Source organism: Pseudorca crassidens, chromosome 4 (genome assembly GCF_039906515.1).
Source record: "Pseudorca crassidens isolate mPseCra1 chromosome 4, mPseCra1.hap1, whole genome shotgun sequence".
Taxonomy (NCBI): Eukaryota; Metazoa; Chordata; class Mammalia; order Artiodactyla; family Delphinidae; genus Pseudorca; species Pseudorca crassidens.
In genome coordinates, this window is record NC_090299.1 from 74,147,379 (window position 1) to 74,269,274 (window position 121,896).

The 121,896-nt window shown below is 41.7% G+C and overlaps 1 protein-coding gene and 2 pseudogenes across 7 annotated transcripts; 1 reads left to right on the forward strand and 2 right to left on the reverse strand.

Moving 5' to 3' along the window:
- Positions 1-22,160: 22,160 nt before the first annotated feature.
- On the reverse strand, positions 22,161-120,874 carry KDR (kinase insert domain receptor). 7 transcript variants are annotated; one of them, XR_010943022.1, is made up of 33 exons: positions 120,524-120,874; positions 116,434-116,527; positions 114,299-114,495; positions 111,250-111,380; positions 110,797-110,965; positions 110,087-110,226; positions 109,301-109,478; positions 107,801-107,915; positions 107,547-107,710; positions 105,495-105,651; positions 104,283-104,406; positions 103,646-103,754; positions 102,483-102,824; positions 100,317-100,463; positions 99,468-99,599; positions 96,826-96,932; positions 96,262-96,397; positions 95,799-95,903; positions 94,341-94,454; positions 93,677-93,765; positions 92,928-93,081; positions 90,899-90,996; positions 88,492-88,614; positions 88,228-88,339; positions 87,513-87,612; positions 87,003-87,108; positions 85,642-85,793; positions 80,500-80,599; positions 79,913-79,998; positions 70,856-70,961; positions 60,261-60,285; positions 50,071-50,175; positions 22,161-24,456 (listed from the first exon to the last, which is right to left on the reverse strand). XR_010943022.1 is itself a non-coding variant. In XM_067736027.1 (30 exons), the coding sequence occupies exons 1-30, from the start codon at positions 120,588-120,590 to the stop codon at positions 77,959-77,961; spliced, it is 4,071 nt and encodes a 1,356-aa protein (XP_067592128.1). In that variant the 5' UTR covers positions 120,591-120,874; the 3' UTR covers positions 76,279-77,958. The 7 variants fall into 7 exon arrangements, 3 of the variants coding, with proteins under 3 accessions (XP_067592128.1, XP_067592129.1, XP_067592130.1); XR_010943024.1 differs by lacking the exon at positions 60,261-60,285; XR_010943023.1 differs by lacking the exon at positions 50,071-50,175.
- On the forward strand, positions 34,830-35,958 carry LOC137223010 (mitochondrial-processing peptidase subunit beta pseudogene; annotated as a pseudogene).
- On the reverse strand, positions 42,776-42,867 carry LOC137224208 (U6 spliceosomal RNA; annotated as a pseudogene).
- Positions 120,875-121,896: the final 1,022 nt, after the last annotated feature.

Genomic DNA, 121,896 nt, shown 5'->3' on the forward strand with positions numbered 1-121,896 from the left:
CCTTGAGGAACGTGCACCCTTTTGGATGAGAAACAGGTGAGTAACCAATCATAGCCCACAGTGACAAGAGCTACAATATGTACACACAGTCTTAAAAAGTAAAAAGATGGGGCAACTGCCCAGCAGAGAATGGGGTTGAGGAAAGATCAGAGAAGGCTTCTTGGAAATGGTGAAATCTGGGTCCTGAAGAATCAACCTTCAGGAGCATTTAATTCATGCTTTAAAGTCAATCCTCCTTAAAACCAAATCATGTGATCATGCAGTCACCTGGACAATAATAACATATGCAACATTGGTAGCCAACAGTCCAGATTATGGGCAAATCCACTTTCAAAGCAAAGATCAAAAGGAACAATCAATACAGCGGAACACACAACAAAATATACTCTGATGTTAGTTGATGAAAGCTTTAAATTAGTGCTCTTCTAGTACAGCAGTAATTTCAAAGTTAGACACTAGGTGGTGTTCTCAGCACAGTTTGCTATCTTTGACATTGCCTGGAAAGAGCCAGCTAGGGAAGGTTCACTCTTTCCAGGAAAAAGAAAACAAAACAAAACTCTGAATACAGCTATCACGAACGTGGTTGTATAGGAAGGAATAATACCTTTCATGGTATCTTTTCCCTACAATGAACAATAAATGTATCTTAGGTTTATAGCAAATGCTTTCTTGTAGACAGTCACATCTACAATAATGTGAACCACTGGAAGAACAGACTCTCCGGACCTTTTCAGACAAGTTGTTTTGTAAAGAAAGCAATGAGTCTGGATAATGGAGCCAGGAGTTCATATTCAAGAGTCCCCAGGCAAACTTGACCTATCACTCAACTTCATAGGCTCCAAGGAGAAGCTTGCAATTTGGGAGAAGTTGTTAGAGAAACGTCAGCACCCAAATCACCAGGTCTGGGCCTTGATACAGAATGCATGCCTCCCCCTCTGTTAATAGAAAAATGCTATCTTAGAGAATTAGAGGTACTATGCAAAGCAGGTTAAGCTTCTTGACTTAAAGGAATTATGAGAATACCAGATGTTAGCAATAAGTCTCAAAGATGACAACGATAAGAGGAAACCTAACCTCTTAAAGCCATCCTCGTAAAATATCAAGAATTTGAGGCTTCCCTAGTGGCGCAGTGGTTGAGAGTCTGCCTGCCAATGCAGGGGACACGGGTTCGTGCCCCGGTCTGGGAGGATCCCACATGCCGCAGAGCGTCTGGGCCCGTGAGCCATGGCCGCTGAGCCTGCGCGTCCGGAGCCTGTGCTCCGCAACGGGAGAGGCCACAACAGTGAGAGGCCCGCGTACCGAAAAAAAAAAAAAAAAATCAAGAATCTGATAACACAAGGGAAAAAAGAAAAATGAAGGAAATAATTACAACTGAAAGTATTTTAGGCAAACAGGTAAATTATAGGAGAGAGGAGTATAGATCTCATTTATTATATGTAAAAGGAATGTTGAAAACAAGAAATCAGCAAGATGCTAGGCTGAGAATGAAAAAGGAGAAAATGACTTATTCTTGATAATATATTACACAAGCAGCTCATTTATACTTGGTTTCCGAACACTTGGCTACGAACCAGTCCTGATCCATGCCAAGGCTTCACTAATCTGTGAGGAAAACAGACAGCTCCGTCCATCTCTGACACCCATGATGCATCTGCGGGAGCGGATGAGGTGCTGAAGCAGCTGGGGGGAGGCGTCACGTTAAGGATGGTGGCGTATTAGTCTTGTAGTTGGCATGGGATAATTTGTAACATATTACAGACAATCGAGCACTCTATTTCTTAAAAGTCAGCTTGGAGTGAGCAGTGTTTCTTTCCTGTAATAGTAGAGTCAGTGAATGCTACTATGGAGTTACTTAGGAAACACTATCCATCCCCACTGTGGTAGTTGCCAGGCTCTCTCCAATTCTGCGCAGATCTGACCCTCGTTCCCTGTGTACAGTGCGCCACGAAAGGAACCCCTCTAAAGACAGAGCCCCAGAGGTTCTCATACTGAATATCCATATCTATGCCGAAAATGTAGACTGGGAAGGTCTAGGCGTGGACAAGATATTTCTCACCACGTCGTGGAAGGAAGAAAAGTCTGTTTAAGGGATCCATGGTTACTCTCCTTTCTGATGTGTGCAGGCATCCCTGAAGGACATTTTGAGACTCTTGGGATCATTGACTTATATTTGGAACTCATGCCAGTTACTATCTGGGTCTCCAATCTTCAACTGTCATATCAGCAGGAGGGTTTTAGACGTAGAAGACTGATAGAGCCTGACAGCACTTGTGCTGGTTTCCATGGTGACATGCTGAGTACTTACTGGTCCTTAAAGACCAACCCCATGAATAATTTAAATTATTTATTAAGGGCTGCCTAGCCTAGAATATGGAGATCTGAGTTAAGAAACAATTTAAAGCCTCTGCTTCTGGAACATAAGTGATAGATAGAGATACCTAAAAGGAGGCTTAAAAGTAATACTTAGGAGTGGTTTTCTTGATAGAAAAATCAAAACATACAGAGATTGGCTCTAAACATTTATATATCAGAGAATTGTTTCAATGCATTACCTGGAGCTCTACTTTACAAGATTTTCAGGCCCTTTAGGGAAGTGTTTCAGTACATGTACAACCTTATTCATTCTTTTACTGCAACTTAATTCCCTTAAATATGCACCTGTGGGCCTTCCTTTACATTTTTAATTCACTTGGAATTATTGTATCTACAGTATACCTTTCAGCCCGAATCTATCTGGCCAGTTTGGGGCCCCTTTGAAACCACGTGGGCTGCCAGCAGCCGTGGATGGTGAAGGGTGAGTGCCCTCACCACTGCATGGCATACGTAAACTTGGTCCAGAGGTGTCTTTCCTGTATCCCTCAACACCCTGGCTGAATCCCATGGATCAACGTTGCGCACATCTCTATTCCCAACTGTGCAGAAGCCACTCTGCTTCCGGCACCTGCCTAGGTAAACAGGATTCCCAAACGGCTCATCTACCTCTGGCCACCCGGTCTCTACCCTCTTCTCCTGTCTGGACTCTTTCATGGATAGATCTGCCCCAAATGCCCTTCTTTCAATTATTTCTTCCATAAGCCACTTCCTCAAGGCCAGCCTTGTATGGTAAGGCCTTGGACCACCCTCTTTGAGGATCACCCTTTAAGACAGCCTCACCAGACACCAACTGACTCAGCAGGAGGGCCTGGATCAGAGTCACCCCCCATTTTCATTCCTTCCTGCCTCCCTCTCTTCCTTCTTTTGTAAATTCCACATTAGATCTCAAATCCAAATCCTCAGCTCATGATGCCTCATCACAATGGATCCACGCAAGGCTTCTTTCCATACCTTTCTGGTATGTACGAAATTATGTACTTCTTGTGAAAAAAAAATATTGATGTCTCTATGCAGGGTATTTTCAATGTACCCAAATCGTATTCACCATATACCTCATTCTGTTTCTCACTTTTTCACTCAGCATTCTGGTTCAAAGGTCTCTCCATGTTGCTAAGCATATATCAAGCCTGGGTAACCACTGTTTCATAATACTCCCTAGAGAATATCCACTACAAATGTTTCTCCATTCTCCCAGTGAGGGACCCCAGATGGCCTCCACCTCCCTGAAAAACAATGAACATCTTCATATATGTCCCCTCGTGGACCTTTGTCAGACTTTCTCTGGCACAGGCACCCAGATATCCAGCCCACAACAAACCTCTGGATTCCTCAGTAGAACGGCTGGGTCACAGGATATAGTTAGTCTTAACTTGACCAAATAGGGCAGATGGCTGTCCAACTTGGCTGTACCAGTCCACACAGCCACCAGCAGGAATTAAGGATCTGGACATCCCCTCCCTCTCCACAACACTCAGCTTGAGCTCTCGCTTTGTAATTTGTGTTAATCTGATGTGAATAAAGTAATAGATTTTTGTTTTAATTTGCATTTATTGCAAAGCTCCGTGAGTCTGAGCATCTCATCACAGACTGGATATCATATCATGTTTTCTCTTATAAATCCAGTGTTTTTTTCCTTTGACTGAATGTCTGTTGGAATTCACAAGCTTACTACCTATTCTCTGCCTGTTACCTTTGTCCATGATTATTTTCATTGAACAGAAAAACTTATTTATGATGTAATCAAATCCATACAATTTAGACTCACGGTTTGTAACTTTGGGGTTTTTGTTGAAGAAGTTTGTTCCCATCTCTGAGTCACAAGGATATTCTCCCTCGTATCTTCTATTAACTTTATGTCTTTGCCCTTTGTATGTTTAGGTCTTAATCTAGCTACAGTCCATCCGTGAACGTGGTGTTAGACAGGAATAGAGTTCTTTCTCTGAGCCCCAATTGTGTTTCATTGGTCTATTTGTTCTTTTATCAGACTTGTACTGTTTTCATTACTATGACTTTGTGGTAAAGCGAACCCCCATTCCCCCATCCTTTGCTCTTCTTTTTCAAAGTTGGCTTGGTTACTCATGGATCCTTAAACTTCCTTATCAAATTTACATAAAATTGTTGGGTTTCTAAAAAGAAAAGCTAGCTGGAAATTCATTGGGATCTCATTGAATTTATGGCCTTCTTTGCTAAGAACTGACATTTTATTATATTAAGTTATCCCATTCAAGAGTACAGAATAACTCTTCATTTACTTATATCGTATTTATGTCTCTTAATAGAGTTTCATATTTTCTCCACTGAGATTCTAAGTATTCGTTTCTTTTTTTTTTTGCGGTACGCGGGCCTCTCACTGTTGTGGCCTCTCCCGTTGCAGAGCACAGGCTCCGGACGCGCAGGCTCAGCGGCCATGGCTCATGGGTCCAGCCGCTCCGCGGCATGTGGGATCTTCCCGGACCGGGGCACGAACCCGCCTCCCCTGCATCAGCAGGCGGACTCTCAACCACGGCGCCACCAGGGAAGCCCTAAGTATTCGTTTCTTAATCAAATTGGTTCAATAACAGTTGCTTAGTAACACTTCTAAATTTCTGGTAAGTCTAGCTCCCCCTTGTCGTCTTATTTCTTTTCTCTTCAGAATATTCCAAGCTAGTCTTTAAAAGAAAAAGCTTCCGTATTTATATCTGACCTCCATACAGAATTTATTTTTACAGCTTGATGAATATTCCATAAGATGAATATTACATACTTGTATACCAGAGAGATCACTAAATGCTCTTTGATAAATTAATCCCTAGGTACTTTATCACTTTTGCTTCTGTTGTGAAGGGTATCCTATTTTTAAAAAATATATTTAGTAAATAGTTGTTACTGGTGTAGAGAAATGCTAGTGATTTTTTAGTTGTATCTGTCAACCTTGCTGAAGTCTTATCTGTTCTAATAGTTGGTTGATTATTCTAATGGTTTTCTATATAGATGATCTTATCCATGGCAAATGACAATTATTTCTTTCCCCTTCAAATCCTTTTGCCTCTTATTCAATTTCTTTCCTTACAGTGCATTTCTCAGGACCCCCAATATTAAGTTAAACAGTATCAGTGATAGTGAGCATCCTGTCTGGTACCCAGTCTCAGAAGGAATTCCTCGAGAATTTCTCTACCAAACATAATGTTTTCTGTGGATACTTAGGATTTGACCTTTATAAAATAAGGGTATTTCCTTCCAGATCTGATTTTCTATGAGTTTTTATTTTTAATCATACATAGTTATTAAATTCTATCAGTGCTTTTTCTGGTTCTATTACAGTAATTGTATAGTTTTTCTCTTTTAGTCTATTGATGTGGTAAGTTATATTGATTGATTTTCTGATGTTGAATCATCTTTGCTTTCCTGGAGGTAAAACTTTCTTAATAGTGTCTTATTTTTGTAATATAGATGATGATGATAATGAATAGTTAGACTGGCCTCACTATATATATATTTTAAATAAATTTATTTATGTATTTTTGGCTGCGTTGGGTCTTCATTGCTGTGCGTGGGCTTTCTCTAGTTGCTACGAGCAGGGGCTGCTCTTTGTTGTGGTACGCAGGCTTCTCATCGCGGTGACTTCTCTTGTTGCGGAGCACAGGCTCTAGGTGCGCGGGCTTCAGTAGTTGTGGCTCGAGGGCTCTAGAGCGCAGGCTCAGTAGTTGTGGTACCCGGGCTTAACTGCTCCACAGCATGTGGGATCTTCCTAGACCATTGGCAGGCAGATTCTTAACCACTGCGCCACCGGGGAAGTCCCTCGCTATATTTTTAAAGACAATTTTTTTTAGAGAAGCTTTGGGTTCACAGCAAAATTGAGCAGAAAGTACAGAGTTTCCACATGCTCTCACCTCCACACATGCATAGCCTCAACCACTATCAACATCCCCCAACGGGGTGGCACACTTGCTACAATTGATGAACATATATTGACATATCTTAATCACCCAAAGTTCATAGTTTACATTCTGGTTCAATCTTGGCATACATTCTATGGGTTTGGACAAGTGTATGACATGTATCCATCATGATAGTATCATACAGAGTATTTTCAGTGTTCTAAAAATCCTCTGTGTTCTGCCTATTTATCTCCCCCCACCCCACTGCAACCTCTGGCAACCACTGATCCTTTTACTGTCTCATAGTTTAGCCTTTTTCAGAATGTCATAGAGTCGGGATCATACAGTATGCAGCCTTTTCAGATTGGCATCTTTTAGTTAGCAATATACATTTAACGTTCCTCCATGTCTTTTCATGGCTTGATAGGTTATTTCTTTTTAGTGCTAAATAATATTCCATTGTCTGCATGTATCAAAATTTATTTATTCATTTACTTTTTGAAGGACGTTTTGGTTGCTTCCAAGTTTTGGCCATTACAAATGAAACAAAATGACAACCTCACACCTAACCCTTTCCCTGATCCCTTAGCTCCCACCACACTGGCCGTGCTGCTCTTTTCAACAGTTTCCACATTAAGACTTTCGCACCAGCAAAAACTCAATAAGGATGTATGAAATGCTTAGTACGTGTCAGGCATTGTATCTGGGGATACAGTGAAAACAACAAAGTTTCTATTTTCATGGAGCTCACATTCTAGAAGATCCTTCCTGCTGTGTAAAAAAATAAATAAAATAAAATTCAAAAAACAACAAAAAAAGATCCTTCCGTGTAGAATGCTCTTCCCCCAGATTCTCACATGGCTCACCCACTCACGTCATTCAGGTATTTGTTCAAATGTCCTTGAAAAGGTCTTCCCTGAACATCCCATCTACAGTAGGCTGCCCCCACCACCCTATCAATCTCTATCCTCTGCCCCTAACGTTATTTCCCATCAGTACCTAAAATTTTATTAGTCACTTGTTTCTTTTTTTTTGTTTTTTTTTTAAAGAAGATGTTGGGGGTAGGAGTTTATTAATTAATTTATTTATTTTTGCTGTGTTGGGTTTTCGTTTCTGTGCGAGGGCTTTCTCTAGTTGTGGCAAAGGGGGGCCATTCTTCATTGCGGTGCGAAGGCCTCTCACTATCGCGGCCTCTTTTGTTGCGAAGCACAGGCTCTAGACGTGCAGGCTCAGTAGTTGTGGCTCACGGGCCTAGTTGCTCCGTGGCATGTGGGATCCTCTCAGACCAGGACTCGAACCCGTGTCCCCTGCATTAACAGGCAGATTCTCAACCACTGCGCCACCAGGGAAACCCTTAGTCACTTGTTTCTTATTTCCCTTAGAATGGAAGCTTCAAGAAGGCCAGGATTTTGGTTGCCTCAGTCACTGCTATATCCCCAGCTCCTGGAGCACTGCCTGAACCATCAATCAATTATTATTTGTTTAATAAATAAATAATGATCAGTTCACTGAGGATATTTAACATAGACAAGCCTTTCCCTTTGGGAACATTTAACTATGTTTTTCAAGTGTATTTAATAACAGTGAATTCCTCAAAGATATCTAAAGAGAGTATCCCTGTCACAATCATGCATCCCCTTAATTTATGGGGATCCTCTCTCTGCAATAAAAATTGGGTTACACGAGGAGACTCCACATATAATTCTGAGCTCTCTTAGCATCACTAAAACCCAGATTGGAAGCACATGCGTGAAAGAGTTAATGAGTCCTTCTCTTTCTGAGATCTTCCACAGCAGATTCATCCACCAGTCTCCCTACTGAAGAGCTGCGCCTTTGAAACTGCAAAGCAAGCACTTGAAAGGGAGCCCTGTCTCTCCTGAATACCCTCAGTGCTGAAGTCTGTGCCGTAAGGGCCCGTCAGGGGTGTTTCCACCTCTGGGCAAAGTTCAGCTGGCTGGAGTTTTTTCAGGTTCTCGCCTATATGCTTCCGAAAGCTCTCTGTAGATAAGCATGTGAGGGAGAATGAGCTATAATTATAAAATAATGAAAACAATTTTCTGTAGAACTTATGGATATTGTTCTCATGAAGACTGTCTGGCCAGTGAAATGTTTTTCCTTCATTCTGCCAACTTTCTCAGAAATTTAATTAAAACTGGCTTTGACGGTGTGTATCCAAGGGAAACCAATTCCTGGTTTTAACTAAGGAAGAAATGAATACTTAGAGCAGGTTGCTATGATGGACCAGGAGAGCACAAGTAGGGTTTTGAACTGGCTTGCATGCCAAATAGAATCGATGGCTTAAAGAATTTGTGGAGAAAGATGTTTCTTTGGAGAAGAGGATATCATGGAAACATTTTATTCAATAGGACTTTTCAAGAGTCACATGTCAAGTGCTCCTTGGAAAGTAATTCCTTGGAAACTTATAGTCATTCTGCTTTAAGCATACAGTTATCTCAATTTCAATTATAATACTGCTCAGAATGAATTTTATATGTTTCAATCCAGTATTACCTGATTCCCTATGCTGTCCTTTGTCTATTGTCCTAGACTACAGTTTTGTTTTGGGAGTAAGAATGCAGCTGGTGTTCAAATTCAACTTGAACAGGTTAAAATTTTCAGTTAGCTGCATGAAGTTTGGCAAGACACTGGATCTTCCAGTGGCTCAGTTTATTTCGCCATAAAATGGAGATAGGAACACCTCCCTGTCGGATTGCTATGAAGAATGAATGTGATCCTATGTGGGAATATTTGCCAACTACAATTTGGTATGAGCCAGGCCAGGACCAAGGTAAGGCCAGTGAGGAGAAAAATTTAGGGGGACTCCCCCAAAAGTCAGCAATCAAAACAAATACTATTTAAATACCATATTTTTTAAAAGTCAAACAATGCAAAAAAAAAACCCCATGATGAACAAACTATCAAAAACACTAACCCTGGGTATGAAAATGTGAGAGTTGTTCATCTGTTTGGTAGAGGCATAAATAAATAACAGTTTATTTGACCAAGAGTCTTTGCCACATCACACATGTTTAAGACTGTCCTTTCTTTTTTTTTTTTTTTTTTTTTAAGACTGTCCTTTCTTTTCAGCAACTGGTTGCAGAGCTGGGCTGCCATCTGCTTTTGCTTCTTCACTGTCTGGTCAACTGGAAGCTATTCTCAACTTGCTGTCTGCTTGAACGCTTGCTTTCTCTTCCTTGCAGGTACATGGTTGCCTGACCATACTTTCATTCTTCAAGTTCCTCTCTTGTCCTGCAAGCGGTGCTCTGGTTCTTTGAAAAAGTCTTCTTTTAGCTCAAGATTTGGTGTTCTTTAACCTTGGTTTCCTGAGTTAGACTCCTGCGTCAAACGCTGGCTTTTTTCCAAGGCTCTCAAGGTGATATAATGATGTCAAAAGAAACACTTCTTTACAGTACACCCTCAGGTGAGTTTTCACATGGACTTGCATTCACTGGTCCAGCCAGGTGCCAAGCCCAGGCATACAACCCTCTTCAGATTTCTTGGAAACACAAGGGCAACCAACATTTAAATATGGATGACATGAAGCAACTTTGGAAGTTAAGCACGTGTCCCTGACAGAACTTTCTCAAATTCTCTCCTGTGCAAGCGGGGAGTATTCATTGATCTATCATTATCATCATCATCATCAGATCCCTATTTCTACCCCAAAACTATTCTTTATTGCTTACTTACTACGTGCTAGCTGCTGTGCATACATTTCTCATCCAATTCTTACAGCATCCTTTTGGGGTAGGAATTATTAGCCAATTCATGGATGAGAAAACACCGTTTTAGGCTATTACAGCTAGCAATAATAGGTTTATTCACTTATTCAACAAATATTTACAAAGTTCTTAACAATGACTGAGGCTCTGTGTTACTATCTTTGGAGGCTAAGAGAGACTGCAGCTGAGTTAAGCAGGAAGGGATTCATAGAAGGACATTGAGTAGCTCACGGAATCCTGGAGAGATCTGGCTATGCCAACAGGGAGAAACCCTAAAGTCATTTCACAGACCCAATCTGGTGAGGAAATTGTTGCCACTGACCCCACCATCATGGGCGCTGGAAGATGCCATCAAACACTGCCACCACTGCTGGGCTGCAGCCTCCACCAGAGAGCAGCTTTGATATCCTTGCTCCTTTGTATCATTAGCTCTCCGTTTGGGGCATCTGTTTGGAAGAACGTAAGTCCCATGTCCAAACCCTGACAACAAAGAAGCCTGGGAACATGAGTGCCTGGGGACTTCTGTAGTAGGATGTGGGTTGGGTCTTTAACAAAGACTCAATTCCCAAAATACGGAAAGGAACTTCAGATTCTGGTACAGCCAAAATTATGGCAAGTGACCACTACATGGAACATGGAGTCCTTGCCCTGCAGGCACTTACAAACTAACAGGAGAGAAGATCCACACAAATGACCACGGTATATAAGATATGCCACTATGGGCATCCCTGGTGGCGCAGTGGTTGAGAGTCCGCCTGCCGATGCAGGGGACGCGGGTTCGTGCCCCAGTCCGGGAAGATCCCACATGCCGCGGAGCGGCTGGGCCCGTGAGCCATGGCTGCTGAGCCTGCGCGTCCGGAGCCCGTGCTCCGCAACGGGAGAAGCCACAGCAGCGAGAGGCCCGCGTACCGCAAAAAAAAAAAAAAAAAAAAGATATGCCACTAAAATGATGTGGACAAGAAGTGCTTCTTGAAGGGAGAGGTAGGAGTTCAATTCTGGCTGGAGATGACAGATTCAAAGACGGGATCACACTTCTGCTGGGTCTTTTTTGTTTGAAATATAGTTGATTTACAATGTTGTGTCAGTTTCAGGTATACAGCAAATATGTGGTAAATTCTGGTCGAGGTGTATGGCCATGCTGAAGGGAAAACAACTCACGAGTTTAATTATGAACGAAGCATCAACTGAGTTTATTTCTCCTTTTAGCACTTGTCCTGGTTATAGTTCCTTATTTGTGTCTATGAAGATTTGAGGAATTAAGTGGGGTCCAGGACATGCTGGCTCAGAAGAAGATGGGAACAATAAGCAAATGCTTCGGGCAGATCCCTAGAGCTCACTGCCTAGATTCACAAAATAAGCAGAGAATATTTTTTCTTTTTTAGATTCTTTTCCATTATAGGTTATTACAAGATATTGAGTATAGTTCCCTGTGTTATACAGTACGTCCTTGTTGGTTATCTACTCCGTGTGTGTGTGTGTGTGTGTGTGTGTGTAGTAGTGTGTTTTTTTAAATCCCAAACTTCTTTTTTTTTTTTTGCGGTACGCGGGCCTCTCACTGTTGTGGCCTCTCCCGTTGCGGAGCACAGGCTCCGGACGCGCAGGCTCAGCAGCCATGGTTCACGGGCCCAGCCTCTCCGCGGCATGTGGGATCTTCCCGGACCGGGGCACGAACCCGTGTTCCCTGCATCTGCAGGCGGACTCTCAACCACTGCGCCACCAGGGAAGCCCCCAAACTTCTAATTTATCCCTCTTCCCCTTTGGTAACCATAAGTTTGCGCTCTTTGTCTGTGAGTCTATTTCTGTTTTGTAAATAAGTTCATTTGTATCTGCTGGGTCTTAAATAGGGGTAGAATTTGGAGAGATAACAATGGTGAGTGGGTAGAATAGGAAGGACCATTCAAAGAATGAGGCACCCAGGTCCAAAAGAGGTCCAAGGTGTGTTGGCAATGAGGAGTCCTCATACTGTGCTGAGTAGGGGAATAGAACAGGAGGTTTATTGCAGAGATCTAGACATGAGGTGATAAATCCTGGTCAAGGTACATGGCCATGGTGGGAAAGAAAAAATAAACTCAGGAGTAATTATGAAAGAAGCATCAACTGAGCTTATTTCTCCTTTTAGCACTTGTCCTGGTTGTAATTTCTTAGTTGTGTCTATGATGATTTGGGGTAACACCTGTCTCTTCTATCAGACGGGAGCCTCCATGAGGCAGGAACCATGTCCTCTCTTCCTCTGCATCATATTCCCAGGGCCTTGCACAGTGCCGGCCACATGAAAGGAGCTCAGGAGATACTTGTTGAGGGGAAGATAGGTTGATACATAATTAGAGAACAGGAAATGGAGATAACAAAGATAATTCTGAGGGTTTGGTCATACGGAAGTCTCACAGACATGTTGAATTCGGGGTTCAGAGGGAACACCTTTTTTTTTTTTTTTTTGCGGTACGCGGGCCCCTCACTGTTGTGGCCTCTCCCGTTGCGGAGCACAGGCTCCGGACGCGCAGGCTCAGGGGCCATGGCTCACGGGCCCAGCCGCTCCGCGGCATGTGGGATCCTCCCGGACCGGGACACGAACCCATGTCCCCTGCATCGGCAGGCGGACTCTCAACCACTGCACCACCAGGGAAGCCCAAGAAGGAACACCTTTGAGGGAGTTTTTCAGCCGGTGTTCGGAGATGAGAGAAAAGTGATTTGTAGCCTAACAGAATTAAGCAGGTAAGCCTGTTCTGCATATATGTGCGATGGTTAACACAACTCAAGCATGCATTGCAATGATGGCTTTCCACATGCAGTGTAGATTGGCTTTGGGGAAAAAAATCATGTTTGAGTACTATTATTTCATACTCTCCGTGCCACCGTTCCTATGTTCCCTGGACTGATAGAGAGAGTCAGCACAGCACTGTGTGGTCTGAGTGGAAAGGCATGTTTCCCCTGACGAGCTCCGTCCAGCTGCCCACCCTCCCACGCTTGGAGTGTGAGACGGAATAAGAGTGGGCATCCGATCCAGGTTGGGAGAAGAAAAAGAATGTATGTCAAAGATGCAGCCCTCAAGCCCCACCAGGATATAGGTGAGAGTGTTCCTCTGTCTTATGCCATAATTCACATCAAGAGCTGATGAATTTTTCACAGTGAGGCTCTAGTGTGTCCGTCTCGTTTTTTCAGCCTTGCTCTTCTGGGGTCAAGGGACCCAAGCAGGGTTTGGTGGCTAACAGGAGTACAGGATTTAAGGAATTACACAAGTGCTGGAGGGTTTCCATCGAGCTCCCTTGGTAACAGCAGCAAAGTGATAGGAAACATTTTATAAATTAAGCTGCTTTAGCCAGAAAAGAGAGCAGAACTGTTGCTTCCTTACAATTAACTGTTTCTCTCCCAATAATAAGAAAAGTGAATGCTGTATATCTGCTCTGTCTTCCCGAGTTCAATTAGAGATGACAACTGAATCTGGGTTGCAGGGAGCCCAGAAAAAAACAAATTATCCAGGGGGGCTTCCCTGGTGGTGCAGTGGTTGAGAGTCCGCCTGCCGATGCAGGGGACGCGGGTTCGTGCCCTGGTCCGGGAAGATCCCACATGCCGCGGAGCGGCTGGGCCCGTGAGCCATGGCCACGGAGCCTGGGCGTCCGGAGCCTGTGCTCTGCAACGGGAGAGGCCACAATGGTGAGAGGCCCGTGTACCGCAAAATAAATAAATAAATAAATAAATAAAGACAGGAGGAATTTTTTAAAAAAAACAAAAAAAAACAAATTATCCAGGTTAGCAAATAGGGGACATGTTTGAAGAAGGGAAAACCAGATAGTGGACCTTTGTGGCTTTGAGCTTCCCAGCAGCTTTGATTTGGGTAACAGAACCCACACCTCCCCTTGGACAGTCACCCCACTCTGGTCCCAGTCTGGGCTACCAGGGTGGGCATGTGGCCTACAGAGAGTACTGTACCCTTGTCTGGAGAGGTCACTTTAGGGATTGACACATTTCTCACCAAGTCAGTCAGAGAAATCCTTGGGTCTATAGCTATTGTCATTCCCAAGCAGTTTCAGATACGTATGCACCCAGCCTCATAACACAATGATATCAAAAGGGTATTGGACATTTCTTTGGAAAATGAATTTACCCAACAGCTCTTTGTTCACACTTTGTAACACTCCTAAACACAAGTATTATGGACTGAATATTTGTGTCCCGCTAATTCATATGTTGAAAACTTAACCCCTGATGGGATGATATTAGGAGTGAGGGCACTTTGGGAAGTGAGTGGGTCATGAGGGTGGAGCTCTTGTGAATGGTATAAGTGCCCTTATAGAAGTGAGAGGAGAGTTTGCTGTCCCTCTGCTCTCTACTGTGTGAGGATACAAGAGGATGGCCATCTGCAGACCAGAAAGAAGGCTCTCACCAGACACTGGTGCCTTGATCTTAACTTCTCAGCCTCCAGAACTGTGAGAAATAAATGTCTGTTGTTTAAGCCACCCAGTCTATGGTATTTTGTTACAGATAAGACAACAAGCTACATTGTATGATAATTATTTGTGTATTTATGTGTCCCCCCCTCACTGGGCTATGGACCCAGAGGACCAAGACCATATCTTTTTAAAAATCTTATATTCCTGGAGCACATAGCACAGTGCTTCACACATGAAATCTTTAGATGCAGTTATTGAAATGAATCAGCTTTACCTCTGCCCAGGCATGGGTGATAGACACCCTAAAATGGATGGACATGATGGAAAACTGCTGTTCAGTGAGATTATGCAATCTACCCAAGATTTCACTTCATGGATATATCTTGAAATAGATAACTTTATGAAAATGTTCCTTCATTTGCTGAAGCCTTCCATGAGACACATCCTTCAGAACTAAAAGCAAAAAGCTTTGTTTCCGGAGGAAAGGGTCATTTTTTTCCCTAGTGGATAATAACATCTGTGTAAATGACCCTATTTCTTTCTTTGCTTTGGCCATCAGGAAGCTATGAGGCAAATTTACTGCTCAATTACTGTAACTTGGTAAGATTTTTTGGATTCCCTCATCTTCACTCTACACTTGTTCTAATTTACATATCTCTGACCCTGTTATTCAGTTTTAAGCCTATATTTTATTATATGTATTTCTTATATTATTTGTTGAACAAATTATGGGGTATTAATAGAGAATTCTGGCTCAAATAATACAATTTTTTTCAAAGCATAGGGATGCCTGAGACAACAGTGGTGAGTGTCTAGAACAAGGGGATAGTTGCTTTACTCTTACAAAGTGGAATGCTTTGTTTTCCTAAAACGTAACTCCGGTTCTGGAGATGGTACTGGTGGTGAGAGTTCCTTGTTGGGCTTCTGCCCTGATCGGCAATGAATTATTTAACCTTGACAGGTTCTCTTTTCTAATACGGGGTTAGCACTGCTCACTGCACAACTCCATTTGGATTCATGGGTTAACGTTTGAAATCACTTTGACTACGAAAAATTCGGTGTTGTTTCTGTCTTAGTTGCAATGTTAATCCTGGTCTCTGTGAAAGATGAGTGCGCTTGACGTCTTTCTGTTCCACGAAAACGTTTCCCTTCAGAGTCTGCCAAAGTCACCAGAAAAATAGGTAGAGCCGGCCAGCAGCAAAAAGGAACCCACGCTGGACTTCTGAATATGACTCAGAGACACCAAACAAGGATCGTAGAAAGGAGCGGGGGAGAGGCAAGAATCTAGGACTTGCGGCACAGGACCATCAAGATTTCCAGGAGAAATTAAGGAAACATCTGCAAGGTCAGAGCAGGAAGTCCAGCGCCGCTTCTCAGAGAGGGAAGTGCCTTCCTTGGGACTGTTTCAGTGGAGCTGAAATGCCACATAACCAGGGCCAGGGAGGCTGGTGGAAGACCGGGGAGTAAACTCCAAGAATGAACAACAGTCCATCAGCTCAAATCCAAGTCTTTCAGCCACACAGAAGGGAGGACCGTCCTGTGGATTTGGGACCCAGGGAACCTTGTTAGCCAGGCCCAGATGTAGCTCAACGTTAACTTCATTACAATAAGGAATCTGTGTTCCGAAAAATCTCCACTGCTTTTGCCTGTGTTCCCGCCCAGGCTTTGCGAGTCATGGCCCTGCAAAGGGCTAATGAAAGGGTAATGCAAACAGGGTTGATTGTGGAGTTATAATCAAACAGTTGGGAAACTTTGCAATTTCGGTGCTTGGAAAATACAAAGTCTATAAAACCTCAGCTAAATAACATATAATTGGCCAGAAAAATACATCCAGGAGGGGCTTAGACTGTTTTGGGTATGAAAGGAATGTTTCCCTCTCGCACCATGGGGGTGTGGTGAGGTAGGACGGGGGTGGGCACTAGACCATTGGGGACTCACTTCAAGTCCTGCCAGTTTGGCAAGAAACCTCCTGCTTCCCTGGGTTGGCTCACCCAGCACACAAGCAGCCTCTCGCTGCCTGCGGCACACCCTTTCACACCATCCCCCAGAAGACAGCTCACTTTCGGCCCGACCCTTTAGCATCGCCAACCTCTGTGACCCTCACACTTTACATCAGTCCAGCATTGTTCAGCCTGACAGATGACCCGGCCTCCTGATTTTCTTTAAATAATAGGAGAACGTTTGCTCTCTGGAAATACCAGGCTGCCTCCAAACTTAAAAAAGAAAAATGGGAGAGGAAAGCGTTCAAACAAAACTCTTGGAATGGGGCTCCTGTGGTAACATACCAAATAAAGGAAAACAGGAAAGCAATTGCAATATTAAAAATAGATGACTTCCTGCATGTAAATTCTTCGCTGACCTTGTTGATTGGAGTGTGGTCAGTGTTTGCTGCCTGCCACCTCCTGACTTCGTGAGTTCGTACCAACAGGCAATTCTCAGGGCTCAGTAATCCCCCGGCCCCATTTTAAAAGCACTTGTTTATACATCTGCCTCTGGGCATCAAACCTTTTCACCTTGATGCTCAGTGCCTACCAGAGACCAATTCCTTATACCTCATTTCATTCCTATGTGTCTAAGGAGAATTGACTGAATGTGGAGGGTACCTCAGAGGACCCTGGAGCGGAGACGTTACCTGTGCATAACACCATGCACCTTGATGATGTCAGCGTCCACTGCCAACGAAGCATGAAAGTAATATGGAGAAAACAATGCATCATCCTGCTGGAAAAGCATTCAGTGAATACCCAGTGAACACTCACCACATGCAAGCACTGCTTTATGTATTTGGGACACTCCCATGCCTTTGGTGAGCTTGTATTCTAGTTGGATAAAAGAGACAATGAACAATGAGTGCAGTACATAAGTAAATTACATAGTGTATTCTAAGACAGATGTATAGAAAAAAGGAAAAGGAAAGTAGGGTGAGGAGGATATGCAGCAGGTGGGTGGTATTAAATAGGATAGAAAGGACCTTAGTAAGAAGGTAATAGATAAGCAAAGACTTGACGACGTGAGGCAGGTATCTCGAGAAAGTGTCCAGGCTGATGTGTAGCCCAAGCAAAGGTCCTGAGGCAGGACCATTATGCCTAGTGAACAATAAGACTCAGCTTCTCTCTTTTCCACTGCCAGGGAGGCCCCAGACAAGACAGTTTCTCTCCGGGGGCTGCAGAGGAAATGGCTTTGAAGCAGCAGGAGCAATGATGAAAATGGTTTCAACAGGTGCAGCTCTGGAATTGGGGTGTACATGTGTGAAAAGGCAAAGCCAAAGGTTATAAAAAGGAGCACGTTCCAAGATTCCACTCCCTGACTGGAGAATCGGGGCTGGAATCTCAAGGACACACCTAAAACAAGTCAGCGGGAGACAAGGCGGGTCACTGTGTTTTGATTCCCCGAACAGTTAGGAGTGTGGCCCGGTGCCTTGTGAGGCACTAGTGGAATTTGGCCTTGGATCACAGAATTTTAGGACTGTCCCTTCCCGGTGTGCGTGTCCCCTTGTCCCCTTCTTTGGATCGCTTTGGTCACTGGGATTCTCAACAGTTTTTCTGTTCAGGGTCATTTTTGAAATTAGATCTTGCCAAGGGATGATCTGTACCTCTCAGGACTCCCTCTCCTCTCTTATTGTAATGGGAGGGCCTGGGGGGATTTCACACCCACAGTTAAAGATGCATGGGAGTGGCCAGGGCCTGGGAACTCAGGTATTTATCAAAACACATTTGATTTTCTCCCATAGCCATTAGAGTTCTAGGATGAGAGAGAGATGGAGCTAGAAGCTTGTGTATTTAAAACTCTTCCAGTTTCCCATGGTTCTTAGAAGAAAGTCAATACCCCTTAACAGCCTTCATGCCTCTATAGTCTATCTTTCCGTCCTCCCCCTGGCTTACCCAACACCTGGGCACTTCTCTGAGGAACCCTGCTTCCTATTGCCTCCAAGTATACCTGCTGTCCTGGGATTCTCTTCCAGCCCCCTCTTCACCTGGCTAAAGCCTACTCATCCTTCAAGTCCCAGCTAATCAGTCCTTTCCACAGGGAAAGATTTCCTAACCCCCTGACTGGGTTGCGCCACTGTCCTTCCAGAACTTAGCATGGCACTGGTCCATAGTAAGTGCTCAATAAATATTTATGCTTCATAAATTTAGTTAATGAATGAATGAGCAAATGAACAGAAAGAGAAGCTAAAATCAATGTGTATTTTTTTAAAACTGAGGACCAGGTGGACAAAAGTCCCTGCAACAAAGGAGGGAGAGGAGAATAAAAGAAAATAAATTCTTTAAGGTCTGAAGTGCTTTTGCTTAAGGCAATTTTCAGGCCAGGTCAACAAGGTCAATTGCCAGAAAAAGCAATGGGGATTCGTTCTAGGACATTCATCTTCTGGCTTAGTGTTGAAAGTAACATTGTTAGCCTCCTTCACTGAAACTGAAAATGAGCTGAATCCCCCCCAGGCAGAGGGGCAGCAGAAGGGCACAAGCAGGAAAGCTAAGCACATCCAGTCTGGAGGGGTAAAGAAACTAAATCACAAGGACATAATTTTAACTTCTTGCTCTGTCTTGATCCAGTGTGGATGACCTTGGGCAAGTCACTTAACTTTTTGAATTACACTCTCATTGTCCAAAAAAACCTCCAAAACACAAAAAACAAAAACAACTTGGGGACATTGGGAGAAAAAAAGGATTTTAGCCAAGTTTATGTATGACCAAAGGTCCCACACAATAGTGGTATTATTAATGATCACTGATGCTATCCCCAGCTGTTCCCCAGTATGATTTTATTAGTCCCACTGCTGTTTCCTGATTCGTTTCCATTCAGGAAGCTTTAAAATAATGGTTAGCAGAGGGGCACATTGCAAAACTAAAAATTCTCCCCCTTTTAACTTTTCCATCCACTTTAATCCCACTGCCCATCCTTCCTCTCTCCCCAGCTTCAGCTGGAGACCTGCCATTCCTGTGATCAATCATGCTCTGGGGAGGATCTTACTTGGGGGGAGGGGAGAGGATGGGGGCAGGGGGGTTCTGGCCCAGTAGGACTATGGATTGTGATGTCCTTTTGTGGTGCCCTCGAAAACAGAAGTGAGGAAACAGGCCGTCATTTATCATGTGGCTTTGTAATAGTTGCTGATAATGCAAAACAGCCAGGCCATTCTCGAGGTCCCTCCAGTGAAGTCCCGAGTCAGCGGTCGGGGAGGCCAAGTCAGAAAGGGAGGTTCCCCGTGTGGCTTGCCCTTCTGCCAGGGATCTCCCTGTAGTCACAACTTCCTGCTCACTGTTTGAGCCTGCCAGTAGACCCCTGGAGGGCACACAGCCTCCCGTCTATGTACACTGCCAGCTTGGGGCCTCTTGGGGAAGCTGAAAATTTCCCCATTCTAGCCACTCACATCTCAGTCCTCCCCAAGCCAGGTACCCTATTGGATGCAGGTGCTATAGAGTGGAGCTTTTGGTGTGATGGTGGCTGCTGGCCCTTGGACCGATCACTGTGGCAGAGGAGAGCCAGCATTCTGGTTGGCTAAGCCTAGGTCACCTGCCCAGTCTTGGTTGGGGGTGAGGCCACCTCAGCTATACCCAGACCACAGTGAAACATGTTTCCAGAGTGAACGAAAGGGAAGTGTGATGGGCACCAGAGCAACCACTGGAATTACACCTCCTATTTCTCGGAATTCCCTCTACCCTGCTAACCCAGCACACCAGCTAGCACCATGCCTTTGCCCAAAGGAGGCTTCCATCAATGTAAGTTTTCTGGAAAAAAAAAAAACTCGAATCCACAAATGAACACAGGAGAAAAGCTGTGCAAAGGCAGAACACCATGGAAGCACTTTTAAAAAGGGAACTTTTCTCCATCAGGTATCCACCTAAGAAGATGCCAAGAGAATGACATTGCTAAAATAAAATAGGGGGTGTCCAGCCTCTCAAACCACTCAGCCGTACTCTCTGCTGTTGACCTTTGCTGCTCTTCTCAATGTCACAAAGGCTGCCTGTTGCTAAGTCAGGGGCTCCTTTCTCCAGCCTCACTTCTCCTTGAAACCCTTTCTTGCCTTGGCTTCTAGGACATCACACCCACTTTGTTTTCCTCACACCTTACCGGCCTTCCTTCTTGGATTCTCTGGCTGGTTCTCCCCACCCTCCCTTTCTGAATGTTCAGTGCCCAGGGATCAGTCCTTGGACCTCTTCTATCTAAGCTGATTATCTAGGTGATCTCAGTCAGTTAACGGCTTTCCCATCCATGTGCTATGATCCAATGTGTATGTGTCTAGCCTAAACCCCTTTCCTGAGCCCCAGATCTTATAACTATCTGGCCAACTGATATTTCTACTTGAATGTTTAATAGAGCTTGCCAACCTATCTCATCTACAACTGAACTCCTGATGGCTCTCCTTCCACTACTACCAAAAAGAAAACCGTTCCTCCCATCATCTAGTCACTCAGGTAAATCCATCGTGCTGTGCCTGGCTCCTCTCTTTCTCTTCCTCCACACTTTGTACATCAGAAAATTCTATACACTCTACCTTAAAATATATTCAAAATTGAATACCCTCTCTCTTGCTGCCACCCTATTCCTAACAGGTTTTCCTGCTTCTGCCTTTGTCTCCTATCTACGCTCATCCTCAGGTCTTATTCTCAACATGCAAGACACACTGATCCTACTAACACATCACTCAGATTGTGTCAGTCCTCTGCTCCAGAACTACAGTGGTCTCAGAGTAAGAGCTAAATCCTTGTTATGACCTATGTGGGCCCACGTGATCTACCTCACACTTACCTCACTCACTTTACCTCCAGTTAATCACGCCACTACTCCCTCCACTTCCTTCCTCATATATTCCAGACATGCTTCCACCTCAGGGCCTTTGCACTTGTTCTTCCCTCTTCCTGGAAAGCTCTTCCTCCAAATATCCACACGGTTCCCTCATCAACTCCTTTGAGTATTTACTTCTTAGACAGGTTTTTCTGTCCAAAATTCAATACCCTCACTGTTCTCGTCCCCCTCCCCTTCTTATTTTTCTCCTTTCATCACTATCTAACAATCATATACATTATATATACATATTATATATATATATTTTTTGTTGTTATTGTTTACTATAGTCAATAGAATGGACTTTCTCTTGAGATCTCCTGAAGGAGGATTCTTACTAAGAATTCTTACTAAGATTCTTATAAGTCTGTTTCATTGTCCAGAAACTTAGTACACAAATGTAAAGATTTATATAATTCATTCTTTTTTAAAAAATTGAGCTATAATTGGCATATAACATTAATTAGTTCCAGGTATACAGCATAATGATTTGATATTTGTATACAGAGCAAAATGCTCAACACTATTATAAGTCTAGTTAACATCCATCATCTTACAGAGTTAAAAAATAATCGTTTTCTTGTGATGAGGACTTTTAAGATCTACTCTCTTAGCAACTTCCAGATATGCAATATATTCAAAATATTCATATATTCTCTTTACTTATTTTATCTTGTGCATTATGTCTTCTCCCTCTAGATTGTTAGCTCCATGAGGACAGGGCTATTTTTGTTTATTTTAATCATTAATATCCTCTTAAAACCTACAATAGTGTTTTTTTAAAATTTTTATTGGACTATAGTCGACTTACAATATTGTGTTAGTTTCTGCTGTACAGCAAAGTGAATCAGTTATACATATACATATATCCACTCTTTTTAGATTCTTTTCCCATATAGGTCATTACTGAGAAGAGTTCCCTGTGCTATACAGTAGGTCCTTATTAGTTATCTATTTTATATATAGTAGTGTGTATACGTCAATCCCAATCTCCCAATTTATCCCCCCCACCCCCACCCACGCCACTTTGCCCCCTGGTAACCGTAAGTTCGTTTTCTACATCTGTGACTCTATTTCTGTTTTGTAAATAAGTTCATTCTACAATAGTGACTTTACGTGAAAAAGGAAAGTAAACAAAGTAGCCTAATTGTACAACTGAGACCTGAGACCCTTGAAACCCATATTCTGTATTTGGGCTTAACTTCTAACTAAATTCAGTCATTGGGCAGGATGGGTTTCCAAGTCTTGAGGTCCAGTTTTGGTCTGGAGGAAGCCAGGAAAATTTTCTACTCATGCTGTTTACGAGCCCAAAAGTTTTCAATAGCTTCCCATTGCCTTCAGGGATCAAGTTCATCCCGCCATCATCTGTACCTTTCCAAGTTATCTCCTGCCAAACTGGTCTACCCACTATTTCCCCAAATTGCCTTGAAGTTATATTCCTTCTCATTCCCTTCTGTCATCTGCAACATCTTTCTTCATCTCCCCTACCCACCTATGCACACCTACCTCATCCTTCATGACCTCTTTCCTTCCCTACCCGCTGAAATCCAGCTTGTCCTTCAACTCACATCATGCCTCCTTTATTTATTTATTTATTTTTTGGCCACACGGCACAGCTGGTGCGATCTCAGTTCCCCGACCAGGAATTGAACCTGGGCCATGGCAGTGAAAGCACCAAATCCTAACCACCAGACCACCAGGGAACTCCCACATCATGCCTCCTTTCGAAGGTCTTCCCTGAATACTACAGGTGGAATGAAATGCTCCCTATCTAGTAAGTTTATAGTATTTTTTTCCAACATTATTTCAGCTCGTTGCACAGTCCCATAGGGGAGTAGTAAAGTGAGGGTCCACAGCACAGAGTTTAGAGCCTAAGTGCATTGATTCAAATCCAGCTTCTGCTGCTCACTTGTTGTATGACCTGGGGCAAGTAATGTAACCTCTCTGTGTCTCAGTTTCTCTCTCTGTAAAATGAAGACCACAGGAGTACCTATCTTATAGAGTTTTATGAGAATTAAGTGCATTAATATGTAAAATACTTGGAACGGTGTCTGCTCTGTGTTTGCTGTTACCGTAGCGGTGGTGGTAGTGGTTCTTAACAATCCATCTTCAGTCCATTTGATGTTGGGGGGTTGAAACATGACAGCTGGATTTCTTTCCAGGTGTTTAAAACACATACCTTAATTTTATTACATAATGAGTGTATCCTTTTTTCTTTCTCAGTTTGAAGGTACAGGTGAGTTAAATCCATTATAGGGAATTCTTGGTACTATAAACAATTTCACTGATTTTTTTTCTGCATACCCAATGTACAACCATAATGCCAGTGTGACACTGAGTTGAATTCAACTCCTATTTATTGAATTAATCCACTATGAGGAACAGAAGGATGAAGACAGAGTCCCTCCCTGGACCACTATCTATAGAACCACTGTCTCTTCGGGAAGATCAATGGATACACAATTAACTTCCCAATAGCTACTCTATGCTCCTTACTACGTGGTGCTTTTATTTCTATCTTAAGATTTCAGCTTTCCTCAGCCGCTCACTCACACTTTTTTAAAAATCATTTTGAATCCAGTATGCATTCGTTCATTTGAACCAGTTTCTTGTTTTAATGTGGGAACACAGAAGTTGTAATCTATTAGTGTCTACTTAATGAAATTGTTTTTGAAACCCTGCCCGTTAACCTTTAACCTGGAGGCCCGTGCATAGTTTCCTTATTCATTAAATGATTAACTCACTGACCAGAGGCATTCATGAGTTCTTGGCTCAGCCTGTACCTTTCTGGCCTAGTCCAGAGACTGGGGAGGTTCCAGAATGATCTCCCCAGCCTTCTCCTGAGACACGTCTCTGGCTGCCCTATTTGTCTTCCCTTTCCTAGCCATCCCCACGTGCTACTCTTCCACTGCGATCCACTCCCTTTTCCAGGAGGCACATCTGCATCTGGTCCTCATTGTGGTGATTATCCGACTTTGCAGTTACTTTTATAGATGTTTAATCAGGTGTGCAGGTGAAAAGATGAAAAGTGAAGGGCAGATGTTTCTAAATATTTCTTCAGAAAACAAATTCAGCAATATTCAATCTAGTCTCTTGTCTTCCCCAGAGACACTGGCATCAACATCTTCTTGTTCAATAGCAGAGCCTGAGACACTGATTCCTTGAAGGTGAAGCCTGGAGCTACAGCTTAACACCCGTGAAATTGTTTTTCATGCCTATTAGTGTCCTCACCCCCCACTCTGGATAAACAGGCTCAGAAGTGGTTTATATGCCAGGTTGTTTTCCTTCTGAAAGATGATCCTTAAAGTAACTTCAGAAAACAGAAGGGCAACTCTAGAGATTAAAAAAAAAAAGGAAGCCATGAGTATGTTTAAAAGCCTAAGATGCTGTTCACAGAAGTTGTAAGTTACTAACTTTAAAGTAATTTAGAACAAGAGGACTTCTAAGAAAAGATGCCTTATGAGGGTAGTATCTTGGGTCATTTTCCTGAAGGTAGTTGAGAGGAAACAAAGTACTCCACAGCCTGACTTGGGCCCTTCAGGTTATAAATCACTGAGCATTTTACTCTTGAAAGGGACAAAGAGTTAGCAAACAATGGTATGGAGGAGAAAGGTTGTGGTAATGGCTCATTTTCCTGAAAAATCAACAAGACTGGCCAAGAGAGAATGGTCCTTCCACATTGCTTTGGAAATCCTCGAATACGGAAGCTTCACCTTGAAGATATCTTTGTAATCCAAGGTCAGGGACTGTGGGCCAGCTTTCCCAAATGTACACAGTGCCCTTGGTCCCAGGCTAACAATGACAAAGGGAAGGAGCTACACAGAGAAGCTGGACGGAAGATTATAAGACATGCTAAAACTCATCTCAGGAAGTTTGGAAGACTACTTTTCCCATTGAGGCCATAACCAAGCTATAATCACAAATATTTTGATGGACAGAGCCCTGCCTTTTATCAGGTACAGATAACCCTGCTTTTCAAGAGTTCACTTTACTCCACCTAGCTCTTAACGAAAGACCCACATTAGTACCTGTTTTATCTAACCAAAAGAAATCCGAAGAGGTTTCGCTATTACAAAACAAGACAAAAAGTGAAAATAGAGTTCAGCGTTGGTTTTGTAGCAGCCGTTATAGAGGCGGGGTGCACCTGAGCAGAGAGAGTGACACCACCCAGCTCCTTCCCCAGGAACTACACTCAGCATCTAAGCATCAAGCCCCCATAGCTTTGAACTGTGTCTGTGAGCATCTGTGCTTCATCTCCATTTATTTTGTGCGTCTGTTAGCACGACATATCCCAAGGTAATTGCTTCTTCACTTTTTGCCATTTCAGCTTAGGAAAGGATTCATAGGAACCTCTGCTTTCAGATAGTAGGGGGAAATTTGAAAATTCCAATAAAATGGCTATACCACTTACAAAGGATTAGAGGAATCCACATGGTTCCCCAGGCCAAGGACTACCGATGGGCTATGAAGTTCAGTCAATGACCACAGTGGGTAAATAAAATAGGAATTTGAGATCACAAACCTCGAGGAGATGAATGAGACAGATGAGGCCTCCATGGGCAGGCAGAGAAGCAGAAGCAGCAGCGGTCCCCATTCATGGGGCTCAGACAAACAAAATTGTGTCAGACAAGATTGAACTACAATGACTGCAGTTTCCAAGGGTCACAGAAAAAGGTGGTACGCGGTACCACCTTTTTGCGGTACGCAGGCCTCTCACTGTTGTGGCCTCTCCCGTTGCGGAGCACAGGCTCCGGACGCGCAGGCTCAGCGGCCATGGCTCACGGGCCCAGCCGCTCCGCGGCATGTGCGATCTTCCTGGACCGGGGCACGAACCCGTGTCCCCTGCATTGGCAGGCGGACTCCCAACCACTGCGCCACCAGGGAAGCCCGGGAGAATGGTTTTTGTTGAAGAATGGCTTTCTGGAACTTCATCATAGTGAAAGAGGACCCTATCTAGTTAGTCAGAGACACACCTTTGCAAGCTTAAAACCAACAGTCAGTAAAATGAGGGTCAGAAATGAGGGTCAGGTTCTTGGACCTCAATGAAAGGTACTGGTACAAAGGTGCTCTTTACTGAAAGAAAAGTCTTTGGCTGAGATGCTGACATTAAAGCATAAAAGTACTACTCAGCAATTAAAAGAAAGATAGGGAAAACTAGCTGTGTCAAATGTCTTTATGTTACCTTATTTAATCTCAACAATATTTGAGGTTATAAGAAAGGAAAGAGAGGCTCAGTGAAGCGAAGCAGTTTTACCAATGTTACCTAGCCAGTAAGTTTCTACCCCAAGTTTAAATCTAGAATTGAAAGTTTTTAGAGTCCCTGCTGTTTCCACAACACGCTGCCTCCATATGAGGCAATGGGCTCTGTGTGGATGAAAGAGGAAAAAGACCAAGATGACGCTTTTAAGAGGAAAGTCCGAGGCCTTTCTGTTACTGAATAATAAAGTAACCCCTGAAGGATGAATGGGTAAACCATTCTGCATGTCAGGGCTAATAACATCATGTTAATATGTCAGCTTTTGTTGGCTCCAAAGTCCCCATCAGCTGAACATTGGGATACTACTTTCTCTCCACTCAAGATTCTCTCCCCTTTAGAATCTCCGGGAATCCCCAGGGTGTCGTGGGCACAGCAGACTAAAGCTATCCTTCAGTAACACTGCTGCCCTTCCTCAGGTCTCTGCTGCCTATTCACAACCCTCAGGACTCTACCTGAGGTACTGACATCTCTCAGCCACCTCCCTAAAGGTGACGGTTACCTGAGCTGCTTCTCTCCTCTCTACTCCAGTTACCTTCTCTGAGTTCTGAGCCTATATATCCAAATGCCTTTCAGACACCTCAGCAGAATGTTCCCAAGATATCCCAAACACAACACATGCAAAAAAGAAATTATCTTCTTCTCCAAAAATCTTCTTTTACTCTTGTGGGCTGAATTTTGATGAATAAATGACACCAGCACTCACAGTGACTCAAGTCAGAAACCTGGCATCACTGCACCTCTGTCTTTTTCAACCAGACACCAAGTCCATCAGTTCTACCTTCCTAACAACAGTCCATATTTCCTCTCTATTCCCTGAAGGGTGAGAGGGTTAACCAAATGCTCTTGGGCTACATCCTCTTTACTTCCTTCCATGTTTTCTACCAGGATCGCCTTTCCTAAATGCAGATTGTATCAAGTTACCACAGTCCCTACGGTACAAAGTCCTAAGTTTGGCACTTAAGTCCCTTCATGATTTGGCCCCTACTCATCCTTCCACCAAAATTGGCTAATACACACGTCCTCAACCTATGACTCCAAAACAGCATGGAAATACAATATATACCAGGGCTCAGGATGTAGACCATGAATAGTCAAGTTCCATTTTCCAAGAATAAGGAAGTTAGATTATGCATACTTGATATGTCAAAGAAGAAACAAAGGATGGCTTGCTATTTGAAATAAGGAACACTGTGGGAGATGGAGACTACTGAACTTCAGCCACTCTCTTAATCATATCTGTTCTGCTGTGTTCCAGCCTCCAACTAATGAGTCATCAAAGAAAACGGCTTTGAAATGAAAATAACTTTATTGAGAATATATAGACGGAATATAGTCTGTGTAAGAAGAATGAATGAATGTAAGAAGCATGACTGGAGGTCAAAAACTGATGGTTTGAGAAAGAACCAATGGAGACTCAGGAAAAGATGAAAATAATTAACACTGAAAGATAAAAACAGCCTACTGCAGAATCTGGGAGAAATTTCTACTAACTGTAAGGCGAATGGAAGTGTACTGAGAAAACAAAATGGTAGTCTGCTTGTGCTTTCCCTCATGAAACAGAGCGGCCCTAGCAACCTGAGAGATGGTAGCAAGATACATAGATTCCCTTCTCTTGCTCAGAGACACAGAGTCTGTCTAAACAGAACTTCATACATGGGTGGCTGTCTTTTGAGATGGAGAGAGAACTCTTTCTTACTTCACTCCACACCCAAGTTTCTAGCCCTACTTGTAGACTATTAACATCCTTAAGACAACATGATGTGTGTGTGTGTGTGTGTGTGTGTGTGTGTGTGTGTGTAGTAAATGCATCCATATGAGGCTGGTTCATCATAAGCAGAGTAATAAATAGAGTGATAAAGATGTAAGTGGAAACTAAAATGGTCCATGCTAAGAATTATGGTTCTTTTAAGAAGAGGACAAAAGGGAAACATTTTTACAGCACTTAATATACTAGGCATTAATCCAAGTGCTTTCTATGTTTTAATCAGTGTTTAGAACAACCCTGTATTAGTCAGCATAGTATAAACTATGCTGTGGTAAAAATGAAATAAATAACTCCAAAATCTTCGTAGTTAGCATAACACAAGTTTATTTCTTACTCCTGCAAAGCTGGATTTGAGTAGGCAGAGACTCTCCTCCACCTGGTAACTCAAGGATTCAGGCTCCCTCTGTCTCGTGATACCACCCAAGGGCACCCTGGTAGAGAGAAAGAGAGAGAGGATGCAAAAGGCAAACCAGCTCCTACCTGCCCCAGCCTGGCAATGACACATGACATTTCTACTTCCAGCCCATTGGCTGGAACTAGTCACATGGCCCCAGTCACAGCAAAGATGCCTGGGAAATGTCAAGGAGCTCATGGATATCTTAGTGAGCACTAACTGTCTCTCTCACAACCCTTGTGAGGAAGGTAATAGCATAATCCCGATGATTTTCACAGACGCTGAGAAACTGGCACAAAGAAAAAATAATTTACCCAAATCCACATTGTTAGTAAGTGACAGACCTGAGATTTTAACCAGACTATCTGATTCCAGAATCTGTGCTTTTAAAAATTATATTATGCAGCTGATCCTTGAACAACATGGGTTTGAACTGCACGGAGCCACTTATATGCAGATTTTTTTCTGTCAATATGCTACAGTACTACACGATCTGTGGTTACAGAGGGCCGACTGTAAAGTTATACGTGGATTTTCAACTGCACGGGGGGGGGGCACCCCAACACCTGCATTGTTCAAGGGGCAACTGTATTGCCTCTCAAAAGTAATAGAAATACCAATGATATTATTAATGATTTGTATCAGAGAAACGAACTGTGGATGGAGATAGAAAATCCTCTCTCGGAACCCCAGAGCCAGGTTACATGAATACCAGCTGGATCCTGAGGATTGGGAATTAAATGTGCAATCACTTTTCTGTAGACCTGAGAAAGACTCCGCCAGAAGGCTAGTGATCAGCAAGGACAATTGCGGGAAATCCCTGCATCCCGCTTAGTGACCAACACCCGGTCTAGATACATCTCTCTGACTGAGGATAAGTAGCATGAAAAAAATCAATTCAAGACATACAGGAAAGCATTGAAAATCTAAGATAAAGGGACTAGGAGATTGACAATACAGGAGTCTCTTCTCTAGAGCAGGGTGGCAAACCTTTTTGTAAAGATCCAGATGGTAAATCTTTTAGGAGTTACAGATTATACTGTTTCTGTCACAATTACCCAACTCTACAGAAGGACACAAAAGCAGCCACAGGCAATACATAAATGAAAGGGTATGGCTGTGTCCTGATAAAATTCTATTTACCAAAACAGACGACGGACCAGATTTGGCCCATGGACTTAGTTTGCCCACCTAAAACTTGCTCTCAAAATAAGGAAATTAACAAATATAAGGGATCATTACACATTTGAAAAATATTCAGTTTAGTAGGAATCCAAAAATTAAAAATCTAAACGGTGATGGATATCATCATACCCAGCATGCATGTTAAGTGAAATAAGTCAGACAGAGGAAGACAGGTATAGCTTGATATCGCTTACACGTGGAATTTAAAAAGTCAAACAGATTAGAATGGAGACTACCAGTGGTGGTGGGGGAAATGGGGACATACTGGTCAAAGGAGACAAACTTCCAGTTACAGGATGAATAAGTTCTGGGGATGTAATCACAGCATGACTACAGTTAACAGCACTATATGGTATACTTGAAAGTGCCTAAGAAAGTAGAGCTTAAATATTTTCACCACGAAAAAGGTCATTATGTGAGATGATAGATGTGTTAACTAATCTTATTGTGGTAATCATTTCAATATATATGTGCATCAAATCATCACATTGTACACCTTAAACTTATACAACGTTATATATCAATTACACCCCAATTAAGCTGGAAAAATATATACATGCATATATATGAGCCAATCTTATAAATATGTATTTAAAACTGCAGAAGATAAAGACAGGGTGCAAACCATAAAATGTTAATAGTGAGTTAAGATGTAAGAATATAGGAGGATGCATCTTTGTTTTTTGTATTATTTGGGTTTTTCTACATAAACATTTCATATTCAGAAAAAAAATTTATAAAATACAAGAGGAAACTCATGGGCTTTTGAGTCAGACCTGCCTTGAATTCTCTGCTACACACTAGCTGGTGATCTTGGACAAATTGCTTTACACCTTTGCCTCCCAATGTTCTCATTTGAAAAAAAAATGGACATCATCATATTTCCTTCACATGATTTCTTCAAGGATTAAATGAGTGTGTGTGTGTGTATGTATACACACACATATAGTATACATATTAAATGAGTGTATATATATATCCCTACCTCTGACCTCCAGGAGAGTTAGCTGTGGTTTCTAGAACCCTACGCTGAAACCTGCATGGCACTCACTGCTCTACAGTGGCATTGTTTGTGTGCCTGTCTGTCTCATCCACTAGACTGTAGTACACAAACTGAGGACAGAGATGGTCATGGTCATGGTTTCCTAGGCTCCCAGCAAAGCATCCGGCACACTGTTGTAGCTGGGCTCTTCTTACAGTCACTTTGGTATGTCTTCTTCACTACCACACCGAACACAGCTCCCCTTGGTGCCATAAGACCCAGTTCTTAGCACACAGGACAAAGGGATCTCATGAATCCTGAGTGAGAAGCAACAAGGAGCTACAGGCAGCACAGACCTGTACGTAATGGGAACGATGGACCGGAGCTGTGGCAACAGAGAGGACCGGGGATGTATAACAATTGCATAATTTCAATCTACCTCACTTTCTGCCTGTCCTCCCCTCTGTTTCACATTTCTTGCAATATTGTAAAATGTTTGCCAAAGACTGGGCAGAGACGAGTGTACAAAATCTGTCTACCAATCTCCAATGTGACTGGTCGTTCTTGCTCTTCATACAATCTTGAATGTAAATCTGTAGCCTCCCTCTTCTTGGCAGTAAGTCGGCAACCCCTTCTTGGTAGAACTGTGAGCACGATGCCCTTATTAGTAAGGAAATCAGAACAGCTACTACGTGCTGAGTGCTTACTCTAAGTCATGTCCTATGCTACATGTCTTACATACATTATTTCTTGTAGTCCTCACACCAAATCTTTGAGATGAACATTATTGTCCCAATTTTGCAGATGAAGAAACTAATGGAGTAACTTGCCCAAGGTCCCCCTTTTAAAAAGTGTTATAGTCAGGATTTGAAACACGTCCTTCTGTCCTGTCCAAACTGTACTGCCAAGAATTATGGATATAGGGGACTCACTATAGATCACTCAACAAAAGCTTAGTTAGGAAAGACCCCAATAACGAATTAAATGTCCAAGTATGATGGTAAGTGACTCATCTAAAAGACCAAGGGTCAGTTTGAACTACTGATAAGTATGCAGCCTTTAAGAGACTTTGGTTATAGGGGTAGCAATCACAGACCTCAAAAGCATGTTGGAAGATGACCCCAATTAACACCACTGTGAATACTCAGTTTAGCTGTAATATCAAGTAACCACTACAACATCCTCAAAGCTCCAGGTTCAGTTTTCCAGAGTCACTGATAACAGTTTTGTTTTCAGAACAAACAGGTAGAGGGGGATAAAGATTCCCAGTGGATAGTTAGTCTCTAGCGGTGTCTATGACCCACATTTTAAGCCCTAGAAATAAACACAGAACACAGAAAGGTCTGTCCATCATGTTGGTTCAGACAAAGGTAAACCCAAGTAGGTGTAACCAACAAAGTGAAGAGAGTTGCTGAGTAGAGGAAAATTCCTCACCATTAAAAAAAGGCAGCAAGACAAATCTACTTTTCTAGGGGGTAATGGGATTAACTCTGACGTCTGTGCTTGGATTCGAATCTTTGGTGGAAGAAAAGCTTCTAGCTTAATTTTGCAAGACCCAGCATGGAACCTTTGTTGGCCAGTAGGGAGATGGGGTCTGAGAAAATTGGATGAGAGCTCCTGATATAACGACCTGTGTAATCAAGAGGAAAGTGCAATTATAAGCAATTGTACCAGACAAGTCTTTCCCCGTGTGATGTTTCAATTTTAGAAAAGACCACAAGATGGATAACTAACCGAGCCATCACTGATCTGTCCCAACCAGCAAGTAAGCTGATCCTGTACTGCAACAGCTTTTGCTCTTGGTAACTGGAGAGAATAAACCCTTCTTCAAGACAATCATTTTGAGTTCTAATGTCCCTCTTTTTAGAAAAAAGAACAGTCAGCTCCTGAAAGAAGAAAGACTGCTCCTTCACTTGTTACTGATGTGCCTACCTCTACTTCACTACTCATTTTAGTCAGCAACCAACTTCCCTTTTTCCACCCCCAAACTATACATGAGCTGGTTTCAGGGGTGATGCCCTTCCCAATGTTCTCATAACTCCTAGCATTTAACTTACTGCACTATAATATAATTGCTTCTGTGTCTTCCCATATGAGAATGTAAGCTCTTTGTCTTATTCATTTTTGTAGGTCAGTGTCTAGCACAGTGTCATACACATGGTAAGTTATCAAGAAAGGTTTCTTGAATGGATTCACAAATGGTTGGATGAGTAAGGAAATGGTTAACCCGGAGGTCCTCTGAAGGCCTGCTTTAGGAGGATGTGCTTGGCTGATCTTTCAGAACATCTTGGCTCCTTCTGTAGCCTTCAGATGAATTACTTAACATCACTGAGGTTCAGTGTTCTTGCTTATAAAATGAAAGCATCGTTACTCGTTTCATTAGGTTGTTGTGAAGCTCAAAGTAAGTACATCATGCTGGGTACCTATGCAGGAACCAGACACTGTCCCTTCTCACTTTATGTTCAGTTTGTCTTCTACTGGAAGAAGTTAACCAGTGTTTCACTGGGGCAGCAGCCATGCTATAATGGGGGTAAAATGATAACTTGGCCCTAATCGCTCAAGTGTTTGAGTCTGAGGGGTTCAGAGGACTTTTATCTGGCGGTGGGTGAGGGGGAGTGATGAGGACTATATCTGTTCCTCAATTCAGCTTATCTTACAATAGAGCTTGTAAATTAGAGTATTTAAGAATAGTGCCCAAACTTCCACTTCTCACAATATTACAGAATAAATACCATGAGGAACTTCCTTGGCTTGCAACACCTAAAAATGTGTAGATAAAAGATGTTAAAATGCTTACCTGAGCTGTCAGGAAAATGATGGAAATCATCAGAGGCTAAAAATACAAGAAAGCACAAATCTTCAGAGGTAACCACCCTGAAGCAATGGGGCCCTGTGGTCATTAACTTATCACTGGTGGCGTAGACTCTTTATTTTAATGGGCCTCAAGCAGGGTTGGGGATACAACGCTTAGGACTTAAACCAGATTAAGACATAAAAAGATCCCTAAATAGTTCAGGACACAAGATCCCTAAATAGTTCAGGACACAGAAGCTGACATTTTTAATGCAAAGGTAAACCAAAAGAGGAAAATCTATCCCGCAAAGGAAAATAGTAAAGAAACTTTCTTATCTCAACATTGACTCTGGGTAGAGACTATCTTGAAAGTTGCTATTTACAAGTGATCCTCATGAGGGTTTAGAGCCAAAATCTGGAATTCACACTACCTAAGTGGTCCCTAAATACTCAACTTTGGAATTTAATTTAAAGTGATTCAAGATTCATAATGACTTCCTGGATAAATATTCCTTAAATCAAGGCTTCAAATAGTTCCCTCAGGTAATTATAAACTCACTGAAATATAAAAATTATAAAACACAAGAGGAAACAAGTCATTTGAGGGAGAATAAGCAGAAATAACAAATAGTAAGATTATAGCCACAAAAATGGATGATATTGGAATTATCAATTAAGAAATATAAAATAGGTAGTTTTGATACTCAATAAAAGAAAGAGATTATTTGAAGTATAACAAGGTACTAGATACTTTGAAATATGGTCAGGTGGATTTAAAAAAAAAAACCAAATAGAACTTCCGGGTGAAAAAAAAAAACCACATAATAAATGAAACTAGAAACTAAGTGTATAGGTACAGCATTAGATACAATGGAAGAGAATATTAATGAACTGGAAGACAAAACTGAAGCATTACTCAATATTCAGCAGAGGGAAAAAGATATTGAAAAAATAAAACAGAAGTTAAAAGACATTGAGAAGAGATGGTAGCAGTGGAGGTCCAAGCCATGCTGTTGCCCATGGTATGGCAGTGGCTCTGGGGTTTCACTGAGAAGCTCTGCGGTTTCACTGAAAGGCTCCTGATCAGAGGGGCCACTGGGTTGTCATTATAATTTGGAGACAACAGATTGAGAAATGCACAAGCCACTATACAAGTTGCTCTGAATGTTCTTGAAACATGAGTAACATGTTTGGAAAATGAACTCAGAGTGGCCTCTGAAAACTCTGGATTGTCAATATGTACAGTGAGTCTCTGGATTGATGTTGGAATTTGACATGAAATTAAGAATAACGGAACGGCTCATTCTCTGGAACATATGAACTTCACCAAAAAGAGATTCAAATTAGATCTGGAACTTGAAAATGAAAACATGGGTGCTCATTTCAACACCTGTACCTCCAGAAAGCAGATCATGTATTATGCCAAAGAATTCTCTAAAGATTTGCCAAGAGCTGTACGCGTTCTTGCTGATATAACACAAAACAGTACATTGGCAGAAGCAGAGACTGAGCACAAGTATAGAATAATCCTTAGAGAGATACACGAAATCAAAGCTAATTTACAAGAAGTTGTCTTTTTATTATCTTAATGTCATAGTTTATCAAATACTGCACTTGGATTGACAATGTGGGGACCAGCTGAAAATATCAAATCTATAAGTCATAAAGACTTAGTGGACTATATAACCACACATTATAAGAGGTCAAGAATAGTCCTTGCTATGGCTGGAGGAATCTCCTATAGTGAACAGCTTAAGTTAACAAAGTTTCCTTTTGATGACTTTTTTTTTTTTCCACACACAAAGGACAAAGAACAACTCTGGCTCCCTGCAAATTCACAGAAAGTGAGATTTGTTTGAGGAATGACAAGATGCCTTTGACACACCTTGCAAGAGCTGTTGCAGCTGTTGGTTGGGAACATCCTGATACAATCTCTCTCATAGTTGCAAACACACTGACTGGCAACTAGGATTGCCATTTCAGAGGAGGAATGAATTTAACTAGTAAGCCAGCCTGTCTCATCTGTTGTGGCAACCTCTGCCATAGCTTCCAGTCTTTCAACACTTGCTACAGAGATACAGGATTGTGGGGACTCTATATGAGTTGTAAACCAGACATTGCTGCAGGCATGCTACATGTTGTTCAAAAAGAATACATGTGACTCTGTATAAGTGTCACTGAAAGTAAAGCAGCACAAAAATTCTTCTAGAAACAAAACATGTTTTTGCAACTCTGAGGTTCAACTCCATGGTGAAGATATTGGTAGGCAAAAGTTATGTTATAATAGAAGAATTCCCATCCCTAACTTGGAAGCAGGAATTGATGCTCTAGATGCTGAGACAGTTCAAAAAGTGTGCGCCAAATATGTTTATGATAAGGGTCTAGCTATCGCTGCTGTTGGTTCCACTGAGCAAGATTTTAACTGGACTTGCAGTAACATATGCTGTTTTTGTGATTAAAATGCTCTTAGTCAAAATATTTAGAAATACTTATTAATAAAACTAATAGTGATCTGCAAGTTTTAAGCTATAAATTCTTTTTAAGAAATGAACAGGGCTTCCCTGGTGGCACAGTGGTTGAGAATCTGCCTGCCAGTGCAGGGGACATGGGTTCGAGCCTTGGTCTGGGAGGATCCCACATGCTGCAGAGCAACTAAGCCCATGCGCCACAACTACTGAGCCTGCGCTCTAGAGCCCACGAGCCACAACTACTGAAGTCCATGTGCCACAACTACTGAAGCCCACACGCCTAGAGTCTGTGCTCCACAACAAGAGGAGCCACCACAATGAGAAGACTGTGCCCGGCAACAAAGAGTAGCCCCTGCTCACTGCAACTAGAGAAAGCCCACGTGCAGCAGTGAAGACCCAATGCAGCCAAAAATTAAATAAATGAATAAATAAATTAATTAAAAAATCTTAACTTTATAAAAAAAAAGAAATGAACAAGTATTTGGAATTAAATATATTTGGAAAAGAAGACATAGGGACTATAGTTAAGATATCTAACATATACCTAATCAGAGTACAAGAAAGAGATAATAGAAAAACTGCAGAATAAGGCAATATTCAAAGAGGTGTTGACTAAGAATTTTCATGAATTTACAGAAACAGAAATCTTCAGATTTAGGAAACCCAGTGAATCCCTAGCAGAATAAATAAAAAGAAATACAAGGCTAGATAGATATATTGCAATGATACAGCAGAATACCAAAAGAAGGAGAGGAAGAAAGAAGGGGGGAGGGAGAGAAGGAAGGAGAAAAGGAAGGAAAGAGAATAAAAGAAAAAGAAAGACAATCTTAAAGACAACCAGAGAAAAACACAGATTACTGACAAAGGAACAAATTAGGTTGACATCTGATTTCCCAGTAGGCACTATGAAAATCAGAATATAATGGATTTTTTTTTTTTTTTACTTTTTAAAAACTTTTAATTTTATATTGGAGTATAGCCAATTAACAATGTTGTGATAGTTTCAGGTGCACAGCAAAGTGACTCAGCCATACATATACATGTATCCATTCTCCGCCAGATTCCCTTCCCATCCAGGCTGCCACATAACATTGAACAGAGTTCCCTGTGCTATTCAGTAGGTCCTCGTTGGTTATCCATTTTAAATATAGCAGTGTGTACATGTTGATCCCATACTCCCTAACTATCTCTTCCCCTCATCCTTCCCCCACCACCCATAAGTTCATTCTCTAAGTCTGTGAGTCTGTTTCTGTTTTGTAAATAAGTTCATTTATATCATTTCTTTTTAGATTCCACATGTAAGGGATATCATGTGATATTTCTCTTTCTCTGTATGACTTACTTCACTCAGTATGACAATCTCTAGGTCCATCCATGTTGCTGCAAATGGCATTATTTCATTCTTTTTAATGGCTGAGTAATATTCCATTGTATATATGTACCACATCTTCCTTATCCATTCCTCTGTCAATGGACATTTAGGTTGCTTCCATGTCTTGGCTGTTGTAAACAGTGCTGCAATGAACATTGGGGTATATGTATCCTTTTGGACCATGTTTTTCTCCAGATATATGCCCAGGAGTGGGATTGCATCATATGGTAGTTCTATTTTTAGTTTTTTAAGGAACCTCCATACTGAAAGATCAGAAAGAGAAATTCAAGAAACAATCCCATTTACCATTACATCAAAAAGAATAAAATACCTAGGAATAAACCTACCTAATGAGACAAAAGACTTGTACTCCGAAAACTATAAGACACTGATGAAAGAAATCAAAGAAGCCGCAAACAGGTGGAAAGATATATCATGTTTGTGGATTGAAAAAATCAGTATTGTCAAAATGACTATACTACACAAGGCAGTCTACAGATTCAATGCAATCCCTATTAAATTACCAACGGCATTTTCACAGAACTGGAACAAAAAATCTTAAAATTTGTATGGAGACACAAAAGACCCCAAATAGCCAAAGCAATCTTGAGAAAGAAAAATGGAGCTGGAGGAATCAGGCTCCCTGACTTCAGACTATAAGACAAAACTATAGTCATCAAAAAAATTATGGTACTGGCACAAAAATAGAAATATAGATCAGTGGAACAGTATAGAAAGCCCAGATATAAACCCATGCACCTATGGTCAATCTATGACAAAGGAGGCAAGACTACACAATGGTGGAAAGACAGTCTCTTCAATAAATGATGTTGGGAAAACTGGCCAGCTACATGTAAAAAAATGTAATGGAATTTTTTTTTAAAGCAGAGAGGAAATAATCACCAACCTAGAGTGATATTATCATATGACACAGCAATTCCACTCCTGGGAATATATCTGAAAAAAACAAAAACAATAATTCAAAAAGATACATGCACCCCAATGTTCATAGCAGCATTATTGACACTTGCCAAGATATGGAAGCAACTTAAGTGTCCATCGACAGATGAATGGATGAAGTTCACACACACATACACACTACAGAATACTACTCAGCTATAAAAAAGAAAAAATTTGCCATTTGCAGCAACATGGAGGGCACACATTGTACCAATAGCAGTTTCCTAGTTTTGACATTGTTCCATAGTTATGTAAGGTATAATCACTGGGGGAAACTGAATGAAGAGTATGTGGCACCTCTCTACTATTTTTGAAACTTCCTGGGACTTTATAATTTTTTCAAACTAAAAAACCTATTAAGCCCTTATTTTGCCAAGTTTTTGGCAGCAAGGATGGACAAAACAGGGCTTTAGAAAATCCTGCCACCTGGATAACTTTATAATCCTTTTGGGAGAATAGGTAAGACTCAAATATATTAAAGGTAGAAATAACAACCAAAAAAAGGGTTGTAGATATATGAGTAGTGTTACGGTTACAAAGTCCTTACAGTGCCAAGACCCGAGTATTGAGTCTTTCAAATAACAATTCAAAATGCCAACTGTTGGAAAAACAGCCTTGGTTCAATGTCAAATTCATGCAGTCAAGGTAGAAAGTAGGGTATCCCCAATATTAGACCAAACGGCCTTGCCCCAGAACAACCCTCAGTTTTCTGCAGGGAAAATCATCTATAATAGATCTTGCCACATACAACATTCATGTGCTAAGTGGCATATCTTTTCCATAGCTGATCACCACTTGCCCACCAGGCCACTTGCCAACCTGAGTAATAGGGTGTAACCCTGGGCACCAGTCCTGGTCACTAGGCCAGCTGCCCACGTTCTGGGAGGACCTCCACAGACACACAAATTATGCAGACCCTCCCCGACAGAGAGCAATCCATCACTTCTTGAGTACCGTTCCCCTCTTATTTTGGTGAGACTGATGTTACCAAGATCTCATGTTTTCCTTGACACTGAGCCATTAGAGATTTCTGTTCTTTGTTCACCCCTTTCTTTTCGTAACAAATTAAAAGAAATTTATTATGAAATATTCTGCGCCTACCATGGAATATGTGTAATATATGTAAAGTCACTGGCCAACAGAAGATTCCCAACATTAAAAATATGATTATAACTGGCTGTGTCTTCCTCCCCTTTTCCCACCCTCCTGCCTTCCCCTCAAACATAACCCCTTTCCTGAATTTTGTGTTATCATCTCTTGCTTTTTAAAAATAGTAGACTACAATGTAGGCATCCCCAAACAATGGTGCTCAGCTGTGTTTGCATTTAGCATATGTGTTTTTGCTCACATGGACTGTGCTTCTTTCTCTTAACAGTCTTATACATGTCTCCTAGAGCACATACGCAAGAGTTTCCACACTTCCACTTGAAGTGGAATTGCTGGGTCACAGAAATGTGATCTTTACTTGTTTTAGATAGTGCCAAGTTGTTTTCCAAAGGAATTGTACTATCTTACAACCCAACAGCAGCATATAAGATTCGGCTTTTCCACATCCTCACCAACACAGTATTATCAGACTTCATTATTTTTTCATCTAGTAGATGTAAAATGATATCTCATTATGATGTGTTTTTTTTTGGTTGTTTTTTGTTTTTTGGTGTACGCAGGCCTCTCACTGTTGTGGCCTCTCCCGTTGCGGAGCATAGGCTCCGGACGCGCAGGCTCAGCGGCCATGGCTCACGGGCCCAGCCGCTCCGCGGCATGTGGGATCTTCCTGGACCGGGGCACGAACCCGTGTCCCCTGCATCAGCAGGCGGACTCTCAACCACTGCGCCACCAGGGAAGCCCCATTATGATGATTTTAATGTGCACTTCCCTGATTGTTAAGAAAGTTAAGAATCTTTTGGGAATTTCCTGGAGGTCCAGTGGTTAGGACTCCATGCTTTCAAAGCTGAGGCTTTAGTCACTGGTCGGGGGAACTAAGATCCCACAAGCCATGCGACACGTCAAAAAAAAAAAAGAATCTTTTAATATCTTGAATAGTCATCTATATTTCTTTTTGTGAATTACCTTATCATGTTTTTTGGATATTTTTTCACTGGGTTGCAGCCATTCTTTGATTATTCTTCATCCTAGTCCTTTGTCAGATGTGGTATCAAGATTTTCTCTGAGTTTGTGGCTTATCTTCATGATATTTTTGGCAAGCAGAAGTTATTAATTTTAATGAAGTGAAATTTATTCATTTTTCCCTTTTCGGTTTGTGCATTTGGTGACTTTCAAGTCCATAGAGAAGGAGGAATTCATTGCGAAAGGGAAAACTTTAAATCTTTTAGAATAAAGTACAGGAGAACATCTTTATGACCTTTGGGTAGAGAAGGATTTCTTAAGACCCCAAAAGTGCTAATCATAAACTATTGCTATGTTAACAAACATTTTTAATGATTGTGAGGATAAGACAGGAGGATAAGCTGAGCTCCAGCCACTGTTGTTTAATTATTTTCCCTGGAGAAAAATACTGCTCTGAGCCGCGCTGAAGGGGTGGTTTCAGAACAATAGGCTGTGGGGACAGCCAGGGCCACTGCCTCTGTCCAAATTCCCATCCTTCTCCCCCACACACTGGCCACCACCTTCCCAGAAGGGAGGCACAGGGACCCACAGCAGTTTCTTCACCTTTAATTCTTCTTTGTTACTAGAGCTGATGGGGGTCTGTTTCCGCTAATCTTAACTGTGGCAAAATGCTCCAGGATGTCTATTCTTCTGGTTACATATGGAATTTCCTGGACTTCAGTTGATTGCTTGGGATGGGGGCTGATTAGATGCAGCTATTTCCAGGCATCCTTGCTTTTTCTTTCCTGAAAAACCATTGTGTTAGCAACATATTTTTAGGTGGGGCTACATTATTCACATACATTTTCTTTTCTTTTTCACCATACAATTTCAAAGCAAGTTTTCTTCCAAAAATAAAAAAAAAGAAGTAGCATCAAGGGCTACTTTCAACAGTCCTTTTCTTTATAATACTATTTGTGTAGTCCTTGTAATCTTGTATTTCTATCATTTTTATCATTTTAAGGCCCATTTTTTTCCCTGTGCAAACTCATGAGGCTTCCCTCCCCTCTCCCCTCCTTTCCCATACATCTATTTATGGATCATTATCCCCTTCTCCATCAACACCTTCTCAGCTTAGCTGAATGCTCCAGGGAGACTTGGCTGGTGTGAGGCTCTCTCATGATGAATGGGTTTCTTTTCACTCTTCCTAATGGGCTGGCTTCCACTAAGGGCAGCTAATTTCTTTGTAGCTACTTGGAATAGGTAGATTAAGTTACCAGTATTGCCGCTTATCTCATTCTGAAATCAACGATCCAGTTCACAGGATCACCACCTACAAATCTGGGGAAACTGTTACACAGAAGCCCTAGTAATTGATTAGTGGGTACTTCCTGAAATGAATCATTTACAAGACAATGCTTTGGTTCCCAGCATATTTGTGAGGCAATTAAGACCTAGTGAGTTGCTTATTTGTTGACTGTTGGATAATGGTCACTTTTTCCTGGTGTAATGTCTGAATCTTACCCCCATTTTCTCAGTATTCTGGCCACCATCTCTTTCTCATTTCTTTGTCCCGTGCTTCTATCTGAAACCATCTCAGGTAGATGCTTGTGAAACAGATGATCTTGAGTTTCCATCTGTCTTGGTTTGGATGGCACTGCCATGTCATGGATGTTTCGATCCCTGAAGCAAATTGTAGCCAGGATCTGCCTTCTGCCTTGCCTTCCCAGGTTCGACCAATCGTGTCAGAGGAAAAGCGAAGGGGATGCATGCGTAGAGGACAGAGCACCCTGCCTCTCCTCTTGAGACCTGGATGGCCATGGGGCATGCCATGCCGACAGAGAATGGCTGCTCTCCAGCCTGAGGGGCTGCTTGGGGCTGGAATCCTTGGTTTTCTATGCATTAGGTATTTATGACTTTGTATATTCCAGGCACAAAATTGCAGACTGTGCCTTAAAATCTGGGTGGACGGAAGTCAGATAATAATTGCTGTTCTGCACCAGGCACTTTCTGTGAACAAGATGATTCATGCTAAGAGTCTGACTTTCAGCATCATATTTAATCTTAGAAATATTGTGTGTCCTAGATGTGATTACCCACATAAGAAACCCAAGGCTAGGAGAGGTTGGGTATATTTTCTAGGTCATTCAACAAATAAGTGAAGAAATTCGATTCAAACATAGATTTATCTAACTCAGTAAGGTGCTTTTAACCACTACACTGTCCTGCCTCCCTCTTAAAAGAAATAAATGATAGGCTAGAATTACACGGTACTAACTAAAAGGAGGTTACAGAAAGGTAGGTTCAGGGTAGGCTGGAGTAGTCAAGGGCTATAAAGCAGAAGGGAGGGGTCCGCAGAGAGCATCTAATCCCATGTTTCTCAAACTCTTTTTTTAAAGTTGTGGTAAAAAAAAAAAATGTAACATCAAAAAATACATGGAATGCTTCATGTGTTTGCACAGGCGCCATGTTAATCTTCTCTGTATCTTTCCAATTTTAGTATATGTACTGCCAGTGAGTACTCTTAAAGTTTTTAACTTACAACCTATAACATGACATTTATTTTACATTATGACGCAGTAAGTGCATGTATTTATAACTGAAACAAAATTGTACTTCACAATACTTGCCCTATTCTATGCAGTGCACTCCACTTTTCTATTATGCTTTACATCATTCTTTAAAGATAATTCTCGTCATGGCCTCTTAAATAGACTTTATGGACTACAAATGCTGATCTAAAAACCTCAACCGATGGGGACGTTGAGGCCCGGAGATGCGTTGAGTACCTAGCGCGATGTCTTGCAAATATTAATCCCAAGTGTCTTTGCTTTATCTCCTTATGTGACCCAGCACACGCATGTAGCACCTCAGTGGCGGAGCTGGGATAGAATCCAGATTTCCTGATTCCCAGTCCAGGCTTTTTCAGTCAAGGAAAGTTTGTCAAAGGGGAGGGACTCTCCCATGGCAGGGTTTCTTCCCAGGCACTGGTAGAAATAGGAGGAAACAGAGCAGCTGTGGGACACGGACACAGCCGCCACAATGGGCCTAGTCGAATGGCACAGGGCGTTAGAACAAGGCCGTCTAATTCCAAAGACCATGCTCCTTCTGTGGTTGTCTCTCTTGTTTGCTCAGTAAAATTACCTGGGAGTAATTATCTTCAATAATACTTACGCCCAGGTGACACTTGGATCCAATAATTAAATCCAATGATTTAGGGATGAGGGTTGCCTAAAAAGCCTCCCCAGGTGATTTTACTAGAGAGATACTGCCTCAATGCAGCATAGAAGGTATCCCTTAAAACCCTTCCGTCTTATCCTTCAGGCCTCAGCCAAACTACCACATGTAAACTAGACAGCTAGTGGGAAGCAGCCGCATAGCACAGGGAGATCAGCTCGGTGCTTTGTGACCACCTAGAGGGGTGGGATAGGGAGGGTGGGAGGGAGACGCAAGAGGAAGGGGATATGGGGATATATGTATATGTATAGCTGATTTACTTTGTGTTACAGCAGAAACTAACACACCATCGTAAAGCAATTATACTCCAATAAAGATGTTAAAAAAAAAAATGACCCCCTCCTAGGCCCATGGAGTCCCGACTCAAAGTCACAATCAAAAAGTAACTGCCTTTTGTACGGATACCAAGGGGGAAAGGGGTGGGTTGGGAGGAACTGGGAGACTGGGATTGACACATATACATTATTGATACTACGTATAAAATAGACAACTGATGGGAACATACTGTAATAGCACAGGGAACTCTACCTAATGCACTGTGGTAACCTAAACGGGAGGGAAGTCCAAAAGGGACGGGATATCTGTATGTGTATGGCTGATTCCTTTTGTTGTGCAGTGGAGGCTAACACAACATTGTAAAGCAACCATATTCCAATAAGAATTTGAAAAAAAAGTAACTGCCTTTCTTTTCTTGTATTCATCTAGCACTCACAGATCCTCTCATCCTGTGTTTGTCTCCCCTGTTACATGATGCTCTGGACTGAATCCAGAGCTTATGCCTTACTTATCTTTGTATCCAAGTGTGTCACAAATATTTACAGAATGCCCTTTGCTCAGATGGCTCTTCTTCCCCAAACCACCCAGACCTCTGAGATCTACTCTGATTCAGCTGTAACTCCTAATGAGGGTGATGAAAATTCTCCCCCCCGGATCAGTCCTACCTAGGACAAAAAGGGCACTCGCTCTAGGAGCTGCAGAATCCTGACTGGTGAAAACAGACGCTAAAGGCAGTGAGACTGCAGCATCCCTTCTCATGTGGCTGGGCTTTCTCTCCCACGCATTCCCCTCCAGCCATCTCCTCCAGATTTTCAGATTTCTGACAAGGCAGTGTGGTCCAGTGTTCAGAACCCTGGACAGGAAGTGGGAAAGACGGACTTCCTGTCCTGGTCATGACCGTCAGTGTGTCCTGCAATAGGCCCTCACTTTTCCGTTTTGTTAGCTGGGAATGACCACGTTCCAAACTCAATTGTCACCCTCTGCTCCCTTTCCCCTTGGGGATTATATAAGAACTCTTATATATGAAAACAAGCTTTGTTCAGGTCCTTGAGCTTTTCTGAGGGCAGCCTTGTATAAATATAAGATACCTTTTGTTATTGTTTGCAGCCCAGGGGATTTGCGGAAAGAAGTTGAGAGCCAGTGATGCTCGTTTTTATAGGCAGAAAATAGCTGCTGGAAAAACAACCTGGTGTGTAGAGCACAATGTTCTTATCGAGCAGACAGAATTATCTTTCCCAGGCCGTCATGAACACAAAACACCTGGTGCACACGTTTCCTGCCCCTTCACATATTTTGAAAGAAAGAGACCTTTACTCTGACCTGTCAAGCAGTGATCTTCATGAACTTCTGTCCACAGACCACGACAGTTATCTTGGCTTGCCGCTGTACAGTTAAATGGTAAACACAGCTGATCGTCACTCATGGGGCATCTTCTCCACATATCACTCAGATCTTATCAGATCCACACATGTGTTTCTTCTTCCTTAAAATACAGCCCCTGGATGGGCTAAGAGTCAGGGCCTTCCTGACACATCCACCCAACACTGAATTGGGTGCTGTTGAGAAGATAGGAAACTTGAAGACTTGATCCTGACCTGGCCATGGATTAAAATCTTTGAAGGGAAAAAAAAAAAAATAAATCCACTAAAAACATTTAGAGAACCATACAAATCTATTCGTAGTAAGACTCACTCCCTACTTTAAAGACTCAGGTGTTTAAAGAAGGTAGAAATCAGTGTGGAAAATCTCCCTGGAAGATGAGGATGCAATATACATGGAAGGTGCTTAATAATGTCAGTTAAGTGAACAAAAGAAACTGGAATTGGGCCTTGAATGACAAAAAGCGTTTGAAATGGTGGACGAAGGGGCAAATAACCATACTGGGAAAGCCAGAGTTTAAGGATTGACTTTGGAGTGAAGCTGATGGACCTGGGTATGCCACTCACAAACTGTGATTCTGAGCATGTCACATAAGCTCTCTAGACTTTACTTTCCTCTTCCATTATAAGTCAGTACTAACAATATCTCTGTCATAGGTTTGGGGAAGAATTAAATGAGATTAATGTAGGCAAAGTTCTTAGCCCAATGCCGGGCATATGGTAACTGTTAAACGTTTATTTATTGTTATTGTTGTTATTAGTACTAGGGAAAATATAAACAAAGACAGGAATTGCTCAGTCTGAAAATCTGAAAATATCTTCCCCTTAATAAAATAATCAGAATACTTGGCATTAAGTGATACTGATGTAAATTTGAGCAGCCAGCGCCTGCCTATTGCAGTGTTGGAAAGAAAATGTATATTTATGGCTCCCTCAAGCTCTGACCTTCTGCCTCTTCCCTTTCTTTCAGCACCCTTCCCCATCCCCACTACCCCCATATCCCCACGGCACCACAGAGAGCCCACAATCCCTCCTCTTTGCCCTCTTCTCCCCGCCAATACCCACCTTCTCTCCTAGCCTGGTGAGAGACTGGTGAGTCATAAGGATGGACATGCAACTGTAGCCTTTCAGGCAATGATGACAGGCTATGGGTTCTGGGGACAGAGATTCCCTTGAATATTTCTTGATGCTATCAAGTCAAATATAGACAGCTAACCACCTCTAACACAAGAAGTGCTCAGCAGGAGAATTTTGAGTTCCTTTACAGATCAAATTTTCAAGAGAGAAAAACTTAGGAATTCTTCATTCTCTTCCTTGAAGAGACATGGATTGGACCACAGCACCATAGCTAAGCCATGATGTCACAGGTCATTAGGGCTGTCCGTAGCTGCACTCAAGAGCCTGATGCAGGCATCTGCTTGTTGAGCTGTGAGCTCCCACTTCTCTCCCTGCCCAGTGTTGACCATCATATTCCTACTGAAATGGTCTTGGCCTCACTCCCAGGTTCATAAGGCTCTCTTGGCTTCAAATTACCTACAGTATAAAAGCCAAACTTCTCATCCTGGCAGATAATCCATCCCCTTCACCTCCATCCACTGTCTTCTTCTCTGTCTTCTCCTCATCTCCTGCCGTGATAAACTTCTCCCAAGTGCGCCCCTCAACACCACACGCTTTCAGGTCATTGTCCTTTGATCCGAACCCTTTCCCTAATCTTCACCTAGTCAACTCCTGCTCATTCTACCAGAACCAACTCCAATATCATTTCCAAAGTCAAAACCATCATCTCTTCACCAGCCTTTGGATTCTATAGTTCTTTGTTCTGGGTTGCTTGGACTCCAAAAGTTTAGCATATAGTAGATGCTTAAGAAATATTTCTTGAAAGAATAAATGAGTTCTGACTTCAATAACAGCGTTTATTATGACGTATGATAATTGCCCTACTTACTTGTTGGTTTACAGGCCGTTTATAGGCCGTGAATTTCTCAAAAGAATAAGGTGAAGGGAAATTGCGTCTTTTATATCTGTATTCTAGGACCCTAGTACAGTGACTCATAAGGTAGGCTTTAAGTCGAAGTGTGACGAATTTAAAAATTTCTAATATATTTTTTGCAAAAATAATTTTTTCTCATTAGGCATTCTTTCTTTTATGATTTGGCTACCCTCCTCTCTTAATGTTGAGTTGAGGAAAGGGATAGGGAGATGTTTCCAGAATATAGCTGAGAATATGAAAAGCAGGAAAGCAGGGGAAGCCTGCCTTAGGTTAGAGTCTCTGGAATCAGAGGCTGAGTCTCATGCAAGTGCTGTCAGGGACATCTTGTAAAAGAGCGAGGGAAGCAAGACAGGGGCATGGGCGAAACAAAGCGAGATGTGGATTCGGCTACAGTCCAGCCTCAGCCCAATCCCGTGGGAAGTTCCGGGACAAGGGACAAGGATGGCCTCAGAGAATTACCCCACCTGGAGGCAAAGAGGTTGGGATTTTATACCCCTGAATTAGTAGTTGGCTGCAACCATGCCAGAGGTAGGGGGATACCTCCCAGGCATTTCTGCATGGAACAGCTCCTGTGGACCGAGAGTGAGTCTTCAGGGAAGGGTCCAGCTGCAAGCATTGGTCATCAACACTCACAGCAGCTGAGTGACAAGAGAACTAGTCTAGGAAAGGGATCTGAGCAGCACAACAAAAGCTCCTACCCTACCCCTAAAAATAAAGATGATAGAAAGTGCTTACTCCTAGGAGGATTATGCAAACCTTTATTTAAAACCTATCTCCTCCTACTTCATCAACAAGTCTATCTGGACCAGTTGCTCACTCCTTAACAGATTAGAAACAGCAAGATAGAAGAGGGTGCAGAGACTGTTAAAGGTAAGTGCAGGGCTTCCCTGGTGGCGCAGTGGTTGAGAGTCTGCCTGCTAATGCAGGGGACACGGGTTCGAGCCCTGGTCTGGGAGGATCCCACATGCCACGGAGCAACTGGGCCCGTGAGCCACGGCTGCTGAGCCTGCGCGTCTGGAGCCGGTGCTCCGCAACGGGAGAGGCTGCGATAGTAAGAGGCCCGCCCGCGCACCGCGACGAGGAGTGGCCCCCACTTGCCACAACTAGAGAAAGCCCTCGCGCAGAAACGAACACCCAACACAGCAAAAATAAATAAATTAATATATAAACTCCTACCCCCAACATCTTCAAACAAAAAAAACACAAAACCACAGCTTTAAAAAAAAAACAAAAAAAGCCCACAGCCTACTTCCAAAGGCACACCCACATTAAAAGAAAAAAAAAAAAAGGTAAGTGCACCAATAGAAGCCAAAAAGAAACAAGAACGCCAAAAAGCACAGCAGTGTGGAACCTTGTAGTGTAGTGCCCTGGAGCGTCGTAAATTAAAGTCTAAAAAAACTGAGATTGACAATGATGCCCTAAGTCAACGATGCCCTAAGTTAACGATGCCTTAAACAAGTTGTGTTTTGCATTCTATGTTTAAAAACACGGGGTGATGTGCCAAGTCATTTTAAAAGATTTCATTCGAAATTTGGAAGCTTAAGGGATGTGAATAATTACACGGACATTTTATTTTTGCAGATTATCTTCTTCCCTGCCAGCCCCTGAATAAGCGAGGTGTTACTGAACTACATCTTGGAAAACATCTGACCTCCAGGAGCCGTTGAAACTCCTTGGATAGTAGCACAACTTCAGACTTGTTTAAACGTTCTGACAGTTCTGATGCCACCTGGCACATGTGATTACATAATCAGAGCTGATAGAAACCTCTGATCACCACATATACACACAGTCTGATTATAGAGCAAGCTCTAGCCGGGCATCAGACACGTGGGGCTCAAGTTCCTCCACTGTCATTAACATCTGTATGACCCTAAACAAGTCATTTGTCTTCTCTGATCTCAGTGTCTTTGCTGTAAAGGAGAAATAATCATAGTTATCATATTACTATTAATATTACATTACACCGATATATGATACGTAGTATGTTATTTTATTATATTAACAATATTATTATGTCTCATCAGCCTGCTATGAGGAGCCAATGAGATAATGTTTGTGAAATTGCTTTGCAAGGGGTGAAAAATAATTAAAATGGAGTATTTGGAAAAGTAAATACTCTTTCATTCCTTTCTTCTTTCTGATGCAATTTTTGACAGTTTTGTAAACCCATAAAACCGGCAGAATACACACGGACACCATCTCCCATCGATTTATTCTGTCCCAGCTCTCCACCACTTGGCCTCCTAGGCCACCCTCCCGGTGGCCAGCCTGTACTCCCATTTCTAGCTCCAGTTTCAGAATGACTGCCTTTGGAGAATGGGGTTTCTCAGGAAGAGTATTGCACAATCAGAAAACGTTGATCTGCCAAGGCTGTAACATTTTTTTCCTGGAGCCTTTTCAGGAATGTGTCACAGGAGGTGGGGGAGATGGGCCATGGAACAGAGAGTACTAGGCACCAGCCACCAGGTAATAAAATGTCCAAGCATTCCTTTTCAAAATCTAATGAAGACATCAATCTTCATTAAGTCAAAAGGTCTGGGGTCCACAGCGGTGAGATTCACTGAGCCGCTTCAAAAAGCAGGAGGAACAATGACCAAAATGCAGGCCATAGAGCAAGAGACAGTGAATTCTAGAACTCGATGATGTCTGTTTTCAACAAGGGTTGAATGTGCCAATAGCTATTATCACTAAACATGAGCCCTGAGCTCAGTGTGATGCCAGAGCCAGCTTGCACCAAATCAAGAGAGCCAGTTCTTCATGGCTCTTCCCAACCCCATGCTCGGAAACCAGCAGGTGCCACCAATAGGGTCCCCCACTCCCCACCCAGAGAGCCAGCTTACCGGCACACCAGTGCTTAAGCTTGTATCCGAATGTCAACAAAACGTCTGGAATCCTGAAATAGCTTTCAGAAGAGCAATGTTGTTCCTGAATTTCCGTGTGAACCGCTGGAGGGAAAAAGTTTGTGTATATAAATATAACAAATCCTTTGCTTTCAGATCCCAAATCACCTTCCTCACATAGCCTCTCTTTTCCTTCAGGCTGAATGTGGAGAGTGGCTACCACTGAACTGAGAAAAACCTGAGTCACCGTTACATCCTTGGCATTGTCCACTTGATTGTTTTTTTCCATGAGTGTTTCCCAGGCCATCGGTACAGAGGACCGATGGGACAGCAATTATTCTGCAGGGAGTACACCCTCAGAGCTTGAGGGATCCTGTAGAAAAGCAGGGGCAAGATGCTGCTCTCTGCTTGGAGGGAGTTTGCAAAACAGATTGGATTCAACTGAAAGAGGCCAACCTTAGGAGGAGAACATCATTTTCTTCTTTCCATACCAAACCATAGGATTAATGAAGAATCAAGGGGAATAAAAATGCAAACATGCACAATATTCACTTCCACAGACTTTTCTTTCACTAATGTCTTTGTGGCTGTAGCTGGTGATTTGCACCACTCCTTCCCATAACTTCCCTAGAGGCTGAAAGGAAAAGGAGTGGGGAAGAAATTAGCATTTACAGAGCACCAACTCGCTATCAGGTCCTAGAGTGTCTTATCTAGTTAACACAGCAACCATGCAAGGAAGGTACTATTACTTCCATTTTTTCAGAGAAGGAAAGGTAAGAATTATCTAAGGTTACCCAGCTAATGGGTTTGGGAGCAGGAATTTAAATACTGGTCTCTGACTTTAGATTTTGAGCTCTTTCCACACTTTCTACTACTGTATTGACCCATGGAAAAACAAAGCCCAACTGTGGAACCAGTTCTGGAGACACAGGTGCAGGCTGAGTCTGGTCCCTTGGGGCTGGCCTTCCACAAGGATACACATTAGATTGTCTAATGAGGGAAAGCTAACAGACATTCAGGTGCAGGACTTGCCATTTCTCAGGGGCAGTTTTGAGACAAACACCAATTCTTTGTTGTCATGCTCATTGAAGATGTAAAATAGGAGAAGAGCATGGGAATCAGAGACAAATGCTGGACAAGGTTTTTAAGAATTTTTTTTTCAAGCTCCTCTGTTCTATAGCCGAAGTAGCCAACTACTCCCAACTTAGCCTCAAATTACCACCTATGTTCTTTAAAGAAAAAAAGAAAAGAATGTCTTTTCCAGTAATTTTACACTGGGAGAAATACATGATGGTCTTACCTATAGACTTGGCATTGGCAATTGTGCATCATTTTGTGTCATATCGCAGGCTAAGGAATGTGACACACTCCCTTTGGTTTCCTGGGATACACCCCAACAAAGGACTTTGTTTTTTCAGGTTTCAGTGATAAATATGTTACTGATACTCATACTTTAAATTCATAGCGTATACCAAGTCACAACTCAGTGAGGTTAACAGACAGTTTTCTTTTTAGATTTTGGATGAAGTGGCAAAGAGATACTCCATTGATTTCTGCACCCTACACCTTTACACACTTGAAAACAATAATTTATGCTTCCTCTAAATCTTCTTTTCGCCTGGGCAATGACCTCATTTAATAGGCTTTTTATATTTTGGATTATGCAAATAATAGATATTCAAAAGTTAAATAATGAAAAAATTCTAATGTAAAATGATATAAAATAGGATGTTATTTTAATTGTTAGTGCACATCTTAACAAGAAATGATACCTTAGGAATTTAATGTTACCCCAATTTTTTAAATATACTAAATTTTATATACAGTTTTGTGTAAAGTATTTAAAATTTTTTATTGTGATAACCTAAAGTCTGGCAAGAGAGAGGGAGAGAGAGAGAGAATTATGTATGTGTTAAGTTATGAATATGCTCAGTTGAAAGTGCCTTTATGACCTCCAGATGGAAAGGTATGCAGTGGATATATGGGTCTGGAACTCAGGAGGAAAGTTTGGACTATAAGTATAGTTTTGGAATTTATCAGTATATAGACGGTAACTGGAGTCGTAAGAATGGATAGGATCATCCAGTAAAAGTATACAGACTGAGAAGAGGATAGGGTCTAGAGCTAAACCCAGAAAATCCCCTACATTTAAAATCCAGGGCTGTTCAGATGCCTAAAACCACCCAAATACTTCCACCACCTCGGGGCCCATTCCAGTGGGATTCTGTCTTCTTCTACCTGCTGGGTAAGTTCTGACCCAGAAAAGAGGCTTCACTGATATTTCAGATCATGTTGGATTCTTTTCTACACCAATGTGAAAGCTGCATCATGGGAGAATTAACATTTAAAAAAAATGGCACGGGAGAACTCACACTTGAAGTTAGAACGTAGGAGCAGTCAAGTGATGCAAATCCAAAGATGACTCAGTTATTAGAATTACGAGACCAGGACTTTAAATCAACTATTGTGATATGTTAAAGAAGTTACTTAAAAATATGGATATAATAGGTAAAAATATGAAGCATTTCAGGAGAACAATTTAAACACTAAAAAATAGAAAATATAAAACTGAAAAATATAATATCTAAGACACTTGGGGCTTATAAGTAGCATTTAGACACTACAGAGGAGAGTGAATGGGGAGATAGAGCAATAGCAGTTGCTCAAATTGAAGGAAAGAAAGAAAAAAGATAGAAAAATAAATAGATTATCCATACCATGAATAATATCAAGTTTCTAATGTACATGAATTTGAGTATGAGGGGGAGAGAGATAAGCAGGCAGAAAAACATACTTAAAGAAATAATAACTGAAACTCTCTAAATTTGATGAAAACACCAACCCATGGATCCAAGATATGCAACAATCCCCATGCAAGATAAATACAAAGAAAACCCCTTCTAAATACATGATGGCCAAATTGGTGAAACATAAAGAGAAAGAGAACATCTTAAAAGCCACCAGAAAATAAGACATACATATAGCAACAATGATATGAATGATAGCTGATTTCTCATCAGAAACTATATAAGACAGAAAACATCACAGAAGACAAGACAGAAAACATCTCAGAAGACAATGCAACACCATCTTTAAAGGAAATAAACTGTCACCATAGAATTTTATATCCAACTAAAAACATTCTTCAAAAACGAAGGTAAAGTAAGGATATTTTCAGATGAAAGAAGGCTGAGAGAATTTGCTGCAAGCAAATTTATACTACAATAAGTACTAAAGAAAAATTTTCAAACTAAAGAGAAATGATACCAGATAGAAACCTGGATATACAGAAAGTAAAAAATAATGAAGAAAATAGGTAATGGGCCCTCAGTTTCCAGTCCAGCATGTAAGGAGCTTTAAGAAGTCACCACTCTGTGCTAAAAACTGTAAAAAGCTGAAGAAACTGGAAAATCAACAATTCTTCTTAGACTTCTCTGTCCGAGAAGTGAGGTCAAAGGTCAAACTGTTGCCCCTCGAATTGGAGAAACAAGTGAATACAGAGAGTCACAACTTATTGGAGCAGAAACTCACAAGTAGTAATTTCTGTGGGAACCACTACCTGGGCAGAAAAACCTGAACTGTAATTGACAAATTGCTGGAGGCTGAGTGTGGACAACTCTGAGAGTTCTCAATGAACAAGTACAATTTGAAACTAAAAACACATTTTCTTGCCTTGTAAAAAGGCATCTATTTGGCTTTTAGTACAAAATAACTCAGAGAAGCAGAGAAAGCCAGTTATTGAAAAAAATTCCCTAACAAATTTTAGTCACAGTCCCTGTCTTTAGCTTGGCTTAGAAAACAGGAAACTACAAACCACCTAATATCTGCCCTTTTGAAGAAATCTTATTTAAAGAAAAAAAAAAAAAAGGGGGAAAATAAAACAGTCCCTGAAATACAGCAGTTGGTTTTTACAGGGCCCTGGAAGCTTGCCTTAATCATTCTAGTGAAATGGAAGACATGTGGTCATTGGAATATGGCCATCTCCTTGTTTTATGCTAGTAATGATTTTCATCTGAAGGGAAGATGATGGTCTGGGCACCATTTGATGCCCCTGATGCAATCTGAGACATCAAGGTCAAGTTGCCCCAAGTCTTCCATTCCATATCTTCACTGAACCTCCCCCATATACAGTCTCTTGTCACTGGATGATGAGTGAATAATGGACTCATCAGGGTAGAAAGACACTTCATTGATGGAGCCAGCATGGCTGGGCAGCTTATACAAAATCCTCGCGCTTCTGATATCCCACATAAACACAAACCTGTTGGCCAAGCCAGCTGCTATCTTGCTTCCATCAGATGATCAAGACCATCTCAGAAGATTCTTTTGAAAGTGGTGCACATTTTTTTTGAAATATCTTATTATTTACATTATCACCCTCCAAAATCAAATACTTTCAGATATAACAAAATATGTACAAGATCTATATGAGGAAAACTACAAAATTCTGATGAACAAAATCAAAGAAGAACTAAATAAATGGAGAGATATTCCATGTTCATGGATAGGAAAACACTATATTGTCAAGATGTCAGTTCTTCTCAGCTTGATCATAGATTCAATGCGATCCCAATCAAAATCCCAGCGAGTTATTTAATAGATATCGACAGACAAACTGATTCTAAAGTTTACATGGAGAGGCAGAAGACCCAGAATAGCCAACACAATATTAAAGGAGAAGAACAAAGTTGGAGGACGGATACTACCCAACTTTAAGACTTACTGTAAAGCAACAGTAATCAAGATAGTGCAGTATTCACAAAAGAATAGAAAATGGATCAATGGAACAGAATTGAGAGCCTAGAAATAGCTTTCCAAAGATATAGTCAACTGTTCTTTGACAAAGGAGAAAAAACAATCCATTGGAGCAAAGACAGTTTCTTTGACAACTGGTGTGGGAACAACGGGATATCCACATGCAAAAAGAAAAGGCTAGACACAGACCTTCACGAAAATTAACCCAAAATGATCACAGACCTAAATGTAAAATGCAAAACTATAAAACTCTTAGATGACAACATAGGAGAAAATCTAGATAACCTTGGGTATGGCAATTACTTTTTACATATAACACCAAAGGCATGATCCATGAAAGAAATTGATAAGCTGGACTTCATTAAAATTATAAACTTCTTCTCTATAAAACACAGTGTCAAAAGCATGAGAAGACAGTCCACAGACTGAGAGAAAATATTTACAAAAGATACATCTGATAAAAGACTGTTATCCAAAATATACAAAGAACTCTTAAAACTCAATGATAAGAAAAAACCCAACATGATTAAAAAATGGGTCAAAGACCTTAACAGATACCTCATTAAAGAAGATATACAAATGGAAAATAAGCATATGAAAAGATTCTCCACATTGTATGTTATCAGGAAGATGCAAATTAAAACATCAGTAAGATGTCTTCACACCTATTAGAATGACCAAAATCTGAAACACTGACAGCACCAAATACTGACAAGGGTGTGGAGTAACTGGAATGCATACATTTCCGGTAGGAATTCAAAAACAGTACAGTCATCTTGGAAGACAGTTTGTCAGTTTCTCACAAAACTAAACATATCCTTACCACACAATCCAGCAATCATACTCCTTGGTATTTCCCCAAAGGACTTGAAAGCTTACGTCCCACAAGAATCGACACACAGATGTTTATAGTAACTTTACTCATCATTGACAAAACTTGGAAGCAACCAAAGCGTCCTTCAGTGGGTGAATGGACAGATAAACTATGGTACATCCAGACAATGGAATATTATTCAGTACTAAAAACAAATGAGCTATCAAACTATGAAAAGACATGGAAGAACCTTAAGTGTATATTACTAAGTGAAAGAAGCCAATCTGAAAAGGCTACATACTGTGTGATTCCAACTATACAACATTCTGGAAACGGCAAAACTGGTGACAGATCAGTGACTGCCAGGGGGAGGGGACACAAGTGATGAACAGGCAAAGCTCACAGGAGTTTTAGAGCAGTTAAAATACTCTCTATGATATTATAATGATGGGTATATGTCATTATACATTTGTTCAAGCCCATAGAATGTACAACACCAAGAATTAACCCTAAGGTAAACTCTAGACTTTGGGTGATTATGATGTGCCAATGTAGATTCATCCTTTGGTAACAGATGTAAAATTTGGTTGAGTGATGTTGGTCATGGGGAGGCTGTGCATGTATGGGGCAGAGGGTATATGGGAAACCTCTGTACCTTCCTCTCAATTGTGATGTGAATCTAAAACTGCTCTAAAAAAATAAAATCTTAAAAGATCTTCAGAGAGACTCAGTCATAGGGGTGGTCCCACACTTCTGTGAGTTTTACTTCCAAGAGTTTTACCAGGCCTTCATAGTAAACAGTGGAGAAACCTCTCCCAGTGCTTCCAGCAGGGAAGTGGAAAAGGAACCATTTTGAAATAGGCTAGAGTATTCTGTTCTTCTTAACAAGGACTGTGCTCAAGAGAAGCTATTTGATCAAAACCCAACTTCCTGGGGTTCTGTCAGAGCCTAACATACACAGGGAAAGGGAAATATCTAACTCTAGCCTCTCCAGCCATACTGTCCTACCTAAGGGATGAGTGGGGAATAAAACTCAGAAGCACTGATGAAATTCACTGTCCAGGGCACAGGCTCACCAAAAGACTGCAACCTAATCACAGGATTGTGGAACACTTTCCCTCCTCCCACACCTTACCACCACATTACTAAAGGCATATTTACTGCAGTTCCTTTACACACTACATCATGCCCACCTTTCAACAAAAAATTATAAGGCATACTAAAGGGCAAAAAACTACAGCTTGAAGAGATGGAACAAGCATCAGATCCACAGTCAGATATGACAGGAATGCTGGAATTATCAGACGAGGAATTTAAAAAACTATGATTGGGCTTCCCTGGTGGCGCAGTGGTTGAAAGTCCACCTGCCAATGCAGGGGACACGGGTTCGTGCCCCGGTCCGGGAAGATCCCACATGCCGCTGAGTGGCTGGGCCCGTGAGCCATGGCCGCTGAGCCTGCGCGTCCGGAGCCTGTGCTCTGCAACGGGAGAGGCCACAGCAGTGAGAGGCCCGTGTACCGCAAAAAATAAATAAATAAATAAATAAAAACTATGATTAATATACTAAGGCTTTAATGGGAAAAGTAGACAACATGCAAGAACAGATGTATGATATAAGCAGAGAGGTAAGAATTCTTAAAACTAATCAAAACAAAATTTTAAAGACAAAAATTTTATAAAAGAAATGAAGAATGCCTTTTGATGGCATTAGTGGACTGAATATAGCTAAGGAAAGAATCTCTGAGTTTGAGGATATGACAATAGAAACTTCCAAAAGTGGAAAGCAAAGAGAAAAAAAAAAAAGACTTAAAAAAACAAAACAGAGTATCCAAGAACAAGCATAACTACAAAAGGTATAACATACATAATGGGAATCATGGAAGGAGAAGAGAGAAAGGAAAAGAAGAAATATTTAAAGCAATAAGGACTCAGAATGTTCCCAAGTTAATGTTAGACATAAAACCATAGATCTAGGAATCTCAGAGAACACCAAGCAGGATAAATTAAAAATAAACACGAAAACAAAAACCACACCTGAGCATATCATATTCAAACTTCATAAACCAAACATAAGCAAAAATTCTTGAAAAAAACATTCATGTATAGAGGAGCAAAGATTAGAATTACATCCAACTTCTCTTCAGAAACCATGTAAGCAAGAAGAAAGTAGAGTGAAATATTTAAAATGTTAATAGAAAAAAAACTACCAACCCAGAATTCTGTACCTTGTGAAATTATCTTTCAAAAGTAAAGGAGAAATAAACACTTTCTCAGAAAAACAAAAATTGAGGGAATTTGTTGCCAGTAGACTCGCCTTGCAAGAAATGTTTAGAACTTCTTTGGAGAGAAGGAAAATGATATTGGTTAGAAACTCAGATTTACAAAAGGAAAGAGCATCAGATAATTAATAAGTGAAAGTAAAATAAAAACATTTATTTTTCTTACTATTAGTTTATCTAACAGAGAGTTTGTTCAAAATAATAATAGCAATAATATGTTCAGTTACGATTGCTTATATACATAAGCATATACACATATATAAGCATACATATATACATATGCTTATATATAAGTGAAATGAATGACACCAATGATATAAAGGACAGGAATATTCTGTTATTATACATACGAAAAAGCCAGAAGAATACTAAATAATCAGGAATTAGGAATATTAGGAATTAGGAATATTCTGTTATTAGGAATAGGGAATATTCTGTTATTATACATACCCAAAAGCCAGAAGAATACTAAAAAGTACCCAATTTATCCAAAAGAAAACATGTAAGCAAGAACAAACAATCAGATGCAACAATTTGAAAATAAACATAAGATGGTAAGCTTAAACCCACTTGCGTTAGCGTTAAAACATGGCTGCAAATTCTTTGACATCCACTCCATTAAAAGTTGGAGTCCATCTCTCCTCCCTTGAATCTGGGTAGGCTTGTGAATGCTTTGACCAATGTGACTTTTGAGTCTAGGTCACAAAAGTTCACACAACTTTGGCCTTGTTCACTGGAACACTCGCTTTTGAAACCCTGAACCAATATGTAAAAATTTCAACTACCTTGAGGCTGACATACTAAACCTGTGGCTTAGTCATAAAATGTAATGCTACTCAGTGACATAAAGGAATGAACCACTAATACACAAAACAATATGATCAAAACTTAAAAATATTATGCTGAGAGGAAAAAGCCTTACAAAAAGAGTATGTGCTATACTACTCCATTTATACAAAATTCTAGAATAGGGAAAACTAATCTATGGTAGAAAAAATCGAACTGTGGTTGACTTTAGTGGGGGTGGGAGTTGGCAGAGATTGATCGGGAAAGGCATGAAACAACTTCCTGAGCCTGATGGTACTGTCCTATATCCTGAAAGAGGTTTGGGTTATACAACTTTATGAATTGTCAAAATCAGTGTATATCCTTAAGATAAATTAAGATTTATTTTGTTTGTATGTTATATATCAAAGAAAAAACTGCAAACAAATACTGAACACTACTTAATGTTATGCAAATCGAAATGTTTATAGGGAAGCATACTGATGTCTGCAATTTACTTTGCAATGCAATAAAGAAAAGATGCATTAATGGATTGGTAGAGGGATGCATAGGTGAATAGATACACAATAAAGCAAATATAGTTAAACGTTAGTGGTAGACTCTAGGTGGAGGGTGTACAGGTGTTCACTAAAAATTCTCTCAACTATGCTGTAGCTTGACATTTTTCATATTAAAATGCTGGACATGTTTCCAAAAAAAGGGGAGAAACAACTTTTTTAGAAAAGGGGAAGGGGGACAGGAGGGCAGGGAATGAGTAGTTAGGGAGTTGCTCCTTCTTCTTTGCTGTGATTCTTGCTTTATAGATAGAAGAAATTGCTTCTATAAAAACTGATTAAACCAAGATCCCAGTAGAATGTAATTTTACAGGATATCTATATTAAGTGGTTTTCAAATCCTTCCAGAATCGGTCGGAAACGCCCAGGTTCCTGAAGTTGTAGGAGAGTTCCTTGCCTGAATTTGCCATGGCCTGTTCATGGTTGGTGGCCTGTTTGGGACTGAGCTGGGGAACCCCAAATGCAGCAAGCATTGCTTCCAAAGATACTCAGACTGAGAGATCTGTTGAGAGGATAAGGTCTCCAAATGGACATCTCAAAGGATCTCATTATTCTAAAACAGCTCAAAGAATGTTTCCTACATGGTGCTAAAAGGGATATAAGGGGGAAAAAAATCCCTTGTACTATCAACTCCAGGAAGGCAGAGATCTATGTATCTTGCTCACCATTTTTTCTCCAGCATTTTAGTACAATGTATAGCACAAAGTAAAGCCCGGTTAAATATTTGTTGAACAAATTAATGAATTGAACGTTGTTCCCTCCTACTGGAAATCTTGGAGTAAATTTCAAAATTCATGATCCACACATTTCAACTGTCCTCTCTACTCAGCATCAGTGGAAACAACTTCCAGCAAAGTCTTGCTAAAGAACAGAATTTTATATCTTTGCCAAAACGGTTAATAGGTTTTTCCAGTAAGAGGACAACCAAGATGAAAATTACTACTGCTACTATTATTTATTAAGCAAGTGCTATAAAGCTAGGGGCTATGTTAAGCACCTTACCTTGTTGCCAATCCCTGCAATAAGCCTGAAAGGTAAAAATGGGATGAGAAAAACAGTGCTTAGCTAAGATAAATAATTTACCAAACGATATGCTGCCTGACTCCAAAGCTTACTTACAACACTTATCACAGTATAAGGTGCACGTGCTCTGTGCAGAATAACACATAAATAAATGTAGAAGACCATTATCTAGTTAGGTTGCTTTTCCCCATGTGCATATATGAAGAATCTACTCTTAGCAAACGCCCACTGCACACCATGGTGTGTGTGTGTGTGTGTGTGTGCGCGCGCGCGTGTGTGTGTGTGTGTGTAGTAACTGCCTAAACAATTAAAAGAAGGAAGGAAGCACATCCTCCCTGGCCTTTGGCCTCTCCCTTCCTCACCCTCTAGTAAATACAAGTCTGTCCAAATCAGAAAGCTCTTCCTACCTCTAGTAGAAATAGTTACCCCAGCATTATTATTCTCTACCCAACAGTTTTTAAAAAAATATCTGTTCTCATGAAAGGATGCTCCTGGGGGTTTGTTGTTTCTCCATGCCCTCAGTGGACACTCCAGAGCCCTGTTCCTCTCTCCAGTGAAGGTCCATTTGAACCCTGGACATGTACAAACGATCCTGCTTTGATCACAACCATTCCTAAATAATAGCACAAGAATAGCACCCATACAGGGACATAGAAACCATAGATCTGGGGAAGAAGCACATCCGGCAGAGAATCAGGAAGTACCAAAGATTTGTCTTCAGTGCAATCCACCATTCCCTGCCAGGGTCCCTCTACTCCATGTTGAAAACTTTCCTACCCAGCTGGAACCTTGTCTAGAAATGAATATCTACTAATAACATGGGACTGAGTTAGGACATGGGATTTCTAGGCCACAGTCACAATGTCACAACTAGACTCATGTTACACAGGTTCAGTATTAGAAGTCAGAGTTCTATTCCTGAAAACACATCATATCATTAGATATGAAAATTGATCAAAAATAAAAATTAAATTAAATTCCTCTTATATTTTCTTTTTAATATGAGGTATATCATAATTCAGAATACTGCATAAGATTTATATCTACAGTTAAAATAATAATTATGTCAATATCCATCTTGATACCCAAATCCCAAAACAGATCCACTTCTGAAAACAATGACCTAATTCAAGAAATTGAATATAGCCAGTATTCCAGGGGCCCCCTCAGGACACTCCCGAATCACATTCTTTATGAAAAATCTTTTTTCACATATTGGAATAGATGGACTGCAGACCTCATCTTCTTTCTGGATAAATCTCCAAATATAAAGCTTGGGTATTCTTCATTGCTGCATGCTGTCTGGAACATTTTCGTTGCACTTACAGAAGTGTGACTTACAGAAATGTCTTTAAAAAGAAAATGCTGGGTATGCTAACTTCATTCTCTTTTCTCTTTTTTCCTTTTTTTTTTCCTCCTTCATCTCCTTCTTCTTTCCTCCTTAAAGATCACTGGAGACCATCTTTGAGGCTGCCTACCACAACTCATTTGACCCTTCCATGATTTGTGAGAACTATTTAGACCACAAGTCACAGATAAGGAAATGAAAGCACAGAAATGTTAATTACCTTAATGCAATACAGAGAGCTAAGAGATGAGAGATGTGAAAGAAAAATCAAGGAAATCTGGAAGATAGGACAAAAATCTCCAATCTCCAATCCATCTAATAAAAATTCTGGAGAGAATAGAGAGTAGAAGAGAGGCAATATTCAGAGAGATTATAGATGAGAATTTTCTGGAGATAGAGAAATAAATGAGACTTCAGGTTGAAGGAGCACACAGGGTCCTGAGCAATATAAATAAACATAAATCTACACCTAGGCTCGTTGTAGTAAAACTACAAACATTAAATTCAAAAAGAAAAATCTTAAAGCTGCAAAGGAGAAAAACCAATTATATCCAAAGACATGGCAATTAGACAGACAGCAAACGTCTCATCAGCAAAAATAAGTACCAGAAGATAATGAAATAATACATTCACAGTTATGAAAAAACTGTGAAGAAAGAATTGTATAACTGGCTAACTGATCATTGAAGATGGAAGGTGAGATAAAGCCATCTTTAGACTAACAAAGGTCAAGGACGTTTTTAATGCATCAATCCTCATAGAAAAGGATGTACACAAGAAGAAATTGAAAACAGAAGAAGTGAATGCATAAAGTAATGGTGAACACAATGTTGGTAATATGTTATTAAATCTAAATAAGGATAAAAAATTTTTAAAACGAAAACTAATTTTAGGGAATTTAAATTCCAGTTAACATGAAGGTGAAGACTGGGACAGTTTAAAATTAATGCATTCTAAATTCCCATATTATTTGAGAAGAAACTAGAAATAGTGATTAATGTTTTGCTTTGTTCAGAACAGGTGGATTTTCTTATAGAGCATTGGTTTTTTTTTGTTTTGTTTTGTTTTGTTTTTGTGGTACGCGGGCCTACTCACTGTTGTGGCCTCTCCAGTTGTGGAGCACAGGCTCCGGACGCGCAGGCTCAGCAGCCATGGCTCACGGGCCCAGCCGCTACGCGGCATGTGGGATCTTCCCAGACCGGGGCACGAACCCGCGTCCCCTGCATCGGCAGGCGGACTCTCAACCACTGCGCCACCAGGGAAGCCCTAGAGCATTGTTTCTAAGTATACCTTTTACATAAAACAACTTTCATGTCTTCTAATTTAAAAAATAATACTATCATGTAGGCATTACACGATGAAGCTCAGGCAGGATATATAGCTTTTCAATGCTTCAAAATCTGATGAGATTTTACATTTGTAAAATCAATATACTTTGAATATTTCATACTTGTGCGAAAAGATTTAACTTATATTTTGAAAACTCTATTTCCCCAAAAAAGAAATTAAATGATTATGGGTTGAGAGTTCATTATGAAAAAAGTTTAACATTTTGAAAGGCATAAGTGAAACTTTTACAAGCTATAATCTGGAATGGGAGTCTGAACACCTCAGCTTTCTGTGTGATCCTAGGGAAACCACTTTAACTCTCCGGACACTAGTTTCCACATTGAAAAGTAAGAATTAGATGATCTCCAAGAACCCTTCCAGTAATGTGTTTCTAAAGCATTTACTCTTATAAGTTTACTGTTATCAAGGCTGCTGCCAGTAACATTTTTGTGCAGATAGCCTTCTCTTACTTTTGTTTAGTTCAGATTAATTCCTCAGTATAAATTTCCCAGGAACAGGATTAGTAGATATAAATATTTTTAAGGCTTTTGATACAATGGACCAGATACATTCTCAAAATTGCTTTCCTAAGGCATTGTACCACTCATATCAGTTGATAAACTGGCAGTAGTTATTAAAGGCTTTAAAAATGATCTTAATCTTAAGTCTGCCACTCCACCTCTAGAAATAGATCTCTAAAAGAAAGAGAAAAGTGACACAATTATGTTTATCAAATTAATATTTTTACATTTATAAATATTACATATAATATTTTTACATTTATAATGTAAAAAACATGAGAAAAACAATAATCAAACAACAGGGGACTGGTTATTACACATTTAATAATGGAATACTACGTGACCATCAAAAATCAAGATTTAGAAGAGTATTTACTACCATGGGGAAATGTTCACAGTATATTTTCAGTGAAAAAGCAGACTTACAAAATACCATGCATATTATTATCCCATTATATCCTTACATATCTATCTATGTATATATATGTAAAATATACACACATATATACATAAAATATGTATGTTTTGTATTATTAATATTTGGTTTCTAATCATATATATTCTAAATATACACATATATTCTAAATATATATAACATATATATTTAAAATACGTATGTTAAAACCAAGTAATAATAATGTTATTAGGTAGAAAGTAATGTGACTTTAATTTCCTGAATTTTAAAAATGTTGTACAAAGAACATATATTAGTTTTGTGACTTGAAAAAAAAAGCAGTAAAAAGAAAAATAAAACCAAACAAGTCACTCCAGTTCACCTCATCACTCACAGTGAATGGCTCCCTCATCCAGACTTCATTTTCCTTCATAACAAACCCAGTTTATTCAGGCACAAGGTCCTGTGCTTCATGGCAAAGCCATGGGCTTCGGCCATCCCACCCTTGGTTCCAAGGGCTTCCTGATTGATCTAAGGATAATCCCATCCTCCTTGCCAGTGACTGATTCAGAAATGGCCCGCTCTGACCAATGAGCCATCAGGTGAAGTCCAGGGTATGAGTGGGGATCATTTGCTTGTCTCTGAGAGACAGCCCCACGATGACATGGTTTCTCCTTTTCTTTCTCACACTGTCACGTCTGGACCAACCACAACCATCTTGCTTTCTGTGTGACATTGAAACTGCCACTGAAGATCAAATACCAGAGAGATGGAAATAACCTGGGTCTCTGGTGGCATCGCAGAGCTGCTAAAGCCAGCTCCACCTCCAGACTTGTTGTTATGTGAGGTAATACATTTTCTTATTGTTTAAAACAGTTTTTCTTGACTTTCACTGTATATCAGAATCTCTAGGGAGTTTAGAAACTACTGATCCCCAGGTTATTCCAAGGTCAAGTCAAGGTCTTCAGGGGCAAACCCATCTGAGTCAGGGTTTTCTGTTCGTTACACCTGAAAGCACTTTGACAGATAAAGACACCTTTGCAGACATCTCCATTGTTGTTTCTCTTAAACTTTCAAGGCAGGGATTTGCTCTGGGGTTTTCTCACATTGATTCCTCCTGGGCTGAGGTCTTTGCCTCTAAAGTGCACCATTACTGACGTCTGTTTCTTGGGGACCTAACAAAACCCATCCAAAGCCTGTTCCATGTGATTTTGCGTATTTGTAACACGTTAACGATCAAGGATGTGGACGAACCTACTCAGTCATTCCGAAAAGTGTTTATGTTTTCATTAACTATTTTGTGACAAGTTACCTTTAACAAAAGTTACACTATATTTTAGTAAATGTTGAGTTTAACTATCAAGTGAATACAATATTTGAATATCTTATGTTTTTGGTTGGCACACTGTGGAAGGTATAGGGTGCTAGAAGCTTCATACATTCCATTCTTATAAATTGCCAATAAGCTTCAAAAATATTTTTCATGCAAGTACATTTATAAAATCACTCTTAGCAAGGAAGCTGTTATAAATAGTACCTGCTTAAAAGAGTTCAACAAGCTCTTGGAAATGAAATCTTCCAGAGCATCAATTTTCAACACAGACCATCAAAAGCACCATATTGGAACAGTTGGTGGGTACAGTAGAGGGGGAAGAGAGAGGGGAACACAGGTATCTCGTGAGATACATAGTGAAAAAAAAAAGTCACAGCCACAAACAAGAATGACAACTTTCAAACTGACCCACCACTCTACCTAACCAGGCCCTAGGAAAGCAAACTGGTGTGAGGAGGGACAAGCTTACACCTTTCAGGGACTAACACTTCCTAGGGATGGCTGTACAATTAACATGAGCTGCGGGCTGTCAATAAAACGTAATAAGCTGGGCCCACACGAGGGCAGGATCCCTGCGGGGACCCAGTCAGGCCCACCACACTAATGGTGGTTTTCGTGCCATTAAACAGCAAGTATGTTAATAATTGTGGTGGTTTATCTCAACACTCCCTGCTGCTTTCAGTGCTTAACTCAGATACAATGTTCATCAGCTTTTGTTAGTAGCAAGAGGGAGAGCTTTATCAGAAAATGTAAAGATCACTTTGTGATTATTATTTCACCTTGGGGCAAGCCTACCCTAAGTGTCCCCGCACGGCTCCTGGTGGGACATTATTTCCTGAAGGTCCTGGAAATGAGTACCACAGTATTTAGATTTTTGTCCATGCCTGCCCCACTCCACCACTGCCCCCATACTTTAAAAAAAATTTAATACTGGGCTGACTTAAGTCACACCAAATGGCAATTGATAAGACACGGAGTAAGCTGTGTTCTCGTCTCGGCATAGCCTGGCTGACCCGATCACCCTCTACTCCACTCCCACCTGGTTCTTGCTGGCCACAGAGCCACTTTCTGTCTTGCCATCCTAAGTCTACTGCACAGACTCTGTTATCTGGTGCGCTCAATGCTCAAGGCAGTCACGCTGTCCCCCTGTATGCACTCAGCACTTTACATACAGTGCAGGGTCCAAGGACGCCCATGGAAGAAGAATCCCAGCAGGTTGTGGAGGTCGGTAGTGGGCTGAGACTAACTTTCAATAAAGTGCCTGGTAGGAGACCCTCTTGTCCCTTAAGAGAAATCAACAAAGCTTCCACTTAGAGTGAGTCGGTCTCTAGGAATCTCCCCTCACAAGTCAGTGGGTGGAAGGTGCAGCCAGCATCTTAAAGAGAGCAGTGACATCATTAAGCAGTCACATCACAATCTGCCGTGGCAGAGAATGCCCATTGGATTCTCAGATCAGACATTGTCAGTGTTCACATATTTCTGATTGGAAGCTGCATAGAGGAGACCAGAAGAGAAAGAGAATGTCACCTTGAAAACATGTAGTCTGCCACCCACCCAGCCTTGAGCATCTTATCCTGCCCGGGCACACAAACTCCAGAGAGCCTGACAGTTGGAGTGCTAGCTGGCCAATTCAAAGGAAAAGAGACTTTCCTAGATTCTGCTTAGAAATCCAGAATCTTAACTTGATTTCCTCAGCATCCCACCCCAACTGTTGGTTATTCTCCTGAAAAACCCTGTCTCCATAAAATTGGAAGACACTCAAAGACGTAATTACAAGCGTTTTCACCGATTGCTTTGTTCTTACACCATCTCAAAAAGTTCCCAAACAACATGAAGTTAACTATGACAGAAAAGCCCCATATGAGTTTCTGAAGGTCAGGCTAAATCAGGCTGATAAAGAGAGGGGATAGAGAAGATAGTATTGTTACGGGCGCTACCAACATATTTTTCTAATACATCTTATTTTGGGTTGGTCTTGATACCAGTTGGAGTCTGAGGAATGGCACATTTCTCCACAAGCCTAGTGGAGAGAGGTTTCTAACAGGTCCTAAAATATTGACTTTGAGTTTCAGTGCTTGAATCAGCTTCTGGGATTAAAATCTGGATCCACTATTTCTTACTAACTGTACCATTTTGTACAAATAGGTTACCCTGCCTAAACTTCAGTTTCCTCATCTGTAAATTGGTGATAACATTAGCACCTAGCTCAGAGGGTTGTTATGAGAACTATATTTATAACTGCTTAGTACCCTGCCTAGCACAGACTTAAGTTCTTAATTTATCGATGATTACTGTTGTTGTTATTATTACTTCTATGAAATCAATGGAAGTTAGGAGGAGGTGCCATTGGTACACAAGGTAAGGGCCGTTTAGTAGCTATTTGCCCAGAAATGAGACTTACAGTCTCCTTCCTTCTGACAGATGCAGTTTTAATGGCCTTGCCAGGCATCCAGCTGACCATTCTGGAGGGGCACTCAACCTTCACCAAGCTCACCTGGCAACCTAGCGCTGTAGTGCCAAACCCTGAGTTAGCGGGAAACGCCGAGCCAGCTGGCTGCCACGCTGAGCCTTGACAGGACTTCAAAGCCTCCCTCAGAGGTGACTCTAGAGCCCTCCCAATATTAGGGAAACAAATGGTCCTTCGTGGCCGCAGCTCCCTGGGGTCCTTCCTCCTCAGGAGGCTCGTGGTTGCCGAAGCTGCAGAAAGTTCAGCCTCCTGACCCATCATCGGTCACCATTCTAATGATCTGGCAGGAAAAGATACCTGCCCTCGGTCCCCCTGGGGTGGACTCACAGTAATTTATGAGCCAGCAGAGCACCCCTTCCTCGTGACTTAATATGCTTAACAGCTAATTGCATCTGTGTAGGGATTACACTTTACATTGTGCAGCGTTATGGAAACAAACCCCGGGCTTCCTCGGATTCCCTTAAACAGCTCCTTATCTCGGAGAGGGAGATCCTTATCAGGGCCATATGTTAGAGGGCCTGGACTGTTTCCAAATGACCCCAGGAGGGTCTGGGGCCTAATCAGTCTGCAGGCCCAAAGAGGGGCCTTGAACAGAGTCCCAACCTGAACCAGCTGGGAGGCCAAAGCCAAGGGAGGAGCTTCCTCCCTGCCTTCTGTCCTCCATAAACCTGTCAAAGGCCAAGCTGGGGCCCAGATGACCCACATCAGCTCCTCTGCCCCGGTGACCAGGGCTTCCTGTGCTGACCTTCATGCCACGTGGAGCTCGAGCGAGCAAAGCCCAGGGGATTACTGAGCACCTTATCCAAAGTCAAAGCGAAGCTTTTGCCCTTCCAGGGGTGCTGTAGAAGGAATCTTTTGGTAGTAACACTTGGCTTTCTAACTCACAAGCTAGCTAAGCCCCTCCAACCCCCGAGGGAACCAGTCAACGCTACCGCCTTCCTTTCGCCAGGACGGCAAGGTAGGCCCCAGCCGGAGAAACAACTTGCTTCATACACAATTATTGCAAAGCTTGGGAGATTCCTGCCTTGGCAGACACAGAAAACACTCCTTCCCCTGGGTTACAACAATTTAGTTAAAGACCGAGTCTTAAGGAACTCCTGGGGGAGGCGGGGCCGCCAAGTGTAAAGAGCAGGAAATGTCTCCCAGCGTGAGGAGCCGGGAGCCAGAAGCCAGAGGGGCCCTGCTGGAGTTTTCCAGCCTGTGACTCACGGGGCCACTTCCCTGCTGAACCCGGCCTGCACTCCGGCTCCTTGGCCACTGTGTCTCAGAGCCTCTTCCTGTCTCCAGTCCACCCAGGCCCCTGAACAAAGCAGAAGTCTGGAGTCCACGGCAAACTCTAAAGTGTTGTGTATATATTCGGGCGTCATCTGTGGAAGCAGCTATTTTGAAAACAAAAAAGTAACTTCCCTGCCCTCAGAAGAACTTGGTGAGCTCTTAGAAGTGTCTACGTTAACAATTTGAGACTGAAATCTTGATTACCACCTCTTGCAAAAAGAAAGGAAGACAGAGTACCTTCTTTTTCATTGATTCATAATAATAGGTAAGGAACTTATTGAGCACTTATGTGCCAGGCACTCTCCTAAGCCCTTTACATCCATTATTTTATTTAACCCTTATGACAACCCCTGTACGGTTGTTATCTCCATTTCATGAATGAGGAAACTGAGGCTCAGAGAGGTCAGTAACTTGTACGTGATCACACAGCTAGTATATGGTAGAGTCAGGATCCAAACCCGTCTGTCTTACTCAAGCACCCAGCTTCTTGGTCTCTAATATTCTGGGCTGAAACAGGACTTGGAGGCCATCTGAGCCAACTGGTACCCTGATCCTCAACTCTTATAACTCCTCTCCAACAACCTTACAGAACAATCTCTACTTACTCCAGGGAAGGGAGACTCTGCGAGGCACAAAGGAAAGAACACGTGATTGGGCATCAGATGACCCAGGGTCTGCCATTCTCATGGTTTGTATCCATTGGTCTAACTGCCCTTTGGCAACACAAAAGAAAGAGCACTTTCCATGGAAGCTTCCTCATATATTAAAAGACAGCCCTTGCATAACCCCTTAAACCTTCTCCAGTCTAACTAGTTCCAGTTTGCCAACCATTCTGTATGTAAGACCATCCCAGTCACCCTCCTGTGGATGTGCTACAGCTTGTCAAATTCTCTCTTAAGTGTGGTTCCAGGAATGGAGAGTCAGAATCAAGTTGGTCTAATCAGCAAGGAGACTGGGCGGACAAATCCCTCCCTTGATCTCCCCATATTTACACAACTTAAAATTTCTTTCACCTCTTTGGAAACTCCAACGTACCCTGAACATGTAGTCAACAAAAGCCCTTAAGGTTTTTTTTTTTTTGCTCTGGCTGGTACCTAGGAAACCAAGCTAAAATGCCAAAAATCAATTTGCTGAGAGCCAATTGGCTAAAATTCTATTTACCCAATGACCGATTTTATCATTGCATTCCACAGATATTGAGTACCTACTACTGTCCAGACACTGTTCTAGACACTAGAGATAAAGTAGTGAACAAAACAGACAGAAATTCTTGTCTTGATGAAGCTAACATTCTTAGTATAATGGAATTGCTCCAGCCACTTTTGAGTTCTTATTGCTTTGAATGTCATTTCAATAATGCCTCAAATGGCATATGAGACTTCATCTTGCATTTCCAGCAGCAGTTAGTAAGAAAAAGTCAGCATTTCATATCATTTTGATTAGTCTGGATCCCTTGACAGAATTTATATATCAATGGCAAATATATAATACAATTTTATGCTGAAATTGATGAGTTTGAATGACTCATTGAAAATGATTAAATGTATTAATGGGAAATGTAAGCCTATGTCCATCAACTTTTGAAGAATTGAACTTCCCATAAAATTCTGTTTTGAAGACAGAGTGAAAACCAGTCCATTACAACTTCACAGAAATCTTCACTACAAATGGCTGTAAACTTTATAGATAATTCTTGAAAGTTGGTGTTTATTGACAAGTTTAATTTGATGAGCTCATCATTGGGCAAACCGGTCATCTGACAAACTGATTTTTAGCACATTGGTCATTGTCTAGCTGATTTTTGGCAAACTGATACTTGTTAACCAATTTAAAGTTATTGCTAAGCCATGGTGCCCCATCCCAAAATTTGTGCAGAAAAACTGAATTAAGTTATTTGAGTCACTGACCAGTGAGCTTTTACTGAATCCTGACTCTATCACACTGCAATCTTCCCAGGCGCTTGTCATCCAGCAATTTGTTCTTCATGCTGAGTCCTTATGCCAGTCTTCAAACCTAGGGAACCAGGGACAGCAGAAAGTACCATTGGAGACCTCCAACCGGTTTGTCAATGGTAAGTTAATTAACAATCTTTGAGAACTATCATTCAACAAGCTATAAACCTAACTTCCCTATCCCCAGCAGCATAAGAAAATAGCTACCTTTATTGAATACTTTCCACTTATCAGGTAGTATGGTGGCTATTTTACATACGTATCTCATTTAATTCTTATCCAGCTAAGGAAAAGAAGACTCAAAGAGGTTAAGTAACTTGCTCAAGACCATACAGCTAGTAAGTAACACACTTTCTTCCCTCTGGAAATCAGATGTTTATTGTAACACTAAACTTTTACATTTAGTCAAAGTGGATTTAGCTTGTAGATAAAGCTGCCTGAAAGATGGAAATATTTAAGCCAACATATATTAACTAAGACAATTAAAGGTACCAGGTCACCTTCATATGTATCTTTTTTTTGGTTGGTTGATTTTTATCAGATGAGTCAGCTCACTGCCTTCCATCAGGAGAGAGGATCCCATTCTGGTTCCCATCCCAAATAGGAACATGTCCCCAAGGTATAAGTAGACTGGATTCAATCCCGGCATAACCTTGCTTACCGGGGCTTCAAATTTTAACTGCCAGTCTTCACTTGGAACCTGGTGATAACAGCACCTAACACGAGGGCCCATTACAAGGATTTAATGAGGTAAAATGTGAGGAGTTCATAGCTCAGTGCCTGGCATATGGCAGCCGATCAACAATCAAGGTTATTTCTCTGTCCTTCAGGCTACTCAGGTCTGAGTGACTGCAGAGCTACTTGAAATGTCTATCACCATGAAACAGAGAAACATAATGAAAGTTGAATCCATGATATATATCTATCTAAAAATTCTATTACCATGACTAAACTTGTTCTAATATATATGTCATCCAAAATTAATACTTATTGGTACTTCTTTTTAAAGTGAACATTACTAAGTAATTCTGTAAGATTGGACTCAGGAATAGTTTCTGGCATGACATCCCCTTGTCTTGTTCATCAGTCAGAGAAGGAATAAGCTCTCCTGCAGTGCAAAAGACTACAAGAATGAAAGCTGGGCAGAACACTGAAATTTACTGATGAATGAGGTTGATAAAGGAAGAATGAGGATCTTTTTTTTCTCTTCATGACAGGTCCTCAAGGCAATTTGCCAACCATATTAGACAGGAGCAGGGGGAAAAGGCACAGCAATAGATCATGATCTATTCGTGGTGATTGAACTAAAAGAAAATTCTGTTTCTATTGACTTCAAGTATATGCTGCTTAAAAGATTCTCAAGGTGGTTTATACAGGAGTACACTTTGATTTGTAGAACAGATGTATTCATGAAGTGTTGCATGCTTCTCGACAATATTTTGAAATACCCAAGGGGAAGTCATTATACACTTAGAACAATCCCTACTGAAGAATTCCTAGTAAAACTAATGGCAATGGTGGAATTTATTCTTTCCGTACTTTGGATTTTCATCCACTGGAAAAGTTTAAAATGTAGAACAGTAGCATAAAGGTCAAACAATGTTACTTATGACAAAACAAAAGATTCCTTCTATGTTGCCATAAATGCCTGCCAACATGGAATTCTTCTGGGTGCATTAACAGAATCTCCTCTTGCTTTACAAGTGAAATGCAAATTCTTCAAGGTGAGGTGAACCAGACCAAGAAAAGCCTTTCCTCAGCCTTCTGTCAGAAGGCTTCTTATCTGGTTTTTCCCATGAGCATCCTGACTCTGAAGTCAGGTTAAGCGTGGAATCTATACCTAGAAGGGTTCTTGAACTCAGATCTTTATTCAAAAATGACTGAATGAAGAATGACCAATAATTAGAACTACGCTCAATTTGTTAAAGGGGTACCATAAGGATATGTAGAGAGTTCTGGAATAAGATGGGAGTTCCTCCTCTCTAGGGTTCTGCTGATAACCTGTAACCCAAGCAGCCAAGAAAACGGTTTTGACCACTGTCTGCTAAGGTGCCTGGCACATAGTAAATGCCTAACAAACATTTGTAGAAACCATCAGTGAGGATCCCTTTATGTCTCCTACATAAAAGGAGGAGATTGCCACCCAATCTACAGTGTGATGCCTACATCTTGCTTTAGGGTCCCGATTAATTCAATGAGTTAATATTAATAAACTCTTTTCAAAAGAGTGTCTGGCACAATGTAGCATTTTTAAAGTACAGTTAAATATAAACAAACAAATAAATATGACTTGCTTAAAGTTTAGTGTTAAGGGCTGAACCTTTGGTACCTGATTCCTCTGGAGGGCCTCGCTTTTCCCCACTATGTGCTGCAGGATTCCTGTCTGCCAGTTTTCTTGTTACCTTGGGGGATGAATGTGGAATGTTGTTGCTCACTATGTCACCAGCCTGAATTCTCTACTTTGCGTCTGGGTTTTCATTTCCATTTCTGTTCTCTCTGTGGCAATGAACGGAATGTTTTCAATCCCCTTTATCAGGATAAGACATTCAGCTTAAAGAGATTCCATGCAAAGCACCAGGCTCCCATGAAACCTCTCCCCATAACAATGGTTCAGAGGGCTCTTGATGAGTCATTTCTTACCCCATATCCTGTGAAGTACACACGGGATCAGAGTCAGCCACTGAGAGTATCCTTCACACCGAAGAACTCAACCCACTTTGCTGGACTTATTCCACACTCTCTGCCCCCCACAAACGTCACTCCCTGAAGAAGGGAGAGGACAGAGAGCAAAGAATGGAATACAACTGGAGCGAAGGACCGCTTTCTTATTCCCTGCCCTTTTTCTATTCCAGTGTATCTAAAAGTCGAGAGCTTCTAGCAATTAAAGTATAGTATGGGGGTATGCTGTCACCAGTTACTGGTAAGTACACTGATCATAGGCTCTAAAGTACTCGGAATAAACAAAAGGTGAGACTAATGTAAAAAAATCAAACCATATGTTTTCATTCTTTTATTTTTAAACCAAAAGCTATGAGTGAAACTATTGAATGTAATGTTGTTCTACAGGTATCAAGTCACATAAAGGTCATATGCTGTGTTGTAAAGAAAATAAAATCTAAGATACAGTTTGATGTCTTCTCATTAACATTCACTCGTCACGTATCTGTCATAGTTTACTGCAATCCTTGTCTTATCAATAGTCTTCCTTAGAATACTTTTTTCCTAACTCAGAGCTCTTATCTCTGAGTCAGACCTCAGCTGAGCCTGGTATGTTCTACCACTTTAGCTCCAGAACTTCAGGCCAACTTACATTTCTCTCTGAGTTGCTCCTCCCAGATTCTTGTAATTCTCTCCATTCTGATCAAAACTGGAGCAAATGGCTTTATTTTACCTTTTTAACCTCTATTACCTAGGAGCATTCTGTAACTTTCCCCCTCCAAAATCAGATTTAATATTGGTTTCACAAAGACTGCCCAGATTTCCACTTATGTCTAAACCCTTACATGGGAGAGACTCATGCAGAAATGCAATTTTATAAAAACAGATTGGAACCCCCTTTGATCTGTGCTCACTCCTTACCTGAAAGCATGGACATGACATGCCTACTATCCCTAAGGGACAAGGGCACACAAATGTGGGAAGATTTATATCAAGAGCTACTCACTGAAAGGCTTAAGCTTTCTGGCTTTGCCTACATTTTACCATGTGGGTGATGAATATCTGAGTGAGAGGTAGAAAGAAAGACATACTAGGGGAGACAGGAAAATGGGTTAACTACAAAGTTGTGGATTTGAGATTTTTACTTTTCTTCTTTCATTGAGACAGACATTGATAGGAATAGTTAGTCCAGGGGTAATGAACTTAAACTTCCCACCACTCTCCTCTCTCCTGTGATGTGGTTGAGGAGAAAGGCTGCTGGGGGGAGGGTTCACAGGAGAGGAAGTTTAGTGGAAAGAGAGAAACAGAAGGAGAAGGGACAAAGGGGTTTGAGAAGAGGGAGAAGAACAAAGCAAGCCAAGGGAGAGAATGAGAGAGGTCAGGAGCCAGGGGGAGACAGTTGGCCTCACCTAAAACACCAAATACCTTCAGTGAAAGCCTTGAAAATAAGACCGCGCAAGAAGCACTTTAAAAAGCTACAACGTTCTCTTCAATACAGGGGCAAATGAGGAGAGAAAAGGAGCTAAGAACAAGGGGTGTGGAAAACAGAAGAGAGAAGAAGGAGAGGGCCAAACCTCACCTCCTAATTATTCTGCCTGAGGTGCTGAAAGCATTTCTTTATGAAGTGTGAAGTTTCAAATGAATCCAATTTCCTGGCATTGGAAACAGTGCCAGGGGCCGCTTACGAGAAACAAAATCTCTTTTTCCTAAAATGAAGAAAATTCCATTTGTCTATGAGGTCTTCTCCATCTTGAATAACCTAGACTCTTCTGCCATTCATTTACTGGACAACACTGTAACAATGGGAAAGACAAGACCAGGCGTGACCTACAGTTTAACATCTGTCAGAAGACCCTACTCCACTAACTCCAGCCAATGGCCCAATCTGTAAGTGCAGTGCCCAGGAACCACACACACCCGGAGCCACCCTCTTTTCCATCATAAAGTTGTGCAGAATATCTCAGTGAGATGATAGGGTTTGAAAAATGGTACAGTGTGTATTTCCCCAAGCACAGGGGAAAAGAGGTATATTTAATAAACAATGCTGCCATGATGGACAGCCGCTTGAAGAAAACAAAGCCAGGTCCTTACCTCACTCCATATACAAAAATAAATCCCAAATGGATTTAAATGTAATAAAAGAAGGAAGGCAATTTAGGATTTTGCATTATTTTAGAATTGGGAAGACCTTCATCAATATGATTAAAAAACCTAGAAGACGTTAAAAAAAATAATAGGCATATCTTTTGATTATATAAACGTTTCAAAATCTTGTATAAAAAAAAAATCCCATGAAGAAAGAGTAGGACCACACTTTGGTGCCAATGATCTTTGGATAATTCCACTCACTGAATTCAGGCAAAAGTAACCATTTAAAATGGCAATGTTGGATCTGAGGTTCTGACACTGCAAGGATAGAGTAAAGCATTATTGAAAACTATAGATACGTTCCATGCTTCCCTGCACTGCCAGGTCTGGCCACCTGTCTCAGGATCTCTCGCCCCATGATTTTCACGGTTGGCTGTTCTAACAGGCACAGGGGTTACTAGCGAGCCACAAATACTGTTGGACTATTTATCAGGTATCTCTCAGTCCACGTTTTAAGAATCTCAGAAGTGCTTGGAATTTAACAAGAGTGCATGTGTGTGTGAATTATTTGTGTAACGAAGGAGGGGGAGAAGCATTTAAGCCAGAAATATTTACCCTCAAAACAGCTGTGATAGTATTATACCATTGTATTTTTTTTTTTTTACTAAGAATACATTTATTGGTTTAAAAAGTATATAAACATTTAATGAAGATATCCTTCATAAGAAGAATAAGGGAACAAGTGAAAATAAAAAACAGCCATATGGAAATGATGTCTGATTCCCCCTCCTCCATTCTAGAAGTGAGAGAAATGATAGGTACAGTGATGCAACCTTGCAAAGGGATTACTTCAAGTTTTTCACTTTTTTTTTTTAATAAAATGGCATCAATTGCTAAAAGCTTTATGACCTTTGTTATGCTACATAATACTGATACAAAATGTGATAGTACAAAGTTCATTATATATAAGGTTTTAATATATTACATTTGTTTCTACATAAACAGACTATAAATATATGTGCCATAGCATGTTTTATAGTCATGGTTCCCAGCATCTCACACTATGGTACCAAACGAAAAATACATTTTCTTTTTTAAAAAGGAAAGAACAAGGGCAGAAACCAGTAGAAAGAGCTTTACATGTTAAAAGTCTAAGTAATACAATAGTTGTTATAACTTTGGCTACAAAGTAATTTTGAAATCTGGCTAATAATTACTCAGAGAGTGAACAAACCAGGTCAGCTTTTACTAGGGTGTAGAGGCCAAATTACTAGAATACTGACTGGCTGGGAGGTCAGGAAAATACTGAAGGGAGGGGGAAGGCATGGAGAGGGGAGAAGGAACAAGAGAGTAATATTCTTCCTGAAGCTTTGACACCACAGCTTGATGTTGAATCTACTGCATTCAGGCTCAGACGTATCACATCAGGACAGACATGTCGGTATTCATCCAGAAGAAACCAGAAGCTGGTTTACATAGTCAGAAATCTTCGACGCAACAGAGAGGCTGCGTGTCCTTTCTTTGTGGTGTCCTGAATAAAGGATCAGCCTGGGAGACAAGGAGCCAGAGCTGCATCATTTCCTTCCTGGGGCTTGGCCAGGAGACACGTAAGAGTCCGGAAGGAACTCTCATTAGGAGTCGGAAACAGCACAAGGAACTCTCATTTAGCCCAAATGGGAAGAGCACGCAACCTTCTAAAACCAGTCACGTCGTATGAAGCCTTTACGTTTCCTAACAGACCCTATGTCCACCTCCACCGGAGCCAACGCAATGCATGTGCAGGCTCCAGTGCATCCTCAAAGCAAGCCAGCATCTTCCTTTCCATCAATCCATTCCCCACACATAAGACTTGGCTCAGGACCCATCTCCTAAACAAAGCTTCTTAGATGGACTCAGTCCTAAAGGTCTTTCCCATCTTCAACACCTAAAGCACTTCCATTGCCTGGTTTATCTTCTAGTTTTACAGGTGTCAGCTCCCCCGGTACTGCTACTTCTTGGAGGATGAAGCCATTTCTTGAACTTCTTTTGCTGTAACCCCTGGGGTGACCCACATTAGGGGGCATCAGACATACTTTTTAAATGAATTTTAAAAAGAATAAGGTCAACACCGGGAGAAGACACAAACACATTCTTGGGTCACAAGCATCTTCTCAGGAAATGCCTAGAGGACTGCCTCCCTGCAGTCCAAGGTCCTTGCTTTTGAAATGAAAATCAAATGTGGCTACTTTCTGGTGGTGGAAAGAACAACACTTGAAAATCTGAGCAGCACCTCTCATGTGATTTCTAGGACTGGGCGACGTGGGTGCCCCCTTTTAAACAGGAGGGGAGCTCAGTGTGATCCCAGTATCAGGCTGGAGAATCTGAGCTGCACTGCCAGCTTGCGGTCCAATCTCTACCAGCTTTAAAAGTTCCGCCTCCTCGCTGGAGTACACAGTGGTGTCCGTGTCATCGGAGTGATACCCCGACTGGTAGCCGCTCGTCTGGTTTGAGCCTTCAGATGCCACAGACTCCTTGCTTTTGCTGGGCATCATTCCACTGCAGAAGAGATGGCAACCAAATGAGTCGGCAGAGAGAAGGGAGTTCTTTTGCATCTTATCCTAACCCCGTTCCCAACCCCGTGTGGGCTGGCATCTTCCTGGAGACACCAGTCCCTCTCCCTCCCCCTTGTTCATCAACATAGCAGCCTCACTCAGACAATGTCTATTTTCAGGTACTCGCGTGAATCTGGAGTTTCAGATAAGTCGTCTTATTCAGGTCCAAGTCTTTCAAGCCTGAGATGAGATAAACGGCAGTTCTCCTGAGTTATGTGAAGGCTCCAACCAGTGGAACCTTTTTATGGCCTTGCAGATTGACAAGTTTGTATACAAGGATAGGAGCCAAAGGGACTCTTTCAGGATGTGGAGCGAAACTGGGATGCTCTGAAAGTCCACTAGTGCTTGCACCACACTGTCAAGTAAGGGATTACAAGGCCCGTGGGTGGTGTTAATAAAGTTCTTGTGCAACTTTCAACTTTAGTAAGTCGAAGCGTGTGTGTGTAATCAAGCCAGACATGTCAAAAAGTGCTTTTTACTCATCAAAACCACATTCTTTGGAAGGACGGTGGAATCGTGACAGACGGTAATCATGTCCAAGCTTAGAAAAAAAGCTTAAAAAGGCTTTCTGTAGCTTGGTGTAGGCTGTGTGGAGCTTAAGCCATTCTGAAGTGTGGGTTTTTTTGCCCCCTTAGTAGGTGTTTTACCAAGCTATTCATGTTAAAAACTGCAAAAAAAGGATTTGATTAACTCCGTGTTCATATATGGTTTAAAAGTTATTTCAAATGACTAGATATCCATTTTTTCTTTCAATCCAACCTCAGTAAAATGAGCTTAGTGTCTCAGACAATGGCATGGTACCTATTCATTGCTGAACAAGTATATTTGAATCAGTGAATGAAACATATGATCGGCTCTCACAGTCTCTCATCCTGGGCCTATGGCAGACAATGAAATGGCACAATGGCACATTTTAATGGGTTTGTTTGTTTTACATGACCATCACTCGGTACCAAGAGTGGTCCCATTTCATCCAACAGTTCGATTATAAGTAGATCAAAGTCTTCTCTATTCTCACCTAGAGTGAACCTGCTAGCAAATAAATAACTACTCTGAATCCCAATATTCTTATAAATACAGAATCTTATTTATTTGTTAAGTTAAAAGCAGGTGTATCTACTCAAAACAGCTACGAATTCCTACAGAATCACATGGAAGAAATATTCAAAACCAAATTCAGCATTTTCCCCACAATTAAGTACTTAATAATTCAGCCAAAAATATTTAAGTATCTTAAGCAAATAGATAATGGCTTCTTTATACATTATATTTCATAAAGACAGGTGTACCCGTTGCTGTTCAAGTTTGAAAATTCTTCAGAGTAGAGTGCACAAAGATTTTAACTATCTCCACAGTTTTAAGGATCACATCCAATGACCTCTTTTTTACTTAGCCAGTACCACACAAACCACTGACCATAGTAAATATGCTCAAAAATCCCCTAGTATTCATAAACTCTCATGAAAACTGACCAAATCCTCTTAGTTCAGATTCTTTTTTAGACTTGCCAGGTAATTAGTTTGATTTGTTTCCATTCTTTATTAGTTAGGTTGATGCAGATTTGCCCAACCCACGAAGACACAAAAAGGGAAAACTCTGCACCTACACTCTAAGTCCTAGGTTCCTTCCAAAAGTTCCTGTTGAAATTTGTCCTTCTATTGCGGCTGAGCCTTACCTAAAAGATGGGGCTAATTTGCTTCTGTCTTCCAAGGTTTTCAGCTCTTCGGATGCAAGAACCATACCACTGTCCGTCTGGTTGTCCTTTTTAAGAGACAATGAGATGGCACAGTTGATGGTGTACACTGAACAATTACTTAATTAAACTGATTTCCTAACCCATCTATCGGACAACATTCCCACGTTCTGCAGAGGCAGGTAAAGGTATCATAGCCAGAAACCGTGCAGGCTATAAAAGGAAGTAACTGCTTCCAAGAAATAGATGCAGGCCTGGAAGAAGAGAGAAATTTAGGAAGAAGAAGCCGAGGAGACCCGTTTCTATCCCTCTTTCACAATGATGCTATGTTCGCTTGAGGGGAATTGGGCATGAAGCTGGATTGTCTTGAACCTTAGACCGGGGGCTTTGCTTATGGAAAAACCAAGGGGGCCCAATAAGTTCCATTGCTGTAATGACCCCATCACACATACCCTCAAGGACAGCCTTATAATGAGGCTTCAAGTCTCTAATGCTTAGGTTAATATTTATCTAGCTAATGTTTCACCTTTGGTATTATTTCTAAGACTATTTTTAAAAGATGTGCTTACATCTGGGATTACTTTTACTTCTGGTTCTTCCAACGGGATATCTTCAAATGTTTTTACACTGACAGGCCGGCTCTTTCGCTTACTGTTCTGCAGATACTGACTGCAAAAGAACAAATATTTATGTTTTAGTGGTGGTATATTTGGCTGCAGATTCCACAAGTGATACCTAAGTTCATTATCTTTCAACCGCAAGTTTAATAGCGACCTTCAAACATCCTTTGGAAAAAGAAAAACAAAACAAAAATCTTTCTCTGCTAGCACACACTGAAGGCTTAATTTCCTGTGAAAGCCCATTTAAAAGTATAATATAACTGAGGGGGCATAGATGAGCCCCTTTTCCTTTGAATCGTACTTCTGAGGTCCAGGGCTGGACTGAAGACAACAACAGCAGACTCAGTGGTCAGCTGCCTTCTGCTTGGCCTCCTGATTGCCTGTGATTCCTCCACTGAGCTCTCGGCATATTACTGAGTGTTTCACATCTTTCTGGCCATCTCCTAAGCAAGTTTTCTAGACAAGGCCCACAGAACAACCAGTCAATGAAAGATGGGCAGAGGAAACACCTGCAGATCTCACTGAATCTCACCCGGCTCCAGTAAAGGATGCTGAACCCAGCAAGGTCTGGAGACAATCTTCTTCTACATGTAATAGAGGTGTAATGGGTACAGGGGCAGGTGGGCTGAATCTCCTATTGTTAGCCCACAGAGTTGGGGGTGTAGTTCGAGAGTCACAAGGTATTCTATCTATTTCAAAATCTACCACGAACTACACAGACTTGGGAAAGTCACAAATATATTTCTGTGCCCCTATTGCTCCATCTTTAAAATGTACTGGCAAGAGCTTTCCTTTCCTCACTCACAAAGATACCTGGAGGATGAATGAGGTGATCACTGGTGGTTGATAAGGGGGTCTTAGAAAGAATGATGCACCATCAACCAAAGCTTGTTTTCCTCCTTTGAATTCCAAAGGGTACACGTTTCTTTCAGGAGTCCAAAGGATAGGACTTGTCACATCACTACAACACATCACCTGTTCCCTAAGGGTGTTCCTTCCCTACTATGTGACTTTGGGTGAGTCTGATTTTCTGTTAAAACCAGACCAAGTGGAGAGAAGGAAAGTCCTTTTCATGGGAAGGGACAGCAAATTCACTCTTCACTCTTATCCCAGCATACTTCCCACTTTAGACGGCCTTCTGGATATATTATATATTCTGTGTGTTTTCTGTGATCAAGTGAAGAGAGGACTCATTTGGACAAAGAAGGATAATGGAAACTAAATCTCCGTCCCCTGCCCCAGGAGGCTGGTTCCTCCTCTTACAAAGAAGAGAGAATGGGGTTCACCAATGACGTCCTTACTCAGGAAACTCCACAGGAGAGAGGACATGACATAAAGGAGAGAGAAAAGCCTACTTCTCCTAAGTCCAGTCCCTAAAAGTGGTGGTTACCAAAAATTACTGGTACCATAGTCATTCATTCATGCATTCACTCATTCCGGAATCCTTTACTGAGACTCTCCCACGTGCCAGGCTCTGTGCTAAATGCTCCTCAACCACTGTCTCACGGCTTCTCCACAAATGGTACCTCTCTAGGTGGGTATCATTATCCCAACTTCAGATGAGGAACTAAGACACGGAAAGGTTAAGGAACTTGTCCAGAATCACATAACTGGAATATCTGGATTATTATCTTGAGGGCAATGAGCAGTCACTGAAGGATTCTAAGCATGAGATTGACAAAGTCAGATACGCCCTTTAGAAAGATGACTCTGTGTTGAGGAGGGTAAGACCAGAGGCCATGAGGCCAATCGGGAGGCTGTTCCAATTATCTAGGAGAAAGAAGAGCAGCCTGACTAAAGAAAGGTGATGCCCACATGGTCTGTGGACAGATTCCAGAGGTATTTGGGCTGTAATGCAGCTGCCTTAGAAAGGCCAGCTCCTTGCTTGCTGAGCCCAATAATAATAAACATGGCTCAGCCCTTCACAGTTGACAAGGCATTTTCATGGACATCACTGCATCTGCTCTTCACAAAACTACAAAATAGGTTTTCATTATTTCCTATTTGGAAATGAGGAAGCTTAGGGAGGAAACAGCTAGAACTGGGGCTCAAACTTAGGTTTCTAGAGCCCATGCAGGGTTGTTTCTGTTTGTTTTTACCTTATTCCACATTGACGCCCTTGGAAAAGCACTAGGAAGGAGAAGGAAGAAGACAGTAGTGAAGTAAAGATTGTCCAAGGCTTTACTGGGCACCCAGTATGCACACAGCCCTGCTCTCTCCCATGTGTGCACTGACCATGCGGTGGGGCAGGGGTGGGGGGTGGGGGAGGGGGGATAGGGAGGGTGGGAGGGATGGAGATGCAAGAGGGAGGGGATATGGGGATATATGTACATGTACAGCTGATTCACTTTGTTATACGGCAGAAACGAACACACCACTGTAAAGCAATTATACTCCAATAAAGATGTTAAAAAAAAAAAAGATAGACAAAAGGTGCAGAAAGGACAGTTTCATTTCAAGCAGTCTAACATCAGAGCCAAATTCAGGAAAATCTAGCCAGCAGGCTGTCCCAGGCATCAATCTACAAGGAGCATTTAAATCATTGCTAGCAATTAACGAAAATGAAAAAAAAAAAAGCTATGTGCCAGAACCTTTCCCTGGGAGAGAATTGAAAAGAAATCTTTGATAAGCTGCTTGGAGTGGGAGACGAAACTCCCAGGGGAATTGGTGGAGCAACCGCAGATGGTCCCCAAACTGTCCTCCAAGAACGATGAGTCCAATTAAGATGTGTTTTCTTGCAGGAAGCATGCAGACTTGGGGCCAGAGCTGATCCACAGGGGAAATTAGAGACAAACCTAAGTCTAGACACTAGTGGTCCTTCCTCCTCACCCTTCCCCCACATATCTCTCAGCCTCTTCTCTAAATAAATGCTGAACAAATATTTTAAAAATAGTTTAAAGGGGCAAAAAATCAGGAGGTTGGCTCCCACGGGGATGTCTCTGTCCAGCTCTATTCATAATGCAATGAAATAGAAAATTATGAAGAAGCAAGTGAGAAAGACTCCTTGGCTCTTCTCCTTGACTGGCAACATGGAAGATAAGGGCACAAGTTCCTTGAGAGGCACCCCAGCCTCACTTCCTCTTCCCCAGGGAAGCAGAACACAAGAGAGCATCCAACTGAAATGTGCTGTGTGCAGATGCCTCGATTCTGCCTCTCCTTTAACCCAGACGATTAAAATGTGAGCGTGGTGCCTTAGTTTTAGTAAAGGCAAAAAGGTGGGGGGGGGGGGGTCGAGTGGAGATGCAGACAAAAGATTCCAATTTCCATTTTAGTTTTCAAATTACAGCTGGATAAAAGGGAAACTGGACTGGAAAGACCAATTCAAAAATCACAGACAGAAAACAGGAGCCAGGCCTGTGTTGGGAGTGTGGTGTCACATTTGTCCACGCCTCTGGGGATACATGTTGGCAGCCCTGTTTCAGATCCAGCATCGCATTTGGCACTTCCATTACACATATGTGACTTCATTGACTCTCGGCACCACACGCAAAGCGCCTGAGTAAGCCAAGAGGCTGCCGGCTTGGGTCCTCGCCCCACCTGGTCACGGAAGAACCCAAGGAACACAGCTCACCATCAGATGGCTTTCTGATAACACAGAAAGCAACAGTGTTTCGGGAATAATTTCCACACCAGAAGGCCAGCTGAACTTGAACAAGGACTTTTTAAACGTTGGGGTGCAACTACAGGTTTTCATTTCATTCCTCTTTCTCTTTGAGGCCCCCTCCTTGGTATGGGAGAAAACAGCCCTGAGTTAGCTATCAGAGGAACTGGATTCATCCCATGTGATTTTGAGCAGCTCACTTAATTGCTATCGTTTATTGAGTGTTCTCTAGGTGCCAGGCACTTAGAGACTCATGATACCATGTAATTCTCAAAGTCATCATTTTTGTACAACACCAGTGTCCTTGCCTGGGTCACGGTGAAAATTTGCCCCAGGTCACAGCTGCGAAGGGCAGACTTGGGAATCCAACCCAGTTCCACGTGACTCTAAACTCTGGATCTTTAACCACAATATTGTATTCTCCCCAGGTAACTGCTCTGACACTCACGTTCAACATCTACATCAAAAGATAATAGTATCTACCTTGCCTAACTTTGGCAAAATCTGGTAAGAAAAAGTTCTTTGAAAAATGCTGAAAGTTCTTGACACAAATGGAATGGACAGCTTACGAGTTGGCTTCTTCCCACTCTGAGCTTTCTTCTCTCCCACGGCAGCGTTCCTGCTGCCCTCCCTGTGCGAGTCCACGGGGCAAACTGTCCTGCGTGACTCCCCACCTGCCATCTGGCAACCCGGCCAAAGGCTAGCACTCCGTGGTCCCCCCTGCGGCCACAGCACACTCAAGGGGGGCAGCCTGGGCTCATGCCGCCAGGGGTCTGGTTACAGGAGGAAAACACCCAAGACAAAGCAAAGTGAAGTAGTCACAGGCTTAGTAAAAGGCAATTTTAATGTCATATTGTAGAAACCATACCAACTCTTTCCTTAAGCACAGGTGCTGGGAGGGAACAAAAAGAAAGCTGCCTTTAGGACTCCTCTACAAATCAGGAAAATACGGCCGTGCATGTGTTTTAAATAAGCCCAGAAGTCCCATTATGCAAATAAAATGCTGAAAATCAGACTTGGGATGGGCTTCTGACGTTGTGCTGCCCAGTCAAACTCAGGACACATCCCCATGGCACGCTGTATCCCAGCCAGAGAGGCAAAGGTCTGTTTTCATAAATGCATAGAACTCTTCCTTCCTGAACCTTCCCTAAGCCGTATAACTCACGTTCATAAAAGAGTACATGGGGATAATTTAAATACAGATGTCTTTGTAAAAGTGGTCTCTTTTTCTGGAGATTAACAAACTGTGGCATTCCAGCTATTTGCAGCTGCAGGGCTTAGAATTCTGAAATGAAGAGCTTAGGCAGCAATGTGGACCACAGATGGAAAGAGACTCACCTACCCAGGCGCTCTTCAAGGAGGACCTCTCAGGGCAAAGGGTGAATGTGCAAGTGAAATGCAGCAACTTTATATGATGTCCTTCCTCCATCCCCTTCCCTAAGATGACCTTGAAGCTCCCTCCCCCAGGGGATGTTGACCTTAGACCGTACCTGATTCCTGCTGTGTTGTCATAATGGAATTTGGGGTCACACACTTCCTCTTCCTCCATACAGGAAACAGGTGAGGTAGGCAGAGAGAGTCCCGAATCCTCTTCCATGCTCAAAGTCTCTGATATGGGAAGAACAATGTAGTCTTTGCCATCCTGAAACAATAAACACAGAGTGCTATTGTTATGGCTTCAGTCCTTCAAGAGCCTTTCTATGAAAAACAAAGGCCACTGGGGCTTCTTGTTGATGGGGAATGTGGTTTTCATATCTGAATGTAAAACTTTAAGACAACTTTAAAAATGGCTTGTCAAAAACAAAAGGGCACTCAAAAGCGATGTGTCGATGAAAGTATATTAAAGGATCTAACAAAAAACAAGATGAGTAAGGGGACCACAGAGCACTATGGCTACAATGAAGACAAAACGGGTTGTGGTTACAGATGGAACAACAGAACAGGCAGAGCTCCACAGAGCTGAGAAATCGTTTCTTCACATAGTCCTATCTACACGAGCTGGGTCCTTTAAAGGGCATGTCATCCAATTTTAGTGTCTATGCTTCAAGGCAATGGAAAAACTGATGACAGTCTAAAGAAAAGCAGTAAATGTTCAGGAAAATGGGTCTACTGAGAAAAGGTTGCAGAACTTAACATTATTTCATCAAGAGAAAGAAATAAAGGGCAATTTGATACAGCAATAAAGGGCAATTTGATACCTCTAAATGTTTGGAAGGTTTATCAGATAAAAATAGATTTGACCCATTGTCCCCCACCTGTTCAAAAGAAAAGCAGGAGGAAATTGACTTCCATTCACTGTAGTAAGAGGTGTTGACTGGAGATTAAGTAACTTTCTAACAGTAAAGGCTACAAGTCTAAAATCCTCCAATGGAAGTTATGAGGGCCTGGGATTTTACAGAGGGAAAAAAACCCCATCAATTTTGCAGGGTTCGGATGTGTTTTTGCTTGAAGAATGTATTTAAAATTCCTTGAAATTCTGTCCACTGTTGATATTCACTTGATCAACTAGGTTTTGGGTTGTTTTTGTTTTTTAGTTTTGTTTGTTGTTTGTTTGCTTTTTTACTTTTGTTTTTTGTTGTTTGTTTGCTTTTTTACTGCCTCTGAAGACACCACAATATACATCAGTAAAAATAAAAGTGATCAACTCCCAGGTTATGAATTAGGATCTCATCTGTCAAAAAGGTAATTATGACTTTTAGAAAAGCATTACTGCTCAGATCTGGAAGAATATGGCTCCTTGGATTCAGTGGCTGAGAGGACAGTATGGTGGCCATGAGAAGGTCTAGGCAGCAGACGAGCCCTGGACACCTAAGTACTCTCTGTAGAAGCTTCTTGGATGGAGGTCACAAACCTGCTGAGCATTCGCTTGTAACAGATTTCCCAAATGTTCCACCAGCTCTGAAAACGTGGGTCTCTGATTGGGCTCCCCATGCCAGCAGTCAAGCATGGTCTGGTACCTAGAGAAGCAAAACACTGATGTCATTAACCGCCTCTTTCCTCCTGATCTGATGCTGACAATAAGCACTTGAATGAGTAAATATTTATAAAGAGTCCACCATGAGCCAAGATGCTAAAGAGGGATACGAAACTACGTAAAACACAGAACCCTACGCTTGGAGCATCAAGTGTGTATCGAAAAGGAAACATAAATCAACATCTAGTACAAACTGACTGGTTGGCATAGATAAAGTGCTGTCATTTCAAGAAGGATGACTCTGTGCTTAAGATTATCAAGGAGGACCTCAAGGGAGAAGTAAGACACAAACTGGGCCATGAAGGAGGTACCTATAATGGAAAGTCTTCTAGGCAGGGAGAATTTTTGTGAGCAAAGGAGGATAGAGAAATACTTGTAAAGTCTTACATTTCGGGTGTGGTATAATCAGGAGCTCTCATTCTAGTTCCTTCTTTCAATCTCCTACAAAATTCCTCATCAATCTTTACTCCAGGATATGGAGAAGCACCTAGAATAAAACAGGAATGGGGCATTATTATTTCTTTTTAACATCTTTATTGGAGTATAATTGCTTTACAATGTTGTGTTAGTTTCTGCTGTATCACAAAGTGAATCAGCTATACATATACATATGTTTCCTTATCTCCTCCCTCTTGCACCTCCCTCCCACCCTCCCTATCCCATCCCTCTAGGTGGTCACAAAGCACCAAGCTGATCTCCCTGTGCTGTGCGGCTGCTTCCCACTAGCTATCTATTTTACATTTGGTAGTGTATATATGTGCATGCCACTCTCTCACTTCGTCCCAGCTCACCCTTCCCCCTCCCCGTGTCATCAAGTCCACTCTACGTCAGCCTCTTTATTCCCGTCCTGAGGAATGGTGCCTTATTGATTTGATTTTCTCTTGCAGAAAGCCCTGAGCCTGATTCTTCAACACCTTCTTCACATATATATCTTTTGTTCCTTTCTTTCTTTCTTTGCTTTTTTAGGTTTTACAACCCAAAGCTTCCAAGTAAGTTTCATCCGATAAAGGTGGAATACAGGAGAGGGAAAGGCGCACTGGGGTCACTGACTTCTATTATTTTATTTGGAGTATGGATGGAGAGACAAAGAGAAGGGACTTACCTAAGGAAAATATTTCCCAGAGCAGGACACCAAAAGACCACACGTCACTCTGAATTGTGTACACTCTGTCAAAAATTGTTTCCGGGGCCATCCATTTCAAAGGGAGGCGAGCCTACAGGGGTAGAAGACAAGGAATGAGAACCCTACTTATCAAATATCTGAAGGAAAAGCTTCCATTGTCCCTGGACACAGGTCCTGAGGCTTGCTGAGAGGAGTTTGAATTCTGCAACTTAACAGATCACTGGGTGCATCTCTGAAACTTACATCTCCTTTTCTGACATAATCTGGGTCTTTATAAATATCCCGGGCCAAGCCAAAGTCACAGATTTTAACCACATTCTTCTCCGACAAGAGGATGTTTCTCGCTGCCAGGTCCCTGTGGATACACTGCAAAAAGAATCGTGTGCATTAGGACTCAACATAACTGATCTCTTCCACATCTGTTGTGACCTCATGCTTTAAAAAAAAAAGAAAAAAAAAAAAACCCACATCAGAAAACCAACTGATTAACAAGCACTGGGTTAAACATCTTTTATCAACTCTTCTGGAAAAAAGTCTGTAAGTTTCATTGAGGCACACATCTGCTTATTCCATAAACAGCCCCAGACTCTGGAATTAAATAGTTATGTTATAGCATGCTGATGGAGTCATAAATAGACTTCTCTTGGACACAATTAAGAATGTGTTTCTGGTCACATCCACACATCCCTTTTGCCTGGCACCATATACGGTTAAAACGTGTTATTCTAAGGAGGCCCTAGAATGGGGTTTATTTTGAATGAATGCACGGAAATCAGAAACAAGGGGCTCTCCTTGGTTTGGTGCCCTTTGTTGGTTTCTCTATTCCATACGTAACCGAAACTGGACAAGCTCTGAGAAACAATTCCCAGTGGGGCTCACCCTGTTTTCAAAGCACTGGCTTATCGTGGAGGTCTGTGAAAGCACTCTCAGCCTCTCACTAGTCAAGGGGATTCTCTGGTACACGATAAAGGAAAAGCGAATTCTCCTTGGCTTTCCTTCTATTCTTTTCTGTTCCTCAGTTTCTCTCTTCTCTGCATCCCCCTACCTTCATGTAACTTCCTACCCTAAGCAGCTTTAACTCCACCTGATAGATTTATAAGAGAACAAGAGTCTCAGGGAACATTGAGAAATGAATGAAAGGCTTAGATGAGAATTCTTATGTCAGTGGAGGAGTGATGTGTGAGCCAGGCATTACGGACCCCTTACACCTCACATCTGTAGAGCACTTTCCTCTGAACGAGGCACAAGGATGTATTGTACGACACAGGAAATATAGCCAATATTTTGTAATAATTGCAAATGGAGTGTAACGTTTAAAAATTCTATTAAAAAATTTTTTTTTTAAAAGCACATTGTCTGGCGTGATTGATCAAGACAGGAGACTCCAAAACACACAGTCCTTCCTACTTTGCCCCGAACCGAAGAGCTTCCTTTATTAAGCAACCAGGTGGTATTCAAGAAATTCAGCTGGTAGATGCAAGGGAAGTAAAAGGATCCCCCTCCACCCCTCATTCCCTTCCCCATCAAAGGAACCCTGACTAAATGGCAGGCTCTGGCCTTTAAAAAAATAATAAAATAAAATCAGAATCTTCAAGAAGGGCAAAGGGCCTTTCTCTTTGGAAAAATCCGCTAAGATCCCACTTCTCTCCCTTCCCCTTGGAAGAGAGAAGACAAGAGCTCTCGGGCAGAAACCTCGGAGATCCTGAGGCTCTGAAAGCGGTGACAAGCTTTAAACTCCAGAAAAAGGCATGCGTGAGGGATTTCACTCTAATTGAGGAAAAAAACACAAAGTAAAAACTTTAAGTCTTTCTCCCACAGGTAGGCTGCAGCAACTGCATTCTGTCAACGTATCATTTTTCCTGATACTTAATCTGAATTTTTCTTGTTTAATGTAAAACCATCCCTTTTACCCTTTCCGAGGGGTGCCTCCACAGTGCTTACAACCTTTGGAATGTTTGTAACTTGTCACGTATCCACCTCAGCCTTTGTTTGGCCTACTTTTCTAATTTTAGCTCTTTCAATCGCTCTCATCTGAAGCCCGTCCTTCCTGGTTTCTAATTATGCTACTACCAAATACTTTTTGATGGATGGTGATGCATATCAAAGAAATGAAAAGCAGACTTGTGCCAAGATATCTGCAAGGCTCAGCCCCTCACCTCTTCTAGGCCATTACTCAAATGCACATTCCCCTAAAGCCTTCCGTGTCCCCTTGGTTTAAAATCAATGTACACAAACACAGAGGCGTATGTCCACAGGAACATAACACTCCTGTATACTCTATAACTCTTCCCTGCTGATTTTTCTCCACGGTACTTACTCCCATCTAGCCTATCAGGCATTTTACTTGTTTATATTGTTTGTTCCACCCACTAGAACATAATCTCCATGAAGGTGGAGAGTTTTGCCTATTTGCTCACACAGCGTCCTTAGCGCTCAGAAGACTGCCTGCATTTAGTAGGTATTTATCACATGAATTAATTTCATGAACTCCTAACACCACTTTAATGAGCAGAAATGGGGCCTCCCCAGTAGAGCTCTCTTAACAGTGCTCCAGCAGTGGTGAATGAATTACAGTCCCAAACAAACACCAATGGCTGGCACTGGACACCTCATCTGCAAATCTGTGATGTGAAGAGATACTCTGTCTCACCTTCCGTGATGCCAAAAACTCCATGCCCTTAGCCACTTGGAAGCTGTAACAGATGAGATGCTCCAAGGTCAGGAAGTTCTTGTACACATCTTCAGAAACTGTCAGAAGATGCAGGAGGACAGAGATTGGTATTTCGGCCAGAAACTGTTTGTAAGTTTGATAGAACAATCTTCATTTTAAAAATTGGGAGTTAAATTTCAGGAAATAGAAGCAGACAGAAAACGCTTCTATCTTCCGTAAGTATGCTGAATCCTGGTATATTATTAGCCTTCATTATACCCCTTAGCAAAAATATTGGTTTTTCCACTTTAGCCAAATTGGACGAACAAATCCAGGAGGAAAAATGGAGGAAAAACTGGCATAGGTAACAGGGGGGTAAAAGCAGGCTTTTACAAATTTGCTCTTAAAGGGTTGTGTTTTTTTCATATACCCAGAGGGATAAACAATAGTTTTCATATCAAGAACTCTAAAAATAAAACAACAATATCCAGGGTCATTGAATCTTTTCTCTCCAGGCTTTGTCCCGGGACAAAGGCCAAAGTTCAAACCATAATCTACAATGGCTAACTAAAAATACCAGTAATATATTTACCTCTCTCACTTTTAAACTGAGAAAGGGCTGTAAACACATTAAATCTGGCCTGTGAGAATGCTTTTTTCCTTCAAGGATACGAATGAGAGAAGACAGGAACATCGAGAGGAAGATGAATTTACGTAAATTTGTGGTATTTACTTCTGGGCAACTAGTACAAAGAAACACTAAGACATTAATGAGCATTTCAACATGGTCTCTTAACTTTGGTCAGATAAGATAAGACATGGCTTCTTTCCTGAAGACAAATACCAGAGCAAATGAAAACTCAGTTGTAATAATAACCTTGTAAGTATTAAAAAGACTACGAAACTTTTTCTCAATGACTTTCTATGTTCAGGGCTGGAGGGCTCCCCGTGAATAATTAGTGAAACTCTTTCATTTTCCAGATGAAGAAATGGAGGCAAAATTCTGGGCCAATGCCCCCTCTACTCGGACTGACTCCCTCGAGCCCTTGGGTTTCCAGCTCTCTGGCCACCATTTTGTGAGAGAGAGGACAGGGCAGAAGTGGCTCCACTGTGTGCATCCAGTTATGTGAGGTCCAGACAACCTCCCCACACTTTTCTAGACCAAGTTCTAGCCTCACACTGCCTGCTTGGCTTCTATGGGAAAGAAGTCAGTTTTAAGTTCTCTCTGTGGCCTCATGTCAAAGGGAACAGAAACAGGTTTCTCCCACTATTTCATGATTGAATTCTTCTAACTCATGCCTCAAGAAGACCCAAATGTCAGGAAGCCCCATCTCTACCTCCACAGAGCTGTCTCTGCTCCTTCTGAGGGAAGCAGATATACAGTGTATCCTGAAGCTGGAAGAGGTCCTGAAAGTTAGGCTGGGAACACAGCTCCACTCATAAAGAGCACTAAAATATCACTGGAAGCATAAGTGGATAAAGAAAAGTGTATTGACCAAGACTCTTCTGACGAAATACGGAAGACTTGATAAGCCACTTGGGGTAGAAACAACAGATGCCTACACTGCCTTGGAGAAGGTTGGGTATGATTAACTGAAGGACTTCTGTTGTGCTGGTGAAGCAGACAAGGTGGGACTGAACCGCTGTGGACAACGGGGAGGCTGCATCAAACACCAGAGAGCCTCCTTTGCCCATCCGGAAGATGGCGCCGAGCCTCTCCTGCTGACAAATGTTGAACCAAGACTTGAAGAGCGTTGGTTTGACTGTTTGCCAACTGCTTAGCCCTCCTGGGGGGACCGAGATTTCTCAGGCTAGCCATGCTCTGCCTCACCACGTAGCCTGCTGCTTATTGAGACCTTCCGCCCCTCACTTTTGGGGAGACTGAATGAAAGCCTCCTAGAAATTTAGGTCTCTTTCAAATATTAGGTAATACTGGATTTTTCCAGGACAAAATTTATTGTAACACCCTGTCACCTCGTCTGTTCCTACAAGAGCATGCATTCGGTGCAGAGGAAGCAATGGCAGGTACCTTCCTCTTCCTCCACATCACTGAGGGATTTCTCCTCAACAAATCCGGAGCTGGCTGAGCTCTGGCTACTGGTGATGCTGTCCAAGCGGCGTTTAGGATCCACGGTGATTTCCCCAACGTATTCTTTCCCTTGCCGGAATCGTGCCCCTTTAGTCTATAACGAAACAGTTGAACAAACTCCTTGAACACCAGAAAATCTCTCCAATGTAGTTAAACTACAGAAACAATTGTAACTATTAAAAGAAGATGAGAGACATCAATTTCAGGATCATGGAATCTCTGGGCTGAAATTTGGGGCAAGTGTTCTACATAATAGATTTTCTTCCATAAAGCCTGTCTCTTTTCTAGCTTAGAGATAAGGGCCTTGTTACAAGTTTCACTCAGACACACTTCCAACATTAGGGCACTTTTGACACTGGGATTGACACTCCATAGGGCCACCTATGGCCAGGGCAGAGACAGAATAATCCAGAGCTGTCCTTCCACCTGTCATTCCCTACCCTTAATCACACCCACCTTCCCCCCTTGGCATCATCTATAATGGGTCAGTAGATCAGAGTCACAAAAATAAAACATGAGAAGTATGTGTCCTCCAGAAGGTAAAAGAGGAAGTTACAACAGCCAAGAGGTAACATGAAAAGATTCCTCACAATTTCTTTGCAGAATTTTACCAAAAAACTTAACCTGTACCACTTTGAGTTTTTCTCCATTTTACAGTGTGACCACAGTTGAGTTAGGAAATGACATACCTTGTAGGGGACAAACTCATTTCTCTTGCTCCTTAAGTAAGTTGACAGGTTTCCAAACTTGCAGAATTCTACAATCACCATGAGTGGCCCTGCAGACAGCACAGCATACCAAGAAGAGAAAATGTATTTGTATTTTCACTCATTTCTCACCAAGTGTTTAAGATATCAATGAGCTAGAAAATATCACAGAAGAGGCTACACTCTTTCACTGGAAACAGGATCATAGAAATCAGCTGGCTGCAATTCCCTTATATTGTAACTTTTCTTTTTCCAAAAGGCAATTCCACAGAAGATGAACCAAAATTTCAGAAGAAAATCCACCCACTTGCTTTTCAACACAATCACCTGAGATGACTCCATTTTAGGGGGCACCACTCTTAAAGTCCTTTGTTTTCAAATTTGGAGGGAAGTTTACTCTTCTCCTCTGAACACCTATTACATAAGTAGCAAACTGTATTATAATGATGTAGTATTTTTTAATTCACGTTCTAGAATAATTTACAGTGCCCATTAAACCTCCATGAAATATATTTATATATAGGAATCTGCCCAAGTTTCCTAAGTTAAGGAAACCAAGGCCATGGGAGTTGGGTGGTTTCCCTCAAATACCAGCAGAAAAGTATACGCCAAAATCCCACAGCCAGAGCCATCTATAGACACTCACCCCCTGGCTTGGTACAGGCACCAAGAAGATTGACCACATTGAGATGGTGGCCAATATGAATGAGGATCTTGAGTTCAGACATGAGGGCTCGGTGTTCGCTGTGTGTTGCTCCTTCTACAAATATAAACAAAGAGGGAAATCATACATGAGGCATTACCTTAGGAGGATTAACGCCGCACTATGTGCATCTGTGCAACTTTCCCTCCAGGGGTAATACAACTGTAACCCAATTGACAGGCTAGCTGCATTAAAAGACAAACATAAATTATATTTTATAATTCTAAATCGAATTCTTTAAGTGCACCCAGAATGTTTGATATTTGAAGGAAGCCACTGTGAGGTCTTTTGCAAAGTGGAGAATACATCTGCAAATGAAATCATGCCCAGATATTCTCCTTTTACAAAACTGGATTTTCACATATCAGGTTTACTATGCTTCTTAGGGCCTGATTATTTCAGTGCTTCCTCGTAAGGAAGCAACACCATGTATTGCTCATGCGTTAGGGGCTATGCTGGAGTTCCCACCAATCTGTGCCGAGCAGGAAACTTAACAAGGGCCAGCTGGCAAAGCCAGTTGGCACATGAGGCCGATGAGGCTAAGACTGTGAGTTTGATCCTGTACAGACTGGTACACTTCCCTCTAATTCACAGACGTGGTCCACACCTCAGGCCCTGATGAGCCACCTCAAAATTACATACTCCTTGGCCACAAGGGAGAAAAGGCAAAAGGAGAGAGATGCCTTCAAAATGCACAAGACCTATTGGCGAAGGGTCAGTAGCACTGTCTCCATCCATGAAAGCACGTGAGAATTCTAGCAAAGAGCTTTATACGCATCACCCCCCCAAAATTAAAACGGCAAGACCAGAATTCCATTACGGTTAGGCTTGACAATTGTTTATGAAACTTTTAATTTTAAGAATGTCCCCCTTAATCCTTTTTTTCCCAGCACAACCATTCTTATTTTGCATATTGCCTTTTATATGTGAGAATCTTTTACGTATTCCAATTCTAGGGAACATGCTGGTTTTTGCATGCTGCTATTTTTACTTATTACATCAAATTTCTTTTTCCGTTTCTTGATGGTCTGTAATTATCTTACTAATGCACTATAGTACACTAAGAAAACAGTTTTGATGTAACCAAGGTATTTTTTTCCTATAGCCGGACTACTAAATATAGTTGTACAAGCTGTGATCTGTGCAAGGGCTCCCAGGCAAGGTGGGGCGGTAAGGGAGCTCAGACCCATCCCAACTTTGCCTGCCAGGCTGTGGACCCTGACATGAGTCTATAAAAGAGGAAATTTTTATCTAGTTTGTACAAAGGCATCGTATAGTCTGGCTGCATGTTTGGCTCGTGGGCCCACCTAGCCACAGAGCCACTGATACAAGCCTTTCATCATGTTTAAAGATGGGATGAAACAGATAGAGGGATACATCACCATAGAATTTTGCTTTTACCTTTCAACATTTTGACAGCCACTGTCTTGCAGGTTGCTGTCTTGTCAATTCCAAAGGCATCTGCTTCAATCACTTGCCCAAAGGCACCACGGCCAAGAGGCTTACCTAGAGTCAACAACAAAACAGATTTGGACTATTTCACCACCAAAGCGATAGGCAAAGATTCTGACTTGATAGGGTGACCATACATCCCAGTTTATCATGGACAGTACAGTTGACCCCCTTGTCCTGGCTTAATAATTTAATACTCCCCTCTTCACCCTCTAAATGTCCTGCTTTGGGTGATTATACAGGGACCCTACTTCTAAGTGACTAAAATGGACGATTACTCAAATTTAGGAGATGGGATGCATTTTCTGAACCAGGATCCAACATTTAAATAGACTAGATTTGTCACCAGCCTAAAAGAGGAAGAGATGGCCTGGTAAACCCAACATCAAGTTAACATCACTTGAAAACACACCTAGTTTCAGCCGGTCTCTGGGGAATTCCCATTTGCTGGCATCATAAGGCAGGCGTTCACAGTGCTCATCCAGGGGGAGTTCATCTGGATCCATGACGATGGATAAGTAGCCCGTCTTCAGTTCCCCTCCACTGGCCTGGAAAGCATTGCTCCTTCCGGTCACACACACCCTGTTGTCTGGCTGTTGTTCTCTGTGCTTGTTATTGTTGTTTATAGAAGCCCCATTCTTGGTGTCTCATTTTCTAAATGGCTCATAGTGTGTGAGAGTAGTCCTATTATAATTCTGCTCCCAGTGTCCCCTCGACCCCCAAATGAGCTCAGAATTTAATTCTTAAATCTTAATTACACTAGACAGTCCAAGCCCATTTCTTCTCTTGTTGCTTCTATCAATTAAAGCCCAGTGGTCTAGCCAAAAGCAAGTGGGTAAGAAGGTTATTGTATAGAAATAAAATTGTGCCTGTTGAGCCAATAACAATGGGAAGAATCAACTCAAAGAACCCCAGTCAGCTTTCATTAATCATGAAAACCAACGTGCAAGGGACGGAAGGGAAATGATTTCGTTACCCGCTTAACGGTCCGTAGAACGATGACAAGAAGTAGCCAGAAGAACATGGCAATCACTGCAGTGCCGACTAGAATAATGACTTCCAAGTTTGTCTTTTCCTGGGCACCTGGAAAGACACAAATGAATGAGCATCAACAACTGGAAACTCATACCTTTTGATATAAAATAACAAAGTTCCACACTAAAGCAAAATCTCAATCTTACCAACTCAGGAAAATCCTAGACAATAATAGTCACAAACCTCTGACTTGAATGGAGTTTATAATATTCTTAATGGATAATTTCAAGTCTGCAAAACATTGCTCATGAAAACTTCCAACAGTAAAATTCTAAAGTAATTAAGAGAGAAATATTAATGTCCTAAAAGACAAACAGGAAGCATTTGGAAGAAGAGCAGACTTTGATGGAAAAAAAAGCCAGATCATGTTCTATAGAGAAGAAAAGTATTCTATTTGGGGAAAATAAATGTTTGGTTTTATGCTGTTGGTCTATATTTTGATCTGTATGGAGTTTGAGGAAGGACTGTTTAAGAAAACAAGTAGGGAAATAAATGCAGTCCTTTGGCCAGAGAGCTATTGGTGACTAGGCACCTACAAGATGCTCATCACTTTAGATATGTCATGTCACTCAGTCTTCTCGATAACCCTCAGTTTTCAGATGGAGAAGCAAGCTCAGAGAGGTTAAGCTACTTCATCAAGGGCACACAGCAAGTTGATGGAATGGTCAAGAGTTAAACAAGGTCTGTCCAACACTGGCTAACATTTCACTACCCCATCCTTGTGTGGCAGGAGCCTCAGTGAGGAAAGTGAAAGAGCTGAGGTGAGTGCCTCAGGCGTGGCCTGGCAGTATGAGTTTAAACATACTCAGGAAAGGAAAGAGAAGAGAAAAAGCTGGAGGTCAGCAAGGAAAGCTGCAGATGTTCAGAACTCCAGAGGACAGCTCTGAGTGGGGAAAATTAAGCCCAGAGGAAGCTTTCAACCAAGAGTGATTAGCACAGTGGTGACAAGGAAGCAATTATCACTTAGGCTCTCCCATTGGATGAGTGCAGTGTGAATCAAACTGGACCACAAGCTGTGAGAGTGGCTCAGGCAGCCTCAAGAAGACAGAAAGACAAGTAATTAATTAGTTAGCAAAATACGAGTTATAGTTGAGAGACAAGCACCAAGTATGCTTGGAAGTAGATTTTGTTTCTCTGGTGGCCTTACTGAGAGAATTCTCTATTTATACATGGAGATTTAAAAGTCTGTTCATAGTAAAAAGTTCAAAGATTCAACTGTCTATATAAGTTGGTGCATTAATATTCCCATATGAACATTTGGGAAAGTAGCAGGAGCATTAAATATTTACCTCTTCCTTTCTTAGTATTCTCTTCTGGTGAGAAGTAAATACAATCTCTGTGCCAAGGTTACCTAGTTAGGCCTCTTGGTAACCAGCTGCAGACAGCTAACAGAGCTGAGGCAAAGCATGGGAGAGAACTGGAAGTCTCCCTTAGGATTTTGCCTAAAACATGTAGCGCTTTGAAAGTGACAAAACCACCGTGTCACTTGAAATCTTTATTTGCAAGTGCAGTTTACAAAATGGTAATAAGCCTATAGATTTGAAAAGAAGTCAAGGTATTGAGACGTAATACTTGGCAACATAGATTTGACAGACTAAAGGAACTAAAATCTAGTCTTTGAGAGACAAATTAGGATGAGTGCACAGAAATCCATCAGTTCCTCCATCTATCACCACCCCTCTCTTTTCCCCTTGCATATCATTCCTTCACCCACATAATACAGTTTCATTGTCCCCTGATGGGTTATTTTTAAAAAGACATAGGAATACACTTTTGAAGATAAAATATTCTGTCACAAATTCACCTTTCCCATCTGAGAAAATGCCAGATTCACATCATTCCTGCATACATATTTAGATAAGAACCCAAATTTTCTATAACAGAGAAGCAATGGTCTATTGTTCACAAATGAATGTTAATTATCTTTAGTCCAATAAAAACTATGAACCTTTGTGACTATCTAGATAGCACCGACTTTCATGACTAGGCAGCAATTCTACCTAATAAATATAGAGGCATAATTTTCATAACAAGGTCATTAAGCCATTCATATGAAGAAAGAATCAGGGAGAGGAGGATATTCCACCCGCCTGGCTAAGAATTTTTCCACAGTGAGAACTGCGGGGATAGAAATGTGATGAGAGCAGAATTAAAATAACATTAATTATGTTTTCTGGTTAAAATAACATATACTTATAGTAGAAAACATACAAAGTACAAAGAATATTAAAACCACCCATAACCCTCCTGCCCAAAGTATATGAGTATATATAAGATACAAGCTAATTTTTTTTTTTTGCGGTACGCGGGCCTCTCACTGCTGTGGCCTCTTCCATTGCGGAGCACAGGCTCCGGACGTGCAGGCTCAGCGGCCATGGCTCATGGGCCCAGGCGCTCCGCGGCATGTGGGATCTTCCCGGACCGGGGCACGAACCCGTGTCCCCTGCATCGGCAGGCGGACTCTCAACCACTGCGCCACCAGGGAAGCCCAGATACAAGCTAATTTTTTTTTTTTTTTTTTTGTGGTACGCGGGCCTCTCTAATTTTTAAAAACCACCTGATGGTCTATGAATTCCCACTGACCTTCCACTATGAAAAACGCCTCCACTTTTGCACACCCGAGAACACTGCATGCCTGGCAGGTGTACAGGCCTTCATCCTCCTTCCTCACCCTGCGGATAGTTAGGTTCCGGTTCCCATCTTTTAGCACGATGCCTGAGAAAGGGGGAAATGGATGGTTTTTATTTATGATGTGGCCTGGCAGAGTTTTTCAGGACAAAAATCGTTTTAATGTAAATGTTTCCCTTTATCTTGGGCTATTATCTAACTCTAAAAAGAGCCATACAGGGTCAATTGCTGTCTCAGCTCCCCTGGCTTCCAGGAGAATTCAGCAGGCTCTGAATACTCGGGTTCCGAGTCTATGAGATGAGCCAGACCATGGGCAGTAATACTGCTTTCTGTTCTACCTAAAACAAATCAAGAAACCATATGGATTTTATACTGTAGGACACCTCTATGTGGACTCTAAAAAATAAAACAAACTAGTGAATATAACAAAAAAGAAACAGACTCACGGATACAGAGAACAAACTAGTGGTGACCAGTGGGGAGAGGGGACAGGGGAGAGGGAAGCAAGATAGGGGTAGGGGATTAAGAGGTACAAACTACTAAGTATAAAATAAACAAGCTACAAGGATATATTGTACAGCACAGGGGATACAGTCAATATTTTATAACTATAAATGGAGAATAATCTTTAAAAATTGAGACTCACTATGCTGTCCACCTGCAACTTAAATAATATTGTACATCGATATACCTTAATAAAAATAAATAAATAAATAATTTTTTTAAGAAAGAAATCATATGGATTTTAGTTAATATCTCTAGGAAGATTTTGCAGCCAAAAAGAGACCGACATGCTCTATTCACCTGAATCTTCCACAAGCGTCTCATTATCTTTAAACCACGTAATCTGTGGAGGGGGATTCCCAGACGCTGTGCAGGAAACTTCGATGGTTTCACCAATACTTGTTGTCTGGTTCTCCAGGTTTCCTGTGATTGTAGGTGCCGTGCGCTCTATGCACACGCACACAAAAAAAATCATAGGACATTTAGTTATAAGTTTTGAAGTGGTTTTCATATCAGTAAACTATTAAACCATTTAGTAAACTGTTAATTTACTAAGCCAAAAATACACAGAGGTTGATAACTGGAGCATTGTTCATGGCGTAAAGTTAAATGAAACAAGTCAGTCAGTTCAGACAGATTACTGCATCTCTTTGAACATTCATATTAGTGATTCAAGCTGGTAATCACATCGCAAAATAAAAGTTGTCACCCTTGACTTCCCTCCAGATAAATAAATAAATTCTAGCCAGTGACACACAAGAATTCTGCCATGTTTCTCTTGGAAAGTACATAACTTCAGTGCAATTCAACAAAGAATGCCTTATATTTATTTGACACTTTTTACAAAACTCATTTGTCCTATTTCTGTTTTTCACTATCAACCCTATGGTGGGCAGTATTAGCCTTATTTTGCAGATGAAAGGGGTTAAACAACTTACCCCAGTCCTTATAACTAAGTAAACAGCTGAACTCAGAATTTCCACTAAAACACAGACAAAACAATGATAACCTAAGGAAAGTCAAAGATTTTTAAAAAATGAAGCCCATAGGTACTCATTTAAATGTACAGGACAACTTTAGATTTAACCTTTCCTACAAATCATCAAAGTGCTGTGGAAATATCTTGTCCAAACCAACTGAACATCGAAAAGAATCCTGCTGAGAGAATCCACTTCAACATTTAGCAAAATTAGATTACCTCAATGGTGAACTACGCTGGGGCTTAAGCAAATGGACTCTAGTCTATTTCCAAGAATAATTTTTGGAAAACAACTTGGGAGTCCTTAGAGAGCAAACCAGCTCATTGTGAGCATGTATTTCCTGGGCATGGCAAAGCCAGGAACCTCCTTCACATCTCTTTCTGAATTTTTTCACTAGCTTGAAACCAGACCGATCACCAAGATGAACAGAAAAACCATGATCATATAAGGGGTGTGATTTGAAGGGCCTTGGGATGACTTCACTCAAAAACATCTCTTCTTCTGACACCAGAGTCTCAACACTAGCAAAATCTGTCCTAGTGCCTGTTTGAAAATACCTCTTAAAATATGTCAAGGCCTTTGAAAATATTATTCCTCTAAAACTTTGGTATAAATTAGTTTATCTGGGCAGTTCCCCCTTCCTGACAGTCAAAAAAAAAAAAAAACAGAACACATGCACCCTAGAAACTAGGAAGGGACACCAGGGAGAGGAGAAAATGGAAGGAGATAGCACAGAGAAACTCCCCAAATTTGACTGATTTCCCCAGAGACAGAGCCGTGTCTGCACGGATTTTGTGCAAGGCGCGGGGTTAGAGGAGGTATAGAGAGTGACTTGGTGTGGGACTTACAAAGCTTTCTTGCACTAAAATGCTCATTTCATTGACCGTGAGCTGTACCACAGAGGTACAGGCACTGAGTGCAGCATCCCTCCCAGAGGCTCTCACAGGTCTTAAACAACCCCATCACCACACTCTTCAGGCAGCAGATGTCTTATCAAGCACGCAGTATGTGCCACTATGTTCTATGCCTGGAGCTCAGCAAGGAGTAAAACAGAAACAACCCCTGTCCTCATGGACACAGAGACCTCACTGTACCCCACAGCCCAGCAGTTGTCTGTGTTCTCACTCTGCCCACCACTATGAACTTCCGGCACCCTCCTAGCTCATGGTAGGCATTCACAAATATGTGTCTATTTAAATAACTGAATGCTCAAGAATGAGGCAGAAACTTCCCTGGTTTAGGGGAATCCCTTGCAGATAGTAGTGAGTGACCCCACCATCAGGGTTGGAAAGAATGGGGCTATTTTCTCTTTTTAATACATCACTTCACCACGATTAGCTTCCTTCTGACTTGAGGACTTTCTGCAAGGTAAGTGCTCACCGGTCTACTTCATAAGCTGCTAGAGGACAATCTTCACACAGCCCCTGAAAGCATTACATTTACGGCATCCCAACTGCTTCTGGATGGTCCAGAGTTACCTCCCTACCTAGGACTGTAAGCTGCCTGGCCACGCAATGTCTTTTCTTGGTCTTCCTGTCCTGAGCAAAGCAGATGTAGTCTCCTTGGTCCTGCAAGGATGCATTCTGCAACTCCATGATCAAAATGTCATTTGTGCTATTAGAGATCATCGTGGCGTTCATTCTCCAAAGAGCATCCAAGTTCTTGCAAACAGGTGTGGGCAGCTCTCCCACGTGGATGGGCAGAGCCTGTGGGCCAAGTTTGTACCACGTGAGGTTCTCAAACATAGTTCGGTCCGCGGAGCACCACAGAGACACGCTCTCCTGCTCGGTGGGCTGGGTGCCGGGTTGCAAAGTGATTTCAAAACCCTCTGAAATGTAAAACCCATGCTTAGAAGACAGTGATTTAACTTGGGCAGCACACTATTGCTTCCTTGTTGCCCTCAGTCTGTGGTAAAGCACCAAGAGAGGTGAAGCTCTGGCATTCCCAGACGATGGAATACAAGGAGACGACCAAACTGGACAATTCCAGATTCAAAATGTATTATTTTGCCAAAATACATTATTTGGAAATGTAAATGAATTCCTCAGATATATATGAAATCTCCACTTTGAGCTCTAAGCACGGTTTTTAAGATTTAACCCCTCCCAATTCAAAGCAGATAATTATAACTTGGGATTTAAAAAATTAATTCCTCATTAATATATACCACTCACTGACAGGAAAGCTATGTTTATTACAGTGAATTAGCTCAGACTGAAATATTTTATTCCATCCAGTCAGCTAAAGCTAGCCATAGAATTAAGATGAACAAAGTTGGTAGTATTGGGAAGGCACTGCTCCAATGTCATTACAATTGCCTCCCAAAAACCCAACCTTGTCAGCTGTCCAACAGCAAGTGCATAAACGTTGACTGAACCTCGCTAAGCCAAGCACTGTGCTGCACTGTGATGACAAAGACAAAAATATCACGCGGGACTTGAGCTTCAAAAGCATGTGTGAACCCATGCTCCCTCTCCTGTGAAGTCAGATGTACTGACTTCACGTGAGCCCAGGAGCTACCTGGGGAACTCTCCTTTATGAACAAAAGCATCAATTAGCCATCCAACTCCCCTTCCTAAAGCCACGCCACTCATGGGAATGGCCAGGACAACAGAGTATCAGACAGCCCAGCCCCTGGAGAGCACTTACTGGTCACGTGGAAGGAGATAACCCTCTCTCCTCGCCCAGCTTTGTTCACCGCTTCACATTTGTACAAAGCGGATACATTGGCTGCTTGGATAACAAGGGTACTTACAGTCTGTGAAAAAAACAAATTCCAGGCCATAAACAATGGAGGCTGTGTTTACGCACGTGCATTCAGACTAAAAGTCAGCATCCCCACCACTGCTGCGACCTGCCTACGCCATTCAGACTCCAGCACTGACCACGCACGCTCAAATCTGTGCAATTATAATTATGCTGGTGCAGCTCACACATCATACAAAACGAGCTTTGGAAACCATGGAATAAAGAATGTGTTTTAATACAACATTACATACCTTTTCTCATTTTCATGTTTATAAAATCAGAATTACCATACATCCCATGTACAGAGTTAATGACATATGTGTTTTATTTTTCTCTGATACAGTAACAGTAAGTCAATGGTGTTTCTAAAAGTTAATGGTGTTTTCAAACTGACTTAACATGCTAGTATTTTATCATCCAATTTATTTGATGATCAATCGCCCATATTCCTCACACATTGATATTATTTTACCCTACTTTCACTCCATCCTTCCATAAAAGAGAGACAGATTTTCAAATTAAAGAACTTCAAACTCACTTTGTTTTTTCCTTCAATTAGGGCAAATTGATTTTTGTTGACTTCGATATTGTTTCCCCCCTGGAAGTCCTCCACGTTTCTCCATTCTTTACAGGTATGTGGGTTTGTCGTTAAGGCAGCTTGGCTATAAGAAAGAGGTAACAGATGATATCATGACTTAATTTTTCTTTAATTCATATCAACAGCAAGGAAAGGAGTCAGACTTTGGTTATTACGTTCTTAGAACTAACTTCCAATGCACCCTACCACGTTACAAGACTTGGCGCCAATTAAAAATAGGCCTCAGCAATGAAGGAAAAGGTTCTAGGTAGATTCATTCAGGATACAGGAGGGAAGCAGCTATTCTGGGAACAAACCTCCATTCATAAATTGGATCGACAAGACAATTCAAGTTAATTTAGTTCAAAGGAAGGCAAGGAAACTAAGAAGCCATTGGGCTTCTTAATCTCCCTGGGACTGTGGCCTTTGTGTAGGAAATGGTCAGCATCTGAGGAAGAAACTAATAGAGGCCATCTCAAAAACAACAACAGGAAGTGAACTGCTTAGGGTGGTGGTGGGTGACTTGCTGTTTTTTTCCTAAGGATGTCTGGACTTGTGTTAGGACCTGATAAGCCGGGCCTGAGGCTCCGAGGTCCTTGCATCCATCAGCACTTCCCTTGAGATGTACCTTCTCACAGATAAGGAGACTGTGGTATTCACCGGTTGATTGGCATAAGGAGAAAAACCAAAGACTGGCAATTAACAAAGTGAGCAAAGAAACTGCATTGAGAGAGATGGACATCAGGGCCAACCCGAAGAGAGAGCTAGCTAATCTCAAAGCGGGATACCCCAAGGAACGACATCTCCTAAAGACGTAAGCACAGAGAAAGACGGAAGGAGATTAAGAGTACCACTTGAGGGATAACCTTCTTAGAGATAGTCTTCTTGGCTTAGAATGGTGTCATATCGTAGCTTGGCTATGTCCATCGACAGAGGAATAGATAAAGAAGATGTGGTACATATATACAGCGGAATACTACACTGCCATATAAGGAATGAAATAATGCCATTTGCAGCAACATGGATGGACCTAGAGGTTATCATACTAAGTAAGCCAGACAAAAACAAATACTGTATGATATCACTTACGTGTGGGATCTAAAAATAAAACAAATGAATAAATATTTTTTTAAATGCAAAAGAGCAGGAAAAAAAGGATGTGACCCTACTCACATGGGCTGGTAGGTACACTCTGTTTCCAGCTGCCAGTACCACTGGATGTGACTCGGGGGAGGAACGGCATAGACCGTGCACGTCAGCGTTTGGGAGGTGCCGTACTGGTAAGAGTCCACGGGAGAGATCAGAGATTTCTCACCAATCTGGGGTGGGACTGGAGATGGGAAAGACAGCTTTTGAATTGTCAATCAGCTTTGAGGAATGGAAAGTAAAAGTTTTCAGCCATTAAAACCTGTGTTTTTCCAAGCATAGAATTTTTGCCCCCATTTGCTTTTTCAAAGAACATCTAGATTTGGAGACAGGACACCTGACTTCTAGTGATACTCATGATAGCAATAATAATAAACTAGTAAGTTGAGTGACTTTGTGCCAGTCTCGCCACCCTGTGCCTCACCTTTTTCTCATCTACATTACAGAGATTGTTCTCCTAATCCTCCCAATTTCACAAGGTCAGACAAGGCTCCAGGAAGAAAAGAGTTGTGAATAATACAGTGAGTACATGTATTATGTACTGAGTATTGTTCTAAGCGCTTTACATCAATTAATTCATTTAATCCTCACAGTCACTGCTATTGTCCTCCACTTAACACATGGGAAAAATTTAAAAGTGAAATGACTTGCCCAAGGTCACCCACCATGCCTGCTTCTCCATTTCTCCCTCCTTCTTCCCCTTCCTTCCTTTCTCCCCTCCTCTCTCCCATCCTTTCTTGTTTTCTTCCCTTCCTCCCTCCATTCCTTCCGTGTCTTTTCCTCCTTCTCTCCCTTTTTTCTCTCTTTCTTTTTTAGGCTCCAAAGTCATTAATGTGAAACTATCTTCTCATCACTACCAGCCTAAAGCCTCAGATTATACTTTCAAACCTTGACTTCTTTCTTTATCTTTGTTTTATAGAGCAGGGTAAATGCTAGGGTGAATCAAACATTTAGTGACTTCCTGGATGAATGAGATAGAGTTATTCACTGTCCATTTTTACATCTTTATTTCTTGTTCCTTTCCTTCTCCCCACCCTACTTTTTAGCTTCCCAGCTTCTCTATACTCCCCAAACTCCTACACCCAAGTGGCTCCTAAGTCACATTTCTGGAACCTGTTATCTTTAAAATACTCCCCGAAGCTGATATCCCCGCAAAGAAACGAAGCCAAGCTCAGAAGACATACAGAGCTTGGCAGGATATACAGGGAAGCACCTTAATGCCACATGAGAAGATCCTGAAGTTTTAATCTGCCATGACAGTAGAAAGCACAAAGAATTACAAAAGAGAGGCATTTCCCAACCTGTGTTTGGAGCAAGATATTAATGGATGTATGCGGGAGGGGTGCTCTGGTCAAATAAGTTTGTTAAACCTTGGCTACTCTATGTCTCCCACCCACCACTGGAGAATGGCAATATACTATGTCCATCAACTTAGCATCTCCCACATTTACTTGACCATGATGTCCTTTTCCTCCCCACCCAGAGTACTTATTGTAAATAAGTATCTTTCAGTTTGGAAAAATAAAATTCAAACCATTCTTAAATCAAAAACTTAATATCTCCCCCTTTATAGGCTCAGAGTCAGATCCCAGACTCCTGTTGAAAAAAAAATTAAAACACTTCCAACCAGCCAACAGTGTCCACCTGCAAAAGCCTTCTACATTGGAATCTGCCTGTGCATCACTGATACATCAACCCCCAAATCAAACTAGTAGCTTCCCACAAAATTCAAGAAGAGTCTTAAACATTTGCATGCCAGGAGCACAATTCAAAGGTACTGCAACTGGAGCCTGATGACTGTCCCTGTGGGCACTCTTATGTCACAGCATTTAGCCATCGGCTGAACCATCTACTTTAGGCTCGAGTTCGACCACCAACTGCTTCATTCGCATGGCCTCTTAAGCAAACATGTCCAGAGCATACCGCCCCACACCTCACTTCAGCCGCACTGTCCTGGATCATTTTTATACACCAGAGCTACTCATGATGTGAGTGAGGCAGAGACACCAAAGGAACGGTGGCCTGGCTGTTCAGGAGGACATAATCATAGTCTAGAGAAGGAAAACTGAATGGACTCACCATTCACAACCAGAGATACCACGTGGCTCTGTTTCTCCTTTGAAATGGGATTGGTAAGGATGACAGTGTAATTTCCTGTATCTTTTTCACTCACTTCCATAATAGTCAGTACGTGCCCCACTTTAATTGTGTGATTGGACTCAATGGGTCTTCCATTTTTATACCTGTGGGGAAAAACAAATCCCAGAAATGAGTCCAATCTAAGGATTTGCTTTCACGTGGAACAAGGCTTTGCATTTACTTCCAGTCGTTACCATTTTATTTCTGGAGGAGGGTAACCAAGGCACTTCACAGGGACTCTGACACGGTCTCCCACGGTGGCTTCCACCAAAGATTCCATGCCACTACCAAAAGCAACAAAAGGTTTTTCTGGAAGAAAATAAAAATAATTTTTCTCATAAATGGCAACTTCTTATAAACGGCCATTTGGTTTAGTTTTTCATTTCAAGTGAAGAGTCAAAGACCTTGGGGGTCTGAGTCACTGCTGTTCAGAGAGTCCCCATCTCATCCTTCTACGGGTCCCACTCCAGGTTCTCCCTCACCTGTGGTCTCTGCGTTAGCTTTTCTCTCTCCCACAGTCTGCTCCACAAGTCTACCGAGCACTCAAATCTCACTCAACTCAAGCATTTGCTTCTCTGTGAAGTTTTCCCTACATCTCCTCTGCTCCCATGACACCCTATACATACCTCCCATGTGCCCCAGGACTCAGTCCTCGGACCTCTTGCCTTTACCAACACCTTCCTCTTGTCAATTACACATTCCTCCTAAATCTATATCTCCTGCCCCTGACTTCCCTGCGTTCTAGGTTAATATATTAAAGTCTCCACTTGGATATTTAGTGGGCATCTCCAAATGAAGCCACCCAACCCTGTGTCCTATTCCTCTTCCTATCTTCCCTATCTCGGTTGAGAAAACTACCGTTCACTCAGTTGCTCACGCTAAAAACGCAAAGGTCATCTTCCATTCTTTTTCTCTTATATCCCACAGCCAGGGAATCGATAGGCAAACCCTACTGGCTCTATCTTCAAAAATACATCCAGAATCAGGTCACTTCTGACCACCTCCACTTACCACCCTTGTCTAAGCCACCCACCATCTCTCACCTGGATGACTGCAATTAGCCTTCTAACTAGTCTCTCTACTTCTGCCCTTACTTCCCTAAAGTATTTCACATTAAAATAACCCACATAGTGATCCTATAAAAACATAAGCCAGAGCATGTCTCTCTCTGCTCAAAACCCTTCTATGCATTCCCATATTATAAAATCCAAACCCTTATGAAGGCCTATAAGTTGGATGCCATACAAATTATCATCTAAACTGAGACATTTATGTGAATGAAAGAGAATAAATGGGAAGTTAAGTTATTTTCTCAAAGCCCCACAGAAAGTAACTAAATACAGGTTTCCCCAATTGCAAGGCCCATGCTTACTCAGGGAAGCCTCTCAGCCTTGCGATCAAATGAAAATTTAAAAATGATCTTAGATAATAACCCTCTGCTTATTATAGTGATAATAGTAATAGCAACAACAAATAATATGTAGTGAGCCCTTACTACATCAGCTCATCTCATCTTTAAAGTTGGGATTTGAACCCAAGCTACGCTCTTGACCTCAAGGTCAAGTGGCCTTCCTAGCAAGAGCTCAAAAACATCTTCTGAACGAGCAAAATAGGAATCACTAGCTGACCTACATTTATTTAAATCATCTCACTTTTCAAGGCAGAGCATAATTCCAAAGGAAATCTTAGCTTACCATGGACCCTGATGAATGTGCTGTTCCTCTTGGTCATGAGCCCACTGGAAGCGGCACAGGTGTACCACCCTTGGTCACTCCGGGTTACACCATCTATAGTCAAGGTGCTCAAAAACTTCTTCATCTCACTCCCAGACTGGGTTTTTAGGTCCCGGTTTACAAGTTTCTTATGCTGATGCTGAAAAAGAGTTTAGTGAACTTCCAAAGTCCAGAATAACATTCCCTGGTAGCTTCTAGATACCCATAAAAGTCTTGGCCTTTGGTGAACACTATTTAATGCTAATAATAGACACTTCTGAACTTTTATCATCATGCTGATGACAAATACATTTGGTTTCAGGAGAAATAAATAGAATCAACTGAATCAGGCATTTTCAAACCTCACATAATGGGAATGAGATCAATGTAAACTGCAGAAACCCAAGGAAATATGACCACTGTTTAAGGAGAAGTGTGTCTCATGCCACCTCTTGAAAAGAAATTCCCTTAAAAGGAAAATAGATCAAGGACTTTGGAGAACAGAGAAATAATGCAACCTAGAAAGACATAATCCCCTAAAGAAAACTAATCTTCACAGCCTGGACAGAGTTCTTGGTTTTGCATCTTTTTTTCCCATGAGTGCTGTATGTCCTACAGTTCTCTTAAAATGTGTGTGTGTGTATGTTAGTGTAAGTTAAGGCCCTTACATTTTATCTGGCCAAAGAGGTCCCTATCTCTCTGAAGCAAACTTCGTTGGAGCTTATTATCAAAGTATTTGGAGGTCTGGCTTTGAATTGTTAGTGTTACCTTCAAAGAAGGGTATTCCCAGTTGAAGTCAATCCCCACATTTAGTTCAGTTCTTGCTGTACAATTTAAGACAAGCTTCTCTCCAACAGACAGCTCAACTCCGTGAGGGGGGCTCAGAACCACATCATAAATCTTGTACCCTGGAGCAAGTACATTGGAAAAACAGAAAGTGAGAGGGAAACCAAAATCTATAACTTGGCACACATTTTTTGATGCAACTTCAAAATGTGTCACATCATTTTTCCCTGAGGGTCTCCCCAAACCTTGGTGAACTCCCAGGAAAATGGTCTACAGAGATCCACAAAGCAGCCCTAAATGGATCTCAAAGATGTTGTAGCCCATTGGACAGAAAAGCAGTAAAATCTGAGAGGTCAATAGTCAATGCGGCCGGTTTTAGAAAGCTACCAAACTTTCCATAAAATAGGTATAATTAAAAGACTTGATGCCAAGCAATGCTCTGAACATTGAATTTTCCAAACAATACACTCCCATAACAGAACTCTTATTCATTCTTGGTCTTGGTAAGGAAGGAGAAAAACCTCAGTTGCACATAGGTTTACTGGGTAGAGAAGAGCGGATGTAGTGAATTGCTTAACAACAAATCTTGAAATAATATATTTCTCAATATCTCTTGTCCTCCAGAATCTTAATATAAGAAGCTAATCTTTATTGTCTGACATTAATGATACAAAAAGGAATTGTCCTCTTACCTACAACCACAACTATGTACATAATAGACTGGTAACTTTCATCATTAATTTTTGCTTCACAGAAGACCATGCCAGCATAGCTGATCATGTAGCTGGGAATAGTGAAGCCTTTCTTGCTGTCCCAGGAAATTCTGTTGCCATCAGGAACAAACCTCTTTTCTGGATACCTCTGGGTAGAAAAAGAAATATCAAATATTTAATCAAGTGCTATCCAAAAGTAAAAACCATGAACACTAAAGAATTCATCTTATTTTAAGAATACAAATTGGTTTTATTTCTTGTCATTTTGACCCTTCCTAAAGTTTCCTTTAAAACTCATTGTTGACTTAATGTTATATAATGCATGTAATATATACATTTATAATATATATGATGTTATAAACAGGCTACCCATCTTAATACTAGCTTAATATTATGAAAGGGTAAGAGATGAAGAAAGAAGATGTAACTTACTGCACAAAGTGACACATTGAGGTTTGAAATGGTCCCCAGACACGGAATCACCACAGTTTTGTTTTTGTTCTCAGTGATGTATATAACTCCATGTTGGTCGCTGACAGAAGCAATAAACGGAGATCTGTAATCTAGAAGAAAATGTAGTTCCATGAGTTAATGGCATTTACTAGAAAAGTGGGTCATCTTTCAGGTTCATAAACTCTAACCAGAGAAGTAAACTATTGGGAAAGACATTTCACACTAGGCAAAGGAATCCAGAGGTAGGTCTGCTGGTAAATATCTGGCTCCAAGGTTATGCTACAGGAGGGGGGGTGTGTATGTGTGAAAAATCTGGAAGAAAACTCCCGGAATGAGACTGGCTCCTTTTGCACTGATGATCAACAAGTAGAGTGTACTTTATAGGTTCCACATTTAAGCAGATTGATCATTACAGTTTTTTCAAAGTGAGGGAGCACACATCTTCATTTTCATATACATTTTCATATGCACTATACATCTTTCATGTACATAAGTTTTAAAGTAAATTTAAAGTTAAACCTGTATAGTTTACCTACTGAGTTTTTTGATGTTAAAAACTTCATGTTCTCTCTCTTAAGGCAAATAGTGTAACTGTCATGAAAATAGGTTAATGGCTCCCAAAGATTCTTTAAAGTAAAGAAATGACTAACGATTTTTAATTCAATAATTCAAGACAAAGTTTCACGTGAGTATTTTAAGATTGTGAAGACTAGATATAAGATTCTTTATATAATAATGCTGAATAGTTAAATTGTTTATGTTTCCTGTTTAATTGCATTTAGTTTAAGATTCAGCAATCATTAATATCTTCAATGACAAAAGCCTGAAAAGCCACCATGGCAAAGACTGAGAAAAAAACAAAAGAGATTTTAAGGCCGTTCAAACACTGTTCGTATGATGTTAACACGCTGCTGGGAAACGACTCCTTCTCCCGGAGATAGAGTTGATGGGTGTGAAGCCATGCCTGAAATCTCAGAGAGATAATGGTTCATGCCACTCTCCCCAACACACCTGACCAAGCATTTTCAGAGCTCTTCAGGATGGTTGGTTCAAGGAAAGAAACAGTTAATTAAACCAAAGGGGAGAAAAGCAGCTAATTCCCTGCAACAGCAGAAGTTTGATTTCCCTCCCAGCTGGACAGCACAGAAAGGCAGCCAATCCAGCCACCACATGCCATAGTCATTATCTTACGAGACCAAGACCCACTTCCCGGCTCCATCCATTGCTGGAGGGAATGGGGTCAGAAGACTAAGGAAGTAAGGTGGGGACCAGAGGGGATATTAAAGGACCATCCATAGGGAATACTTCAATGTTTTCTTTTCCACTGTTAAACTTCATGACCAAAATCTCGGACAACTCACCTCCTAGAACGCCAGGCTTAGACAGGAAGCAGAATTTGATGGTATACTCAGAGACAGGCAGTGTACAAATAAACAGTGCTGGGGATTGCTACTTCTTCATATTACCTACCTTTCATCTGCATGCTATGAAATATTACATAGCTTGCTTACAGAGCAAGTCTTTGGAAGCTAAATTAACCCCTTGACGTAAGACTAAAGCTATTCAGTAAATCAATTCTATTTCAGTATCCCAAAAAGAGGAAATAAACAAAAGAAACCCAAACAACCACCCATCCTCTCAAAATAAAATATTTACTGTAACTCATGAAATGAATTTTCACATGTCTCCAGGTTTCCTGACTTGGGGAGAAGGAAATAACGAGATATTATGGGAGAGGTTCATCTTGTAGTATTTCCAGACAGCCTGAAAGCAGGAAATCCTTGCAATCTTCTGAGAAAGCCTGATCTCCCAAGACTGCCAGATCAAAAGGAGCCAGAAATTCTCGAAGATCTGGGCCTTGTCTCTTTCAACTTCTGCAGAGGGGAGGAGAGCACAAAATTCTACCTTGGACTGTGCTTACCCTGGGCAAAAGTAATTCTCAAATATTGTGCAATCCAGGAGTGACATACATTATTCTGATGTGGTCCCCATTCTTCCCTTGCACTGACCGTACTGCACTATTGAAACGCAAATGGAGATGTGCAAGTGTGTCTCCCAAAGCTGATGAAATTCCTGTTCTGTAAAAGATGCTTCTGGAAAAAAGTCTAAGCCATCTTCACCTGCTTCAAATTCTCTAGGATGTACAGAGGTATGTAAATGTATAAATAAAATGTCTAAAAAGCTCATCTTTACTGAAAAGAAAAATATTTAGTATATCTATGCAAAATACTATACTATAGACTTATACCCACCCAAGTTATATGATTCATATCTCATTAGTTAAGTCAGGTTTTCTTAAGTTAGCATAAGATTTTTGAAACACGAAGGAACGAATAATTCAGATTATAAATGCTAAATACATGTGACATGGAGTTTACCCTACATGGATGTTAAGTTGGCCTCCACAGTGTAAATCCCAAATTGCAAACTATAGAAAGATGGAGCGTGTCATCCAAGATCTCAGACCACACAAGCAAAGGAAACACTGTCCTCCAAAGGCCTTTTGAGGCAGTGACTTTATTTGCACAAGTGTATGGAAATTGTTTTTTATAAAGTGTAAGTGGGAAAAGAAAAGTTCCTATGAACAAAAAATGCTCCAGAGCCCTTGGCTGACTCCCTGTGCATTCTTGGGGAAATCTCCGAATCTGCTGTAGATAACCTATCTCTCCACAGAAACCTCTCCATAATTCTCCCCTGAATCTTCCTTTTCGAGGATTTCAGGGGTTTTTTTCTCAAATATCAGAAGACTTCTTATAAATCTCCATTGCCAACTGTGAACACAGATTTCCCTTAGAAACAAAGATCAGAACCAAACTAATTGGGCAATAGAGATGTAGCAAGGCCCAAACTGCAGAACAAATCACTGAGCCTTGTACTCAGAGGAGGCCTTGGGAGAGAAGAATTTTGTAGATTCCTGTTGGCAGAGAGCCTTTAGAGCGAGCCTTTGTTGTCCGGATTCTTCTTTGCACCGATTGTGTTTTGTAACTGGTAAATTAACTTGGGAAGTGAATTCCATTTAACCACTTACCTTGAACATACACATAGACGACGGAGGCCATGTCAGTGTCCCGGTAGAAGCACTTGTAGGCTCCAGTATCATTTCCGATCACTTTTGGAATGGTGAGCATCTTACATAAGGCACTGTCACTGCAATCCGTCACCTCCACTCTTTTCTCAGAGCCGCTCTGATTGTTGGGCCAAAGCCAGTCCAAGTCCCTCTGACCCCTGAAAAATTCATTCCAAGCAAGTATTTAAGTGAAATGCCTATGAGGCTGTTTCTAAGAAAATAGAAGGTTTAGTTCTCAAACTTATACAAACTCCTCAACAGACAGATTCATAGCCTTCTACCAACAATGACAGATTATATGGACAAATGACAAAAAGCCAGAGTCTCAGCTTCAGAAATCACTTATAAGGATTCCCGAGTTTTCTATTACTTATTTTATTCAACCAACAAATATTTATTAAGCATGTGCTATGTGTCAAACGTTGTTGAAGACTGGGAATACAGCAGTGAACAAATCAGATAAAAATCATTGCCTTCATGGAACTTGAGTCTAGTTGGAGGAGACAGGCAGTAAAAAAGTACGTAAACGTCAATAAAGCTGAAACTTTTAAAAAGTAAGTAAAATATGTTGTATAAAAGGTGGTGATAAATACTATGAAGAAAGTCTAGAAGAGGCAAAGAAACAAGTGAAGAGTTCTAGAGGGAGGGGGCTTGGTGAAGTGGGCCGTATAGATATCAGGAGGAACAGAGTTTCAGGCAGAGGGAACAGCCAATGTCAAGGCCCTGGGGTGGGTGCCTATCTGGAGTATTCGGGGAATGGCAAGGAAGCCAGCGTAGCTAGAGAAGAGTGGGCAGTCGGGAGAGTAAGAGGTGAGGTTAGGAAGGAAGGGGATGCAACTGTCTAAGGGCCTCGTAGGACCTTGGAAGGATGGCATTAAAGCACAGATTACTTTCATTGCAGCATTTCTCTACAAAGCCCCAAGGAAGACAGTCAACATCAAGAAGAATGTAACATCACTGACCCTTCTTTAAAGAACTTGAAATTTCCACGAAGTTGCAGTTACATTAATGAAGTTACTTTTAACACACTCCATTGTTTTTCTGGGGACATAAGAGGTGTATATATAGAATCTTGGGGAATTTTAAATAACCTTTGTTGTTAAGGGTGGGTAAGAGGAAAATCTGCTGAGAAATGCATCTTGAAGTAGCAAAGCTAGGCAAACAGCACCTGTTACTATGTTTTTTCCCAAGGGTTGGGTATTGGTCCCCTACCCTTGATAAGGCAACTAGGGTATCCTTTACACTCGGCAAGCTAAAACAGATCTGTGTCACTGTGCTGAACACTTGGCATTCATCAAGCAAAAACAATGGCAACAAGCTCCCCAAGGTTCTTTGTGGACCATCAGCACTGTTCTCAGGGGGCAAGATCACCTCTACCCACCTCCTCTGCCAAAACCACACCGGTCCCAAGAAGCCTCTGGCTCTGTCATACATAATCACTACATTAAACCCTAAAGTCTTCTACTTTTCTCCCTGAGGTAAGGGCTGGAAAGCAAAATTTAGACGCCTCCTCATCTTGTCAAAGAGGCCTATTTCCCCAGCTAGCAAAAATCAAGAGCATGACTTCTTGCTAGCTGGTGAAAGAGACATGCCAGAACCTCAGGCCAGAGCTTGACATGCACTCAGCAATATTAATGACTGAATATAAAATTGCAACTACAGTCAGAATTTTTCCATAAAATAAAGTTCCTGAAAAGTGCTAAACAGATGTCTAAGAGCCATTCTGAGTATAACAAATACGTCCCCAAACTTCTTTAACTCTAAAGATTTCATTTATTCATTCAATATTTATTGAATGTGTATTACGTAATATACGCTAGGTGCTATACTGGTTATTAGGGGGTGTGTGTGTGTGTGTGTGTGTGTGTATGTGTGTGTTGGCAGAGGGTAGTAGGAAAAAAATGCCAGCAAAATTGTACAGAATTTTCCAGAGAAGACCTTCCTCATGTTTTCATTATTACATTAGCTCTTAGAAACCTCACTACTTACACACAATTATGAAGACTCTATTATAATTCTGATGTATGGAAATTATTTTTTCTTTAATAAACAATGATATTTGACACAGGAAATCTGAATCTAAAATGTATCCTTACCTGCAAGTAATTTGAAGCGTTGTGTTAGCCATAATTGTAAGTATGTCTTTTTTTATGCTGAGCCTGGGTGGATCAAGAGAAACGCTAGACAAACCTAGAAACAAATTAAATAAATGAATATAATTGCCACTCAGACCCAATAGGAAACACCTTCCATAAACAATGCACACCCTATACTTTAAAACACCTCTTCAGCAATTCATTGTGTAAAACTTGTGAATTTACTTTTCACCATTCCCAGTAAAAGTTCACAAGCTGTGTCATAACAGGAAGAATGGGCAGATGGTCATAAACCAACACAACAGTTCTGCAATTCATTGAGCGAGGGTGGAGTTCCTGTTTTCCTGCATTGCCAACTTCAAGGTCTTACAAAAGGATATGGGACATTGAAACCAAATGAACCTTCATCTGATGATCTCACTCCCCTGGGAAAGGACCCACTGACATTTCTTATAAAACATAGGATGCACACATTTGACTAAATTGCTGATTAATGAATACTACTTAGAGAGATTTCTATATAGTTCATCCATGTACTTTGAGGGGGGTGGGAACGTCCATGACATTGTCTCATTTTCCTTTATCAATTTTCTAGTGCACTTCCTCTGGTAACAGAACTGCCAAGGTTGAAAGACTGTACATTAAAACTAGATGAGAGGAACTGAGGAAAGAAACATGTTCCCATGTCATATAACATGCATATACTTTCCTTCAGAAAACAGAACTTAAAAAGGGTAATGCAGGACTTCCCTGGTAGTTCAGTGGTTAAGAATCTGCCTGCTAGTGCAGGGGACATGAGTTTGATCCCTGCTCTGGGAAGATCCCACATGCCGCGGAGCAACTAAGCCCGTGCACAACAACTAATTAGCCCCCGCTCTAGAGCCCGCGAGCCACCACTACTGAGCCCACATGCTTCAGTTACTGAAGCCCGTGCACCTAGAGCCCATGCTCTGCAACAGGAGAAGCCATGGCAGTGAGAAGCCTGTGCACCACAATGAAGAGTAGTCCCTGCTCGCCGCAACTAGAGAAAGCTTGCACACAGCTACGAAGACCCAGCGCAGCCGTAAATAAATAATAAAGTTAAAGAAAAAATAAGTTAAAAAAAGGGTAATGCTAATGAATTACAACTGGGGAATCTCAACTTACTGATCAAAGCGCTGAGCTTGTCCTGACACCAACCTTGGAACACAGGAAAAGTGTCTACCTAAATATACCACGGGACAGATTCCTTGCCATGGGTCACTCTACAGCAAGAAGACTGAGTTCTCTGCCAACTAAATGCAAAGAACTACCAGGTGTTGATAAAGCATCAGAGAAAGAAAAACTGTCCACCATGTCAGGGTCTTAACTCATATCTAGATCTTCAAAACACAACCTTAGAAAGTGATTGATGCTGGGTAAGCATCCCAGCTTCTTACGATCCTTAACTCACATCCACTAAGAACAAATGACTCTCTAGGCCTAAATTGGGATTGACATTGTTGGGCAAATAAAAGAGTATTAGCAAATATGAAAGAGTATGAATAAACAGAGTATGAGCAAATATCCAGTGTAAATATGCACAGCATTGAATCTGTGGACCCCAACGTGAACAGCTGCAGGCAGAATGAACAGCTGATGACTTGTGTTCTCATACGCTCACTCAGACGTGTAAAATAGGTTGCTGTAGATTTGTTAATATTAAAAAAATTTTTTTAACTGGAAATTACTTTATATCAATAAATCTCAGGAACTCATTGGCGTTGGAACGGCCATGGGTTTGGGGCAGTGGTTCTTAGACTTTAGCATGTGTCAGAATGTGCCTAGGCCTACAAATCTGCATTTGTAGGTGACGCGGTCATACATGGTCTACGGGCCACTGTTGGATGGCTATTGGTCTGGGTGGTCATGCTCAGTTAATCAGCAGAGCACTTTTCAATATGAAGGAAATAACTGCTCCCAAAGTAGGCAAACAATAAAGCAAAGTGTTTAAAAGCAAAAGAAAAGTTTTCCAATAATGGAGCCCCATTTTGTGTCACAGAAGGAAAATGAAAATAATTCATTTGGATGAGCACAGATATCAAACTCGACTGGGAAACACTAGGTTGAGAAACATGTCAAAAACAGTAACTTAATACAATTCCTATGATGACCCAAATGAGAAAGAACCCATTATTTGGGCACATTCATGTGAGAAAAAAATGGTAGTAAAGACTAAGCTCTAATTAAGCCAAGCTCACCCCACCACAAAAATAAAAGATTCTTGAACCTCTCCTGTAAATCACTGCCACAGATTATCTCACACTCTAGACACACTTTCCAATGTTAAAAAAAAAAGGTTCTCCATTCATAGGGAGCCAAAACAACACCATACTATTCTAGAGACATGTCTCCAACAAAAAACTATTCAACAAGGCTATCAATAATGATAACTTCAAATTCATATATGTAGACCAACACTCAATTTCTTTTTGCTCCAATAAGCTTCATTCATTTTCACTGACAAGTTTGAGTTCTGCTCTTCAGAAAGTTCTAAAGAAATAACTCTAAGAAGTACATACGCTGCTACTCAATAAAAAGCTCTTCTATGTTCAAATTCCATAGCCAAAATTAATTCATTTGTGCACTATTACCCTTCCAGCTCAAAGACAGGAAGGAAAAACAACAGTGCCTCTGTCTCTAGAATTTGATGGCATCAATTATAGCCCAATCCAATTAAGCAAGTCACACACTCCAAAAGGGCAACCTCATCATTATATTCAGGGCAGCCCGATTACGGTTACTACTGCTGTGCTATGAAACACCCCAGGCTTAAAAGCAACTCACTTCTTTGTGGGATACAGAACAAACCACAAGTTCCAGAGCTTCATTCTCTCACCATAAAGGGGAAGAGAGAGGTCTTGTCAGGGACAAATGAGTGTTCCTGGTGGAGCTGGCCTGGATGAACCAAGTCGTCATTCAGAAAATTCAGTAACTATAGACAGATGATCTTGTTACCATATATGTGTGTGGGTGTCTTTAAAAAAAAAAAAGACATGTGATTCTTTAATTTATAAGGAATTTTCACCTGAATCATTTTACCTTTTCTTCCTTTTCCACCCTCTCCCCTTCTTTCTCACCCTCCAAAGAGTGGAAATCTGTAAATCAACAAACTGGCTACAGGAAAGAGATTAGAGAGAGATGAGAAAGAGAGAGATAAACAGAGAAGGAAATAGGGCTGGGGGAGAGAGAGAATTTATTGCACCAAGGGCATGCGTGTTCCTAATCTTGAAGGAGAGTGAAATTTTAGACGACAAGGAGAGTGGCGAGTGGCGCCCAACCTAGGTACCAAAACCTTCAGAGCAAGTTTTCAGAACGTGAACTTCTGACCTGTGCTTACCCGAAAGACCAAAGCGCTTTGAAAGATGTTAAACTGTTTTACGTGAGAAGGTGACTATTACTTGGAGACACTTCGGGAAGCTGTCACAGCCCCAGGTCCAAGCCCAATTCCCCTTTCTCTCTGCGAGGAGAGCGGCGTCCTGCACCAGGAAGAAGAAAAAGTTTCCCTCTCCCCTAGACCCCACCTTATACACTGGGTGTGTACGTGAGTTCGAACCAAAAGGGAACAGTAGACCGGATTCCCGGTTCGACTCCTACAGAGGCAGAGCTACGCGCACGCTGCCGTCTGCCGAGCCGGCTCGCGGCCCCCTAAGGGTTTCCTTCCCCGCGTCCTGGCTAGGATGGTGCGCGCAGCCGGACAACGTTTCACCGCGTGTTCCCGCCTGCGGGGGCACCTCCTGCCTGCCAGCCACAGGCGCTTTCCCACTCCCGCCTCCTAAGAGCACGGGTGTATCGGCTCTGCAGGACACGCTCCAGCCCAGGCCCTGTCGGAGGCCAGAGTCGCGGAAATGGAACTGGGCTCAGGAGACCACCAACTCGCTGCGTAATCTTAGGCCAGTCACTGAGCTTCAGTTTCCTCTTTGATAAATGAAAAAACACAGTGTGAAGTCACTTTCACCTCTCCAGCTCTATGACTCCCAGTTAGGTCCGGCCTCCAGGTCCTCTCCGCATCCCTATCTCTCCGCCCGTACCCGACCTTCTCCGCTTTCCTTCTAGGGAGTGGGCTCCTTACCCACAGAGGCAGCCCGGGTCTCCACGCAGAGCCACAGAGCAAAAGCCAGCAGCGCCTTGCTCTCCATCCCGCACCTCGCGCCGGGCGCAGTGCCCAGAACTCGACCGGCGGTTCTCTCTCCCTGGTCCTGCTCCGCGAACAAGGCGCGGAGGTGGAATGCGCGCCGCCGCACAGGGCTCCGACGCTCTCAGGGCGAGGGTGCCCCGGCTTCGGCCGCGGCTGCAGGGGCGTCTGCGGGTGCCAGCAGGAGAGGGTATCCCGACTGCCAGACAGCTTAGGGCTTCTGTAGCGGGCAAGTGATACCCCCTGCGGGCAGACGAAACGCAACCGTATACCTCCGGCTCTCCCGGGGTCCCGGGATTCAGTGCTGGGTGTGGAGCCAGAGCCGAAACTCTAGAGCGCGGGGGCGGGGCTATGCGGGGCGGGGCTTCCCTTCGCAGCCGGCCCCGCCCCTCAGCCGGGTTCTGTGAGTGGACCCGGTGCTTCCCACGCCCACTACATCTCCCCATCTCCCCACTTGCACCGGACTGCGTCTGGCCCGGAGTGGCCCGAGGGTGAACGTTCCGGGCGCAACCACTCCATTTCTGAAAGAAAACGTAGCCCATAACGGGTTCTGAGCCACTCCAAGTTTCAGTCGGCGGCTGCCCTCCCGCCCCGAGATGTTGGGGAGCAACACTGGGAGTGCTGCGAGGGACACTGCGCCCTCAGGAGGAGCGCCAAAGTTTGGGACGGTCTTAGCTCTGCGCGCCTCTGAAGTGGCTGGGGCACAGGCTGAGGATCAGCGGCAGGCTGAAGAAACGAGGCAGAAGCGGATACTGAGCAGAGGCGAATGCAGGATCGCAAACTGTGACTACAGCCAGTATGAGTGTTTTGCTTGGCCAGCACAGTTGTAGTTTAAAAATCTGAAACTGAATGCCTTTAGTCCGAATACTCACTTGCCCAGTTCTCCAAAGTTCCCACTATTTCCTCTTACACCTGACGGCTTCAATTGTTTTTAAGTTACCTGCCTCGCCCCCCAAAGCATTTAAATTTGAGACCCTCCCCCTCTTACCTGGCTTTCACCAAAAACCTACCTCAGGCCTCCGGGGAGCTGGAAGTACCCAGGGCTCTCGAATATCCGCGGCGCTTGTGGGTTTCCTTGAGAAAAGGTTTTGTCCACCGGGTTACCCGACCAGGAGTCCGTCGCTTGACGCTTCCCGGGCATTTTCAGAGCACAGCTTCCAGCCAAGCTCCCCTTAAGCCGCGGGGAAGGAGGCCCGCAGCGGCGGGCTTCCCTGGAGACGCAATGAAGCAAAGCCCAGACCCTGTCTCACTTTGACAATAAGACAATGAGTTACTGGCCAGACCCTGGGCACCCAGAACACTCTGTACCA

Excerpts from the sequence above, each read along its gene's own strand:
- KDR (XM_067736027.1), bottom strand. The coding sequence starts at position 120,590 with ATGGAGAGCAAGGCGCTGCTGGCTTTTGCTCTGTGGCTCTGCGTGGAG. Across the intron at positions 100,464-102,482 it reads CAGGCAGCTTACAGTCCTAG|AGCGCACGGCACCTACAATC; the intron begins GTAGGGAGGTAA and ends GCGTGTGCATAG. Across the intron at positions 96,398-96,825 it reads TTCTACGGACCGTTAAGCGG|GCCAGTGGAGGGGAACTGAA; the intron begins GTAACGAAATCA and ends AATGCTTTCCAG.